The 144179-nt window shown below is 41.5% G+C and overlaps 7 protein-coding genes across 10 annotated transcripts in view; 6 read left to right on the top strand and 1 right to left on the bottom strand.

The window, feature by feature from the left end:
• The first annotated feature begins 16359 nt into the window (after window positions 1–16359).
• fxn (frataxin) lies at window positions 16360–23458 on the top strand. Its single transcript, XM_033973029.2, has 6 exons — window positions 16360–16501; window positions 16654–16743; window positions 17030–17115; window positions 17183–17303; window positions 20066–20163; window positions 23068–23458. The coding sequence occupies exons 1-6, from the start codon at window positions 16400–16402 to the stop codon at window positions 23204–23206; spliced, it is 636 nt and encodes a 211-aa protein (XP_033828920.1). The 5' UTR covers window positions 16360–16399; the 3' UTR covers window positions 23207–23458.
• A 14358-nt stretch (window positions 23459–37816) lies between these two features.
• Window positions 37817–81467, top strand: LOC117375950 (tight junction protein ZO-2-like). 3 transcript variants are annotated; one of them, XR_008648828.1, is made up of 24 exons: window positions 37817–38185; window positions 52382–52435; window positions 54526–54650; window positions 56861–56963; window positions 58101–58527; window positions 59766–59869; window positions 60894–61047; window positions 65227–65332; window positions 66086–66204; window positions 66336–66399; window positions 66996–67146; window positions 68197–68305; window positions 69471–69690; window positions 70803–70987; window positions 72540–72635; window positions 72713–72792; window positions 76158–76368; window positions 76443–76543; window positions 77150–77368; window positions 77687–77794; window positions 78085–78468; window positions 78571–78653; window positions 79221–79390; window positions 79421–81467. XR_008648828.1 is itself a non-coding variant. In XM_033972338.2 (23 exons), exons 1-23 carry the CDS (start codon window positions 38126–38128, stop codon window positions 79324–79326), a joined length of 3372 nt encoding a protein of 1123 aa, XP_033828229.1. In that variant the 5' UTR covers window positions 37817–38125; the 3' UTR covers window positions 79327–79394. The 3 variants fall into 3 exon arrangements, 1 of the variants encoding a protein (XP_033828229.1); XR_008648827.1 differs by having other exon boundaries at window positions 78568–78653; window positions 79421–81466; XM_033972338.2 differs by lacking the exon at window positions 79421–81467 and having other exon boundaries at window positions 78568–78653; window positions 79221–79394.
• A 4159-nt stretch (window positions 81468–85626) lies between these two features.
• Window positions 85627–95889, top strand: fam189a2 (family with sequence similarity 189 member A2). The gene is made up of 11 exons (XM_033973091.2): window positions 85627–86243; window positions 86999–87055; window positions 87308–87418; window positions 88561–88674; window positions 89274–89381; window positions 90421–90551; window positions 91835–91964; window positions 93009–93051; window positions 93609–93770; window positions 93834–94147; window positions 95482–95889. Exons 1-11 carry the CDS (start codon window positions 85971–85973, stop codon window positions 95713–95715), a joined length of 1677 nt encoding a protein of 558 aa, XP_033828982.1. The 5' UTR covers window positions 85627–85970; the 3' UTR covers window positions 95716–95889.
• A 2268-nt stretch (window positions 95890–98157) lies between these two features.
• npr3 (natriuretic peptide receptor 3) lies at window positions 98158–105772 on the top strand. Its single transcript, XM_033973092.2, has 8 exons — window positions 98158–99095; window positions 100379–100501; window positions 101483–101643; window positions 102323–102458; window positions 102575–102669; window positions 103241–103358; window positions 103440–103524; window positions 104663–105772. Exons 1-8 carry the CDS (start codon window positions 98360–98362, stop codon window positions 104772–104774), a joined length of 1566 nt encoding a protein of 521 aa, XP_033828983.1. The 5' UTR covers window positions 98158–98359; the 3' UTR covers window positions 104775–105772.
• Window positions 105773–129533: 23761 nt separating this feature from the next.
• On the top strand, window positions 129534–133564 carry LOC117376395 (activated RNA polymerase II transcriptional coactivator p15-like). The gene is made up of 5 exons (XM_033972860.2): window positions 129534–129609; window positions 130704–130773; window positions 131900–132025; window positions 132958–133066; window positions 133276–133564. The coding sequence occupies exons 2-5, from the start codon at window positions 130705–130707 to the stop codon at window positions 133353–133355; spliced, it is 384 nt and encodes a 127-aa protein (XP_033828751.1). The 5' UTR covers window positions 129534–129609; window position 130704; the 3' UTR covers window positions 133356–133564.
• Window positions 133565–133753: 189 nt separating this feature from the next.
• On the bottom strand, window positions 133754–141575 carry LOC117376394 (Golgi phosphoprotein 3). Of its 2 annotated transcripts, XR_008648829.1 has the most exons (5): window positions 141193–141575; window positions 138791–138922; window positions 137773–137887; window positions 136186–136760; window positions 133785–136147 (listed from the first exon to the last, which is right to left on the bottom strand). XR_008648829.1 is itself a non-coding variant. In XM_033972859.2 (4 exons), exons 1-4 carry the CDS (start codon window positions 141382–141384, stop codon window positions 136336–136338), a joined length of 864 nt encoding a protein of 287 aa, XP_033828750.1. In that variant the 5' UTR covers window positions 141385–141575; the 3' UTR covers window positions 133754–136335. The 2 variants fall into 2 exon arrangements, 1 of the variants encoding a protein (XP_033828750.1); XM_033972859.2 differs by having other exon boundaries at window positions 133754–136760.
• Window positions 141576–141767: 192 nt separating this feature from the next.
• The window catches only part of LOC117376520 (ubiquinol-cytochrome-c reductase complex assembly factor 3), a 4061-nt gene continuing 1649 nt past the window's right edge, over window positions 141768–144179 (top strand). Inside the window, exon 1 of the mRNA XM_033973018.2 lies at window positions 141768–142130. Coding sequence (XP_033828909.1) covers window positions 142014–142130 — 117 coding nt within the window. The 5' untranslated portion in view covers window positions 141768–142013. The remainder of the gene's footprint in view (window positions 142131–144179) is intronic.

A 144179-nucleotide genomic window follows, 5' to 3' on the forward strand; every position in this document is an offset into this window, starting at 1 on the left:
GAGCAAATCCCGGCCCAGATAATCCATGCTAGCCCCCAGGCCACCCACCCCCAGAGGGAGGGGGAGAAACCTGCCCCCCTCCCCAAGAAAGAAAAAGCCACCCCTGGCGAGGCAGGCCGATCAAGCACCCAGGGAGAGCGAGCCACCTTCAGCCAAACCAATTCAAGCTGATCCCCAGGCTCCACAACCACAAGGAAGGGGAAACATCTTGGTCCTCCACCCAGAAAGAATGAACCACCCCTTGGCCACTGAATGCAGACCAGCGCCCCAGCCCACCACCTTCAGGGGCGACATCCTGATCCAGCACCTATGGAGAATGAGCCAATCCTGACCCAGACAGGGCCGGGGGTCCATGCTGGACCCCCGGCCCTCCGCCCCCAGGGGGAGGGGGAGAATCCCGGCCCCCCACCCAGAAAGAAAGAGCCATCCCCGTCCAGGCAGGCTGAGCAAGCACCCAGGGAGAGCAAGCCACCTCTCGGCAAACCAACCCAAGCCGATCCCCAGGCTCCACACCCACAATGAACGGGGAACATCCCGTTCCCCCACCCAGAAATAATAAGCCATCACTGGGCCAATGAATGCAGGCTGATGCCCCAGCCCTCCACCTCCAGGAGGAGCATCCCGATCCAGCACCCAGGAAGAACGAGTCATCATCAGGCCCTGAAGGTAGGTTGGTGCCCTGACCTAGAACCCAGGCAGAGCATGCCAGGCAGAGCACGCCAGTATCAAGCGAGACAATAGCTCGGGAGTGGCGCCAAAGACAGGCTAGGGCCCCGGATCCCCCCTGGCCCTCCCACCACCAACCCCAGGGCCCCATCCAAACCTCACCCCCATCACATTCTCACACTATGACCCTGGTACCCCACCAGACACATTCCCGAGCGAACCGCCCCAGTGCAAGCCAATTCATGTTGGCCCTATGGCCAGAATGCCTCTCCCACCGGAGACAAAGAACCAGGGGACCAGTACAAACCGAGCCAGGATTGGCCCACCCCCCATGGGCTATGGATCGGGACAGCCCTCCCCGGAGGCAGAGAACAAGGGCACCAGCCCACCCCCCAGCAGCACACGGACATACATGAAAACAACCTTAACCTATGTAACTTCTTTTTTTTTTTTTTACACACTACTTACATGCTACTTTATAAAGAATAAAGAATACATCACCCTTAACTGGGATGTGGTCTTTGACTCCCAGCTCCTCTCCTGTTCCTTCAAAGAAACACAGAGAGAAAGTTGTTAAGAAATAATTGTATAAAATAATTGTGTTTTTCAGATGGAATTGGCCTCTGTGGTTCACTTACCTTTTCCAGTCCTTCCAGTCCAGCTCACGCTCCTGCACCACCCAGTCCGGTTTAGGTCCAGGGAACAGGGGGACAGGCTCCGCCTGTGGGGCAGGAGGGGTAGGGTTAGAACTTGGGGCATTAGGGCAAGTGCGCTCAGCAGAAAAGTGCCACATAGAGGACCAGCACTTCTTCAACAATTAAATTTGTATAATAACAAAAATAAATAAATAAATAATAATAATATTAATAATAATAATAATAATAATAATACATCGATACAAACACATATACATATCTGCATACATACATATACACACATACAACTATACATACATTCACATTCATATATACACGTTTAATCAAACAATACACTGCAGCTTCTTAGTGGAATCTTCCTTTGACCCATAGTCTCCGAAAATCAGACGCCCATTTCAAAATTAACTGTGATCAAACTGTAAAACAGGCCTGCATGTTGAGGGCCGCATTTGGCCCCCGGGCCTTGAGTTTGACATAAGTGAGAGGTTACATTTCTTGGGCATAACAGTGTTTGGAAGCCTAAAAGTACATGTTTGATGACTTTTCTCCTTGTATATATTGGCTCAGTGCCCTGTTACCTGGTGTCATGCTTTTGTTAGAACTTGTGTAAAACATTTTATTAAGGACACATTTCATTAAGCAAAACTTACCGTAAACATGATATAGACTTTGATAAAAGTTGTTGTCTTAAGTAGTGTAAATGCGCGCGTTCCTTTTTTTAATAAGCTACTCTCCGCCTTTTACATTGTGCTCAGCACATTTTGTCTTAAGTAGTGGTTGTTTTTTTGAGTAATAAGGTCATAGGTAATAAATTAATCCCATAGGGACTAACATTAACAGGGAAACAGTCAAACCTCGTCTCTGGTCCTCAGAGAAGTCTTGTCTAAGAAAAGTCTTGAAGTCCTCAGAGAGGTCTCATTGTCCGAGTCAGGGGGTGGTCAGTACAAGTCTGGGTGAAAATGTCCTGAAGTTTGGTCTCCTTTCTCAAGAAATCCTCGAATGAAGCGCACAAATGCAGGTTTTTGATCTTGATTTGTTTTGATGCACTTGGCAACAAGATGCACTTGGCAACAAGAGCGCAGCGCGCGCCTACGTCAGAACGCGCGCGTCTTTGGACGTAATCGCCCTGCGTTTGTTTGAGAATATTTTTGCGCCTTAAATAATTGGCTAATGGTTGTGTAATACGGCGTAATTTTATGATTTTATTTTGAAGCGCATTTATTTATTTGTAGAATTTGTTGGACTTGCATTTTAAATTCGCGCGTTCCTTTTTTATAAGCTAAGCCTTTTACATTGCGCTTTCAGCACACCTGTGAGACGCCCACAAGTGTTTTATGGCTGGTGGAAGACGAGGGACGTGCCTGCAGAACAAGCCACACATGAGCCGTGCGCACCGCGGACCAACCCGCACAGACCTGTGGCACCGGAGCACAGAGCCCCTCAGCCCCGTGGAGCACAGAGCCCCTCAGCCCCGTGGAGGACAGAGCCCCTCAGCCCCGTGAGGATCTTGGGGCGTGTTGGAGTTGAGCCTTGAGCGGTTGTTTTTGACCGCGTGGTGCGCCAGGCTGGAGGTGGATGTGAGTGAAGGTGTCACTGTCGTCGGCCCAAAAGTTCCGTAGTTTTCCCATCTCGTGCTTATTCGACGTGGTTTTTTCCAAAAAGCAGCGTAGAAACTTGACTTATACTAATATTGTGAATGTAAATCACAATGTGGAATCTGACCAGCAGGACCACTGGATCCAAACAGGAGAAGCTGCTTTTTGCTGGTCCGAAAGAGAGAGACTGCACTGCGCCTTCCCCTGCGCCTGTCCCGCGTCTGTCAGGTTCACCTTTTACACTTTTAAACTTGAAATTAAATGCTTGAATTTTTTTTCCCCAATTAGATTTTTTTTCCGCAATTAGATTTTTTTTTTTTTCAATTTGAAATGGAAATGCATACAGGAGGGATCTTATGCTACTGTTTTTTTGTTGTTTTTTTTGTTTTTGTTTTTTTAACACCTGTACTTTTAGTCACATTCCTACTTGTGTACTCCTTGGCAATGAAGTCATTATTCATTCTCTGCAAACATATGTCTTTTTAGGTTTACATATTTAATAATAATGTTATCTTTGTTACTGATTCAGCGATGCACAAATAACATTTATATTTAACTATTCAACTTTTACAGGCTTAAGATGATTTCAGATTCATATTTATATATTTGTTTTATATGAGGCCCACCACCACTTTGAGAATGACCAGCTGATGGAGCCCTCAACCTTCCACTCATGTGCTGACCATATACAATCATTTTAAAACTAATAGTTAATTGGATTTCTACAAAATATTACATTATTTGATTGTATTTAGTAATAAAATGTGCAAAAATGACATGCAGTTTCCTTTGTTTTATTTTATTTTAAATAGTTATAAGCTGTGGTAGTTTCTCAGGCATTTACTTTAAAATATGATATTTAACAAATAAAAAATGGTAAATAACTGGCTTTATACGATTTATTTCAGACATAAAGTTTATTTTGTCCATAAATGGAAAAACAACATACAAAGTAAAAGACAGCCACATGAGACATTGATTATTATGGTCAGGGCGGCTCAGGGCCATTATAATGACACTTTCACACAGCTCCAGGAACTGCATCCATTTGTACGTTACATGTACATTATATATGAATATTATTCGTACAATCCTGAAAAACACTTGGGTCACAAACTACTCTCATTACAGCTGCCCTGGGCAGACTGACAAAGATGTGGCTGCAAACAATCTACAATCACCAAAGTAGATCCCACAGGCAAATGTGTGAGGTGTAGTGTCTTGCCAAATGACACAAATGACACTACTGGGGCACTAACTAACGATTATTTTAGTAGTCTACTACATCACCGACTTATGCCTCGGTGATGGTATTTTTGATTCGACAACTAGTCACATGATTATTTCTATTCTACATTGTGACTTTTTAAATACATCATCAACTAAGTCACGATTAGTCGATTAGCGTCCACTGCCCAGCACACACCTCCTAAAGCAGGTGACATGTCAAATGAACAGCAGGTGGAGGCAAAGAGCCTCTTTACACGGTTTAATGTGACACTTAAGACGAGCCATGAAGTCCTCTCGTCTGCCCACTCCAGCACACTGGTTTTGTTTTAGACTATTTCATTGTATAAAGTGACATGTTCATACTCTCACTTTGACAATGGCACCTCCAAAACTGACTTTGGACTAACGTGTTTGAGTACCAGCTGTGCAACATGAACATGACAAAACTTTGTAGGCTACTGAATGTGTTAAGAGTCTCAGAAAATTAATCTACACGTTTAAAATATTTTATATCCTTAATAAAATGAGAAAAAAAGCCACATTTCCTGGGCCTAACAGTGTTCGGAAGCTTAAAAGTACATGTTTGATGGCTTTTCTCCTTGTATACGCTGACAATAGTCACTATTAGGCTCTAGTAGAGCTCAGTGCTCTGTGACCTGCTGCAGGTTTAATGGTTTTGTTTGAACTCATGTAAGTAAACTTACCATAAACATGATATAGACTTTGATAAAAGACATTTTGTCTTAAGTAGTGGTTGTTTTTTTGAGTAATAAGGTCATAGGTAATAAATTAATCCCATAGGGACTAACATTAACAGGGAAACAGTCAAACCTCGTCTCTGGTCCTCAGAAAAGTCTGTAGGTCTAAGAAAAGTCTTGAAGTCCTCAGAGAGGTCTCGTTGTCCGAGTCAGGGGGTGGTCAGTACAAGTCTGGGTGAAAATGTCCTGAAGTTTGGTCTCCTTTCTCAAGAAATCCTCGAATGAAGCTCACAAATGTAGGTTTTTGATCGCAGCCAAAGATTCAAGATTTGTTTTGATGCACTTGGCAACAAGATGCACTTGGCAACAAGAGCGCAGCGCGCGCCTACGTCAGAACGCGCGCGTCTTTGGACGTAATCGCCCTGCGTTTGTTTGAGAATATTTTTGCGCCTTAAATAATTGGCTAATGGTTGTGTAATACGGCGTAATTTTATGATTTTATTTTGAAGCGCATTTATTTATTTGTAGAATTTGTTGGACTTGCATTTTAAATTCGCGCGTTCCTTTTTTATAAGCTAAGCCTTTTACATTGCGCTTTCAGCACACCTGTGAGACGCCCACAAGTGTTTTATGGCTGGTGGAAGACGAGGGACGTGCCTGCAGAACAAGCCACACATGAGCCGTGCGCACCGCGGACCAACCCGCACAGACCTGTGGCACCGGAGCACAGAGCCCCTCAGCCCCGTGGAGCACATAGCCCCTCAGCCCCGTGGAGGACAGAGCCCCTCAGCCCCGTGAGGATCTTGTGGCGTGTTGGAGTTGAGCCTTGAGCGGTTGTTTTTGACCGCGTGGTGCGCCAGGCTGGAGGTGGATGTGAGTGAAGGTGTCACTGTCGTCGGCCCAAAAGTTCCGTAGTTTTCCCATCTCGTGCTTATTCGACGTGGTTTTTTCCAAAAAGCAGCGTAGAAACTTGACTTATACTAATATTGTGAATGTAAATCACAATGTGGAATCTGACCAGCAGGACCACTGGATCCAAACAGGAGAAGCTGCTTTTTGCTGGTCCGAAAGAGAGAGACTGCACTGCGCCTTCCCCTGCGCCTGTCCCGCGTCTGTCAGGTTCACCTTTTACACTTTTAAACTTGAAATTAAATGCTTGAATTTTTTTTCCCCAATTAGATTTTTTTTCCGCAATTAGATTTTTTTTTTTTTTTTCAATTTGAAATGGAAATGGATACAGGAGGGATCTTATGCTACTGTTTTTTTGTTGTTTTTTTTTTGTTTTGTTTTTTTAACACCTGTACTTTTAGTCACATTCCTACTTGTGTACTCCTTGGCAATGAAGTCATTATTCATTCTCTGCAAACATATGTCTTTTTAGGTTTACATATTTAATAATAATGTTATCTTTCTTACTGATTCAGCGATGCACAAATAACATTTATATTTAACTATTCAACTTTTACAGGCTTAAGATGATTTCAGATTCATATTTATATATTTGTTTTATATGAGGCCCACCACCACTTTGAGAATGACCAGCTGATGGAGCCCTCAACCTTCCACTCATGTGCTGACCATATACAATCATTTTAAAACTAATAGTTAATTGGATTTCTACAAAATATTACATTATTTGATTGTATTTAGTAATAAAATGTGCAAAAATGACATGCAGTTTCCTTTGTTTTATTTTATTTTAAATAGTTATAAGCTGTGGTAGTTTCTCAGGCATTTACTTTAAAATATGATATTTAACAAATAAAAAATGGTAAATAACTGGCTTTATACGATTTATTTCAGACATAAAGTTTATTTTGTCCATAAATGGAAAAACAACATACAAAGTAAAAGACAGCCACATGAGACATTGATTATTATGGTCAGGGCGGCTCAGGGCCATTATAATGACACTTTCACACAGCTCCAGGAACTGCATCCATTTGTACGTTACATGTACATTATATATGAATATTATTCGTACAATCCTGAAAAACACTTGGGTCACAAACTACTCTCATTACAGCTGCCCTGGGCAGACTGACAAAGATGTGGCTGCAAACAATCTACAATCACCAAAGTAGATCCCACAGGCAAATGTGTGAGGTGTAGTGTCTTGCCAAATGACACAAATGACACTACTGGGGCACTAACTAACGATTATTTTAGTAGTCTACTACATCACCGACTTATGCCTCGGTGATGGTATTTTTGATTCGACAACTAGTCACATGATTATTTCTATTCTACATTGTGACTTTTTAAATACATCATCAACTAAGTCACGATTAGTCGATTAGCGTCCACTGCCCAGCACACACCTCCTAAAGCAGGTGACATGTCAAATGAACAGCAGGTGGAGGCAAAGAGCCTCTTTACACGGTTTAATGTGACACTTAAGACGAGCCATGAAGTCCTCTCGTCTGCCCACTCCAGCACACTGGTTTTGTTTTAGACTATTTCATTGTATAAAGTGACATGTTCATACTCTCACTTTGACAATGGCAGCTCCAAAACTGACTTTGGACTAACGTGTTTGAGTACCAGCTGTGCAACATGAACATGACAAAACTTTGTAGGCTACTGAATGTGTTAAGAGTCTCAGAAAATTAATCTACACGTTTAAAATATTTTATATCCTTAATAAAATGAGAAAAAAAGCCACATTTCCTGGGCCTAACAGTGTTCGGAAGCTTAAAAGTACATGTTTGATGGCTTTTCTCCTTGTATACGCTGACAATAGTCACTATTAGGCTCTAGTAGAGCTCAGTGCTCTGTGACCTGCTGCAGGTTTAATGGTTTTGTTTGAACTCATGTAAGTAAACTTACCATAAACATGATATAGACTTTGATAAAAGACATTTTGTCTTAAGTAGTGGTTGTTTTTTTGAGTAATAAGGTCATAGGTAATAAATTAATCCCATAGGGACTAACATTAACAGGGAAACAGTCAAACCTCGTCTCTGGTCCTCAGAAAAGTCTGTAGGTCTAAGAAAAGTCTTGAAGTCCTCAGAGAGGTCTCGTTGTCCGAGTCAGGGGGTGGTCAGTACAAGTCTGGGTGAAAATGTCCTGAAGTTTGGTCTCCTTTCTCAAGAAATCCTCGAATGAAGCTCACAAATGTAGGTTTTTGATCGCAGCCAAAGATTCAAGATTTGTTTTGATGCACTTGGCAACAAGATGCACTTGGCAACAAGAGCGCAGCGCGCGCCTACGTCAGAACGCGCGCGTCTTTGGACGTAATCGCCCTGCGTTTGTTTGAGAATATTTTTGCGCCTTAAATAATTGGCTAATGGTTGTGTAATACGGCGTAATTTTATGATTTTATTTTGAAGCGCATTTATTTATTTGTAGAATTTGTTGGACTTGCATTTTAAATTCGCGCGTTCCTTTTTTATAAGCTAAGCCTTTTACATTGCGCTTTCAGCACACCTGTGAGACGCCCACAAGTGTTTTATGGCTGGTGGAAGACGAGGGACGTGCCTGCAGAACAAGCCACACATGAGCCGTGCGCACCGCGGACCAACCCGCACAGACCTGTGGCACCGGAGCACAGAGCCCCTCAGCCCCGTGGAGCACATAGCCCCTCAGCCCCGTGGAGGACAGAGCCCCTCAGCCCCGTGAGGATCTTGGGGCGTGTTGGAGTTGAGCCTTGAGCGGTTGTTTTTGACCGCGTGGTGCGCCAGGCTGGAGGTGGATGTGAGTGAAGGTGTCACTGTCGTCGGCCCAAAAGTTCCGTAGTTTTCCCATCTCGTGCTTATTCGACGTGTTTTTTTCCAAAAAGCAGCGTAGAAACTTGACTTATACTAATATTGTGAATGTAAATCACAATGTGGAATCTGACCAGCAGGACCACTGGATCCAAACAGGAGAAGCTGCTTTTTGCTGGTCCGAAAGAGAGAGACTGCACTGCGCCTTCCCCTGCGCCTGTCCCGCGTCTGTCAGGTTCACCTTTTACACTTTTAAACTTGAAATTAAATGCTTGAATTTTTTTTCCCCAATTAGATTTTTTTTCCGCAATTAGATTTTTTTTTTTTCAATTTGAAATGGAAATGCATACAGGAGGGATCTTATGCTACTGTTTTTTTTGTTTGTTTGTTTTTTAACACCTGTACTTTTAGTCACATTCCTACTTGTGTACTCCTTGGCAATGAAGTCATTATTCATTCTCTGCAAACATATGTCTTTTTAGGTTTACATATTTAATAATAATGTTATCTTTCTTACTGATTCAGCGATGCACAAATAACATTTATATTTAACTATTCAACTTTTACAGGCTTAAGATGATTTCAGATTCATATTTATATATTTGTTTTATATGAGGCCCACCACCACTTTGAGAATGACCAGCTGATGGAGCCCTCAACCTTCCACTCATGTGCTGACCATATACAATCATTTTAAAACTAATAGTTAATTGGATTTCTACAAAATATTACATTATTTGATTGTATTTAGTAATAAAATGTGCAAAAATGACATGCAGTTTCCTTTGTTTTATTTTATTTTAAATAGTTATAAGCTGTGGTAGTTTCTCAGGCATTTACTTTAAAATATGATATTTAACAAATAAAAAATGGTAAATAACTGGCTTTATATGATTTATTTCAGACATAAAGTTTATTTTGTCCATAAATGGAAAAACAACATACAAAGTAAAAGACAGCCACATGAGACATTGATTATTATGGTCAGGGCGGCTCAGGGCCATTATAATGACACTTTCACACAGCTCCAGGAACTGCATCCATTTGTACGTTACATGTACATTATATATGAATATTATTCGTACAATCCTGAAAAACACTTGGGTCACAAACTACTCTCATTACAGCTGCCCTGGGCAGACTGACAAAGATGTGGCTGCAAACAATCTACAATCACCAAAGTAGATCCCACAGGCAAATGTGTGAGGTGTAGTGTCTTGCCAAATGACACAAATGACACTACTGGGGCACTAACTAACGATTATTTTAGTAGTCTACTACATCACCGACTTATGCCTCGGTGATGGTATTTTTGATTCGACAACTAGTCACATGATTATTTCTATTCTACATTGTGACTTTTTAAATACATCATCAACTAAGTCACGATTAGTCGATTAGCGTCCACTGCCCAGCACACACCTCCTAAAGCAGGTGACATGTCAAATGAACAGCAGGTGGAGGCAAAGAGCCTCTTTACACGGTTTAATGTGACACTTAAGACGAGCCATGAAGTCCTCTCGTCTGCCCACTCCAGCACACTGGTTTTGTTTTAGACTATTTCATTGTATAAAGTGACATGTTCATACTCTCACTTTGACAATGGCACCTCCAAAACTGACTTTGGACTAACGTGTTTGAGTACCAGCTGTGCAACATGAACATGACAAAACTTTGTAGGCTACTGAATGTGTTAAGAGTCTCAGAAAATTAATCTACACGTTTAAAATATTTTATATCCTTAATAAAATGAGAAAAAAAGCCACATTTCCTGGGCCTAACAGTGTTCGGAAGCTTAAAAGTACATGTTTGATGGCTTTTCTCCTTGTATACGCTGACAATAGTCACTATTAGGCTCTAGTAGAGCTCAGTGCTCTGTGACCTGCTGCAGGTTTAATGGTTTTGTTTGAACTCATGTAAGTAAACTTACCATAAACATGATATAGACTTTGATAAAAGACATTTTGTCTTAAGTAGTGGTTGTTTTTTTGAGTAATAAGGTCATAGGTAATAAATTAATCCCATAGGGACTAACATTAACAGGGAAACAGTCAAACCTCGTCTCTGGTCCTCAGAAAAGTCTGTAGGTCTAAGAAAAGTCTTGAAGTCCTCAGAGAGGTCTCGTTGTCCGAGTCAGGGGGTGGTCAGTACAAGTCTGGGTGAAAATGTCCTGAAGTTTGGTCTCCTTTCTCAAGAAATCCTCGAATGAAGCTCACAAATGTAGGTTTTTGATCGCAGCCAAAGATTCAAGATTTGTTTTGATGCACTTGGCAACAAGATGCACTTGGCAACAAGAGCGCAGCGCGCGCCTACGTCAGAACGCGCGCGTCTTTGGACGTAATCGCCCTGCGTTTGTTTGAGAATATTTTTGCGCCTTAAATAATTGGCTAATGGTTGTGTAATACGGCGTAATTTTATGATTTTATTTTGAAGCGCATTTATTTATTTGTAGAATTTGTTGGACTTGCATTTTAAATTCGCGCGTTCCTTTTTTATAAGCTAAGCCTTTTACATTGCGCTTTCAGCACACCTGTGAGACGCCCACAAGTGTTTTATGGCTGGTGGAAGACGAGGGACGTGCCTGCAGAACAAGCCACAGATGAGCCGTGCGCACCGCGGACCAACCCGCACAGACCTGTGGCACCGGAGCACAGAGCCCCTCAGCCCCGTGGAGCACATAGCCCCTCAGCCCCGTGGAGGACAGAGCCCCTCAGCCCCGTGAGGATCTTGGGGCGTGTTGGAGTTGAGCCTTGAGCGGTTGTTTTTGACCGCGTGGTGCGCCAGGCTGGAGGTGGATGTGAGTGAAGGTGTCACTGTCGTCGGCCCAAAAGTTCCGTAGTTTTCCCATCTCGTGCTTATTCGACGTGGTTTTTTCCAAAAAGCAGCGTAGAAACTTGACTTATACTAATATTGTGAATGTAAATCACAATGTGGAATCTGACCAGCAGGACCACTGGATCCAAACAGGAGAAGCTGCTTTTTGCTGGTCCGAAAGAGAGAGACTGCACTGCGCCTTCCCCTGCGCCTGTCCCGCGTCTGTCAGGTTCACCTTTTACACTTTTAAACTTGAAATTAAATGCTTGAATTTTTTTTCCCCAATTAGATTTTTTTTCCGCAATTAGATTTTTTTTTTTTCAATTTGAAATGGAAATACATACAGGAGGGATCTTATGCTACTGTTTTTTTTGTTTGTTTGTTTTTTAACACCTGTACTTTTAGTCACATTCCTACTTGTGTACTCCTTGGCAATGAAGTCATTATTCATTCTCTGCAAACATATGTCTTTTTAGGTTTACATATTTAATAATAATGTTATCTTTCTTACTGATTCAGCGATGCACAAATAACATTTATATTTAACTATTCAACTTTTACAGGCTTAAGATGATTTCAGATTCATATTTATATATTTGTTTTATATGAGGCCCACCACCACTTTGAGAATGACCAGCTGATGGAGCCCTCAACCTTCCACTCATGTGCTGACCATATACAATCATTTTAAAACTAATAGTTAATTGGATTTCTACAAAATATTACATTATTTGATTGTATTTAGTAATAAAATGTGCAAAAATGACATGCAGTTTCCTTTGTTTTATTTTATTTTAAATAGTTATAAGCTGTGGCAATTTCTCAGGCATTTACTTTAAAATATGATATTTAACAAATAAAAAATGGTAAATAACTGGCTTTATACGATTTATTTCAGACATAAAGTTTATTTTGTCCATAAATGGAAAAACAACATACAAAGTAAAAGACAGCCACATGAGACATTGATTATTATGGTCAGGGCGGCTCAGGGCCATTATAATGACACTTTCACACAGCTCCAGGAACTGCATCCATTTGTACGTTACATGTACATTATATATGAATATTATTTGTACAATCCTGAAAAACACTTGGGTCACAAACTACTCTCATTACAGCTGCCCTGGGCAGACTGACAAAGATGTGGCTGCAAACAATCTACAATCACCAAAGTAGATCCCACAGGCAAATGTGTGAGGTGTAGTGTCTTGCCAAATGACACAAATGACACTACTGGGGCACTAACTAACGATTATTTTAGTAGTCTACTACATCACCGACTTATGCCTCGGTGATGGTATTTTTGATTCGACAACTAGTCACATGATTATTTCTATTCTACATTGTGACTTTTTAAATACATCATCAACTAAGTCACGATTAGTCGATTAGCGTCCACTGCCCAGCACACACCTCCTAAAGCAGGTGACATGTCAAATGAACAGCAGGTGGAGGCAAAGAGCCTCTTTACACGGTTTAATGTGACACTTAAGACGAGCCATGAAGTCCTCTCGTCTGCCCACTCCAGCACACTGGTTTTGTTTTAGACTATTTCATTGTATAAAGTGACATGTTCATACTCTCACTTTGACAATGGCACCTCCAAAACTGACTTTGGACTAACGTGTTTGAGTACCAGCTGTGCAACATGAACATGACAAAACTTTGTAGGCTACTGAATGTGTTAAGAGTCTCAGAAAATTAATCTACACGTTTAAAATATTTTATATCCTTAATAAAATGAGAAAAAAAAGCCACATTTCCTGGGCCTAACAGTGTTCGGAAGCTTAAAAGTACATGTTTGATGGCTTTTCTCCTTGTATACGCTGACAATAGTCACTATTAGGCTCTAGTAGAGCTCAGTGCTCTGTGACCTGCTGCAGGTTTAATGGTTTTGTTTGAACTCATGTAAGTAAACTTACCATAAACATGATATAGACTTTGATAAAAGACATTTTGTCTTAAGTAGTGGTTGTTTTTTTGAGTAATAAGGTCATAGGTAATAAATTAATCCCATAGGGACTAACATTAACAGGGAAACAGTCAAACCTCGTCTCTGGTCCTCAGAGAAGTCTTGTCTAAGAAAAGTCTTGAAGTCCTCAGAGAGGTCTCGTTGTCCGAGTCAGGGGGTGGTCAGTACAAGTCTGGGGGAAAATGTCCTGAAGTTTGGTCTCCTTTCTCAAGAAATCCTCGAATGAAGCGCACAAATGCAGGTTTTTGATCGCAGCCAAAGATTCAAAATTTGTTTTGATGCACTTGGCAACAAGATGCACTTGGCAACAAGAGCGCAGCGCGCGCCTACGTCAGAACGCGCGCGTCTTTGGACGTAATCGCCCTGCGTTTGTTTGAGAATATTTTTGCGCCTTAACACCTTAACTTTCCGACGGCCCGATCTTCACTCAGTTCGTGGAACCGAGTGAAGATCTCATGGTGGACTCAGGAGTAGAGGACCTTATGTTTTGATGGACTGGATGCTGTTCCTGATCGGTAAGCGTGGTTTATTCTGCTATTGACTTAATTGTGGGTCAAATGTGTATTATGTGTAATCATTAGCATTAGCTAATGCCAATCTGCGCCCCCGACCACCAATCATGACGCACACACCACTTGGTGAAGTGTCTTGCCTAAGGACACAATGACAGAAGTTGGTCCGAGCGGGACACGATCCTCCAACCTCTGTCACAGAATGACTGTCACACTGTCACATGTACAGTGTATTTTTAGTTTCCAGTGTGTGTGTTTACTGTTTGCAGTGTGTGGTTTGTAAATATATATTTATTTTGACCCATACCACTTGTTTTGAATATATTTTATATACAAATACACATTATATATTGTGTTTTGATATGTTATGTAAATGTACAGTAATAGAGCAGCTGTACAGATACAGATTCCTCTCAGTGTGTATTGGTGACATGGTGTATTCAATAAATACTGTCACTAGTTTATGAGTTGTAAAAATCAAGCAAAAGCTTCACACAATGGCTTATACTCATAATACAAGTCAGAGCTTTATCATAAAAATGTTAAGTGTGTTTTCAATATTGGAGTTTACAGTTGTCTTGGTTTGGTTGGACGCTCATGTTTTGCCATAGTTAAAATGAAATATTTATACTTCCAATAGCATTAACATACTACACAGGTCATGAGCAAGATTTTTGTCATTTTCATTGTATAAGTGGCTAAAGAAGTTAATTAAAAGTGTTATAACAGAAATGTAAATGCAGTAATTTGATTCTTTTAATAAATCATTTAACTTGGATGGATGCGATGCAGCATGACCACAGTGTACACATCTGATGTTGCTCACAGTGGTCCATGGGACCACTAAGGGAGTTTGTGTGTTTGCTCAGGCTCGTGAAAAATTAAAGGGAACATTGTTCACGAGTTTAAATGTAATGCGCATGGAGCTGCTCCTTGCCAATCAGACGGAAGCGAGGCTACCAATCTGCGCCATCGGCCCCTCCGACCGCCACCTATCATTCACGCACACACCACTTTCATAGTAGGCAATCCCGAGCCCCGTCCCGAGCGGGACTCGATCCTTCGACCTTCGGGTTGGGGGACCAACACCCTAACCACCTCCGTCCTTGCGTGGACAGCACTATTCCGACTATGCTTATCCGCAATTGACCCATCTCTCCCGCATACAACCAAGACTAAACCGGGCAGCTCCATGCGCCATGACGCACAACACCAGAATAGTGAATGTTGTTGGCCATTGTTTTCAAATAAGAGAAAAAGAATTGCACTGGGTCTGATTTGCTGTCGAGTTTGTTGTTCAAACTGCATTTACCCATAGACCGGTTGGGCGTACCTGTGCATCACTTTTACATTTGCCAGACAGTTATAACTTCCCAGACTTCCGCAGTGAGTTTAACTCAATCGTTGACAGTAATATTTGGATAATGAATATTGTTTTAGACGCAAGTATGGCACAGTTTTTTTAATGACAAAGGAAATATTTATTTATTTTAAATATTTAATTTTTTTTTTTTTTTTTTTTACAAATATGTTACTATAACGGTTCATGTTTCTAACCAAGTGTCTTTACATTGCCTCTGGTAGGCACATTTGCAGGTTCTGACCACACCATCTATCTCGCCATATAATATGATAAATAGATGTTTAACTGGATAAAATAACAGGATGTCAAATGTATCAAGCAGTTTTACACTTTAAACGCAGACCAACTTTAATGTAGCCAGTATTAGAGTAGCCTACTGTTATAGCCTACCTATAACGCATTTCAATGATTCAGTAACAGCGATAGGAGTTTCTTTTTTGGCACAGTTTGTGGAGACGAGCGGATGTGCGCTCCAAAGCCTCGCGCAAAAAAAGATAAAACCACATCCACATTAACTCGCGCAGACGCACGACACAGCGACTGCGCTGTTTTGGCCCACAAAACGGATAATCCACAGAAAGACTGTCAACAGCAGCAATATGATCAATGAGTAGCTAATAACGAATTTATTTAAAATTAGGAATTTATTCTCGTACTACTATGACTTTATTCTGGTAATATTATGACATTATTCACTTAAAATTACAACTTTTTCTGGCTTCGACTTTATTCTCGTAATTTAGTTAAATTACCCATATAATCCGTCGTATGCAACAATGCAAACAGATCCTAAATAAAAATCCTAACATAAAATGTTTTCATTTACTGTCTTCATTATCTATTATAGACAATTCTCGTGAAACGTATTTGAAAGGCCTGTACCGGTCCAGTCAGTGTGTTAGTGTGAGGTCTGCTGCAGACATGATCAAACTAACAAAGCGAGCGCCCAGAGCTGTTCCACTATTCTTCAAATGCCTTGTGCCTGTATGTCAAAACAGAGAAGACCTGTGGACAGGACACTCTATGTCAATTTACTACCACACCGACAGAGACAGCACTGTGCCACGAGGACCCAGCCCTGCAGAAATAATCCTCCGAAGAAGAGCTGTCGGTCCATTGCGCATGTCCAGTGCGCAGCCCCGGCTCCGCTCCTCACAACTCAGTCCGGTGTCCCGCGTCTAACATGAAAGTCCTGCGGGGATATGTCCGCCTGATCTCACTCGCGCATGACTTTGTGACCACTGTCCCACACGCGCACGCGCTCAGCGCGCGCCTCTGTCCGCAGGTAACTCTCTGCGCCACTTGTTTATATGGTGTTGTCTGATTTCCACTTTCCTCCTGTCATGTCCTGTCCTCCAGCTCTGTCCTCCTGTCTTCTCCTCTAGTCCTGTCCAGTTCAGTCCTGACTGCACTGACTCACAGTAGCTCTGTTTTCAGTTCAGAAGTGTGGGAACCGTGTCGGGTCTGCGCTGTTACCGGCGTGCAGATGTCTGGGACAGTAGGATACGAGCTCAGCCTCAACCACAGGTCTGGTGCTTAAGTCTTATTAAAGCTTTTATTTTCACATTATGACGCACACAATTCATAATTCACTCAGCGCTCTCCTGTGTCACCGTCTGACATTTAGTCAGGAGCCAGCATGATTCCACTTTTGTTGCAGACCAACACCAAACCCAGAATGTAAAATTAAAGTTGTTCATATAATGGGCAACTCTGGACTCTGGTTCCACATTATTAGTGAGGGTTTGGGCTTGGTTTGATGGTCTGTTTAGAAGTAGTCCTGGTCAGCCTGTGTTGTGAATGTTTGTGGCAGAGGAGAGCAGTGGCTGGAGCCCTGTGGAGCAGAGGCCTGTCTGTGAGCAGCCCAGGCTCAGAGCACAACCCCTCGGCTGGCTCCAGGTAAGACCTGCTCTCTATAAAGACTCTGGAGGGCAGTACCAGGTGTGATCACATTTGTCCCCTTCAGTTTACTGTCCGAGGCACAGTATGAGGCCCTGTCACGGGACACTCTGGACGCTCTGGCTGAGCACCTGGAAGATCTAATGGACCAGCCCTTCACTGGACCAGACTTTGATGTCAGCTTCTCTGTGAGTGGCTTGGTTCCTCTGCTTTGGGGGCTGCACCATCTGTACTACACAGGCTGTGGGAGGGGTATTAGTGGTTTAGAGATCAAATATGATTTTTTTTTGTCTTTATTTGACCCAGATGAAGCAGAATTCATGGTGTCTGAAGCCATCCTAATAGAGTTTATTCACAGACAAAATATTTTTTTCATTAACATTAAATAAAAACATTTATAGGGTTATTTTTCTCTCAGAATCTGCCTGAGCCATAAAACCTCTGCTCTTCACACATAGCATGTTTTGTAGTCTGTGTAACAAGTATCCAATTACAAAATGAGTTTATGATTTCAATAATCGATTCGTTGCGATAAAGCTGTTAAATTGTTTAAGCCTTGGTGGAGGTCAGTATGTCATGAGTGAGTATGTCCACCAGGGGGAGCTGAGTACTAACAAACACTGCTGCCTCCAACAGAATCTCACCACAACATCCCATTGTTTGTCCATCCCACTCTCATGATGTATGAAGCAGAAATAATACATTTTAAGGTCCTATATTACACACAATGCTGTTGCCTCCTCAAAAACATATCTAGAGTTGTGTCTGTTCCACCTTGTGATGTCAAGGCAGCACAGACACAACTCCACCTTGACATCACAAGGAATGCAACTCATACTAGTTTTAAAGTCAAGAATTCAATTGAACTGATTTACTTTTCAATACTCTAGAATAAGATGTAACTTTTTTTTCTTTTAATCGTTTACCTTTTCTTCAGTTGAGATTGTCACAGAAAGTCTACAATATCTTAAGGTCCAATGAGGAGTGAAGTAGTTTCAATGAGGCTATAAAAATGCATTTGGCAATTCCTGGGCTGGAATTGTCTAAATGATTACAGTGAAGTGCTTCCTGTATCACCCCATGACATCAGAGTGTTTTCAGTTTGATAAAAGAACACAGCGTAAATATCCAGAGTGTGTTAAATGTGTGAATTTATGGAAACTTTATAAACATAGAGATTTAGAGATGAATAGAAATGTTTTCATATAATATTTTTTTGTATGATAATAAGGCTTTTATTTGTTACTTACTGTATATTTCAACAACATTAACCTGTATATTAGAGTCAGGGTTTAAATTGTGAGTACTTTGTTAACAATGTTTTACAGACAAGATTATGGATATCTAGTATTTGAGAAAATTTTGACTATCTTTCCAGAGAGATAAAACAATATGTCTGCCTATGCTGGAGCCAAAGACTGTATATATAAATGGGTATAGCTAACCCTGGGCTGAAGGCTGAAAAAGTAGTGGCCACATTCTTGAATGTAATAGGCCAGAGGCATTTAACTTGCTTTGTAACTTGCTGCAACTAGCTAAACCTGGCAGCAAAACTCGCATTATGTACTTTTCACCCCTTGTCATCATGGAGAGATTCCAGTTTCATAGAAGAAATCAGGAGGAAGCAGCTTTGAGGAAACTAGCCGAACATTGTGAGTTTGGTGACGTGTTAAATGACACGTTAAGACACAGACTGGTATGTGAACTAAGAAATGAGGCAGCACAGAAAAAGTTCCTAACAAAAAGTGACTTAACAGTTAAAAAGGTCATTGATATCAGTGTGGAAATGGAAATGGCATCTAATGAAGCTCAACAACTTAACAGAACAGGGAGAGTGCACAAAATTGCAAGCAGCCAAAACAATACTCAGAGCCCAGGGTTCAGGCGAGGTAAACACCTTGCTTCCACCTGCTGGTGCAAATAAATGGACTGTCGTCAATGTGGAAAGAAAGTAGAACATGCCTGTCAAAATAAAGAAAGCACAGACAAAGGAAAGAAAAAGGATAAACGAGACAAGTTCAAAAAGGAAAAAAAAACTTGTAAATGCAGTAGAGTACGACCAAAGCTCTTCCTCTGAAGAAAACAGCACAGTGAACACAGTACGTCTCATCTGAATCAAACTGGAGATGCTTGACTTTACTCACAAATTCTGCTGTGTTCTCAATATGTTAGGCAGCCGGGGACTCCATGTAGAAGTCTTCATGAAACCCACACACACTGCCCAATACCTGCTGTTTGATTCACATCATCCACTGCAGCTCAGTTATCTGTACACTACAACACAGAGCTCAAGTGGTTCCCAAAAATACAGAGGGAAATGTGAAGGGGGAATAACAGGTGGAGTAAGCCCTCTCGGCTTGTGCATCACCAAAATGGGCTGTCAATAGATCTAAGAGAACTAAAAAAACAGGACAACAGGGAATCTGAGCCTAGAAGGAAAGGCATAACTATTCCTTACACAATTGGTGTGTCTGAAAAACATCAGAGACTTTTTAGACAGTATGAAATTCTGGTCAATTTAAAACCTAGAAACACTTTAAGACAGAAACTAGTTCACCCAAAGGACAAAACCCAGACTCACACAAAGTAATGTAGTCTACTCCATTCAGTGTAGTGAAGAGTGCAGTGAGCGTTACATTGGAGAAATTAAACAGCCACTCTATAAGAGAATGTACCAACACGAGAGCTCCTGTGGACCCCAGTCTATATAGTATTCTGGGGGCAGAATTTAGCTTTCTATTTTTTTCCCACAATCTTTTGCAAATGTTTATTTCTGAATACCGGTGTATATATTATTTTGCCATCAGGTTATGGGTAATAGAATTAGGGTTAAGTATGGGGCTTTGGGATATGGAACACTAGTCCCGCTGCGTAACGAAATGCCAAACATTTAGGGAGTCCCATTTTTAGTGCTAATCATGTGCTACGCTAATTGTCTGTTTGTGGACAGAACGGTGTGCTGACAGTGAAGCTCGGCGCAGAACATGGAACCTACGTCGTCAACAAACAAACGCCCAACCGCCAGATCTGGCTCTCCTCCCCATCCAGGTCAGAGCGCCCCCTGTGTGCATAGGTCAGACCAGCTCTTTGACCACACACACACACACACACACACACACTCTGAACACCTCCTTTAAGAAGATAAATGGGAACTAAAAGCAACACAAACTGTCCAAGTTCTGGTGTCAGGAATGTTGGATGGTGGAAGCCCAATTTACCTTCACAAAGACTGATACATTTAAGAACTGTAGCATGTGCTCTCACTATGTTAAAATATTACAATCACAACTGAACTTGAGCTGCCAGTGCCTAAACCTGCAGATAGAGTCCTTTAAGGTTTAACCAACTATATTTCAGCATAGAAACTGGTAAACCAAATGAGACTCATGTAAGGCTTATTCATCACCAAATGATAACATTGATAATCAATCAGCCAGATTTGATTTCATTTGATCAAAATCTTACATACTGTTCCTTTAAGTTCATTAGTATTAAAGGATTAAATTAAGAGAATTAGAGAACAAAGTATCTTCATTCATCATTAGTACATGTTTGAGTGATCTTTATTCTCCTACATTCAAGATGTCATTGCTCTGATCTGCCCGTGTTTTCACTGCCACCAGTACACGTCCACTGCTCTGTACTTATCTCAATTAGATTTCCTTAATCGCTGATACACGTAGGATTTGGCACCACCACATACCCATTTTGGCTCGGTAGTGTGATCTGCAGCTATCCAAAGGGGAGCCGACAGCATGCCGCATGTTGTTATGATAACATTTCTGGAAGTGTTCCATAAATCATCAGGTGGGAATCGGCTCTTGATGACTCATTGGGCTTCACAATTTTCCTAACTGGAACTCAGCACACTTGTTTCTTTTATTAAGTTGTTTCAGATAAATCTGAGTGCTGTGACTGACATGTGGCCAATGGGTGGGTGTGTTCTCACTGAAAATCCTAATCCCATATCTGGAGTTATCAGATTATCAAAGGGCTGTAATCGGTGGGGTTTTAGCAGGAATCTGATTATGAGAACTCAGATCAGCTTCACCTGTCTGCCTGCACAAAAATCATTCATCACAATAATTTTTTTTCAATGTTTTTTATATATATTATTCTATAGTCACATCTATGAAATAACTGTTTCCTTATTAAAAAATGCCTGGAGTTGTGTTTTTCTTCATTCACACACAAACTCTGCAAATTTAGGCTGTGTTCTTCTCTCAAATGGAAAACACAGGAAGTACTCCACTGTGTTTTTAAACTCCATACACCTTCAGCAGAAACATTTGGATGATTTCAGACCTGGATTTGCCTATCTGTACTAAACAAAAGGTAAAGGTGGCTGTTAACTCGAAAACTACTACTTCCTGATATCACAGGTGGAGCAGAGCATTCTGAGTTTTGGACATGTAGACAGACTCATAGTAAAGGGTTATTAAAACATGTGTGAATGAAACAAAACACAACTTTTGGTATGTTTTGATGAGATAACCTTATAGCATGGCTTAAAGCTCACAAGAGTCAATTTGGGGCAATATAAGACCTTTTAATATGAAAAATGTCCATGCACCATTTCAGATCGCTGTCTGAGTTGTATGAACTAGGAAAACAAAAACACTGTGGAATACCACATTTAACTTTTCTGGTCTCCATGGAGATGTTGAATGACATATACAATGCAAAACGTGCAGATTTTTTGAGCTTTTAACAATGTTATAACATTGCCCCCTCATCAAAAACAAACCTGGAGATATATTTAGCTTCATTCTTATTTGTCTGATGAATCCTCTTTACAAGATCTTTTGGGTCAGTCTCATAAAATCACTCAGTTTCAAATTTCCTAGATATGTGACTTCACAGACAGAGATCCGGAGGTTCCCTGTGCACTATTTAAAGCTCAACTAAACACTAAATCAACTTTCTTTGCTACTAAACTGGGTACTTGGTCTTTGAATAACATTGTTTACTAAAAAAAATGTATAAAATGGGTGTATCCTGGCTCCAGTGGCCACTGCCAATTTCAGGTATTTGATGACATCATGCAACACTGTACTGTTGCAACCAGGTGTTTCTGATTATGATCCATAGTAAAAGAAAAATTAAAATCCAGACAAAAAGTTATAGGAGTTAAGAGCAGCATAACATCTTCACCCCTACAAATTTTTTGTCCAGTTTTAAATTTTTCTTTTACGATGTTAGACCAATCACACTGTTCCTTATAACCCCAAACCCTCATCTCTTTCCCCCTCACTTTCCCCTTCAGTCCTCCAGGTACTGCCCAGTTTAGCAGCTCCATTTGAAATGTGGTTGTGGGGGGAGTTTAGGTGTTTAGTCCTACTTTAAGTTAATAAACTGTCAGCAGACTCATTCTGAGCATTGTGAGATGCTACAAACTAGGCTTTTTTTTCTGTGCTGCTGGTTGAAGTGCTAACACCAATACAGATGAGGGAGTGCAATAAAAACACCTGTCAATGAATAAATGCATAGATGAGTTTAATGCATATAGTAGAATGTTCCAGGCAAAGAAACAACATCTCCAGGAAAAAAAGACCTATTGTGCTTGTGTCTGCTCTATAAATATAATCTATGACACTCGTGGATCATTATGTTATAATTTGCGCAGTTTAAATGGCAACATTCAACTTAACTTAACAAAAGAAATGAGTCCGTTGACCCTTTCAGGTTAGAAAACTGTGGTGCTCAATGGATGCTGATGTTGCTGTAAACGTTATCACAACAAAGAGTCAGCACCTCCTCAATGCACAAATCACTCCAAATACAACTTCGGGTGGTGAGGGAAATGACTATAATATGTTTAAAAGCTCTAAAAAGTCAATTTTGCATAATAGATCTGATACAGATAATGAAGGTGTTTTCTTATTTGACCTGTGTGGTAATGTGGTTGATGTTATGGTTGATTCTAACTTGCATGTGTGTGTGTCTGTGTAGTGGACCTAAGCGCTACGACTGGACAGGCCACCACTGGGTGTACACTCACGATGGAAGCAGCCTGCACCAGCTCCTGTCCTCTGAGCTGTCCAGCATCTTCAAGACACCCATTGACCTGTCGCACCTGCCCTATTCCTGACCCCTGCCTCTGAGCCTGCTGCACCTGCTCTACCCCTGACACCCTCTAAGCAGCCTGCATCAGCTCCTGTCCTGTGAGTTGTCCAGCATCTTCAAGATCACTGTGGACCTGTTGCTTCTGCTCTAGTCCTGACACCTGACTCTCTCCTGCCCTACTCCTGACATACTTTGAACTGTTGCACCTGCCTCTGAGCCTGTCACGTTTGCCCTACTTCTGGCACCCTCTGAGCCTGTATTCCATGTATATTATTCTATATTAATGAAAGTAAATAAAATATTAATTATTATTGCTCTCAGTGTACCTGATTTCATGTTTAAAATCTGCAGTGCAGCCTGGTACAAACAGTGAAACAATAATCAAACTAAATCAAATCTGTAGACTGTACTTTGGGGGAAGCTTGTGTATCTCTGACGTCATTAAACTGTACTGAATAAAACACAAATGATAAAAGGTTTGTGTTTGGATGGAGCCTCACCAGCTGCAGTGCCACCCTGCTGCAGTGTGAGGGAAGGTACGGGGCAGTGTGAGGGAGGGGGTGGGGCAACGAGGGGCAGATTACAGTCTAAGCGCCCGGGTTTACAGGCAGGATTGAGAGGGTATTATGTAAGCGTAAAGCTGCCCGCGCACAGAGCCGACATGGCCTCTCTGTCCTGGCTGATGTGGGCACAGTGCAGAGCAGACCCCCTGGGACCCGCTGGCCCCCACTACCTCTGAGCTCTCAGCACCATGAAGTACAAGAAGTTCATCACCATCATGCAGGCGGCACTCGGAGTGGCCCCACTCAACAAGAGAGAACTAATCCCACCTCCACGCAAGCTCTGGAAGCCCCGCAGGTGAGACAGAGTGAGACAAGAGAGAGAGAGATCCACGGGTGAGAGAGAGAGAGATAGTGTACCCACAGGTGAGGCTTGACCTAGTCTGTCAGAGAAAGATCCACAGGTGAGAGAGGGACTGGAGGTGAGTGTATGTGTGTGTGAGCGAGACATCAACAACAATGGGTGGGGGTGGGTGGGTGGGTGGGTGTGTGTGTGTGAGTGAGTGAGTGTGAGAGAGGCACATAAGGAGAGCCCCACGTGTGTGTGCAGTGACTGAATGCTCAGGATTGGGCTGCTCCAAACACTGTTGTATCTGTCTGAAGCTTCACCAGAGGAACAGTGGTGGTCTACTTTAGAACACTTTCAAATCCAATTTATAATCAACACTTTTAGGGATGTGCAATATCTTGTTCCCAGTATCAGTATTGGCGATATTGGAGGGTTTTCCCAGATCAGTGTCAGTCCCAGTTTGTCCTCAGTGATTCAGGTTTGTCTGTGTAAGGGTCCTGTATTAAGCCAAATGGACACTTGTGAGTTTTAAGCCATGTTAGAATGTTGTCACCTTATCAAAAACTTACTTAGAGTTGTGTTTTGTTTCATTCATACATAGAGTAAAAATAGCGTACTATGGGGCCTTTTAATGGAGCCTTTAATATCTTAATTTCCCAGCCTATCCAGTAGGTCATGCTCACAGATTTCACATAAAATTATAAGTCTTGTGGCTATTAATCACCACAAAGCTGATTACCTCTGAGCTTTCAAACTTTAATATACTGTATATTTTTCCCATTAAGTCTATGGGAAAATTAATGGGAAAGTTACTTCCGGAACCAGGCGAGTGGGCAGTCACTGTTGAGCTCCATAGTACTCCGAGTTAAATAAGTCCTGCCCATAAAGGGAGGAGTTTTAAAGGGAAACTGCACTGTACTTGTTTACTATCTAACCTCATCAAGGGTCATTATATCCCCACACTTATTCTTATTCTGATTTTAGTCTCTTGTCACTTTCACTGCTGTTAAGTACCTGATTAGTATTTGAGTGGCTTGATCTCTCACTTGACCGGGGTGTGAGGATACTGTTGTAGACCTATGGGAGATTGTATTTTAACCCTCATTTTGTCACTACAATGGCTGTAGTTTAAACTGAGCTGGGGTATATAAGAATTATATGGTAGAATTTGCTGTTTAACCTTCAGCATAAATATGCAGCTTATAGATGGACATTGTAATAGTGTTGCCTGGATGACACAGCCTACCTCCTTCCTCACAGCTCCACTGAGCAGTCGTGCTGGTTTGAGTTGCAGTGATTCAGGATGAGGCAGAGCACACCTCACTTAAGAGGGACTCAGTCTTCTCTTGTCCATTTTAAGTCCATCCCAGGACATGTGGGGCATGATAGGGCCACATGGGGATATGGTGGGATGTGGTGGGACAAAGTGGGGACATGGTAGCAGCATGGTGGGGACACATTCAATTCAATTCAATTCATTTTATTTTTGTAACGCCCAAAATCACAACAACAATTGTCTCGGGCGTTCATGTTTTGGTTGATGGGGGAAACCGGAGTACCCGGAGGAAACCCTTCCAGACACGGGGAGAAACATGCAAAACTCCACACAGAAAGGTCTGGGTGACCCGGGGATCGAACCAAACCTTCTTGCTGTGAGACATGAGTGTTGCCACTCAACCACCGTGCTGCCTACACACAAAAACAAGCAGGAAAATCAAACAATAGGAAAGATCAGACAAAACAAGAAAAATCGTCCAGGCGAGGAGGGAGGGGGGCGGGTGGAGGAGGGCCAAGCGGGGAGAAGGAGGAGGTCCAACTATCATCGGGGCATCTGAAAGAGTTACACTCCACAGGGGGAGTGGGACTGGGGACAACATGTGAATAGCATTGCTGATGAGAAAATAGGACAAAGCAGAGGATAGTGCTCAGGTTGCCATACTTCCCCCAGCTAGTTATGTCCTACTGCAGCCCCTCTTATCCCGGGTTTTAATGTCACTCCCTAACTCCCTGACTAAGTAACCTGGTCATAAGCTATACTGAAGAGGAAGGTTTTAAGCCTGGTCTTAAATACAGAGACTGTGGGGGCCTGTTTAACATCAGCAGGGAGTTGATTCCATAGCACAGGAGCTTGGTAACTGAATGCTCTCCCTCCCACTGTACTTTTGGACACTCTAGGAACCACTAATAGTCCTGCATTCTGAGAGCGGAGTGCTCTGTTTGGCTGGTACGGGACAATAGCATCTTGCAGATAGGATGGGGCCATACCGTTTAGGGTTTTGTATGTCAGGAGGAGGCTGAGGCACATGGCGATATGTTGGGGACATGGTACTGAAAAAATGTGATAGATTGGACATCGGCTTCCAAATATCGTTTCAGCCAATATCATAAATTAACACTATTTAGTTGCTAGCCCAGAAAGGCTCATAATGTTTGAATTTTTATTTACACAAATTTGTTCTGGAGTTACTTGAGAGATAAAAAACAAAAACAAAAAAAACCCATCTTAAATAAAATAAAACACAACTGATCCAAATGCTCTTTCAGTCTCTTGGTTTTGGCAGATATTCAAAACTATAGTATCAAAATTGGTATTGGAACTGAACAAGTTGAACTGATGTATCCCTAGTAAAGACATGGTGGGGACATGGTGGGGACATTGTTGGGACAAGTTGGGGACATGGTAGCAATATAGTAGAGACATTGTGGGGACATGGGTGTGGCTTTATCTGCTGCTAGTCTGTGCTGTCCTCACTGCTGCATTTGTGAGGTGTGCTCTGATCAATGAGAGTGTGGACAAGAGAGAGGGAGAGAAAGAAAGAGAGAGAGAAGAAAGGAGGGAGTCGTGGGAGAGAAAGTGGTGAGATGGAGAGAGAGGGAAATTGGGAGAGAGGGGAGAAGATGGAGAAGAAGCTGAACGGGGGGAGAAAGGCACCACAAGGAAGAAATGCAGAGAGGAATGGGAGAGGAGAGAGGGAGAGAGTGAATGAAGGACAGAGTGTGAGAGAGATGAAAAGGAGAGATAGAGAGAGGGAGGGGAGTGAAAGAGTGACAGACGGAGCGAAAGAGAGACTTGAGAGAAAAAAGAGAGAGCAAAAGAAGGGAGAAACAAGCTGTGTGTAGCAGAAAAAGGAGAGAGAGAAAAAGAGAAATGGCAATGGTGAAGAGAGTGATGGGCGAGCTGAGCGTGACTAACCGAGACAAGGAGAGATAGGGACAACAGCAGGGGAGGCAAAGGAGAGAGAGAGAGAGGGAAGGACAGAGTGCAAGAGGAGAGATGGAAGGAAAGAGGGAAAACAGTGACAGACAGGGAGAGATGAAGATTTAAAGAGGGAGACGGTAGTGGGGAAGAGAGTGATGAGAGAGTGAAAATAAGGGAGACAGGGAGAGAGAGGGAAAACAGCAGGGGAGGCAGAGGAGAGATGGAGAGAGAGGGAAGGATGGATAAAGAGAGAGGAGATGGGAAAAAAGAGGGAAGAGAGACAGGGCGAGAGAGATGAATTAGCAAGAAAGATAGAGGGATGGGACGAGAGAGGGGAAACAAACAGTGAGAGAGGAAGGGCAGAGATGGAGGGAGAGAGGGAAGGTAAGATGAGAGAATGAAAGAGAGATGGATGACAGCGAGTGAGAGGAGAGACAGGGAGAGAGAAGGGGTATAGAGAGAGGGACAACAGTGAGAGAGATAGAGAGCGAGGGAGAGTACAGACAGGACAGAGGGAGTGTGCAGTAGCAGCAGCAGCAGCCCCTCCTCCCTCTCTTCCTCCTCCTCCCTCTCTTCCTCCTCTTCCTCGTGCTGCTCTGCGCTCCGCCCAGCCCTCATCTCTCTCCTATCCCGCTCTAGACTCGCAGTGCCGGGGCTGTGCTTGTCCCGAAGGCCCCACAGGACTATAGCCAAGCCCTCTTGTCCCTGTCCTGTCCCTGTCTTTGTCCCTCTCCCTGCCCTGTCGGTCCCTGTCCTGCCCTCACCATGCGTCTCGGGGTCTGCTCCTTCATCTCAGACATCCTCAGCACCACCACCAGCATCTGCTTCTGCTGGGCCGAAGGAAAGGTACGGTGAGCGGGAGCTGTGGGTGGTGCAGGTGTGGGTGGGTGCTGGGGGTGTGGGTGGATACTGTGGGTAGGTGGGTGCTGTGGGTGCAGTGGGTGTGGGTGGCTGTCATGGTTGTGGGTGGGTACTGTGGATGTGGGTGGGTGCCATGGGGGCTTTGGGTGGTTGTTGTGGGTGTTCTGGGTATGGGTGGGTGCTGTGGATTTGGGTGGGTACTTTGGATATGAATGGATGGCGTGGGTGCTCTGGGTATCAACGGGTGCTGTGGGTGCAGGTGGGTGTTATGGATGTGGGTGAGTGCTGTGGGTGCTGTAGGTGCCCTGGGTAGATGCCTTAGGTGTGTGTGAGCCGGCTACATGGAGTCAGGTGGAGGGCCAGGTGCAGACTGGAGCTTGGTTAAACCCAGATCTGTCAGAGATCTGGGGTCAGAGCAGCGAGTAAAGGTTTTTCAAGTTAGTGGCTTGATGTGAGTCAACAATTTTTTATCCTTTGTAGTGTTGTCATGATACAAAAATTTCAAAATCGATTTCGATATTAAGGAATAGACTTGATACTCAATACCGATTCTGATGTAACGATGATTTTCTTTAGACAATAAAATGTAATTTTTAAAAATTTAATAGTAGTACATTCTTTTGTATTACCATGTGGCCTCATATCTGTGTTCCACAGTGGTCCATGGGCTTAGACTAGTCTATGTGTCTTATACTTGTTCTTATGAGCTCAGGATCATTCTAAAACTAATCAGGGATTTGACTTTTTTAGTATCACTACCAGCTCAAATGAGTATCTCTTTTCGATAGTAGTTTTACTATTAATAAGTATCTGATTTTCAACACTTTTGAGAACCCAAGTATAATGGTACAAATGTATGACAAGATGCTGTTTGTAGTGATGTAGTCATCATGATTCAGTACTTCTGTGTAATGCAGCTCTATGGTCAAACGCAGTTTGCCCCGCCCACTGCATGCTCTGAGTGAGTGACAGGCTTCAACCAATCACAATTGGACTTTCAAGAGCAGGAAATAGCTTTATTTTACCTCTTATATGCACTAGATGTCCATGTAGGGTTGTAACCATACTTGCACGCACACCATTTTCAAAGTTGGGACTAAACCTGGAACCAAACCTGGAAACAAACCTAGACTACACCGGGGCTAAATATGGCATAGAACACAACCAATTCAGGGATCAAACCAGGACAAATGTGAACACAGAGCTTGAGGTTGCATTAATAGCTATAAAATCTATATTGTGATCTGGACTAAACAAGGACTAAACCAGGACTAGAACAGGACCATCCCAGTCTACATCAGGACCAAACTAGAACCAATTCAATATAATGTGAAGTTAGTTTTATGGTTTCTGTGGAGACCATGATGGTAGTCCTGTGTGCGCTAACTGTGGAGTCCTAGGCCAGAGGAACAGGCTGTGGGGGAGCGAGGGGAGTGAGGAGAGCAGGGGAGCAGAGCCGCTAGCCAGTGCGCTATAGTCCCACCGAGGATCAGATTCTGCCTGTGCTGTGGCTGCAGTGGCGAAGGAGTGGACCAATCCTGCGCTGCGACAGAGGTGGGGATGGGGGGGTTGTAAGGGGTTGAGGGGTGGCTGTGGGGGAGGAGGGGGGAGGGTGGTTAGAAAGACAGAGAGAAGGAGAGGAGGAGAGGGAGAGAGAGGGGGAGGGGAGAAAGATGGGGAAAAAGAGATACACAGAAAGGGGAGGCAGAGGGTGGCAAAGAGAGAGGTAGGGGAGGACAGAGAGAGATAGGGAGGAAGGGAGAAGGAGAGGAAGAAGAAGAGGGGAAGTGAGAGAGGGGAGAGAGACAGAGAGTGGGAGGGAGGGGAAGATAGGTAAAGAGAATGGGACCGAGAGAGAGAGGGAGAGGGAGGGGCAGGCCATGGGAATCACAGCAAGGTCACACCATCCTACTGTATCTTACTGTACTACACCACAAACATGTGCTGAGAGACAGCATTTCAAAGTGGAGTTTACATGATAACAATAATTTTAAAAACTACCTGCGACATTTTGAGGACCTTTTCATATTCAGAAGATATAATATTTAGTTTTAAATTGTTATTCACAATTTAAACCTAAATAATAAACAAAATATGTAAATCAAATAACACTGTAGAATTGCTTTAGCTTAACCTGAGCTGGAGGACATAATGAAATCAGCTGTTTAAGTGCTGTTAATATCACTGTAATTACTGGGATTATCCACATGAAACAAAAGCTGGCACAAAGTTCACCATCTTCTGTCAGCATGAATAAACAAAAGTGATTTTTTCTCAATAGCTTCAGAAAGGGGTGCATTATTCAACCCCAAAGACATGATGGTTGTCAGTTGAAAAGACCTCAAGATTAGTATTACTAGTTTGTAGAGCCAATCCCAAACAAATAATGATGAAATTTAACATTTGTACATCATAAGTTTGGCGATTTCTTTCAAAAACATAAAATCTCCCAAAGAGTTATGTATATATAGTTATAGAGGCCCCTGCCCACCATCTGAGATTATACTGGTTATCGTTATGATGGTTATTATTAAAAGATACTGAATGAGTAGACTTATAGATGATGTAGCTAGCGTAATCATGAAGCAGCGTGCTAGCAGCAGATGCACAGTGTGAGTGGACTGTGGAGCCTGCACACACCTGTCTCTGTCTCTGCTGTGTCTGTGAAGTGGTTATTTTGGGATGAAAGCACACAGAAGAACAGAGGCTTGAGCTGCAGACTCATGGAGCATCCTGGAAACCATAGCAACAGACCACACCCACAGAGAGACCACACCCCCACAGAGACCACACCCCTACAACACCAGGAAACACCCCCGCATAGTCCACACCCACAGAGAAAACTGCTCCCACATGTCCTTGGGTAAGAAATTTCACTCACATTTTCCTCATTAACATACAATTACAGGGCAAAATCAGGGCATCTGGCATAAAACTTTCCAAAACACAGTCTAGATTTATGTGGCAAAAATTCAATAATATCAAAAATAAGTCACTGTGTTGGTGCTGTGGTGGTGTGCTAAACCTTGCAGGAAGATGTCTGTAGTCTGCTCCAGTAATGATGATCTGTGTTGATAGTATTAGTGCTGTTTATCTGGTAAACCAGTTAGCATAGCTTTAGCCTGCCGGTCAGGTACATGACCTCCTGACCCCGCTGACCCCGCTGACCCTGCTGACCCTGCTGACCTCGCTTAATCTGCCAACCTCCTTCACAGAATCAGAGCTATAGTCTTATGTTGTTTATTTGTTGACACTGCTGTTGACTTAGGTAGAATCCATTTTTATTGGTGAGTGGGATTTTTAAAGAGGGTGTAATATGCAAAGTTTACTTTTTGGAGCTTTCTACCATATTATAACATGTTCCCTCATCAAAAACATGCCTGAAGAGGTTTTAGATGTCATCCATGTTTTGAATAATTTATCAATCTCTCCTAGGCCCTATTTGAACCCTCTTTACAGTTAGCTGTAAGATTCTGTGCAATGCTCAGCCTACAAACCTACATAGCCCGTGCTCCCAAACATCAATTCTCCATAAATAGACAAAAACATGATACAAAACAGTACACTACAACTTGACAAGCTTGATACGATATGCAGTAGTTTCATTAGTGAGATGCATGCTGATTGTGTTGTGACACCGCTCTGAATATAGCATTTTCAAAACAATAAAATGTAACAGGGTGATCTATGTATTAAGTGTTAGCAGTTAATACGTTACAGAAGTAAAATGTAGGAAAATGAAGGAAAATGTAGCTTTTAATTTGATTTTGAATGTTGAATTGTAATGACTTGTTTAGTTGTGTGTGTTGTTTCTTATTTACTGCTCTGACCTGCCAGGGACTACAATTGGAAACAGGCTCATTCTGGCATATTTAGTTTATTAAAGGAACAAGTATGTAAGATCTTGATTTTAAAGTTCATAAACTTGACCTATCTGTGCCCAGATACAGGGTATACATGTGTCAATGTGTCAAATCAAATATAACTTTTACATATACATATATACATATATACATATATACACATATATACATATATATACACACACACACATATATATATATACATTATATATATATATATATATATATATATATATATATATATATATATATATATATATATATATATATATAAAATTGTCAAATAAAATCCATGAATGATAAATGGTGTGTGTACAGTGGGCAGGTGTTCATTACATTGTGGGGACTGAAATCAGAATACACCTCTTTCATTTCATGGGGATTTCTTGTTTTGTGGGCACAATAACAGGTCCTCATGACATAAATCTTTTATTATTAGATCAACAATATGGTTTAACATTCAAATATGGGTTTAGGTCAAGGTTAGGCAAGTAGTGACTATGGTTAGGATCAGTCTCCAGGTAAATAATGTAAGTCAATGGAGTGTCCCCATATGGAAGCATGGAAACCCAATATATGTGTGTGGACAGTGTCTCATGTGGACAGCATCATATGTGGTCAGTGTGAGGACAGTTTGTGGACAGTTTAGACATGTTCTGTAAATAGTGTATATGACAGTGGACATTGTACGGGCATTGCAGACAGTATGGTGTTTTGATAGTGCGTGTGGACAGTATGATGTGGACAAAATGCTGTGGACAGTGTCTTTTGTGTCCCCTTTGTTGAGCTGTGCTGACGCAGTGTCTCCTCACAGGGACTGGGGCCCCTCAGACGTGTATGTGCTGAGGCCCTCGGGGGACAGCTTTCACTCACTGCACTGGGGGTCCACCTACTCGCTGCGGGTGGGTGCGGCTCCCTATCCACTGCAGGTATCGCCACTTACACTGACCCCTACACTCCAACTCTTACTGTGACCTTTGACCCCTCACACCTTTCTCACCCCTCCCTCTTCTCTAACCCCTCAATTTACTCTAGCTCCTCTCTCTGACCCTTCATTCTGCTCTGACGCCTCCAACTGACCCTTCACTGTGCTCTAGCCCCACACCCTAATCATACACTCTGTTGTAGCTCCACCCCCTGACTCTTTTCTTGCCCCTCCCCCTGACTTTCCCAGCTACACTATTTTGTTAATGTTTGATGTGAAATGTTTTACTTGTTTGTTCTGTTATTTTTGCAACCATCCCTTATAAAAAGTCACTGTAAGTGACATTATACAGAAGGTTTCCAAAACTATACTGACCTTATTCCAGAAGTTGCCATCGTCAATCGGGATGTATTAATGGGACTGTCGATCTTGACAGTAAATAAGTTCTACAGGGACTACTAAACCATTCTAAAGCCTCCTAGAGAATCAGTGCATTATTGACTTGTTGGTCACATGAACACTGAACATCTCACATATGCAAACATACTTCATATCATATTTTAGAGGCAAAACATTTCCCAAATTTTACATTTTAATGAATGGGATTCCCACTCAACCAGAAGTACCACCACAAAGAAAGCACAGTTAAGTCACTTTTACAGCAAACGTAGGCAGGGCAGAATAAGGCCAATTACAGCTCAATCCACCTCATTCTACCCCACCTACTTTTACTTTCAACACTTCCTTTGTGGTGGCACTTCCAGTTAACCAAGAATCCCAGTCATTTCTATGGAGAAATTGAGAAAAGTCTTGTGGCTAAAATATGAGATAAAGTGCATGAACTTGTCAACACTGTCAATGATTTTTTTGGGAGGCTTTAGTCTGCATAGTCTGCAGCCCTTTGCAAAATCACATAGCCAGAATGTATAAAAAACACACAATAAAAATGCTTTATCATTAGACGCAAACAGTGGGTAGTTACATTTACTCAGTTACAATTACTTCAGTAACTTTTTTTTTTTTTTTACTCAAGCACTTGGTTCTGTCAGTTAGTAGTTAGCCAGCAGGGGGAGCCAAAGCAAAGCACACATTGGCCTCCTGCACAGTCATTTGCACTGCTGTACTGAAGGCCATGACTCACACTTGCATCACTGATCAGAAAAAATCTTTCTATAAATATGAAATGTGCACTATGCAGGTGGGGGTGGGGTACATGGGCTTTGGGGATTTTTTTGGGTCACTTTTTTATTGGATTTTGTACACTTTACAAATTGAACAACAAAAAAGCAAACAAAACAAAACCAAAAGCATGGGTGACACCTGAATATTCTACATTTGCATATATAATGTCCATTTTACTTATTTTTAATTCGTTTGCAGCTCAGCCTGTGCATTATAGATTTTTTAGGAGCTAATGACATCACAGATCGCAAGTTTTGGCCACTGTTCAAAGAATATTAAAGCCACACGTGGCGATAAAGGCCCTCACCACCCCTTGCAACCACGGGGTACATGAAGATCCTGCATCTCGTCCCTGCTTACATCACACTTCCCCCCAAAATCAGCGTCTATATGCAAGGCAGATGACTGGGGAAAATTAGAATTGTCTTTCACAAAGTCAATTTTTTGACCCCATTCAAAAGTTCAAGGGGGCTTTGTAGAGCAATTTAATATCCAAGCTATGTAAATTGTATATAATTGTGTTCAGGTCATCATCATGCACAACATGTATATTAATGCCGGGTAATAGGACACTGCAAGGCCACATCCCCATTTGATGACTTATTAAAATTCTAAAGGCTCGTCGGTAATCGCACATTGGTCTAGTTCCTGTTGACCAATTCCAGTCTTTTGAATGAAAATCCACAGTATAAAAAAAAAAAGAAAGTATGAGGAAAATGTTTAGCAAAAATTAGCCAGTATCCCATAGGGCTGAAGATTCACCAGGACCACATCCAAAGTCATATCTAAAATGTATAGACTTTAATTGCACATTACACATTTAGTGTCTTTTGGGCACATTTTGGACAAGTGTTTGTAATGAAAATTGTGCAAGGAGATGTCCTAAGTATGCCAGTGTGCACTTTTGTCATTCCTTTGATCCAATATGTCTGTATGGTTTAAGGAGGGTCCATAATGTAATTTTTTGCATGTCCTTTTTTGTATTTTTAACAACTTTGAGATTTTTACATTGATTTCATGGGGCAAATGGGTGCCTGACCTGGAAAAAAAATCAAAGTTTGAGGTGCCACTACTGAGTAGCCTTTCACAATTTTTATCAGGGACTTCGCTCAAAATTGGAACACATCGATGTCTGCTTTTGTTTACTACTTGATTTTTGTGATTTTTCCAGACTCCAGACGCAGTTTAAATTAGTCCCTCACCAGGAGGCCTAAGGCCTAATAATAATAATAATTAAAGCCACAAGTGGCGATGATGACCCTTGCCCCTCGCACGTCTGCCCCATGTGACTGCCCTGGCATGCCATTCTCCCTTCATGACAGACACCCAGGCCACTCTCCTCATCACAGTCTACTGCAGTGTGCCAACTGCTTTATAATGGAGGTGTCCATGGCTTTGAACCAGCAACCTCTTGCATAATACAGCTATGGTGTATTATGCAATGGTGTACATACATTTCTGATTGGAGTGGCCTAAATAATGTTTTTTGTCCATTTTCAATAAGTTTGCATCAGATAATTTTTGTCTGTCTATATAAGTTCACTAGGCTCTGAATAGAGGACACTGATGTTTCCAAATGATAAAAAATATGACTTTGGTCCAATTGACAGTTTTTTGAATGTTTTGAGGCCTAGAATTACTTAACCCAAGTTTCATGCCAATTGGACAACATTGTATCTTTTATCTGTATTATAGGGGGCGCTACTGTGTCCAGGGGTTATGTGCTTTTTTCTTTGCTCTATTTTATGTCTGTATTCTATACCAGTTGTTACATTTTAACCTCTCTCGGCCAATGCCCCTGGTCATGAGAAGTTATTAAAGAAATCGCTACGGACAAACCATTAGAGGAAAAAACTGTTGTTTTTTTAAAAAAATGCAATGCCTCTATAGATGGCATGTTGAATCTGAGCTCATTTGGACCAAAAACCTAGAACTAGATACGTTTTATAAACACAATATCAAAATAGCTGCGGATTTTTTATCCAATTTGGCCAACTTCCTGTTCGTCATAGGGCAGTGCTTCAATTCATTTTTAGGCTTGTATCATGGAGCTCTATCACTGCTTGGAATTATGTGAACCTATGCCAAAATGTGCCCCTCTCCTTTCTTGGTTAATGTTTAGTGGGTCTTTCTGTCGCCCCTGCCTGATTTGAGTCACAGAACCACTTTGAATGGGCGGTTTGGATAATCCTAGAGCCAAAACTGCAAAAAATTAGAGCAAAAGGGAATTTCCTGCAAAATTTTAACCATTTCTGTCAAAGTGACTTTTTGTGCTCCCCAGTCCTATTGGTAGCGTTGTACCATTAAGCATTAAGTGTGAATTATGAATTTAACCAGTGTCATCCAGTGTGTAAGTTACATAAATTTCAACCAGGTGGGACTAAGCATTTGCATGTAAGAAATGTTTAAATGTTTTGGGGTTTTTTTAAACTTTAAGCCTTTGTGCCCCTGTTGGCCAACCATGAAAACGGCCCTATGTTCATAATAGATTATATTTCTTCCCATGTGCAAAAATGTATCCCAATGGTTTGTAGAAATCAGATAATGCTGATGTTTTATGTATAAGCTAGGGGGTGCTATAGTGTATACTGGTCATATGATTATTAGCCTATGAGATTCAGGCTGGGATCCATGGATCTATTAAAAACCTATGACTAGATACGTTTTACAAAGATACACTTCTTTGTTGTAGACATAAAAAAATTTGGTACACATATTCGTGACACACACATGCCCACACCCCATCAACAAGTCAAAAATCTGTCCTCAAAAATGGGACCTGACAAAAGCTTTGGTGTAGCCAAACCAAATTTGGTAACCAGATGCATCATGGTAATGGGAACACAAAATTATATTGTGACCATACCCCCTTAGAGACTGGAAGTCTGCCATCTTGGATAAAAAAAAACAAAAACACATAAGACATTAGGGGTTAGGGTAGAGTCAGGGTTAGGAGTTACGATTAGGGGTTAAGATTAGGGTTAAAATAGGGATGGGTTTGGAGTTAGGGTAGGGTTATTTTAGGGGTTAGGGTGTTACGGTAGGGTTAGGGTTAAGGTCAGGGTCAGGGTCACGGTCAGGTTTATGGGTTAGGGTAGGGTTAGGCTCAGGGGTAGGGTTAGGGGTTAGATCTAGATTTAGGCTAGGATTATGGCAAGGTGTGTCTTATGTGTAGGTAGGAGGGCGGCGTAGGTGCGGACGAAGGCCGGTCATTGCCGCTTGCAGTTATATTTAGGACTCGTTCTTGGTACAGTTATGAGTGAAAACTCAACTTAATAAGTGGTTAGCCAGAAGGGGGAGCCAAAGCAGAGTACATGCTGGCCTCCTGCACTATCATTTGCACTGCAGCACTTAAGGCCCTATTTCAGAACATTTGCATCATTGATTAGAAAAAAGTTTCTGTAAAATGCTAGAAGTGGACTGGAGTGTCCTTCAGAAGTCTGACCACAGCTGAAAACTGTGCGTCTGTGTCCAATAATAGCTTCAGTAATTACAACAAGATACTTTAGTGGAAAAATATTAGGCAACATTTCATCTAAAATGTTTCCAGTAGAGGACATGTCGCGCCCCCTGTGGTGTCAGGGGTTATGGGGTCGTGTGATCTGAGTCCAGCTGTACGTGCGCCCTCCGCCCACTAGTCGTCACTGAAGTTTCCATTTACCTGACTGTTTAGCAAATCCCCCGTAGCCCATGTTCATGTTCATGCACATGTTACCGCACTGACCAGTGACCGAGCACCGTGCGTGCTGCGGAGGCGTGAGGAGCACACGGACACACACCCCGCTGACTCATGCTCCGGCCGTCCCTCTGTCAGCAGCGCTGTCCCGGAGCTGCGCCCGCCCGCCGGGCGGTGCCTCCTCGCTCCAGTGTGTGGAGAGCAGGAAATGCGCCTGTGTTTGTGGGTGTCGTGTAGAGAGCGGACCTCCCTCTTCCGTGTGACCGAGGAGCAGCCGGTCTGACGCGCACAGAGGACTGCGCTGCGGTCAGAGGAACAAGGCACAGGCCGTGTTCACCTTTTGCGCTTAGCCGCGACGCGTTGGTCCTGAGCCGTGAGGACAGAGCAGAATGCCCGTGAAAGGAGGCGGAAGGCTGGCCTCTTACCCCAGCAAAGGCGACAACATTGGGGTAAGTGGCTATAACTAACATGGCTCTGAGCTGTCATGTCTCCGGCTGGACTGGGCTGCTTTGTGCCGAGTGAAGGTGCGCTTATGTAACGCTCTTCTGTTCGGACCCGGTTCTGACCCGGTTCTGACCCGGTTTTGACCTGTGCGTAACAGCGGGACTCCGGGTAGTGCCCTGTTCTCTCAGAGTCCATGGGCTGGAGTGTCTGAGCTGTTAGAGCCTACACTTCACCTGTTCTAGCAGAGCTGCGAGTGCTGGACAAACTTGAATCTGTAGAGATTAGGGAAGTAGCTCCCAAATTGTAGACAATAAACACAAACAACAAACTCGTTATTATTAGACTATTATTAAGTTGTTCCCCAGATGTTACCCTCTGAAGCAGAATGTCATGTCACAGACGTGTGACTCCTGTAGGAGTTTGGGGTTTTATGGTGATTTTACAGCTGTGTTTGTCCTGGTTGGACTGAGCTGAGGACAGTAGCTGTGGTGTACCTGACCATGGCTCTTCTCCTGTGAGCTGGACAGGAATAAGCAAAAGACAGCTCATATTAGCAAAATTAAATAGGCGCGTGTCTATAGATATAAAGCCATCAAAGTAAAAAGCCTATAATAATAACAATATGAAATTTATTGATCTTTATTTAAAGGTCCTATACACAAAATGTATTCTTGTGAGCTCCATATTCTAATACTGTTACCTCATCTAAAACATACATGGAGTTGTGTTTTGTTTCATTCACACATGTATGAATAATCCTTTATTATTAGTCTGTCTACATCGCCAAAGCTCAAAGTATTCCACCTTATGATGAACTGGTAGTTTTCAAGTTAAGTTTTAGTCCAGCAGAGATTGGCAGAGATTTCAGGGCTGAAACTATCCAAATAATTCAAGTGTTGGTGTATGGAGTTTTAAAACAGTGAAAAATGTACAAATCTACAGTGGCCTACTTGGCAGCACACATTTTAATTCATTTCATTTAGTCTGATTTATATTATAACGTGTAAATATGTTTATTTGTTAGCTTAGAAGGGCTGATTGTGTTATGAGGGATGGACAATTTGTCTGTGCTAATATTCATATCTGCAACACAGGTGGGATTTATATTTTGTCTAAGCTGTGTGCTGCCTTTTGTATGCCCATTTGTGAACTTAAAAGCCACAGTAACGTTTTAGATCCTCATTTTGGTTGTGTTTATTGCAGAAAAGAAGTGTGAAAGAACATACATCCTTACTGTGAGCTGGCTTGCATTTCCACAAATCTGACTCTTATTTGGCCGAGGAGGGCCTCTTTCTGCTTGTTTCCATGGACATGTTCTTCTTGGCTACAATCTTACACAGTATGGCATAAAACATATCCGATGAGAATGTTCTAAAGTATGTTTTTTTCCCTTTCTACCACCATGGAATCATCCAGGTGACATTCCACCTACAGAAAGTTACGTACTGTACCTTTAATACAGCTTGACTTGTGTGTGCTTTGCTATAGGCTTGTCAATTTTAAAATATTAATTTAGATAATGGTATCAGCTAGTGTTTTTACATATTACATTCAGATTTGATTTTGATTTGTTACCGCAGATCCTACATACAATAGAATGTAATTTTCAACACAAAACAATACTGGATTCTTTAAAGAGGGGTTTATTATGCAAAATCTATTTATCTTTTAGCCATGTTATAACATTGGTCCCTCATCAGAAACATGCCTGAATTATTATTATTCTATTTATTTTTGTAAAGCCCAAAATCACAACAGCAGTTGCCTCTTAGGGCTGAACATAATAATTTGACCAACAGAAAGTTAGAAAGTCAACAATGAAACAGAAACAGACAAGCAAATTAATCAACAGAAATCAGGCAAATGGAGAACTGTCCCAGAACATCCCCTGTCCTTAGACTCTCCTTCTAACGAAAGAAAAACTAAAAAAAAAAAAACCTGTGGGAAAAAGAAAAACCTTCAGAACCACAGTGGAGGAGAGATCCACGCCCATGGATGAGCAAGCTGCAGATGTGTCCAGGACTAGTCATCCATGCTCCCACATGACATTTCTCCATAAATACATATACAAAAAGTAAAATACGCCCTCTTTAATATCATCATGGCTTATTATAGTTCTGATATAGCAATACCACGATAACTATAATACCACTATACTGTCCTATTTAGTTATTTTTGTTCATTATCGATACTTGCTCAAATTAATATCTACTTTTCGTAAATAGTTTATACTATTATGAGCAGCTTTAGAAGATGCATGTCTCCCCTGTGAGGTGTGAGATAAAGGTGTTGTGTTGGAGCCTGGATACTAGAGCCCAGTTTTACACCAGATTGGGTTCCTGCCGTGCTCTTGTGCATGTCCCTGTGTGTGTGGATCATTCGGGGCTGCTATGAGGGAATCTGACACTTTAGTCAACTTTGTGAAGACCTGGGGCTGTAGTGTGGACTGCAGTGTAGTGTTGTCACAATGCTATAATTTTAAACTCAGTGTCGATACTAAGGAATAGTCTTGATATTCAATACTGATTCCAATACCACGATGATAATAATAAAAAAAATGTAAAATACAATGTAATTTTCAACATTAAATGGTAGTACAGTGGTCCCTCGTTTATTGCGGGGGTTACGTTCTAAAAATAATCTGCAATAGGCTTTATTTTTTACAATTATTATATATGTTTTGCAGCTGTAAAACCCCTCACCACACACGTTATACACTTTTCTCAGACAGGCATTAACATTTTCTCACATTTCCCTCTTGTTTAATTAATTAATAGTGACTCACGCGCATTTCACAGTACCTCTGACCGTGACTCTTCATCCTGCCGCTGCTGTAGTGCCGATCGAACATTTACAGGAGTACAGGAGGCATGTACAGGAGACACAGCACGGAGGAGATTGATTAACAATGGTCTACAGTCCCTTAGCCAATCAGGAAGCAGAACACAATGCACGTTCATACACTGTAAAAAAAAAAAAAGCATGCAAAATTGCAATAAAAAAAATCTGCAGCGAAACCACGAAAGGTGAACCGCGTTATAGCGAGGGACCACTGTACTTTCTTTTATTTTACAATGTGGCCTTATATCTGTGCAATCCCTCAGTCGTTCAGGTAGGTTTCATAGTGGTCCATGTCTTGGTCCATGTGGTTTTATACTTGTTCTGATACAGCTCAAGATCATTTTAAAGCTATTAAAGAAAGGTTCATTTCTGTGCTGTGAATGAGACTTTTTTAGTGTCAATACCGGCCCAAATGATATCAAGTTTCAATACTAGAAAACAACAAATCAGACTGAAACATCTCTACATCATGGAGTAGAAATGGGGAAGTTTTAAACTCTAAACCTATTTGATGGTGTTTCTGGGCTCTTTAACGCAGGAGTCTGTGAGACTCGGCACTTAAGACGCCACCTCTCTCCTGTCCTGCTGTAGCCCGCAGAGGAGCAGAGGGACATGCGCCTCGGACCGGCACTCGGACTCTGTTTAGTGTTATTTGTCACAGACATACACTGTTTGCTTATTCATAAATAGGCTTAAGTCTTTAAATAATGTTATAATTGACCTTCAGAAAAGACATCCAATCATGGGCTGTCAGACAGATCCCTGATGTGTTTGTATATAAGCACCGAGCGGCTCCGAAGCAAACCATTTGCATCTTTTCTAAAGAGGTGTTCTTTTGTCTGCTCTTTTGTTTTTGTTTCAGTCGCATAAATTTATTTCAATACTATCATTGATCGTCTATATTTACTTAACAATATATTGAACTGCAAAATTTGTTATTGTGATTAGTTTGTTATTATGGTTTAGTTGAATATTGAAAATTATGTTAAATTAAATTAAATGAATGTGGGTTAATGGGACAGAGGCCCATTTTGTTACATGGGGCTGTAATGTTACGGGACAGTAGTGTAGATCTGGTGTGCTCCTGTTTCCAGGCGCTACACTAAACAATGGGGTCATTCATGTTGCGTCTGCATTACCTGATCCACCACACAAGCCTGGGTCTCCTTTTGGCTGTGTCCTTCGATGTCATGTTGAGTTGAACGCTTTTGACACATATAGGCTTGTTATATTGGGAGAGCATTTAGTAATTCTAATATTTAGAAGTTACTGTGTAACTAATTTGTTCTCCTGATTACATTTGACTGTAAAAACCTGTGTAAACCATGATTTGTCTTGAACAGTAATTTTTTTCATGTTGGCTGCACTGATTCTGAGCCATGGCCTACTTCCTTTTGTTGTTTAGCGTGCTGCCTGACTAAACCGTGCATTAGGTAACACAGTGTGTGATTTGGCCGTTGGTCCTGAACCTCTCATATGACTGGAACAGCTCCGTTCTTACTTGCAGAATGTTTTTCACAGTAACATGACATATTTGATTCAATTTTGTGAAAAGACATACCTACTTACCTACCTACTTCCCTTCTCTGCCAAAGTATTGTATCAGAACTGAAAACTCAACAACAACCACAACTTTTGATGGTACATGTGTAGATTGACTGTAGATTTCCCATTCGAGGCATATGATAATATCATGAATGTTGTTTTCAAGATATGCAAAATATAAATATTGAGTATACTGTTTACAATTTAAAAAATGGGCCTAAAGCACATACTAAATTTTATATATATTAGTAATATTTCTGAATTTAAAAAAAAAGTTATTTTACAGTTATTTCACATTTGTCAGGATTTAAAGGATCTGTATATAAGATTCAGATTTTAAATTTCATGAACTTGACCTGTCTGTGTTTCCAGAAATGAGATAAACATGTTCAAATCAATTATACCTCTTACATCTTACATTTGTAATGCTGATTTTTTCTTAATTACAAAAACAATGGACATTTATGTATGTTGTTTTACCACATTTCTTTTGGACTGACATTATCTGTTATTGTTATGTATATTGTTACCACAATATACATATAGAGATTTACATTTGAGTCAGTCCCTCCTCAGGACTTGTAAATGAGGCTCAGATACAGTGTAAACCAAACCACGGAGAGGTACACATCTCACTTTACACCTCTGCTCTCTCTCTGTCTGTGGCTGCTGGGTTCTATTATGGATGAAATACGGGTTATTCTGGTTTACTTTCACTCTGTGTACTTTAACTCCCTCTTGTAAACATGATGTCACACTGGGCACATAGGGACCAGCCATGCTCTGCTCCAAGGGCCAGTCCCAGTGAGGCAGGGCAGGGCGTAAGGGCCTCTTGTGTTAAGATGAATGTACAAGTAATATAGTCTGTATCATTAACCACAATTAGGTGTGGTCCAATATGAATTTTTTGAGCTGATACTGATATTTGTCTTGCTGTTGTGGCCAGTAACTGAAGTTTGCTGATACTGATATTTAAAATCAATAGCAAGGAGCAAATTTATGTTAAGTTATAGTGAAGTTTACAAATCAAATTAACCTTTCACAACAATTGTATTTATCCAGAATTAGATTCAATTAATTTTCAGTCATAAATCTTCAAAAAGACAAATCTGATGCACTGAGGACAAACTGGGACACATGGGCACACATAGACTGGAGCAGTGTAGAAAAAATATTGGCGCCAAATATTGACACAATTTTCAATACTGAACTGATACCAATATAATTTTGACCTCAAGAGGTGCTTATATAATATATCTGTACTGGTGCAAGACATTTTGCTCAAATACATGGTGAAAAAAATTTAGGGTTGCACTGATCCAGGCTTTTCTGTTCCGATATTGATTTTGATACTATGGGTTTAAGTATCTGCCGATCCCTGATATCATCTGATACCAGAAACTAGAAACTCTAGCAACTCAACCATTATGAAACTTTTCGGGTCTCATAATGGTTAACAAAAAAAAAAAAAAAAAAAAGCAGTGGGAAAGAAACCTCGAGAAGAACCAAAGTGAAGGAGAGATCCACTCTCAGAGACGGCAGGCTGCAGATGTGTCCAGGACTAATGTGCATCCATTTGCAAATAGAGTTCAAGCCTGTTGGGCCAGAGCTCACTCAACTACGGGACAGAGGGAGGCTTATCCATGGTAGAGTAAGGGTCATTCTAGCCAGGTGTTGGGTCATCCTGCCAGGTGAGGGAAGGGAGGGACCGGGTCCATGGAACAGGATGAGGACACAGGAGGGGCATCTAGGGTAGGATCAGAATATCAACTAAACGATTATTTGGAAGGCGATATATCCGAACCAGCTAATTTGTCAGTAGTTGCACCAACATCCCATACTGGTACTGGATCAGTAATCTCTTGAAAAATTCTGTACATGACCTTTAAGATTTGTAATGAGTTTGAAACTGTATTTTGCATACACAGAATTTTATGGAACAAATCACTGTAGTTTAGACTTCTTCAAAGTTGTTCTGAAATGCATAGGATTCTAGGGTTAGTTTAACAGTTCAGACTTTACTCTTCTCTTCAATGTTAAGGCTCAAATACGATCGGTGACCTGAATCCTAATTTTGAAAACATGAATGGGCAATCAGGAAAATTGCAATTAGGGAAAATTGCGTCATCACACTGTATATCTCTGGGGGCTGGGCCAGGGATCAGGAAGTCTTTATGTCCCTCTGATCTGATATATTTCCTCTTTTGCACACATCACACTCTTATCTGGGCAGGATTATTTGTACAGTCAAGAGTTCACTTGTTAAAACATGATTCCATATTATTGTTGATTGAGTGCTATCAACTATTTTTGAGTAATTTGGACATTTCACAAACATTTTAATGGATTTAAAGTGCATATGACCTGGTTTGGTTGGATAGTTCCTGTGGTCAATATTTATCATAGTTTTACATCAGTTCAGTTGGAGTTTGTGGGAAAACTAGTTGGCAGTAATGGTGAAACAGAGTACCTCTATCTATGTCATCTTCACCGAATAGTCCAAGCAAGAAAGCATTCACTGCATTCACTTGTTGTTTAAAGGTGCACTATATAACTTTTCTGGTGGAACGGTTTGATACATGCTTGTTTCTATGTGTATGTATATTTTATTACTTTGACTAGAATGTTCTATAGGATAGCATATCTATCCTATTGTTTATCCTATATGTGCTTTTCTAGCTAAATAATTTATTCTAAATGAATAACATGCATTCTTACTGAGAATGTGGTTACCACAGATCTGACTTGCTCACATGCTTGTCTGCATGGAGATGGATAATTTTAATGCCATACTGTGAAACTCAGACTCAACTTTTCCTGTTTTAGGTCAATTAGGATTAAAATGATTTCTATTTACTAAATGCCAGAATAGTGAGAGAAGAATTTTTAAGACATGTTTTTAAATGTCAGAAGTTTACATACAGTAAGATTGATATGCATTTAAACAATTAGGGAAAAACCAGATGATGAAGTCATGTCTTCGGAAGCTTCTGATTGGTTGTGTTCAGCCATCTTATTGCTCAGGAAGGAGATGGGTTCTGTGTCCCAGAGATGAATGTGCTTTGGTCCCAAATGTACATATCAAGCCAAGAACAAAAGCAAAAGACCTTGTGAAGGTGCTGGCTGAAGCTGATAAGGCTGTGTCATTATCCACAGTGAAACGAGTACCGGTACTGTACGTGGGTGGGTCTGGGTCTGATGAAACTAAAATTGAACTGTTTGCTCATAATGAGCATTTTTTACATTTGAGTGTAGTGTTATAACATAGTATATACTCATAACTCGGTAACTGCGGTATAGGGGTATTATGCGCCTTTGTGCTATAACAAATACACCCCACACCATGGTGCTGAGGCACTTAAACTTACAGCAAGGGAAATACTTTATCTGTGACAGCCCTAGGTCCTATGCTTGCAAAATTGACTCTTGTGAACTTTTAACCATGTTAGAATGTTGTTACCTTTTCAAAAACATACCTCGAGTTTTGTTTTGTTTCATATACGTACACATGTTTGAGTAATCCTTTATTATTAGTCTGTCTATATCTACGTTTTGTTTAGTAGAGATTGGAAATTCCAGGGCTGAACATGTGAGTTTAAAATCACAGTGGAGCACTTCCTGTATTACTACATGACATGACAAGGTGCAACAGAGTGTTTTTCTTTGAGAGAACAATTGAGCCTTACGATGCAGAGTTTGTGTGTTAAACATCTGTGAATGAAACAAAACACGATTCCGTTTTTTTTGTTTTGATGAGGAAACAAGTTTTTAACATAGATCAGAAAATAGCATAATATGGGTCTCTTAAGTTTTTAAATAAGCATTATGTGGATTCTTTAGGCAGGAAATCAGCCAAAACAAACTATTGACCTCTGCTGAAGTTTTAAGGCTAATAGGCGATACATTAAAAAGCTTACATATCGGCCTCTAGTGAAAAATCAGGGGAGGAGCCAATAGTAGGTCTGTTTTGCAACTGGTCTCAAATGCAAACTCCTGCTGCTGCGGTGCTTTCCATCCTCACCACATGCAAACTGTTGAGAGACATGATTAAGAGAAGAGGATAGAGCAGGGCTGAGAAATAATACAAATCATATCTTCACATCTGATTCATCCATTATCAGTGTTTCCATCAATAGGAGTGACTTTGGTGGCCATCCATAATGTAATTTTTCCCTCATAGTCTAAAAAGAAACTGAACAAAATATGGTGACACTAATAATACTTAATGCCTCTACTCAAAACCATACAGAAGTAACTATATTTAATTTGTTATGATGTGCTTTTTAATCAGTGGGGGCAATAAGTGACATTTATACAGTAAAAATGTATTAAATAGAATGATTCAAATCCTTTCTGCCATTACAGCCTCAGTGTAAAACTCTGGGAAGCACGGTTTTGGTGATATCAACGCTAATACATGATCGTGATCTGAGCTCTAAAGTCGATTCCTGGGTCAGAATATTGCAGGGATCACCAGGGAATATTGCAGGGAAGCATAAAATAAAATTTGGTTTGAAATGTGTTTTACCGTGAATGTTTAAATGTACTACCTTATTAGTATTACTATTGTCTACAGGTATAATTATATTGTTTAAATCCAAGGAACACAATGTATTATCTTCTATTAAATATAATGTAAATTATTATTATTAGGGGACCCCTGTAGGATCTTCACATTTAACGTTGGATATACACAAAAGTACAGACAATAAAACTTTAATTTATACCTTATTTGATGGATTATGAGGAGTCGAGGGTTGTCAGAAGTATCAAATTAGGCACTAATCGATAAAACCAGTATCGAAACTAGATACTCATTCGTGCAAGTATCAGTACTAAAAAGGGACAGAAATGACCCTTTTCTGAATAGATTTAGAATGATCTTCAGCTGTATCAGAACAAATACGAAACCACATGTACTGCTGTACACCCATGGACCACTATGGAACCTAGATATGAGGCCACATGGGAATATCAGAAGAAAGTATGATTTAATGTTGAAAATCACATTCTATCTAAATAAAGAGTGTTTTTTATTATCATTGTGGTATCAGAATCGATATTGTGTATCAAGCCTGTTCCTTACTATCAAAATCAAGTAAACCCAATATTCTCATTTGGAATATTTCCAAAAGAACCATGGTGTTTTTCTACACCTCTCCAGTCCACACACACACAACCGAGACAGTCAGAGATATTCCTTGTTGTCAACATTGCCTGCCACTTGTCAAAAAGCCCACTGTTTAGACCGTCCACATGCCACTATGATGACTTATGTGTTTGTGTATGTGTGGAAGGAGGGAGGGGGGTATGATGCTATCAGCTGTGACAGGAAGTCCCACCCCCTGGCACGGCCACGCTGCCTGCTCCCTGGAGATGTCCGTCTCTATATATGTGCATATCTGTACAGTCCATCACAAATACAGCCTTGTCATCACAATCTTCCATCTCTTTTTAGATACAAAACTCATTCCAGGCTAAGTAAACAAGACTTAGAAAGATCAACAACTTGTGAGAAAAATGTATCTTACAGTAAACTTCAGCGATTACTAAGTGTTACTAGTGTTGTCACCATACTAAAATTACAAACTTGATTTTGATAATAAGGAATAGACCCAATACTCAATACCGATTCCTATCCCACAGTGGTAATAAAAACACATTTTAGACAATAGAATGTGATTTCCAACATTAAATACTTAGTACTTTCTTTTTTATTACCTTGTAGCCTTATATCTGTGTAATCCCTCAGTCGTTCAGATGGGACGTATACTAGAGAATCAGTGCATTGTTGACTTGTTGGTGTACATGAACATTGAACATTTCACATAAATTAACCTTTACGTTATATAATATTTTAGCTGTAAAACTTTTCTTTAATTCTCCATTGAAATGAACAGGATTCCCGCTTAACCGGAAGTGCCACCCCAAACTTCCACAAAGAAAGTGCAGTTTAGTCGCATTTACAGCATAAGTGGTTGGGACAAAGTAATGTCAACACAAATGAGTATCTAGTTTCTGTTTGCAAAAATATTGAAATGTTGATAACTTGTGATACTAAGTTTGGTGACTGTGTTTCTGTGTCTTTTAGTAAAAAGCAAAAGAAAAATTCAATTCTGTCGACTGGACAAAAGTTTAGAGTGAAGACATTTTGTAGCTCATTGAAGAAGCCACTTAGATGAGCAGCAAAATGTTTTCACTCTAAAATGTTTGTTTATAGAATAATCTTGATCTACGTAAGCCAGGGTGATGGGCCAAAAAAGGCACTTTTACACCTTTTTTTTAATACTTCCTGAACAAACATAATACAGACATTCCATTTCTATTTAATAGTAATAATCATTAAAAAGCAATAGTCAAATTTCCTCCAAAATCCTGTGTGTTCTCCAAACCAGATACTTTTACTAACATTAGTTGTAAACCTCTCCATTAAAAAGACCCAAGTGTAGATTTGCTGTCAGGAGCAGCATCTGGGCACCCCCACCCCTCCAGATCTTGAGTCATGTTCAGGAGTACCTAACTGGAGGTAACAATTTGCTTTGGATCAGCATAAACAAATTAAATGGAAAAATGTGATATACATTTGTTAAGGGTCAACATTTCTCTGGTGTAGTTGGCAGCAAGGGTGAAAGTAATCCGCTATGGTCTGGTAATGCATACCGGTAAAAGATTTGGTGGTGGTACGCTGTACCGGGAGGCAGGGAGACGACGAGCCGCTGAGTCTTGTGCACAGAAAACTCTAGACTCAAATCATCACTTTCAGCACTTATGTTGACAAACTTGAGCTTATTCATTTAGATCTGACTCTCTCTCTCCCTGTGACACACACAGCCTCTTCCTCAGACTCCTCTGTATCAGTGATACTGAAGGGGGAAATGAATGAAGCAAATGCAAAAGCACATGTAAAATGTTTGCAACTTCAAATAGTTCTTGGTGTATTGATATGCAAATTAGCCATGTGCACAAAGTCTCTTTCCCCAGTTAAGAGCAGGGTGGGCAACTATGATCCTTGTTTATGACACTAGTCTTATCTCAGAGCCAGTTCAAAGTCTACATCTTTTATGAAGTGTAAATTGTCTGCAGCTAATTTTGTCATGGTTTTGCCATCAGAATTTAAATCTGTCTGACTCAATCAAAAAGTCAATAAATAAGCCTAACTTAAAACATAATCTAAACACATGATCAGTCAGGGTTACTCTGCCCTTTGTCCATGGGGCTTCCATGGATAGTAAGCAGGCTACAAAAGTTTATTGTACGCAGAAGGGTGGATGTAATGTGACATTTTATGTTGCTCACACTAGAAGCAGCCTCAAAGTTGAAATGCATCAGAAAACTGACAACTGGGAAAAAGCCTGACCCTGTTTGAAATTGAACATAATACAACTAGTGTAGATTTTAAAATGATTAGGCTGTAGGTTACATTTTACCCAAACCATACCCAACTGCTGAAAACAAGAATTTAACAGTATCGGCAAAAAAAAACCCCAAAAAAAACCAACTATTTTTTTAGCCTTATTAAAATTACACTGAACAGAGGCATATTGTTGGATGCACTGAATAGACTGATTCCACATTATTTTAAATGAACAAAGATGAATTCAGCTGTGTACAAAGAGCAGATTATAAAGCCTATTTCTTAAGAGGGGGGTATGCTTGAACAATGAACAAGTACCACACAGTATTACACACAGTAGGTCTACACTCGGAGCACACAGAGCCTACAGTCACACACACACAGATGCACACACACAGACAGACACACGACTCTGAGTTATGTGCCCGCTGTGTGTCTGAGGGAGTGGGTGATCTGGGCTTAGAAAGTGGGCCCTGGCACTGCCGTCCTCTTGTCTTCTCATGAGGTCATAGTAGACTGTGCTCTGTGCAGTCCCCCGTTCTGTTCTGATAGATCCGCTCCACTTTTCACTGGACCAGGACTGTTTAACTATTGTGACTTCTTAACAATATTTTTTGTTGTTGTTTTTTTAAAGATCAAATTAGGGCTGCAAGATTTCAAAAAGACGTTTTTTCGGACGAGTATTGCAGTTCAGAGTGCACATTGTAAACAACTCAGCCTGACATAAATTGCTAAACTATTACAAGAATGCCATGTATTTCAGAACATGTTTGTAGAGGTCTAAACTACACGGTTTGCAGCTTTTACACAGAATTAGACCCAATGGACACACAAGGAAGGCATCTGACACACAGGGAGGGCTTTTGACACACAGGGAGGGCATCTGACACAGAGAGAGGGCTTTTGACACACAGGGAGGGCATCTGACACACAGAGAGGGCTTTTGACAAACAGGGAGGGCATCTGACACACAGAGAGGGCTTTTGACAAACAGGGAGGGCATCTGACACACGGGAACATTTCAGACCATGTTTGAAATTTTGATTTGATGCAATAGGCCTGCACCCTCATGCCTTAATTACTATTGTTTATAGTTTATAGAAATTGTTCATTATTTTTTTAGATTTTGATTTAATAATGCCACTGTCTTAGTTGAAAAAGGTCTGTTTTGTATGTATAGTTAATGATTTTGATTAATACAATTGTATTATATATATATAATGAATTTTTGATTGCAGCCCTATTATTTAACAAATATTCTGATTTATGAATAAATGTGGTGCACGTATACGTTTAATACAATACTATCACAAATAATGCTATATAGTACTATAATACTACTGCAGATATTTAGTTAGCTAAAGTACATGGAATTCTTGTAAGGATTTAGGTGTTCTGATGTCAGTATTCAGCACTTACAGAGGTGTGGATGTGCAGGAGGAGCAGGCTCTCGGAGTGTCACTGTCATCTTATGTCTCAATCCTGTCCCCTGCCCCCTCCCCTTCCTAAGCCCCTGTCCCAGCGCATTTGTTCCCAGGAGTTGAGTGGTTTGCCTCCTATCCCCTCCTGTCCCCTCCTGTCCCCAGTCCCCATCCCACAGCACTTCCAGGCCTCCTGACCACTATCTGAGGCATCGTACAATGTAATTTGCCTGACAAATTCAGACTGATCTCTCGGGTATCAGTTCAGCCGATATCCTGGTAGGGCCTTTTACTGGCTGTCATAAGACTATTTACTGGCAAATGTTGGCCTTGAAATGTTTCATAATGTTACAACTTTTATTTATACAAAGCTGTTCAACTGTTACTTTCTGGATAAATTACGCTTTTGTAGTAAGTTCACTTTTGATGAAAATAACTTTTTTCAGTCCTTAAGCTAGTATCGGTAAATAGTACTATATAAAAGTTTAGCTTATATTATATATATCCATATTGTAACTGGAAAAGCTGGATTGGTGTATTTCTATCTGGTAAAATTTGCTCAGTTACATTTATTTGAGCAACATTGTGAAGAAACTGGATGTAGTTTTATCTCAATATACTTTTGATAGTGTAATTTTGCAGGGACTGGTACTCTTACTTGAGTAAAACGTTAGTTATTTAAACTAGGGCTGAAGGATTTATTGCAATTTGAATGTTCACAATTGGCATATCACAAAGACTGCAAAGGTTTAAGTACGATCATTTTCTCTGTTATGAAATGCCTGAGATTCTTCTATTAGTTTAACAGTTTATATTTCAGTCGTCAGTGATGGATGAGTTTTAAAAAATCTGGATTTTTTTCATTAGCAATTCAGAAAAATTGCAAATATTTTTTCTAAATGGTTCTACCCTGACCCTAAGATTAACGAGTTTTTCCATAATAGTGTGTGGGTGTGGATCGGGGCACAGGGCTGTCCGCTTGAACCTGTTGGACACTGGTGATTGACACTTGCTGACCTCTCCTCTCTGTGTCTTCTCAGGGCTCAGCAATGGAGGAGACAGTGTGGGAGCAGTACACAGTCACTCTGCAGCGGGTAAGACACAATCTACTGTCCACGAATCGAACTACTGTCCATCTACTGTCTCTCAACCTATAACTCTACTACACTTATGTCCACCTGTCCAACTGCTGTCTATCCACTATCCATTTACAGTCCCTTAATCTATAATTCTACCAAACATGTTCACTTGTTTGTCTGTGTCCAAATATCCAACTGTTGCCCTGTCCATGCGCAGTCAAACTACACTCTTTTTTTTAAGTGTCTTTGTATTATTGCCAGTTATTCTTTTCATTCAGTCAAAATGAACAATAGGTATGCTCACACAGCTAATGGGTAGATACAAATCAAATGAATCACTTTTCAGGTTATATCTCTATCATCGCTCCACTTACACATGCTTTTGGTATGGGAAATCCCCAAATAAGTTGGGAAATTCCCCAATTAGTGGCAGGTTATGTTGATACTTTGTGGATGCACACATTTTAAAACCAGTCCATGAAAATCGCAACTGCGTATTTTTTTTTTTTTTTTTTTTTTTAAAATTAGCCCAACTGTGCAGAAAAACCACGGACCTGGCAACTATGCCTCCCTTTGCTCCCCATGCTAAGTCACTCCCTCTTCAGAATGACATCACAACACAGCAGGCATGCATTTATCTAATGTAACTACTGCACGTGACATCAGGTTTGTGAAGTTGTAGTGCACTGTTTTGTATCATGCTTTCTTATTAAAAATGCCCATGTGGGAGCACAGGTGACATAGGCTTATGGGCTGAGCCTTGTACAGGCCCGTACTGCTAACCATAAGGAGGGTTCAAATATGGCCCGTGATGGATCACAAGATTATTTAAACATGCATGGATGACATATAAATGGCATGTTTTTGATGAGTGAACAACAGTGTAACATGGTAAAAAGCTTAAAAAGCTTGTTTGTTTTAACCCGCTCTACATGATCTTGGTGTTTATTTTGCTTTTTGTTTCAAAAATCAAGATATGAACAATAACCAACAATAATAACTGACCAATCAGATGCCTCTGCCCGAGGTCGGCTCTAGCTAGCATTAACAACGCATTTGATTGCTAGCTATCACGAAGTCCAAATATGGAATTAGTTGCAAATTAGCTGCTATAACTGCTACCCTTGATTGGCTTCTGTTGACTTGCCCGAACAGCATGGCATCCCTTAGTCCACTTCTGTATACAGGCTATGCTTGCTAAACACTACAGCCAGAATCCATGTGTGCATTACTGTCCACCTGCCTATCTTCTGTACAACTGTGTGTCTGCTGTCTATCTCTCCATCTATGCCAACATGTTTATCTGTCCATCCAATATCACCCGCAACTAACTGTCTAACTGTCAAACTCTCATGTCAATAAGTGTCCACCTGTCGGCCCACCTGTCTATCTGTCCATTTAATGTCCTTCTACTGTCTATCTTCCATTCAACTGTCCAACTGACCTCTTGTCTTTGATTACACAGCCTTTATATAGATGATTTCCCATTTCAACCTATGGAAAGTTGTTGTCATTTGAAATCCATATCGTTGTATTGGAGCGTTTCTTTCTTTCCAGGTGAAATTTCTCATGTTAGAGGACCCATATTATACTATTTTCTACTACTTTATTATAATGTTTCCTCATCAGAAGCATACATGCATAACTTTCATTCACAAATGTTTAACACACAAACCCAGCATATTTAGGCTGGTTTCTTCTTTCAAACAGAAGACATTCTTTTTTCTAACATGTGACGTTATACCCCCTTTGTGTTTTTAAACTCCATAACTCCATGCACCTTCACTAGAATCATTTGGATAATTTCAGCCCTGGAATTTTCTATCTCTACTGAACAAAAGGTAAAATGTAGCTGTTAACTTGAAAACTACTGCTTTATGACATCACAAGGTGGAACAGAGCATTTTGAGCTTTGGAGATGTAGACAGACTAATGCTGCAGGATTACTCAAATATGTGTTTGTGTAAATAAAACAAAACAACAACTCCAGGTATGTTTTTGAGGAGGCAACAACATTATAACATGTTTCAAAGCTCACAAGAGACAATTTTGTGTAATATAGGACTTTTAAGTGCAGTGACATGTTTTAACGCCCCTTCCTCCAGGACCCAAAGATGGGCTTCGGAATGGCGGTGTCTGGGGGGCGGGACAACCCAAACGTGGACAGCGGGGAGACCTCCATCATGGTGTCTGATGTACTACAGGGGGGACCGGCGGACGGGCTGCTCTTGTACGTATCACACTGTCACATCAGAGCTTGAAGCTGAAGGTGTCGTGACAACATAAAGCAATTTTAGGATCATATCAGACAACATGATAAAATGCCTGTACCTGATTTTGAACCATGAGCCAGGAACATGTTTTAGTTTGAACTTTTAGCTCCACCCACTTAATCAAATCAAAATCACTTTATTTGTCCTCGAGGGGCAATTTAAGTACATTGAGCAGTAAAATGCAATAATAAAAGAAAGCCTCAGTGCAGCCCAACAGGTAGGGTCATCAGATCCAGTGTCAGGACAGTTTGAGGAGAATAGCAGCCCTCAGAACAAAGTGTCCCACCTCTGTGTCCTGCCGCATTACAGAAGCCTCCAGTGTGAGCAGGTGAACTCTGGGCACACAACAGGAAAGCCTCTTCTGTCACTCTCTGCTCTGGTGTTTCAGTCAGTGATAAGGCAGGCCATTCTCTCTGGAATGTCTTCTGCTATATTTGGTGCAGAAAGCCTGTTGCATTATTGTAAAAAAGTTTGTTTATCCATGGCAACCCTGATTGGAAATCGCTATGCTAGACAGCTAGCTCTAAAATGCAACAGAAACTCAAATCACACAGTCCAGTAGTCTTTAAATTCCATCCTTTGAACTGCACTTCTTAGTTGGTCAAACCCCCCAAATATTAATTTAAATATGTTACATACAATTTTAAAATGTTTAGTAACTGAGTAGTTGGATATTTTCCAGTTTAACATTACAAGTTACAACCTCAGAGCATTCCAGCTCAATTAACTCTTATGTGAACAATATGGTTAATGCTAAACCAAAGGCTAAAGAAATCTAAATGTTAAACAAATGTTAAACAAATTGTTAGTCCTCTCTGCCACTGTGATATTGCACAGTGACTTTTTGTCTGTCTGAAAAATGCACCATGACAGCGAATCAACTGTCTGGGATAGTGACAGGCAGTTGGTTCCTCGACATAATCGACGACATCAACTAGGAAAATACATTGATGCATGTAGAGCGTGTTGATGAGTTGCCCTAATAACAGCTCTAAATGTGGCAGATATAACGAGTACAGGCGAGCTCTGAACTGCTCTGCACTGTATTTCCACACAAAGCATAGCAGCGCATGTGCGAGACGCGAACAGAAGACCACTGCCAGATATTAAAAACTGTGGCTGAATAGAAAGTGAAACGAGAAAAGGCTACTCATGTTGTAAAAGTGAGGCAGACTTCACAGTGCTTTATTTGCTCTATTCAAAACTTTGTCCGGGCAGATGGCACCACTGACTGTACAAGCACATGGCAGCACGGACTGTTCAGGCGATTATTTGACTAATTGGAAAAACAAGTAGGCTTATGAAATGCAGAACAGTGATAGAGCTCCATGAGACGAGCCTAAAGTTGAAATGGAGCACCGCCCTATGATAAGCAGGAAGTCGGCTGTATTGCATTGAAATTCTGTTGTCACTTTTGATGCCTTTGTATGAAACCTATTAGATCTTTCATTATTGGTCCAGATAAGATCAGATTTGGCATGCCACATTTAGAGACAGATTTTTAAAAGTTATCATTTTTTTCTGGGATAATCTTTACAGTTTTTGGGTAACACGATGGTGAAAAACACCTTCATTTCCTTTTTCTTTGATGACTTCTCACAGCCAAATTTCAAGCACTAATGCGTCATCTCGGTCTGAATATAATGGACTGTGGAGCATATGAAAAGTTGGATTTAAATGCATACATTTAAATACACACACACACACATTCATTCAGGGTTGGTCACGATTCAGAGGTGATCGCAATTAAGAAGCGGTCTCTAGTACATTTTATTTATTATTAAATATTTTGAAGAGCAGATAGTTTAAACTGAGATAGAGCAACACCTACTAGCTGATATGTGTAATATGTATAACTGAAACCAAAGCTGACCATTGTCTCAGCACTTAACATGGTTAAGGATTCAAGTGGTGGCACTGTTCAATCATGCATGCGTCATAGTGTAGAACTGCTGGGTAAAAGGAAAGGCATCTGGCATACATATCTGTATTATTTATTTTTATTGTACATTTATAATCGCAGTTAATTCTAAAATTGGTTACAATGGGTAAAATTGACACCCCCACAGATTGCTGACAGCCTGTCATGACGCTTTTCTCTCTGTCTCTCTGTCTCTCGCTCTCGCTCTCACTCTCACCCTCACCCCTGCCTGTGTCTTCTGTACAGTGAGAAGGACCGGGTCATTCAGGTCAATGCTATCTCGATGGACAACGTGCCTCATTCCTTTGCTGTGCAGTCACTTCGTAAATGTGGCAAAGTGGCCAAGATTGTGAGTACAGACACCCCTCAGTCCTGTTTGACACCTGCTTGTGTTAGCGGCTGCACTGCCCATGTCACACAATCAGAATGTTCCTTTTTAGCTATACGCATCACTGTTGTTGGACATGTTAGCATTTGCACAGGTTTCATGCAAAGTACAACTCAATGATATAAATAGACATCATCGTCATGGTAACCTATACAAACAGACATCCAGTTGCAGCAGCCATGTTCTGACTGTAGTATAGTAAAAGTAAGGCCCTTTTCCTACGCACAAATCCACATTTTGTGCATTCCCGTGAATGAGCAACACATTAAGTGCTGTCCAAAATGGAGCGAGCAGTGAGGAGAAGTGGCTTATCAGAAAGCAGCCCAGTGTGCAAAACACACTGCATGAGTTTAGTTCCACGTTTATTTAGAAACAAGAAAATCTTAATTTAGACATTTAATAGGCCTACTGCATCACAGGCTTTTAGAGATGAAAGGGGAAAACAGGCCTGACATCAAATCTGCGTTTCTGCTGGAAAACTCCTTAATGCAAGATGAATGTTTGACTCACATTATTTTGAAACTAATTGTTTAATAGATCCGTGAGTGCGTAACACTGGAGACGTACAAGACGCACATTTATTGATTTGTTAACATCAATAGTGCCATGTGGACTTGGTAAATGAAAAATAAAATTCTAGTGGAGAAAAACAGCCATACTTGTGACCCAAATATCTAATCATCATAATGTTAGGGTCAGTATGCATTGTTGAATTTCTTACAAATCTTAATTTTTGTCATTTGACAACTCCTTGGGCTTTACTATAGGCTCTTCTAGGAAGATGTTTTGTATTTCTGCACACACAACCTGGTATTTATAACATTGCATTGATAAGTGGAGCTTGATGAAATAAAACAAAAAAGGTCAAACGGGCCCGCTATATTTTTGGTGCATATTTGTCCAGCATAATGTTAGATTTAAGAACTGTTTATTACATGGTACCAACCAGGATGCCCTGTCTGGGCTTGAACTAATGACCTTCCTATTTCCTGTCAATTTATTTTCAAAGGTGTAAATCAAGCCCATTAAACAGTTTAAAAGCCTAGCCTAGTTCCTTGAGTTGTTGTGGGTTTGACCCCTGTCTGTGTTTTGCCTCAGACAGTGAAACGTGCCCGGAAGGTGCCAGTCCACTCCCTGAAGCCTCCCCCCTCCCCTGGCGCTCAAAGCCAGGACTACCCCCCCACGCACTACTACGACACAGACACCGACAGTGCCTGGTACCGCGAGCAGAGAGAGCCCTCAGATGAGTACAGAGGAGGGCGAGGCCGCAGCCGGGACAGGCGCTCCCCCAGCCCTGAGCGGCCGCGGCGGGACGGCAGCCGAGGCCGTGCCCTGGACCCCAGCACAGAGCGCCACAGGTACCCTAGCAGGGGGCGCAGCCCAGGGGACAGCTACGAACGCGGAGGGAGTAAAGGACAATACCGCAGCAGAGAGGGACTCAACGACCCCTCCCCTCCACCCCGCGACCTGGAGCCTCTGGACAAACCCATCAACGTCATGCTGGTCAAGAACCGTCCCAGTGAAGGTGGGCACAACCTCTGAACCTCTGCTCCTGTCACTAAATCACACAGACACCAGATTAAATTACATGTCACTACATCACACAAACCAAACTACAGGTCCTTACATCACACAGACACTAGATCAACCTCCATGTCACTACATCACTCACACCAGACCAAACCATAGATCACTACGTCACACAGACACCAAACTACAGATCACTATATCACACAGACACCAAACTACAGATCACTATATCACACAGATGCCAAACTACACGTCCTTACATCACACAGTCAGACACCAAACTCCAGGTCATAGTGTTGCCATGATATTAAAATTGCAAACTTGATTTTGATATTAAGAAATATAATTGATACTCACTAATGATTAAAACCACTCTTTATTTGGACACTAGAAAGTGATTTTCAACATTTAATCGTAGTACTTTCTTTTATATTACCATGTGGTTTTATATCTCTAATCCCTCAGTTGTTCAGGTAGGTTCCATAGTGGTTCATGGGTCTATACTAGTCTATGTGGTCTTATACTTGTTCTGATACAGGATCATTTTAAAGCTATAAATTCTCTCTGTGTTTTAGACATATTTTTTAGCAATAGAAACACAAAAGGTTGAATAAATGAAAAAGTTGAATGTGGAGGATTCCATACAAAGCCTTTTCATGGGGACAAGTAGGTGGCAAACACTCCACCAGAAAAGTGAAAAGGCGCATTTTTAAAGTGGTGGTGTAACTTTTCCACAACCATGATAGTGATATTCCATTACCTCGAATGTTCCACAGTATGGTATTAAATTCACCTAGCATGCATACATTCAATGTTTCTATAGCACAAAAATAACTTGATAAACATGCATTCTTACTGTGAGTTGGGTTGCCTCTGCACAGATCTAACCTGTGACTTGGCGGGGTCACCTGCTTGTCTCTATACTGTGAAAAATTGTAAGCAATGCAATAACTCCACCATGGAGACAAGCTGGTGGCAGCCCTCAACCAAAGTAGTTACATGGCGCACCTTTAAAGTGCAGCTTAACACTAAATCCACCTTTTTTGCTACTAAACTAAACTGGTAAGTACATTAAGAACATACATCTACACACACTAAAAAGTAGATGGGAACACTAGAGGAAAGGCTGCAATGTTAGCCTTGTTGTTATGGTAGTTTTACTAATAGTTTAAACTTCATTGCATGTCCTCTCCTGGTGTGAGTCACTATACAAGCTGTTGTGTTTTTCCTTAGAGTACGGCCTGCGTCTGGGGAGTCAGATTTTCATCAAACAGATGACCTCCAGTGGGCTTGCTGCCAAGGACGGGAACCTGCAGGAGGGAGACATTATCCTCAAGGTTCTCCTCCACCCTCCACCCTTCAGCCCCATTCACACATAGGTCCCAGTAACTTGCCGGGTACAAAATACCAGAACACTAGCAATGATCCCCATTCACACACAAGCCTCTTTTCCACTGGCAGGGTTGACTTGGGGCGGCCTTGCAGCGGGTCTGTTTGGTGCAGCTCCCTCCATTCTCTGGGAACGGCTCTAAATCGTATCTGAATTACTATTAATCATAAAGATGATCTCTACCCAAAAATCAGAAACTATTGTCAGCTTTTTCTGCATTTATTTCACTCCTTTGCTTCTCTACACCATGTTCTAACTTCTCTTTACGTAATGCATTGGGTTTGGCTCATGTTTGATGTCTTGGTGTGAAGCTACTATTTTATGTTTATTTTTACTTTTTGCCATCTTATTTTCGCCTCAGTCTGTGTTCTCTCTTGTTCAATTATCGCTTAATCTGTTTCGTTTTAACCACACCTCGAGCCATAATATATGAGGAAAAAAAAGGAAAAAAAACACGCCTCAGAGCTAGTAACCTCCAGGGTCTGCTTCAGCCCCCCCCCGTTCACACATGCACCAGTCCCAGAACATTGCCATATATGGTACAGGGTATTAGTCAAAAAGTCCAAAAAGTCAATTTTGTATAATACCCCTTCTTTAAGCCCCATTCACATGGTAATCTTCTGGGACTGGTGCATGTGTGAATGGGCCTTCTGTTTGCTCACGAATCCTAAACTGACACCAGGGTCTGTTTAGAGGTCTGACTTATAAAGTATGAAAAATGTTATATACGTGACTTTCCAAGATAAGTGAACTATGAAAAGACAACATAATGTGGGAATGAGTGGACCTCAGGGCTTTTACAGATGAGGCAGAAGGAGATCTGTGCCCAGATCCCCCTGGTGAATTAATTCTTCATCCATATAAGCATTTTAAGTTGTATGATGTGTGACATATACCAGCCAGAGAGCAGGCTGGTACTCATGCTTCATACCCATACCCATTCATGTTGCCTCTTATCTGGTTGTTTGCAGATCAATGGGACGGTGACTGAAAACCTGTCTCTGCATGACGCGGGGAAGCTGATTGAGAAGTCTCGGGGCAAACTGCAGCTGGTGGTTCAGAGGGACCAGCGGCAGATCCTGGTGCGCATACCCCCGCTGGCCGACTCCGACTCTGACAACGATGGTGAGACTAAGCTACCTGATCTAAATGACACTCATGACAAATTAGAGCCTGATGTGTTTGACTGTAGTGAGCAGTTCGGAAGTTGCTATTTGATACAAAAAAATACAAGACAGGAGTTTATTAAGTATATATAAAAGTAGTTCTCCAAAACATACATGGGATATTTATATCCAGCTTCATTCATGCAAGTAATTTCCTTAAAGGAGGCCTATTTTGCAAAATTTACTTTTCAGAGGTTTTAAACATGTTATAGTTGTTTCCCTTCTCATGTACTCTGTGAAGTTGTATTTGTAGTGATTCGTCCATGTTTGAGTAATTTTAATCCTCCTGTATTCAAGACATCATTGCTCCAGTCTACACTCATTTTCACTGCCACACGCCCAATGCTCTGTATTTCCTTCCTTCCTTACCCTATGTCTTCGTAAGAGCAGACATAAAAGTATGGGAAATAGCCTTCACTTCATAGAAATTGTTTATATTACAGTAGAATAACCATGCTGCTAATTTGTTTTTTCAACATGGATGCAGGTATTTATTGCAAACAGTATCCAGATTGTTATGAAAAAGAGCAATTCCAGTATTTATTGTTATAATTTTTCAAACACAGAAAACATTTTTTACGCAACTACTCCTAATTCTAATGTCAGATGTGCTAATATAAATAAAGGGCACTGTACAAGGTGTCCCTTTAGCACCCCCTGTCTTTGCACTTTACATCCACAGTCAAACACACACCTGGTCACGCATCATGCCATGTTCTTCTGTCACATGGACCTTCAGGTGTATCTGTGTTACATACATGTTCATTATGTGGTTGTGAGTGTCTGTGCCTGTGTTTCTCTCTTGCAGATAACATGTCATACTTTTAGCACAATGGCCTCCTGAGATTCTGCATGTATTTAACAGCCAGATGCAGTGACCACTAAGTGACCCCTCTTCTCTTTCTAATCACACCACGTATTAACCTCTGATTAATCTCTATACTATGCATATAAATAAAGTTGGATTTATGAACTTCAGATGGATGCTGTTTCTTATTAGATTGTACCACTGGATGCATAAAGCAGCTGGTACTCGAGGTTGTAACAGACTTAAAATATTTGCCTTAGTTTCTATTTAAGATGCATATGACAGGTTTTTATGTTATTCTAATTCTGACATGGTTTGGTGGAATAGTACCTGTGGTAAATATTTATCAACGTTTGACATCAGTTAAGCGGCAGTTTGTGGAAAAATAAGCTCAGAAGAAAGGTACAAGTACAAAAATACACTGAGTTATAAAATTTCACAAAAAATGCAGCAACAACTTATACGCAGAGATGTTATGCGTAAAACTAGAAATCACTGGGCAAGAATTTAGTTTGTTTTTTTTTATTAATAAAATAATAATTTATTTGAACACTACTTGATATTGTACTGCACATGTGGAGTTACTTCTCCTGCAGATAGTGCAGCTCCACAGAAGGCGCAGCTCTGGAGATAATGCAGCTCCACAGATGGTGCAGCCACAGACATGTCCTAGTCATTCAAACCTGAAGCAAGTGCAAGTAAGATAAGAGAACCTTTATTCATCCCACAATGGGGAAGTTGCCATAATAATTGAGGAAGCAATTGATCCTTCTATATGGCTGCCACGGTTGAATAAATTCTGGCTTAGAATATAAAATCCAGAATCAGTGATGGGGCCGCTGGAAACATTACATCATACAAATCAAATCAGAATCCATTGTAGAAATTGTGCCTTTTTGAATCCGGGAACAATTTGGTGAATAATATTTAAGAATCACTTACATAGGGTAGGACTTTTAGTGTTGGTGCCAATGATCTACAGATCCATAGACACAGGCGCATATTTGTGTGGATGTTGCATTTTGTCAGAGGCAGTTGACCATCATCTCATGGTAAGACTTTGCTCACATTTGAATGGAGTGTTCTAACTGCGCTATTTGGAGAGGCTGTCCTTCTGTTTCTAATGTCTCACAGCACACACGGTACACCTGTCCACACCTGTCCTCAGCACCTGTCTGCACCTGTCCAAAGTGTCTATAGTGTCCTCACCTGTCTGCACCTGTTCTTTTCCGTTGTCAGTGTCAGGTGGAGAGCATAGTTGTGGCAGGTGGTCCGTTTGTTAACCTTTATTTAAGTGCACTGTGTAACTTTTCTGGTGGCAGGTCTGGTGCATGTATCCATGGAATGTTTCACAGTATTGTGTTGAAGGGCCTATATTACAGTATTTTCTGATCTATGTTATAATTTTACCTCATCAAAAACATCAAAAAAGGCTGTGCTCATCTCTCAAACAGAAAACTGTCTGTTCCACCTTGTGATGTCATGTGGTGATACAGGAGGTTCTCCACTTCATTTTTAAAGTCCATACATCTTCACTAGAATCATTTGCATAATATCACCTCTGAAATTGTCAATCTCCACTGAACTAAAGGTAAAAGGTAGCTATTAACTGGAAAACTACCACTGCATGACATCATATGGTGGAACAGAGCATTTTGAGCCAGATTAATAATAAAGAAAACGTATGAATGAAACAAAACACAGCTCCATGTATGTTTTTGATGATGTAACAACACTGCTTAATAACATTGTGGGATCAAAGCTTACAAGAGTCCATTTTGTGTAATATAGGACCTTTAAATGTATCTATCACTTTCGCTACAGATGTTTTTACTGCTCAAAAAATACAAAATCACGAAAAACATGCATTCTTACTGTGAGCGGGGTCGCCTCTCCACAGATTTGACCTGTAACTGACCTGCTTGGTAGTGCTATCTGTCTGTCTTAAGAAAGATAAGGTTAATCACATAATGTGGCAAAGAAATGGTGTCACTCTCCATGGAAACAAGCAGGAGGCAGACTCTTGATCAGGAAAGTTACATGGTACATCTTTAACCAGGATAACTTAAACATTTTTTTTCAGCTGTTTCCCCCTTTTTACTCTTAACATCAAATTTCTCAAGTACTTTAATTACATTGGTTCTTGACAAGACTCTTTCAATAGATTAATTGTAGTATTGTGATAGTCATTAGACATTTCTTAATCTAAGAACTACTGACAACTAGATTTTTTTAGGCCAATCACAACAATAGCAACAGCAGCAGTAAGTTTGTTATACAGGGGGTCTGACTAAGAGACTTGTCCTCAAACACTCAATCCCTAAATATCATTTGTAAATATAGCATCTTATACTTCCATTACCAGTCAAAAGTTTGGACACACTTTCTTCTTTGTAAATCATTTTCTTCTTTGTATCATGGAAACCATCAGATATATGAAGCAAGATATATGTAATTATGTAGCAAAATGTATGTATGTAAAAACGTGAAATAACTAATAATTTGCTTTATATTTTATGTTAAATTCCTCAAAGTTTCCACCCTTAGCTTTGTTGACAGTGCTTGAAACACTTGGCAAATATGAAGCAGTGAAAAGCAGTGATCAAAGCAAAGGGTGGTTATTTAAAAAAATCTAAAATCTGAAACTTATTTTGCCTTTATTTTTTGTTTGCCAAATTCAATATGTGTCATTCATAATTTAGATACCTTCAGTGATAATCTACAATGTAAATCTGGAAAATAAAGAAGAAACATAAATGAAAAATGTGTGTGTCCAAAGTGTGACCGGTAGTGTAACTGTTTATCATCTGACTTTTCCTTGGGTTGCTCTGCATTGGCTCATCCCTCTCCAGCTCTGAGCTCTTGTCTCTGGGCTCCTGTCTCTGGGCTGACTCAGGCTGTCACTGGGTCCTCAGAGGGAAGGCTGTGTGAGAGCCAGTGACACAGTCGTGACCCAGCCTAGTGCAGTGAGAAGTCTGACCATGCCCTTTCTAATGCAGATTGGATTTTTATATAGGAACAATTATTAGAACATATAAAAGTTAATTGGAAGTCAGGGCTAGAGCATCATGCATGGGACTGGAGGCTGCAGCACTAATCTGGTACTAATTGTGCCTGTGTGGTGGTGGGCTGGCTCTAGTTCTCCCTCTGGTGGTGGGCTGGTTCTGGTGTGGGGTTGGGGCAGGGCTTGCTCTGATGCTCCCTCTGGTCGTGAGTCAGGGCTGGCTCGAGTGTGGGTGCTGGGGTGGGTCAGGGCTGGCTCTGCTGTTCCCTTTGGTGGTGGGTGTGAGCAGGGGCAGGAGCACGTCGCTCACTGTGCTTTCTCTTTAGACATCTCTGAACTGGAGTCATATCACTCGTACTCGCCTCCAGAGGGCAGGAGGTCGCACCAGTCGGACCTATCTTCTCACTCCTCCAATGACAGAGACAACCCCAGGTAAGACCACCACAGCCCACTGTGTACAACTCAGGACAGAGGCTGTATAAAGCTTAGGGCAGAGCCTGCATGGCCAACTATGGGTAACTAACATGCATTGCCCCATATTGAATAAATAAACCTAAACATCCTGAACAGGAGTCCACACTGTTTTCATCAAGGTTTGACAAACCCAACCCACCTGAATTTTGGCTTGGAATCTTAATGTTGGGTTTGGTCCCCATCAAAATGTTTGTTCTTCAGGATATGTGATTTTTACACTTGCAGTAAAATGTACTGCGACAGGGTTATTTGGGCCAATTCATCAGTTTGACTGAGGGTAAAAGTCTAAGGGCCACATTTGCCCCCCCTATGGCCCCCACTGAGGGCCATAGATTGGACATGCCTGATGTAGTGTGTGTGTACAGTGGATATGATATAAATCATAATATAACGCAAGCTTACAATATGTCACTATTATTCATTGTCTTTCTATTTAATACAGTCCTATGCTCAAAGATGCTTATATTTACCACCTATTGATCAGCCTCCAACAAGCCTGAGTGAGAGGTGGATTTGATCAATCACAGTGATGTGTGAATTCCCAGGAAAGGAGAAAGCACTAGCTCCTATTAAAGCAGAATAAAGATCATGTACAATGCAACACCGAGACTAACACTCACATTGTGATAAGATTAATGCTCTATAAGCAGTGGAGCCTGCAGTGTGTTGTCCTGTGGGCATGACGTGTGCAGTGTGTGGTCCTCTCCACAGGGATGAGTTGACCACAGCTGCTGACCTGTCCACTGTGAGTTCCCCCTTCAGAGGACCAGAACCCAGGGCCTCCGAGCAGAGCCAGCCCAGGCACACCCCCGCGGACAGCCAGCCTCCTGGTAGGAAGCTTGGACTTGTTTTAGGAGACTGCTTAATTTTATCATCTAGCCTACATCATCGCTAGTGGAATAAAAATAGCACATGTATAATTGTTGATATGAAAAGAATAATTTATTTTTCTTTTCACCAGCATCTGCGACTAATACGCCCAAGATCCAGCTCCGGCTGAGCCCAGAAGAGGAGAAGCTGTATGGGTAAGTGTCCTGAACACAGGCACAGACCCATCTCTCACTCTCATCTCCCCTATCTCACCCCTACCTAACCCATCTCACCCCGACACCACTCCCACATCACTCCCACATCACTCCTACTTCACGCACATCTCACCCCCACCTCTCACCCATCTCTCCCCATTTCTCTCTCCTCTGACTGCCACCTCACTCCAATCTCTCATCCCCACCTCACCCCCATTTCTCACCCCATTCTCATCCCACCTCTCACCCATCTCTCACCCCCACCTCTCCCCATCTCACTCCCCTCTGACTGCCACCTCACCCCAATCTCTCATTCCCACCTTACCCCCATTTCTCACCCTATTCTCACCCCATCTCTCACCCCCACCTCTCCCCAATCTCACCCACGCCTCACTTCCTTCTCACTGCCACCTCACCTCGATCTTTCGCCCCATCTCTCACCCCTCCCTCACCCCCCCTCTTCCCTACCTCTCTCCCACCCCACCCCCACCTCACTCTCATCTCACTCTAATCTCACTCTAATCTTTCACCTCCATCTCTCCCCCTCCTCACCCCCCTGTCTTGCCCTCCTCTCTCACCCCACGTGCTATGTGCAGGCCCAACACAGTGATGGTAACCTTCCAGAAGGGGGACAGTGTGGGGCTGCGGCTGGCCGGGGGAAACGACGTGGGCATCTTCATCGCTGGGGTCCAGGAGGGCAGCCCCGCAGAGGAGGAAGGCCTGCGCACTGGGGACCGCATCCTCAAGGTATGCACTCTTCTATTCACTCCATCCATGAAAAAAGCCGCATTAAATGGAGTAAATTTACACATTCTGGCATCTCTACTACTGCTGCCCCACTCACTCTAGTCTGTAGGCTGTGCATAACTATTAATATTAATGAACCAGTGACTGTTAAAATGGGGTTTAAACATGTAAACTCTGCCCTTGACCACATTTCAAATGGAAGTGCTAATCTGCTTTTGACCTCAAAGCTGCAAATATACCTAGTTTACAAAAAAATGACCAAAAAAAGCACCAGTAAACAATGCTATTAGAACACCATATACCGTATTTTCCAAACTATAAGTCACACTTTTTTTCTTAGTTTGGTCAGGGGTGCGACTTGTACTCAGATATGACTTATATGTGAAATTATCAAAATATATAATTTCATTTCTTCTTTATTGTCACACTTACAACTGCGCGAGGGCACTCTAGGCTTGTGTATAAGTAACACAGCCAAGCGGAAGCGGCGATTCATCTGCTTCCAGAGTTGACAGAGATCATAAACAACACCGAGGATGATGAATTCAATGGATTTAGTGATTTGGAGTGAGATCGAGAGTAAAATTGTTAGCTTGTTTTTTATGCTTTAGTTATCTGATCAGCTGTTAACGTCTTACAATAACATACCAGACACGAATTCAGTTTGCTTTCTATGCTTCATGTAGCTGGATAAATATGTGTAAATATGTAACAGTTGATTATACATCACATTACAGTACACTTGTTTGACCAATAGATGGCACTAGTGTGTTTGTAATACTTGTGTCCAGTTTGCCCACCCCTGGTCTAGCTTATAAAAATAAGTTGATTTAGTGTTTAGTTCCACTTTAAAAGGTCAAGGGCTGAACTAAAATTACCAAAAACCACAATGAGCAGTAAACAATCCTATTAGAACATCATATATACAGTCTAATAACAAAAAGTGGATTTGGTGTTTAGTTCCACTTTAAAAGGTCCTTGGTCTTTGTCAGTACTCTGAGGAGATGGGCTGTTGTGAGGAGATGAGCTGATTGTCCTCTCTGTGCACAGGTGAACCAGGTGGACTTTCAGGGTGTAGTGCGTGAGGAAGCCGTACTCTTCCTCCTAGAGATCCCTAAAGGAGACCTGGTCACCATCCTGGCCCAGAGCAAACCGGATGGTTAGCACACACACATGCACACACACATACACATGCACACACACATACGCACGCACACACACCCACACGCCCACATATGCAAGATCAAGAGAGCATGAGTAGTTGTTTATTTTGTAATGGAATTTCCTTCAAAACCAACTTAGATATAGAGTATAAGAAAGCCAAAACACACAACAAATGTAAATGGAGGCCATGTAGTCTGCACTCGAAAAATAGGAACTACAATCACAAGGGAACCTGGGTTGCCAGTGCTTATAGAAAACCATTCTATCAGGGATACACCAATACGATACTGGTATGGGATATCGGCGCTGATCCTGAAAAAAATTTGTGATATCTTGGTTTGACATATAAATTAATGTTATAACACTATTTACTATTACTTCTTACTTACCTTTATTATTTACCCAGAAAGTCACATAATGTTTGAACTTTTATTCAAACAAGGCTGTTCTGGTATATGTTGCTATCGGGAAGATTCTCAGGCCATAGTGTCAAAATCTGTATTGGAGCTGAAACTACTGGATTGATGCATCCTTACTCAGAGGCTGCACTAGCACTGATTAATGGCTGCAGGTGCTCTGGTTTAGGCTGTGAGTGAGTCCTTTTAAACATTAAACCAACTGGATTTCAGCATTGAAACTGGCAACCCAAATGACTCAGCATGACAATTATTATCAGTAAAAGTTCTATTTTTATTTGAGCATGTGTACTTTGTATTGTGGGACACAGATGGGCCATGTTTATGAAAGTTTAAATAAAAATTGAAAGTACCCTCCTAATAAAGCAATATTGGATGGATGTTAACACTGTACTACAATTCCCCAACACGAATCTTGGTTAAAAAGGTAAAAATATTAAAATTACCTTGCCTGTGATATTTTCTTTAGGTAGACACTGAGTTAGCTAATACTGAAATAACTATTATTCTGGGGTATTATTCAGGTGCAGCCTTATTCCATGTCAGTCTGGCCTGACCAAGCCATACACGCATGTCCAAGGGCCACCAACCTTATACACAGTTTGTGTTTGTGTTAGCAATTAATACCCCATAGAAATGTAATATCTCCTCTTTAATAAATCTTATCTTATACCATTCTGAACTGCTTATAATGCTGCCGTGTTTAGTACCTTGTGCCTCACCTGCTATGCCTGATCTCCACAGTGTACAATGACATCCTGGTGTCTGGCCGGGGGGATTCCTTCTTCATCCGCACACACTTCCGTTACGAGAAGGAGAGCCCCCAGTGCCTTGCGTTCGGCCGCGGCGAGCTCTTCAAAGTGGTGGACACGCTGTACGATGGCAAACTAGGCAACTGGCTGGCCATCCGCGTAGGCAGGGACATGCAGCTGATGGAAAAAGGCATCATCCCCAACAAGAGCCGGTACCAAACCTTACTCGGTGTGGTTTGTGTAGGATGAAAGATAAATGAAAGAAGTTAAAGCATATATGACAGATTTTATGGGTTTGTAATTATTACTGACTGTGGTGGAATAATACACGTGGTTAGTATGAATCATAGTTTGACACCAACAAGTGGAAGATTGGGGAAAAAAGGTTGAAAAATACAAAATTGGGTCCGGCCGATATCAATTGTTGATATAAACAATCAACATCTATATTTGATACAGATATTTTTTGGCACTGCTCCATTCTCTGTGTTCCCATGTGCCATTCCTGGTTTGTCGTCAGATTTTTTCTTTTTGAACAGTCATGAGTAAAAATGGTAATTGACTGTATGTTTACACAAACATGTAAAAAAAAATATTTTATATCCCAGATAAATACAAGTTGTTATTATTTTTGCAAAAGCAAACAGTTAATTTGTGATTTTTCCTTCAACTTAAAATGAATTTGTGGGCCTCACTATGGATTTTAAAAACTAAATATCATCAAATATTGATCCCTCATCCCTATATAAAACATGCCGATGACATGCAGAGGGATCTTGCCCAAACAGAACAGAATTCCCTCCATATAAGGTGAAACATTTCTGTACAAGGAACATTTTTCTCTGGCACTTTAAATATTGATTTCCAAAGTTTATGGCCAAACCTCCTTGTGAATGACCAGGACCAATCTGATCACTGAAGCCAAGCAGGGTTGGGCCTGCTTTGGACTTGGATGAGAGACCACAGTCTGTGAACCATTTTACTTCAATAAATATATCTCATCAGATGCACATGTACAACCAGGAAGTCAAATGAATAACTAACTTTAAAAAGATGGGCATGATTTTTTATAATAATAATACAATCCTGTTTACTATGTTTTAGTGAAATTAGTACGTTAACCTGTCATATGCAGTATCCATTCACTTCACATCATGTAATGCTGTGAATGATCCAGATGCTCAAGATGTCCCTCATTTAAACTACAGTATTTTTAAAACATGAATAACAAAACAATACTGAAAAAGTATAATAAGTCTATTCTTCCTCTTATGTCTTATTAGTTTCCATAGCAGTAAAATGAATGGTCGTGTTGTGGTTGCAGGGCGGAGCAGATGGCCAGCGTACAGTCGTCCCAGCGTGGCCTGCCTGCAGACAGGGGGGACTTCTGGAGGCTCCGGGCTCAGCGCTCCATGAAGAGGAAGGACGTACGGAGGAGTCGAGAAGCCGCCAGCACCCTGCCCACCTCTACGCCTTTCCCTGCCTACGAGCGTGTGGTGCTGCGAGAAGGTACGCACTGCGGCCCTCTGCTCCAGCACATGAAATTATCCAATCTCACAGAATAGTAGCAGAGGTGGGAAGAGTAGCCAAAGATACACTTAAAGTGATAGTATGTAACTTTTTGGAGGTGGCACATCACCTGTATGATTCCACGGAAATAGGATGTTTAAAAACATACTTCAAAACATTCTCCATGGAGATAGATGGGTTTTATGCCCTATTGTTTCATATTGTTTCCATTTGCATGGAAACAACATGGGAGGCCTTCCTCCAGGACTAATAAGAGTCAGGTCTATATTTTTCCCCCAAAAAATTACATACTGTTGCTTTAAGTAAACGTAGGCCTACTGTTACCTCAAAATATTTTTTGAGGAAACTAGTACTCAAGTAACTGTCTGTTATGCACCAATCCAGCTTTTTCAGTTACCGATACGGATACTTTGATTTTTAAGTATCGTATTACATTCAATTAAACGCCCAACCATATTGGCTCCAATCATCAATTCAAAAGTATCATAAAGTATTATGTTTTATAAATCTAAATTGTATCCTAGTCATCACTGATTATTTTTCAACCTGGTACAGTATTCTTACAAATTAATCTCACAATTTTCTGTCTATTCTGAGCTTGTGGGGAGGCCCATGCTAAAACAAAACTGTTCTCTAAAAGCCCCCTGAGTGAAATAATTTTTCTATTTTTCATACTATTAAGTTTAAAACTGTAATATTGTGAGAAAAAGAAAGAACAAAATCCAGTTGACTTAATAATATTTTTTTTGAGTGTACCTGGATGTTTAAAAAATTAACTTGCATAAAATCCCTGTTTCTGCTCCTGAGTAAGTGTTTATCTCTTGTAAGTAGGGCTGAGCACCAAAACTGTAAAAGTCAAAAGTAAAATCTATCAACAAAAAATTTGTAGGAGTGAAGACATTCTGCTGCTTCTTCAGTTCTGAACTGAAGAAGTGAAGAAGCAACAAACTGAAGAAACTGTTTGGATGAGCAGCGAAACATCTTCACTCCTGCAACTTTTTTGTCCAGTTGACAGACTTTACTTTTCGCTTTAACTATGGATCAGACCTAGACGACTGAGGGATTACACAGGCATCGGTTTCAAGTAGGCAAGTACCGGCACAAAAAACATAACGTTCATTTGGTGCCAACTTTCATTGGCTTTAAATGCCTGAGTTAGCCACTACATACGCCACTGGGTACTTTATTTAACAGCAGAGCAGTTGTTCACGTGTATGACTGCGCTCTGCACAAACAAATGGCACAAACAACACTAGTAAAAATAAAAGTTGTTTATCTATCAAAACAAATAGCATGTGCTTTGCAGCCCTGCCTGTCCACATGAGGATCGGCTGTGCGCTCTGGTTCATTTGTATGCACATTTGTTTTGAGCCATAACTGAACACCGTATAGCCAAGTACTAGATTTAAAATATGAATTACATATTTATAACGTAATTCAAGGATTGGAAAGTATTTTCTTAGTTATTTTCTTTTTAAGGCCAATAATATTGGCCATTAATATTCATGTTGACCTCTTGTTTGTGCTGCAGCGGGCTTCCGTCGGCCTGTGGTCCTGTTTGGGCCCATCACAGATGCTGCCACCGAAAGGCTGGCCGCAGAGATGCCCGACCAGTTTGTCATCGCCAGTGAGTGCTTTGTCCTTTATCTCCTCACAGTCAAATGGACAGAGGGTTCATCTGTCCTGTGTTGTGCTTTTTAACAGAAACGGAGCCCAAAGATGCCGGATCTGAGAAGTCGTCAGGAGTAGTACGTCTCAACACTATTCGACAGATCATTGAACAGGTAACTTTTACAGTAGAACTGGTTGATATGGTGATAAATGTGCAACTTCACCAATGCCCTCATTGAGTTTGAGTGAGATTTGGATTTAACAAATTGCAATGACACGTGAACTTTCAGGGGAAGCAATTAGCTCTACAAGTCACTATAAAGATACTAAGTTTACATGAATTGTGATAAAAATCAAAATCATGATCTAGTTCTAAGAAACTCATGAGATACATTCTTTGGCAACTGCCTACCCCAACTTTAAAGGCTTTGTGCTGCAACAAAGCTATATAAGGTCTTACTCTGTAGAAAATCTCAGTAACTTTTGTAACAATTTACTGTGCACAAATGTTGTCTTAAGTATACAAAATTAAAAGGGAGAGCAGAAATGTGCTCTCTCCCAAACGTATGTGTTATATTATATTATATTATAAAGTGACATTTTTTGCACATTTGTCGTTAATTTTACATCTCATTCTCTTTGTGGGGTACTTTGTGGGAAACTACAACCAAGATATTACAGGCACATTTATGATAGATTGCCATAATATCTGCATATTTGAGATGTTTTTATCAATATCACCCATCTTTAACCTGTCCTATCAAAGCAGAACCAGGGCCTCTCCAGTTGACCACTTCATGTATCCTACGAACATAGCAGCACATGTACAATTTGATATGGAATTACAAACTGCAAACACAATAGAACTCTACATTGTACAGTATATACAGTTGGACAGTAGCTAGTATTTTGCCCAACATTGCAGGTAACACTAAGTTTGTGCAAAAACAGACAGTGACTAAGATTATTTTCACACATTATTGCTCTCTGTGGACTGACCCCAATGCACTAGACTTAGTTCTGTTTCACCCCAAACATGCAGCATGAGCCACGTGAGAGTCCATCAGCTGATCGCTGAACTTATTTCTATGATAACTAGCTTCAAGCAGACAGAGCCCCGTGAATACACATGCACACGCTCACTTCCCTGTTGCTATACACTGTGGTCTTTTCTTTCACCTGTGACTAAATATACAGTGAGGACTATGTGCGCTGGTGACAACAGAGAAAACGACACACAGACAAAACCAGGCTCACCTGTGCAGACAGGCAGTACAGGCAGACGTGTTACTGATATTAACTTGATGCAAACTGCCTTGTCAGGCGAACGTGTCAAACAGCAGCTCTGCAGTGCCCTTCCATACAAATATACATGATCAGAGCACTTTGTACCTGATTCCAAGCACTTCTACTTGCACCCATAGACAGTATATGCTCGCACTACTGACTGCATACATCGGCCCAGGGTGGCCCCATTCACACTACACTCGCCCCGCTCCAGAGTACGAGTGGACCGGCGGTTTGCTGTGGTCCAAAATAACTGACCAAGGGCAGCGCTCTCTGAGCGAATGCTCTTTTACGTTGAACTAACGTCTTTTACTAGTGGCAGTGTCAAAACGATCTTAGAGGTATCAGTGCTCTGTGAAGAGAGTACCGTAAATTTCGGATTATAAGCCGCTACTTTTTTTCCACGCTTTGAACCCTGCGGCTTGTACAGCAGTGCGGCTTATTTATGGATTTTTTACTGGATAACGGCCCCTGGGTTTTATTTTCACGGACAAGCCTTCTACACGTGGCAGATAAATATGGCAAAAACAACTTAAGTGCATTAAAAAAATACAACTCACCAAACCGCTGCATCAGAGGGAGCCCTGCGCTGATTATGTGATTATGTCTACTCTGCTCCGCAGTTTCTTTCAAAAACTCTAAAGGCGTATTGTTTAATCCCAGGTGCTTATTCTCCATGTGCCAAAGCAGTTTTGAAGGTTTCATTGCCTTATTTGCTTTTCCCGTATGTTACGTAGAGCGGACTGTGCGCGTGAGTCACCTGCAGCGACAAACCCAGATTTTAAGTAGGCATTGTCTGTTAAATTTATCTTTCTTTTTCTTGGAGGTGTAGTCTCCTCTTCTGGCTCCTCAGTTGTCCTTTTCCCCTTTGTTAAAAGCTCTCCAAAGACTTTTGTTTTGGCTCATTTTCACTCGCTTGTGGCTCTACTTTTGTGCGTCGTGTCTGATGTGTTATACGTGATACGTCACCGCGGAGACAAGAGCAGATAATAAACTCGCTACTACATCAAATAGATTTCTGTGGCGATTTCCAGCAGGATTTTCATGATACATCTACGGACGAGCTTATTAGTGTGTCATTAGGGACGGGCGAAAGTTGCTCCTGACCCCTGTGCGCACAGCGTCAGAAAATCAGGGCTCTTTACGCAGGACTGTGAGCTGTGTCTGTGTCTGTGAGACGTGAGACGTGAGCGGTGTTTGTTTTGAACATTGTTCCGCGAGTGTGACGCTTATTTTGAGCAACGAAAAATAAGAAAATATAATTTTATTTTAAGATCATAATAATCTTCCAATTTAAACTACAACAAAAAAGAGCTAACACAAATAAAATACACTTCAGCCACGCAGAGCCGCAGTATGAGGCTGAAAGAGGCGCATACGGCTCCGGAGCCGCGGGTTGCCGACTCCTGAAATAGAGCCACTGCACGTAAGCTCGACATCAATGAATCCAACTTGGTCAATGTAAAAGACGACAAAAGTTTTCAGAGGAAATAAAAGCAGATTTTCCGTTTTGGTGCAGTTTTATTTTCTAAACCTGCAGATGTGTTCATCCCGTGTTGATGTCGTGTTGGTTCCAATTTTCAGGCAAAGTTAAAAAAAAAGCGTGTCAGTGCACCGTCTTTCTGTGTAAATATCTCATGTTACAATATGAAAACCTGCGGCTTTTATTCAGGTGCGGCTTATATATGTACAAAATTGATTTTCTCTTCAAATTTAGCTGGTGCGGCTTTTAATCAGGTGCGCTCTGTAGTCCGAAATTTACGGTATTGCCTTTGCCTTTAATAATGGTGTATTTCTTATTGAAATATGGACATGCTCTGTTACAAAGTTCAGATGTAAAATCCATTCCAACCCAACTTTATTTCTATTGCACTTTAAAAACAACGAGCTTGATCAAAGTGCAGTATACAATAATTATAAATGACGATAAAAATAGACACGGATTGCAAATACAGACACTGTACACTATAGAAGTCAACATTAATCAAAGAGAATAGGTGAGTTTTAAGAGCTGATGTAAAAACACAAAGTCTGTCTAAGGTGCAGGGGCAGTACATTCCACAGTTTTGGACCTGCAACAGCAAAAGAATTTTCTATTCATTTTTTGTGGCCACTAGCAAGGAGTGATCTGCTAACCTGAATGAGTTTGCAGGGGCATAGGGCTGAAGCTGTGGGGCAAGGCCATAGAGACATTTAAAAACAAAAAAAATGCTTTTTGGCTCTGTAAAACTGTGGCTCCTCCCCTGTGCAGGATAAGCATGCGCTGCTGGATGTCACCCCCAGAGCAGTGGACACTCTGAACTACAGCCAGTGGTACCCCATCGTCATCTTCTTCAACCCAGACAGCAAGCACGGCGTCAAGGCCATGAGGCAGCGGCTCATGCCCAACTCCAACCGCAGTGCCCGCAAACTCTATGAACAGGCCCTCAAACTGAAAAAGGGCTATACGCACCTCTTCACCTGTGAGTAAAGGCATGCTCATGAGACTGCTCTTAGTCTAAACAAAACACACTGATTTAACTGTCTCCTCCCACAGCCATAATCGACTTGAACTCGACCAACGATGCCTGGTACGGTAGTTTGAAAGAGGCCATCCGCGAGCAGCAGGCACAGCCTGTCTGGGTCTCTGACGGCAAGGTACAACCACACCCTCTTAGCAAAAAACACCCCCCCTCAGCAAGACAGTGCCCCCTCACCAAGGCCACACCCCTACAAAGAAACCACACTGAGGGTGGTTACCAGTGGGGGAGGCCACAGCCCCTCAGCAAGACCACACTTGCTTAGCAAAATCACAACCTCTCAGTAAAATCACACCTCTTAAACACAAACCACACCCTGTTAAGTCCACATCCCCTACAACAAGACCTCATCCCCACAACAAAGAAACACCCTCTACAACGATTCCTCACCCCTAATAAAAGCCACATCCCTACAACTAGGCCACACTCCTTGCAATGAGGCCACACCCCTTGTAACAAGACCACACCCCTACTAGGAGGCCACACCCCTACAACAAGGCCATACCCCAATAATGAGGCCACATCTCTGCAACAAGTTCCTTGTAGTAGGCCTGTACAGTAGTTTTGTTGTAGGCTTCTTCAGTAGTGTTGTATAGTTGTATTGTAGTATGAGCGTGTGTGTGACTCTACAGCCTGGCTCTGTTCTCTCTCTCTCGTTCTCGTGCGCTCCGTCTGTCCTTCCTTCTTTCCTGTGCACCCAAGATCCACCATGTGTCTCTTCTAGCTGGAGGCAGTAGAGAGTGAGCTGGAGAGCACTGACGTGGAGCGCCTGTCCTTCCTGTCGGCCATGTCGGCTGACTACCTGAGCATGGACAGCCGCCTGACCTCTGACCTCGATGATACGGCAGACGAGGGCGGAGTCTACACGGATAACGACCTGGACATGGACGCCATGCAGGTGTCTGCCATCAGCCGCTCCTCCGAACCTGTGTCTGCTGACCAGGTGGGTAGGGTGATCAGGGTGTACGGTAACCAAGTGGGTAGGGTGACCAGATGGCTATGATGACCAGGTGGGTACGGTATCTTAATTTTTCATTGCTCTGAAACCCATGGCTTGGCACTTTACAGTACAGTAAAAGTGATATCCCATTACTGTTATTATAAAATGTCACTTTTTGTTAGCATTGTGAGAACAGTGGAGTTTTAGGTTTAATTAAGTTTAACGTATATATGATCATTTTGTATTTGTTTTCTTTGAAAGTTGACGTCTATGTAGAAATTGAATTAATGTGTCCTATTATTGGACGTGTTGTGTGTGCAGATACTGCGCAGGTACAGTCCAGAGATCCGCTTCCGCCTGAAGAAGATGTGCAGTGGAGACCTGCTGACCAGAGCCCACAGTCCTCCAGCATTTCCCCCGGACAGCAAGGTGGGAGACTCCACACATGAACTGATACACTGGGAGAGAAAGGGGAGAGGCCCCATACATAAACTCGCACCCACACATAGCCCAGTTTATATAGAACAAACATGCTTATATGAAGTTTTGCTCCTCAGTGAAAATGTAGGATTGATTCAAGGTGGTTTCAACCCTGGAGGTTTACAGTAAATCTAGAGTGGCTGGTCTTCAAGTGAGGTTTAATGAATCTTTATTAAACCTTAGTGAAGTAGAACAAAGAAACCAGGCCTTTAAGTTATTGCACCTCCTCCATCCTGCAGGCAGCGCTGCTCTCAGGGCGTCCCCTCCAGCACCACCCTCCTCCACCCAGCTACGACTCTCCATCCAGCAGCAGCCCATCAAGCAGCACCGAGCCTCAGACACACACCACATACGGACCCCCGCCCCCACTGCCCCCCACAGCCCTCTGCAGTTCTTTCAGGGCACCACAACAGCCCCAGGCAGTATCCCAGACTGCCCCACCCACAGACATGCCCCCGTCCATGGCCCTGCCCCCTGCCACACTGGAGGGGCTGGAGGAGGACAGCTCGGATGTAGACCCCTCCACGCGGTCGTTCCAGGGGAAGATTAGGGCGTTTGAGAAGATGGATCACATGGCCCGCGCTCAGAGGCTGCTGCAGCTGCAGGAGGCACACAGGGCTCGGGTGAGGCCCACACTGCACATAACGACTGTCACTATTAAAGTGCCAGTAGCACAAAACTGGGTCTAAACAAAAGTAACTTAAACTATTGTCCTTTTGTAGCAGGAGATCGCTCAGAAACACCCAGACATCTACGCAGTTCCTGTGAAGACCGCCAAACTGGACCACAGCCGCCCACAGCCTATCGGGTAGGCCTACACACACGCACAGAGGGTGTTTCAGAAGTCAGGATCCTTGACTTCTGAACCACTTAGCAAGAATCCTGTCATCAGCCAATTCCCTGCCCTCATACCCTCGGCACTCTACTGCTCCGTCTGGGTCATTTACCAAGGATGCACCTAAGGATCCTCAGAGAGCTGCAAATTGCAGTCAATGCACTGCAACTTTCAAATCAGGAAAATTCGGCACCTTGAGCTGAATCTTTTCAAGAAGGGGATTGGGGATCAAATGATCATCCAAAGATGTCTTAGGCTGTGCATCTGTTTATTCAATGATCAGCCAAAATAACTTGATAACAGAGCCTGTACCAAATTCACTCCAGGTGCTGTGAGGAATTAATAAACACCCATCACCGCCCTGAGTCCATCGGGTAGGCCCCCTCACAGCCGCTCTGTAGTTTTATGGGTTTAATTAAGTCTATAAAATGAAATGATGTGGTGATTGTCAATAACAAGTCAATAAGACTCATCCCATTTTTCCTTCTTGTCTATTGACACTCTACTGGCTGTGTTCTGACATGTGCCTCTTCTCCACAGCTCCAGCACAGCATCGCAGCCCTCCTCTGGACCACAGGAGGGAGCCGTCTTCTGTCCAGGCCCTGGGTCAGGGGTGGAGCAGCAGTACCAGGACACAGAGTTGTAGCTGCACTGGACTCCTGTATTCTGTCTTTTATTTTGGCTGTACTCAAGCAGAGGTTCTTTGGGCTGTTTCCTTGGAGATGGGCAGATATGCGGAGTTGGACAGTCTCCATGGAGATAAGTGGACATGTGTAGTTCAACGGTCTCCTTGGAGATAGGCGTATGGAGTTGGGCTGCCTCCATAGTGACAGTGGACACATGTAGTTAGACGGTCTCCTTGGAGATGGGTGGAGAGTTGCATTTCTGTTGTGGCCTCAGTCTGGGCTCCAGGAGTGACCACACTGCACTTTTATCTTTGCCTATGCAATTTTTTATTTGTCCACAGCTTCTTTGTTTCTGATGAACACGGACCCACTTATGCTGAAGCATCTTTCTCCTCCTTTTATAAGCTATTATATATGTTATCTCTGAGCTACAAAGTTACACTATATATTATTACTTGGTAAATAGGATATATGCTATATATTCCATATCTAATATATTTATACACAGTTTTAATCTTTACTTTTTATATTAAAAATGTACACACACACACACACACACACATATATACATATATATATATAGCATACTGTTATGTATATAAAGGAAATGTTTTCACTCGAGTTTGACCCGGTATTTTAAAGTGCCTCTTATTTTTTTATGCACATGAGCTGTGGTCAGGACTCTGAAAATTGGGTCAATATAAATGTGTCGATGGTAACATAAGCACTCTTCAGTGGTCAGAATCCTGCATGCACTCTAACATGGAGATACTGGTCTTGGTCTTTTGGTACGAGGCTATTTTAGCCTAGTGGGACTACTAAATCCTTTTTTTTTTTGCTACTAAACTTTGTACAGTGTTAAAGTAGCATTTTCTACTGCCCCCAGTCTATTTTTGCCCTTTTAGAGCAAATAGGTTAATTTTACAGCATTGTGGTTTAAAATGGTAAAAATCTGTCTCTCCTACCCCTCACCCTTTAGCCCCTACACACTTTCCCCTTTAGTCCTCCAGACAGACCCCATGCTTCTTCCCCCCCTCTTTTTTACTACCTTCCTGTGCCTCTGTTGGCACATAAGGTACAGAGCATCCTTCTTCAATGGACCCTGTCCTTGGCACTGGTCTCTAGCTGTTCCATTGTCATCCTACAGGGCTGTGCATCCCATCTCCTTTTTCTCTTTAGAGTTTCTTTGGGCCTTCCTTTGTTTCTTCTATTTGTCGGTGACCATCTCCAAGCTTGTAGGTAGATCCTGGTGTTTTGCATCCTTATAACATGCCCCCAGTATGACTTCAATATATCTTGCTTTCACCATTTCTAGGATGTGTTTCAGTTTTGCTTTTTTAAGCACTTCTTCATTTCTGATGTGCTGGAACCACTTGATTTTAAAATAATCTCTCCTTACTCTCTCCACTTTAATCCTCTAGACTTCTCCTCCTCACTCTCCTCTTTAGTCCTCCAGAGCCCACTCTCGCTCCTTTCTCACTCTACCTTTTAGTCCTCCAGGTTTAACAGTCAGAGTTGAGTCTTTAATCCTGTGCCTAATGTCCAAAGTCCAGACCAAGTACATTTCACTTTTGCCACCTCTTCTATATCCTGTGCTAACATGAACCTCGCACAGCGAGGGTTCTCCAGTACCCTAGGGCCTCCCAGTACTCCATGCCCTATTTTGCACCACCACCTTAAACACCATTGAGAGGAGCACAGAGCAGGGCCTTCATATGAGCAGCATCCTGGGCTCACACAAAGTGCAAGACAATCCAGGTCCTGTACTATGCATACAATACTAGACAACTATTAGTTTTTCTCTTTACCTCTGTGGACTATTTAGTCTTGAAAAATACGCCAGGAATGAAATCTGTTCTAAAATGCTAATGAGTAAGAATCAGGTTGTGTGAAGTTGTTAGCAACAAGTTTGGTGAAAATATAACCTAATTATTCAGCATTATGAACCCCAATTTAATGAGGTACAACATTATAACATGGTTATAATGCTCAATGACAAAATCAACAAGCCACCAGAGCAATGGCGAAACAAATATGAGTTTAATAGGTTTGCTTTCATGTAACAGAATTTGATGTCATAATCTGAGATCGAGGGCAGGGATCTGTATAATTCTATGGGAGATTTACTGTTTTTAAAAGAACTCTCCAACCCTATGAACCACAAATTAAAGGCGTTTTTTAAAGTAAGTGAAGTTTACATGCACTATATAAAAAGACACAGGCTTTTTTTTTTCTTACTGTTTGACATGAAATCAGACTAAACTCTTTCTGTGTTAGGTCAATTTGGATCACCAAAGTTATTTCTATTTGCTAAATGCCAGAATAAGGAAAGGAGACAAGATAAGTTTTCATTACTTTCTCCAAAGTCAGAAGTTTACATACATTTCATTAGTATTTGGTACCACTGCAAACTGTATGACTTGGGTCAAACATTTTGGATATTCTTCCACAAGTATCTCACAATAGCTAGCAGGAATTTTGGCCCATGCCTCCTGTCAGAACTGGTGTAACTGAGCCAAGTTTGTAGGCCACCTTACTTGCACATGCCTTTTCAGGTCTGCCTATACACTTTCAATAGGACTGTGATCAGGGCTTTGTGATGGCCACTCCAAAACATTGACTGTTATCCTTAAGCCACTTTGTAACCGGTTTGGCAGTAAAGCTTGGATGCAAATTAATCTTCAATTTGCATAAAAGTTTTAACTTCCTGGCTGATGTTTTGAGATGTTGCTTCAGTATTTCCACATAATTTTGTTTCCTCATGATGCCATCTACTGTATTTTGTGAAGTGTACCAGCCCCTTCTTCAGCAAAAGAACAGCACAATATGATGCTGCCACCCCCATATTTCACAATTGGGATGCTGTTCTCAGGCTTGCAAGTTTCCCTGTTTTCCTCCAAACTTAACGATGCTCATTATGGCCAGTTAAATTTGAGTTTGGTCAGATAACAGGACATGTCTCCAGAAATTAAGGTCTTTGTCCCGGTGTGCATTTGGAAAGTGTTATCTGGCTTTTTTGGAGTAATGGCTTCTTCCAGGCAGAGTGGCATTTCAGCCCATGTCGGTACAGTACTCGTTTCACTGTGGATAATGACACACTCTTACCAGCTTCAGCCAGCATCTTCACAAGGTCTTCACGTGCATCGCTGGGAATCAGAACAAGTCTCCTTTCTGAGCAGTATGATGACTGGACATTCCTACGGTGTTTATACTTGTGTATAATTGTTTGAACAGATGAAGGCAAGGCAAGTTTATTTGTATAGCACAATTCGTACACAAAGTAATTCAAAGTGCTTTACAGAATAAGAAGGACATTAAAATCACACAAATCAAAACATAAATAATCACAAATAATCATCATAAAATCAATATTAAAACAGAAGAGTGCAGTAGAGGTCTGTCTCACATCTTCAGGAAGACTGTTCCAAGTTTTAGCTGCATAAAACAAACACTGATTCCCCATGTTTAGTCCTGACTCTGGGCACCAGCAGGAGGCCGGTCCCTGAAGTCCTCAGTGTGCGAGATGGTTCATATGACACTAACATTTCAGAGATGTATTTTGGACCTAGGCCATGGAGAGACTTATACACAAGCAGAGCTGCTTTAAAGTCTATTGTTTGAGCTACAGGAAGCCAGTGCAGAGACCTGAGCACAGGACTGATGTGCTCGTACTTTCTGGTTCTAGTTAGAACCCGAGCAGCAGCGTTATGGATGTACTGCAACTGTCTTAACGCTCGTTTGGAGAGGCCAGTGAGCAGACTGTTACAGTAGTCTAACCTACTGGAGACAAACGCATGGATAAGTCTCTCTAAGTCTGGCTTTGACAGTATACCTTTGATTTTTGCAATGTTTTTTAGGTGGTAAAACGCTGCAGATGTTAATGATTTGATGTGGCTGTTAAAGTTCAAGTCTGAGTCCATTATTACCCCTAGATTTCTAGTCTGATTTGAAGGTTTTAGAGAGAGAGAGACTGGAGGTGACGGCTGACACTTTCTCTATGTTTCTGTGGGCCAAAGACTATGACTTCAGTCTTGTCTGAGTTTAGCTGGGGAAAGTTGTTTTGCATCCACACACTGATCTGTTGGATGCAGCGGCAGAGTGAATCCACTGGTCCATATTCACCTGCTGCCAGTGAAACATAGATCTGAGTGTCATCTGCATAGTTGTGATAGGACACATTATTGCTGTGTATTAACTGGCCTAACGGCAGCATGTAGAGGCTGAACAAAAGGGGTCCCAGGATTGACCCCTGGGGCACCCCATAGGTCAGGGACACCTTATCTGAGACACACTTTCCAATTTCAACAAAGTACTCCCTGATTTCTAGATAGGACTTGAACCACTTTAGTGCCGTACCAGAGATGCCCACCCAGTCCTCTAGTCTCTGTAAGAGGATCCCACGATGCACAGTGTCAAAGGCAGCACTCAGATCTAACAGGATCAAGACTGAGACTTTGCCTGCATCAGTGTTCAGGCAGATGTCATTTGTCACCTTGATAAGAGCAGTCTCAGTGCTGTGGTGGGGAATGAATGTGGCACCTTCAGGCATCTGGAAATTGCACCTAAGGATGAACCAAACCAAACCTTGTGCAAGCCCACAATTCTTTCTGATTTCTTTTGACTTTCCCATGATTTTGCACAAAGAAGCAGAGTGTTTCAGGTCTGCCTTCAAATACATCCACAGATGTGTCTCTAATGAACTCAAATGGTGTCAATAAACCTATGAGAATCTTCCAAAGAGATGACATCACCATCTGGGTTTTCCCAGATTGTGTAAATGCATAGTATAGTATATGCAGTACAGTATAGTATAATGTATATTTTTTAATCCTAATTGACCTAAAACAGGAAAACTTTGTCTGATTTCATGTCTGAGAAAAAAGGGTGTGTGTCTTTTTATATAGTGCATGTAAACTTCTGGTTTCAGCTATAACTTTCTGAAAGTGAAAGGTCAACTGCATGATTCCATGGAAATGGAATATTAAAACTATACTTCAGAACATTATCTGTGGAGATGGCTACATTTTATGTCATATTGTGAAATATAGCCAAAGAAATAACATTTTCATAGAAACAAGTAGAAGGTCCTCCTCCAGGTGAAAAAAGAGTTGGGTTTGTAAAGCTGCAAGGCCACTCACAGTAATGACACAGTTTTTCTGTTTTTTAGTGCAATAAAAATGAACATAATAATAAAAATAAAAAGCTTTTATTTAAGTCTATTTTTGGCAAAAAAGTTATGGCATACTATGACTTTAACTCAGAACAATCATGTGAAGATATTATGAACAAATAATTTCACTTTTGTATATTTATGCTGACAGAGAAGACGCTGAACTGTCAGTTTTTCCACCAAAGGATTCTGACCTGTCCTCCAGCACATTTTTAATCTACAGCCAGCCACTACAATGTGCTGATGTCACGTGAATGCAACCTATTGAAACCTGGTTTAGCCCTAGATTTAGCAGGTGGTACTACCAATATTTTCTGCAATAAAAAGTTGTAGATCTTTGGCATCCCTCCTCACAGGATTAAACTTAAAATTGAGTGCATTGTCTTAACTGTTTTACTTGACTATTCAAATATATGAAATCTGATGGATAATGATGCATAACTCGGTGCAGTGTACGGAGGCGCTGGGAGGACCTGCAGGTCAACATTAAACACGTTTATACCTTTCTTGTGTTGTGTTTCTGTGGTGGAAGTAGCTGGTGTGAGTACTGAAAAGGAAGAGGGGGTAGCTCACCCTGAAGAAAGCTGTTAGCTCGGAGATAGCGTGGAGCAAACAACTTTTTATCCAGTTTATTTTTATAAAGTCTTTTAATTAAATATGGACCAAAGAATAGGAATAGGAAAGAATAGGAAATCATTTAACTATGTTCAGGTGAGCAAACATACCAGCAAAACTTATTCTCCAACAGACTCTGTGCTCTGCTCACATGGTGGAACACACAAGGCTACATTACATATACTCCATACAACTATACAACAACTCACCTCATCTCTTAGATGTCATACTAATGTACAATTTCATCTGTGTATGGTATCTCCCACCACCTCATGTAAAGGCTATACAGCCTTGACATAGGCTATTTTATATATACTAGATTTTATTCTACTTGTACACCCACATTTGTGCTTTATTCAATACAATACATTTGTTATTGCATTGTAATCTGTCCACGTAGGTCTATTCTCCATTGTGGATCAATAAAACGTACAGAGAGCCAGGCTACTTGAGTATATTTCTTGGACCACCATAACTACAATTTGTGTAATCTTGTTTATAAGTAACAGTACTCTTTCTTGAGAAGTGTTGGGCTAGCCTACTCCACCCACTCTACCCATAGGACATCCCAGATGGATGAGTGCGCGCACTGACTACACTGTCCACCGTGGGCACATCAGCTCAGCGCCTAACGGTTATTTTGTTGTTTGGGGCTTTGACTTTAGGCTTTAAGTAGGCTATTTTGTGCTGTTTACATCTGAGGGGCACATGGCTACAGCCCCTCCCCCTTCCGGGCTCTTCTAGACCAAGCCAAAATATGTGTAAGTCTATCCGGAGCCGTGCCTTCAGCGGACGGCCTGTGCTATTTAAAAGTGCGCTCATGGGGCAAGGGGCCTCGCGGTACCGCTGCTGACGGAGGGTCCTAGGCCACTCTTTGTCATGTCTTTGCCGGTTGTGCTCCCGGGCTCCTGCTGTCCTGCTGTCGGCTCCTCACACGCCGAGTCCTCGCACAGACAGCGGCCCCGGAGCCTGTGGTGTTCGCGTGCGGATGGCGCGGCCTCGGTACGGCCACTGCCCGGGCGCCCGCTGCTGTCGCTGGGCTTGTTGCAACTGCTGCTCGGCGGTTCTATGGTTGCATTGTCCTACGGAGCTCTGTCCCTGAGCAGCTCCGCTCCCGTCCGAAACTCCTGTCCGTTTTGGGCCGGCTCCTCGGTAAGTGACTTCACTTTACTCACAGAGCACCCCGCGTATGGAGACCCAGCACAAAACTTCACTGAAAAGTCAGACGCGGCAGGTTTGTGCTTTAAGTAGAGCTCCGCTGTGAGAGTCGAGCACAAGGCCCGTCCAGTCTCAGGGCAGAGCAGACCTGTAGGCTACACCACATCTGGGGCCAGAGGGGGGCTAGATAAAGTATAATAGGAGCTATTGTCTACAGATAGGTATTCAGTAGGCCCCTAGCCCTCTGTAAATACACGAGACCCCTATCAGTTGAACTTGTTAATTATGTGAATCTACTCGATTAGGAATACTATGAAAATGTCTTTTGGCTTCACACATGCAGGCTATGAAAGCCCACTGCTTCTCCAAATGTCATCTTCAGACCTGGCCTGTGGAACTCACTGGGAATAGCATACAACTGCTTTTAAGCTGCCGCTTTTTCTCTTTCTATCCTACATCTGTACCTTATAAAGGTTAAAATGACATAATGATAATAAATTCTGAACAATGATAATAAGCTATGCCAGTAGCCACAGCTGCCCTGGGTCAGACTGACAGAAGCACAGCCCCTCTCATCACCAGCTCTCACTAATGTACCACTTTCAGACACAGGTAAATCTGGCCCAAGAACACAACAGTGTGCACTTGTCAGAAGTAGGATCAGACCACTGACTTCGTGGGTGGACACTCCATCCTTGTAGGTCACATGGACTCACTGTGGTCACCTCTGAGCTGTGCTCTGTTTGCAGGTCATCCTATCGGGTATTGTGGGACTGCTGACCTGGAGAAGACCCATGCTGCTCATGGTAATTCAACCCACAACCTCAGAGTGTACACTGTGCTCACAGACACAGAGAGTTTCAACCTTTCCTCTGCTCATTGTTATGTTGAGTTATTCATGATTCATATATGAGTTATCATAAGAGGACTTACTATTCAAGACAAATGTTTCTATCCACTGTGAGTTGGAGTCCAACATCTGGAGCAAAAAGTGAAATCTTGTCTCTTCTCCTTTCCTCTGTCCCATAACGTCTCTGTCTCATCTCCTGCCCTCTTAGGTCAACATGTTTGTGCTCCTGTCAGTGGTGTGTGTCCTCCTCAGTCTGGCCGGCTTCATCCTGTGCTGTCAGGGAGCTCAGATGGTGTCCAACATGAGTAGCTGCCAGCAGGTCAGTCTTCCTCTGTCAGGGAACGATGAGGGGGAAAATTATGGTCTGGTCGAGCATGGTGGCCACGTAAAACATGGTGGTCAGGTAGAACATGGTGGTCAGATAAAGAACATGGTGGTCAGGTAGAACATGGTGGACAGGTGGAACATGGTGGTCAGATAAAGAACATGGTGGTCAGGTGCAACATGTTGGTCAGATAAAGAACATGGTGATCAGGTGGAACACGGTGGTGAGGTGGAACATGGTGGTCAGGTAGAACATGGTGGTCAGATAAAGAACATGGTGGTCAGGTAGAACATGGTGGACAGGTGGAACATGGTGGTCAGATAAAGAACATGGTGGTCAGGTGCAACATGTTGGTCAGATAAAGAACATGGTGATCAGGTGGAACATGGTGGTGAGGTGGAACATGGTGGTCAGGTAGAACATGGTGGTCAGATAAAGAACATGGTGGTCAGATAAAGAACATGGTGGTCAGGTGGAACATGGTGGCTAGGTAGAACATGGTGGCCAGATAAAGAACATGGTGGTCAGATAAAGAACATGGTGGTCAGGTGGAACATGGTGGTCAGGTGGAACATGGTGGTCAGGTGGAACATGGTGGTCAGGTGGAACATGGTGGTGAGGTGGAACATGGTGGTCAGGTGGAACATGGTGGTCAGGTAGAACATGGCGGTCAGATAAAGAGCATGGTGGTCAGGTGGAACATGGTGGTCAGATAAAGAACATTGGTCAGGTGGAACACAGTGGTGAGGTAGAACATGGTGGTCAGATAAAAGAACATGGTGGTCAGGTGGAACATGGTGGTCAGGTAGAATATGGTGGTGAGGTAGAACGTGGTCAGATAAAGAACATGGTGGTCAGGTAAAGCATGGTGGTCTGGTAGAACGTGGTGGTCAGGTTGAACGTGGTGGCCTGGTGGAACATATTGGTCAGATATAGAACATGGTGGTCAGGTAGAACATTGTGGTCAGATATAGAACATGGTGGTCAGGTAGAACATTGTGGTCAGATATAGAACATGGTGGTCAGGTAGAACATTGTGGTCAGATATAGAACATTATGGTCAGGTAAAGAACAGGGTGGTCTTGTAGAACACTGATGATTAGGGGAACTTGTTTGCCATCTGTGCTGTGTTGCAGGTGGGGGACATGTGCTACTGCTGCCTGCTGGCACGGAGCTCCAAATGTCCAGAGGACAAGCTGTTGGAGCTGCAGCCAGCTCACTCTTGCACCACCATGAAGATCTTGCTCAAGGTAGGCCTCATACACATTTGGTAAAATGGTAAATGGTCACATTTTTCTATCTTCAAGGCACTCAAAGCACTTTACAACAAGGAACCACTCACCCATTCACACACCAGTGTACACAGACATGGGTGGGTTAAGTGTCTTGCCCAAGGACACAACAACAGCATTTATCTGTGTGAGTTAGAATCGCACCGCCAACCTTCGGATCAGTGGACAAACACTTTACCAACTGAGCTACTGTCACCCCCATTTGAATGTAACTTTTTAACCTGTCCCTCCTCTCAGCCTTCTGTGCTCTGTTCCCCCTCTCACCCTCTTCTATCATCCTCCTGCCCCTCGTCTGACTCTTTATACTTTTTTCACCCTTCTTTGCTTTGTCTCTCCTCTGACACTCCTCTCATCCTTTCCTGTCCCTCCTCTGCCCTCCCTCTGCTCTGTCTCTCCTTTGTACCTCCTCTGACCCTCCTCTACTCTCTCCCTTCACTGTCCCTCCTCTGAACCTCCTCTGACTCCTCTTCTCTGCCCCCTTTGCACTGTTCCTCCTTTGTCCTTCCTCTCCTCTGTCCCTCCCCTGAACCTCTGACCCTGGTGCCTGTGTTTTATAGAAGATGATGTTTGCGCTGTGTGCCCTGAATGCTCTGACCACAGCTGTGTGTCTGATGGCGGCTGCTCTCAGATACCTGCGCCTCTTCAGCACCAGAACCTCCTGTCTGGTACACACACACACACACGCATGCATGTACACACACAAACACGCAAGCACACACAGCGCACACGCGTTCAGTTTCCATGCTTTTAAAGAACAGGCTTTTCAGGAAACTGGACCTAAGCTTAAAGGCTCTTCGGATTGTAAATTTCACAAACTATCTGTGTCCCCAGATCAAATATAGCTTTACTGATTCTTATGCTGTTTTATTCTTAATTAGAAAACTATTGGACATGCTGGCCCATTTATTCATGTAATAATGTGGTGTTTTTGTTGTCAAGGTGACTATCCAATCAGAAAGCAAAATGAGCCTCACATGAGTCTATAATTTGGGTTGCCTGTTTCAGTGTTGAAATCTGGTTGGTTTAAAATTAACGCTTTCACTTATCTGAATCTCATCCATTCCAAGTTTATATATAACACATTTTATAAACAAGACAATAACAACAATGATTTGTTACTACGTGAACCCCAGCACCTGCAGCCAATCATTAATCAGTGCTACTGCAGCCTCCGCAGGTCAGTGAGTGAATTCTGGAGGTTCTGAGCTTTCACATAAGACATGGACAGTTCATATACTGTGAATACCACTACTACTATACTGAATATACTGTGAATGAGAAGAACTAGTATGTGTTCTCTCTCTGCAGGTTAAGGCATTGGCAACCCAGGTTCAATTGCTTTTTGTAGTACTTTTTTTTTTAATCAGTCAGCCGTAACCTCAACCCCAATCTTTACATATTTTAGCTCATATTCGAACCATGTTGGTGACCTTATAATAAAAGATGTATGTCATGGACCTGATTTGTTTCATCATAAGAGAGGCAGGTCCCCATGAGAGAGAGTGTGTGTGTGCACAGATTTCAGTCCCCACAACGTGCTAAATATCTGTCCAACAAACACACCACTGCTTACACTGACATTTCAGCAAGAACATCAGCAGTTACCTTGTAGAGGCCTATTGTTTACAGTGGATATAGATATCTTTTGTGCAGCTCCATATTCATGCGTCTCTGAAATGTCATTGGTGTTCTATGCTCTGATAGGATGAGCCCAGGCGTCCGGCGGAGGGGGAGGAGCCTGCTCTAGAGCCTGACCCGGATGAGTTTGTGCCCCCAGCCCCACCCCCGTCCTACTTCTCCACCTTCTACTCCTACACCCCACGGCTGGCCCGACGGTACGCTGTGAGCCCTCTTCTGACCTGAAATTAGCACATCTGGAGAGACAGTTCTGTGTTTAAAGGCCCTATATTACAGAAAATTGTGAGTTGTGAGCTTTGTTAGAATGTTGTTACCTCCTCAAAAACATACCCGGAGTTGTGCTTTGTTTCATTCACACATGTTTCAGTAACCCTGCATTATTTGTCTGTCTACATCTCCAAAGCTCTAAATGCTCTGTTTCATCATGTGGTGTCATTAAGTGGTAGTTTTAACAGCTCCTTTTACCTTTTAGTTCAGTAAAAAATGGCAATTCCAGAGCTGAAATTTTCCAAATGATTCTAGTGAAGGAGTATGGAGTTTAAAAGCTCAGTGGAGCACTTCCTGTATTACCACATGATATCACATGGGACATGGTGGGAGTGTTTTCTGTTTGAGAGAAGAACTCAGCCTAAATATGCAGAGTTTGTGTGTTAAACATGTGTGATTGAAACAAAACACAATTCCGGGTATGTTTATGATGAGGAAACAACATCATAACATAGATCAGAATATAAAGTAATAACCTATTCCTATTGGTCAGCCTCTGCTGTGCCCCGAGTGAGGGACTCAGAGTTAAGTGTGAAGTCTCTCACTCTCAGATGAAGCACATGGATTTAAGGCAATGTAAAGTAAAACTGCATTGTGATAATTTGAAATTGGGACCCTGCCTTCAAGAAAACCAACCATCCCTGCCTGATGTTACCTGCTTAACAGTATTTTTTCAGTTTTAAATACCTCTAAAATGTGGAATTTCATGCAGAAAATATACAATATAATATATGGAAAAGCGCTGCTATTCCCTATGACCTCTTGAATTAATGTCTTAGGAAACTGCCTAAGCCCTACCAATTATTTAAAGACTTTTTTCCACATATTTGAGCCAAATGTGTCTTGTCCCAGTACAGATATATTGTATTAGCTGCTCTTGAGGTCAATACTTGAGGTCTACATCTGTGTACATGTAATTATAAAGTGTTTTTGTCCTATAATCAAGAAAAACTCCCCACTGATCTCTGAGGCTTGTAAAGCGCTTATAAACTCATTGTGGTGAATGATTGGGGATGTGGAGATGGTCTGAATGCATAGCTGCAAACCGTTTAAAATGAACTAGTTTTGTAAAAATCAGGTAACGCCTTTAAATATGAATATATGTAACAAAACACTTGTCATGTATGATTTTTTATGACAAGGCCATATTTAAAGTTTAAAAAAGATGATTTCTGCCTGTTACATCTCCAAAGCTGACTGTGTTTGTGTTTAGTGTGCTCAGAGACGGAGTGATCCCTCTGCCTCACATCTATGGTGCTCGCATCAAGGGCGTGGAGGTCTTCTGTCCACTGGACCCGCCCCCTCCGTACGAGGAAGTAGCTGGAGGCGGGGCTTCAGCTCAGGTGGGCGGGATTTGCTGGGACACTTCCTGTTTGTTGTCATGGCATTCTGGGTCCAAGTCTCAATTCTGATTCCTAGCCCTCTGACCTTTTTGACCCCTGATGAAAAAGGGCCATACAGTCCCTGACAAAAGTCTTGTCGCTTATCCATTTTGTAGAAACAAAAGCTTATAACCTGACTTTAAATTAATTGATTGGTTTTAGAAATGTCTCATATGAAAGCTAAAACCCTCCCAAATTATCCTCAATATACTAAAATAAATGTGCTTCACTGAAGAAAGATTGATCATTTAATGAACACAGAAAGGTCAGATTTTGGCAAGGCAAAAGTCTTGTCGCCTTGTCATATGATGCACCCAATCCTAGATTACAGTCTCACCTGTGATCAGTTACTGATCAATCAATTAGTGGGTGTGTATAAATAGAACCCCAGCACACCAGACCTTCACATCAGTTGCAACTTGACCTCTGACAACATGCCTAAGATCCACCCTGAGACCAAAGCATTAATTATCAAGAGGCTGAAGACCAGATCCACTGCTGAGGTGGCTGACACCTTCAATGTGTCTCAGCGTCAAGGACAAGCCCAGGTCCGGCAGACCCCGCAAGACAACTTCTTGGGAGGACCATTTGTTGATTCGAAAATCCAAGGCCAGCCCCTTTTCCACTGCAGCAGAGCTCCACCAGGCCTGGTCACCTCAAGTCCCTGTGTCAATTTGGGAGGGTTTTAGCTTTCATATGAGACATTTCTAAGACCAATCGATTAATTTAAAGTCAGGTTATAAGCTTTTGTTTCTACAAAATGGATAAGCGACAAGACTTTTGACAGGGACTGTAGAGGAGAGAAGCAGGTGGTTTCCTATTGGCTATTTTATGATAGCAGGAGTGATGGACTGAGTCAGTACAGATGACTTACTAAGGCCATACAAACAAGGACAAACTAAATGCAAACTTTGTAAGACACAAATATGAATTATAATTGTATTTGTTATGATATCTTAATACACAGTTTAGATCTTACAGTAATTAAAGTGTGTGTGTGTGCAGGGGCCTGACTCCAGGACCCCAGGGGCCACCTCGTCAGCTGATTGTGAGTACAGAGAAACACATGAAAAAAGGATGCATTCTTAAAAGAAGGGGCAAAAATAGATTTTTGAGCTTTCTACCATGTTATAACATTATTTCCTCATCAAAAACATGCCATGTTTGAGTAATTTTGCAATTTCTCCTGGGCAAAAACAATAAAAGATAACAGTGATCTAAACATGTTATATGTTAACTGTTAATACCCTATAGAAGTAAAATACCTCCTGTCCATAGGAGCACTCGCACAGTTTTCACAAACTTGAAGAATTGTCTGATCTAGAGAAAGGATTTGAATAGGAGAATTGCTCTTATAGGTCTTATAGTATATAGTTCCACCTGGTGATGTCATGAATTCTTGTGAGCCATGTTAAAATGTCTTAAAGCTCACAGAGACCACAACACCGGGTATCAAAAACATGCCCGGTGTTGTGTTTTGTTTTTATTAATCTTTCTACATTTCCACAGCTCAAAAAGATTATATATATATATATATATATATATATATATAATCTGTATAAAACGGCACAACCGGTTTTAGTCTTATCTAACCTCTTTGCTCAGTATCTGAAGCAGAGCCCAGAGTGATGGGGCCCCTGGAACTCCCCTCAGTTAGGCCCCCAGACCGGGCTCCAGAGCCCCCTCCCTCTGCAGGGAGTGTCCGGAGGAAGGCCAGGCTGTCCCGCAGCAGCAGTGACCCTTTGCTGACAGAAGACCCCTCTAAAGGTGCTTTACTCTGCCCTCACACGTACTTCTCACAGGGCCCACAGCTTATGTGTCTGTGTGCAGACTGGAGCAACGAGCCCCTCGCTGTGCCTCACACTGTGGACTCCTCCACCCAGACGTCCCAGCCCATCCTTCCCACTAAGGTGACTCTGAGGCGTGGCTGTGGAGCCCGAGCGCCCACAAGACCTCGGCCATCCTCCATGGTGGATTACCAGAGCTACAGACATACCCAGCTGCTGGTACAGAGGATCCTTGAGCAACCAGCGCAGGGCTTGGCCCCAGAGCTGCAGGAGCTGGTTGATAGTATTCGCACTGTGCTGCAGTCTGACCAGGAGCACATGGAGGAGGCGGTGCGCTGCGCCGGCTTCATGGACCAGGTACGACACAGGCATTTACCATCTATGTTACGGTTACTTTATTTATATATTTGATTGGGTCAATGCATGCTAATGGACAGACATGATACAAAATGAATGTAAACACACCAGATTATAGCCAAAGGCTAATTAAAGGGCTGGGGTCACAAAAGGATCAAAATAAAAATTTTACACTACACTCATCATTTCAAATAATTGCACATTCCACTCATTGCACATTGCATTCAATGCACAGTTCCCATTATTTCAGGCAGTTTGGCCACCCATTTAAGACAATTACATTTTATACCCACCCCTTTCATATTTTGCCCATACATGCAAATATGTCTCTATAGAAAAGTTAAAATAACATTGCCCACTATAGATGAAGCATGTTTGGTTTGACCATAACCTGTTTTTCATTTGAGCTTTAAAAGAAATGTACGTGGAACATTCTCTCAGGATTACCAGGAGACTATTCCACAGGTTTCCACCTTGGACAGATAATACATTCTGACCAAAGGTGGTCCATCTGAAGGGGATCAGCAGGTCACCTCTGGTGGTGGCTCGTGTGGTCCTTGCGAAATTTGCTAAAGTCTTTATATTTATTGTACTCCTTTAACGGTGGTGGTGCTAGGGAGAGTAGGACCTTATAAATTAGGCAAGCTCTTTTAAGGCTGACCATGTTGTTAAAGTCCAATAGTCTATACTTTTTCAGAACATGACAGTGGTGGTGGGTATTTTTAGGCCTCTTTTATAGAGGTTTTCAATGGTTTTAAGTGTTGCAGGGCAGGCAAAAGACCAAGTAGTTAAACAATAGTCTATGTGAGAGATAATCATAGAATAGAACTAAGTTTTTGCAGTACTCATGTTTAAGTTATTCTGGATGTGATGAAAATTCTGATTATTGAATTGAATTACCTGGAACACTTTATTACACTTTATGTGACTTTTGGACAATGTTGGATCTAGGATAACTCCAAGGTATTTTAATTCTGGGATCAGATCAAGTTCTGCTGCGTTAACAAAGACATTTGATTGCCTCAGTTTTTTGTATGACGTTTTGAGATGTACATACAGACTGTTTTCGTGGCATTTAACAGGAGGCACGAGTCCTTAAGCCAGTTATACACAGATAAGGCAGCTGTGAGGTTATTAGCAGCTTCCTGAACGTTTTTGGCTTGAGTGTAGATGTTTGCATCATCTGCATACACCTGTGACGATACATTTAGACAAGCATTTGGTAAGATATTGATAAAGAGGGAGAATAAAACCAGCCCAAAGATAGACCACTGTGGGACACCAACTACCACCACCATACTATGTCACTATTTGACACTGGCGCTCTGTTGTAGGTGCTAGTGGACTCAGAGAGGAGGTCCAGTGTGCAGCCAGTCCCCAGTACGTCCCAGACCTTCCCCAGGCCCCCCTCACGCAGAACAGCCCTGCTGCACCTACAGAGTTGTGGGGACCTTAGCTCTGTGGCCTGCCCCTCCCTGGACTCTCTGAAGAGGGGCGCCAAGAGGAGAGGAGCGTCCAGACCAGAGCGCCACAGCCTGGCCACAGTGTCCAGAGAGACGGCCCTCTGAGGGGCCTTCTGAGCAGCCCTCTGAGAGGCCCTTTGAGAGGCCCTTTGAGAGGCCTCTGTGCATGGCATCACAGCGGAGCACCATTCAGATACAGATATTTATTTATAATGTTTGCAAACACATGCAATAGTTTTGATAGTTATTGCAGAATATGTATAGAACATTTTGCTCAGTTTTTATAAGAAATACAATTGTTATTTCTGAAATATTTCTATTTTATTTGGAAAATAATAAATTAACTGTAAAATACAGTTTGTAATCATTGTTTTTGTTTCTATGATTAAATGAAAAACACATAAATTTCATGTTCTCAGAGATACGGTGCTGTGCTGAGAGAATAGCACCTTTTGCACTCCCGAACTTGAAGCTATGTTTGCATGTGTATGGTGTGTAATATCTGGTGTAATACATGCTCTATACACTGCATACTGAGCTGTTTCTTTTTATCTGATGTAGATTAGGTATTCAGACAGCTCACAGTAGCAAGGGGCCCTTAAACTGTAACTATAGCCCCTCTGCTGTAGGGGACAGTATTTTATAGTGGAGGAAACAGTACTTTACAGTAGTGGGGGCAGTAACAAGGCCACAGCCCACAACCACATGCTTAGACAGGTTTATTTAGTTATGCGCTCTTCATAAACAACACAGTCTGATACACAACACCATTCCACCCCATGGGAGCGCCCTCAGCCCACCCTCAGATGAACTGAATTATCCATGTAAACTAATATTGATAATTCCATATGTGATTGCCAGTAGCAGTCAGCAGATGTCGCTGTGGCAGTGGTCTGTGGTCCACGGGTCAGCGGTCATAGCTTCAATGCCCAGAGCAGTGGGGTTGCATTATGGCCTACAGGAGCCTAATTCAACATAACAATATTAAGATGCACAAAAATAAATGCTATATTAAAGAAGCATTGCCTAACTTTTCAAGTCTGTCACCATGGAGATGTTTTGCCTGCTTTTTTCACAGCACGGTATTAAACTTGCCTAACACACATTTACTCAATTATGTCATTTACTCAATTAAATCATTTATTGCTCCAAAATACCTATAAAAAACATACATTCTCGCACTTTAAAAAGACACTTTGCTTAAATTGCCCATATTGCGCTATTTTCTGATCTGTCATAATGTTGTTTCCTCATCACAAACAAACCTGGAGTTTTGTTTTGTTTCATTCACACAAGTTGAACACATAAAAAAATGTCATGTGTTTTCATGTGTTTTCATGTGGCAATACAGGAAGTGCGCCACTGTGTTTTTAAACTTCATACACCTTCACTAAAATTATTTCTATAAATTCAGGCTTGGAATTGCCAATCTCTACTGAAGAAAAGGTAATAGGAAGCTGTTAAGTAGTCTACATGACACCACAAGATGGAACAGAGCATTTTGAGCTTTGGAAATATAGACAGAGTAAAGGGTCACTCAAACATGTGTGAATGAAACAAAACACAACTCCAGTTACTCTTTAAGTTACTCTTTTCCCAAACACTATTTTTCCTCTTACTTGAATAATTTCTTGGATAACTATTTTGTACTTTCACTTGAGCAGTATTATTTTTAAGTATTGTTTCTCTTATTGGAGTACATTTTTGTTTACTCTATCCATCTCTGATTCTGAATATGCCAGGCAAGTACAGGCGTGAAAAATAAAGAAATCAGATTAGGCTACTCACTTCAGATGTAACATTACTATCGAAATGACATTTCAGTAATCTGATAACTCCAGAATAAAATAATGATCATATTTTTGGTGTGCATATAAACATAGGCACTGATAGGGCGACATGAGACAGTGGAGCTGCAGTTCATTGGGACAGAGACACACGCCACACTCATCACAAAGCAGCGATCTGTGGCCTTCTCTGGACAAAGTCTCACTTCAAATGTGGGCCACTCATTTACTTAATATTGAAATATAGACTGCAATCACGCTATAGAAAGTGGGGGTTTTACTTAAATCACATAAGACGAGCCAATACAAACTTTTGAAACAAATACCTAATCCGAACAAAAAGCTACATGTTGAACCTGGAGATTTCTATCAGAGATTGTGTCCACATATGCCACAGTCCTTTCAGACAATCATCGAACCTGTTTAAATGATGGCCTCCACTTTTTGACTCTTTCATTTTTACCGTTTAAAAGCTAATTGTCCCACAGAGTTCTGAGCTCCCCTTCACCTCCAAACTGAACTGGGCTGTTCATCATTTCTGACACGTGAATCCCACAATCACATCCAGCCTAACCATTCTGACCCGGGTTTTGATGAAAAGGTTTTCCCACAGCGCGGAGGAGAGAACAGTTTGGCCCCAGTCAGAGGTAAACGTCCCCCGGAGCCGAGCCCCACCTCTGCATGTCCCCGGGCCGGTCGCTCGGACGCGGACAGCCTGTTGCATTTATTGGTGGGCGGTACAGCCGTTGCCATGTCACTTTAAGAAGGAGGTGGGAAGCGCTCAAATGACGCAGTAATAATCCTGAAAAGATGTGTCCAATCCAGGAGCTGAGGCTTCGTGTGTGGTGTGCCGCCTGAACTCACTTCTCTGTGGACCCGCGTTTGGAGCAGCCCAGAGCCAGAGGGACAGCGGGACAGCGGGACTCATGGATGCCACATGCTGACCTGCGCGCCCCCGGTACATGCTCCTTGGGCGCGTGCACAGCCAGGTGCTGACAGCTCGGACACATAGAGCGCGGTTTGCTGTGCGCCTGAAGATGCGTTCTAACGCAGTCCTCGCGTACTTTGTGGCGGTCCTCAGCGTTGTCCTCCTCACTCCGTGCGTCTGCGAGGACGTAGACGTGCTGGTGTTCCTGCCCCAAAATAACTCATACCTTTTCTCCCGCGCCAGGGTCGCACCGGCGATCCTTTACGCACAGCAGAGACTCAAAGCGCACGGGGGACCGCTCTCCGAGATGAATTTCAACATCGATTTTGACCAGTCGGACTGTGTGAACGCAGCCCTCTTCTCCTTGGTGGACAGGTCGTGCACACGGCGGCCAGACGTGATCCTGGGGCCGGTGTGTGAGTACGAGGCTGCGGCGGTCGTGCGCCTGGCGTCCCACTGGCACATCCCAGTCATCTCCGCAGGTGCGCTGGCCACGGCCTTTAGCGACAAGAGTTCCGAGTATTCTCACCTCACGCGCATCGCTCCATCCTACGTGAAAATGGCCGAGACGTTCAGCGCGATGTTCGAACACTTCTCGTGGAGCTCCGCGCTGCTCATTTACGAGGACGACCGTCAGGAGCGGAACTGCTACTTCACTCTGGAAGGCGTCTACCACCTGATGAGCGGCTTCAACGTTAAAACATACCAGGTGTACGAGGGCGAGCGGCTGGACACGGAGGACGTGGTGCAGAGCATCTCAGACACTGAAGGTACGGCTTACCCGGGTCTATGCACCTCACCGGGGGAGCTTGGTCTACACGTGACAGCTACTGTCCACTGACACATGCAGCAGGGTAAACATCACTGTGAGGAAAGTGAATGTGTCTCCGGAGAATGCTGTCACATAGACACCTGAGCTGGCGCCTAAAGGTGACACTGTCCATTCACTGGTCAGATAAATCCTGAGCTCACGTGGCTCCGTGCGTAAAGGAATGGCCACATATAAACACATGTGGAGTTTGTAGTCTATATTATAATGTACTACTGGTTTGACTCCATCCTCACTGACAATATAACTGCTATTCAGAACATGATGTAGGCCTATTTTTAGATCTTAAGTCTTTTTAGTGAAACCAGACAGAAATACCTCAAAACTCAAATGATCAAACAGTATCAAACTTTGTGACTCTTTCATGTTTACTCGGAGTTTAGTTTAATTAATAGTCTTCATTTTGTCCTGTGTTGCCCTTTTTATATAGGCTAGTAGTAACCAAATCAATCAAGATACTCAACAAGAGAAATACTCAATACTCACAGGTCATGAGCTCAGAGTATGGGGTTCTACTTGTGCCTAAATTAAGTTTGTTGCACTTCATTCAGTATTCGTAAGTCTTTTGTGATTGTTTATTAATGCTGTGCTGGCCTGTCTTTTGAATGTGTCCATACCTTTGGTCTATTGGTAATTACTATTGAAAAGTAAATCAATTATAGAATTAAACAGTAATCAGGGTTTAATTAAATCGGCAGAGTGTATAGACAGTTTCAATAGACCAAAGGTATGGACACATAGACGGAGTGTATGGACACCTTTAAAAGACGGGGCAGGACAACATTAACAGAATATCACAAAAGACCAGTGAATACTGAATGGAGTGAAACAAAAACATTATATCCACAAGGACTTGAAGTCAATAGAGGTAATTTGAGCCTAAATTGAACCCCATAAGAGTAGGGTACAGGGTGTTGATAAGACATGGTGAATGGCATTGCGATTGTGAGGGGGCAATAGCATTTGAGAGATGATACACGAATCCCATGTATTTCAGAAATACCTTGAGGGTAGCAGTTTTATTCAAGATAATATTCTAATTAGAAGTTAAATGTGCAGTCTATGCAATTTGATAATTGTGACCATTCAACTTGTGATTTTGATTTGATCACAATGTGTGTCTCAGCAGAAAGCACTAGTTTCTGTGTTCATGTAAGTGAAAGTAGCCTGTGTTTCCGTGGTGATGTGTGTGTTGCTGTGGTGATCACTGACTGTGTGTTGCAGTGGTCATCATGTGCATGGGGGCAGACCAGATCCGCAACGTTATGTTGGCCGCTCACAGACACAGTCTGACCAACGGAAGTTACATGTTCTTCAACATCGAGCTCTTCAATGCCTCCTCCTATGGTAAGCTAGCACACACAAGACAACAGAGAGCTCTTCAGCACCTCCTCCTACGGTAAGATAGCACACATGACAATATGGAGCTCTTCAACACCTCCTCCCATGATAAGCTAGCACCCACATGACAACATGGAGCTCTTCAACGCCTCATCCTATGATAAGCTAGTCCCCACATGACAACAACCACGAGCAGCCCTACTTTGGGCTGCGCCATGGTTAAGAATCACTGGTTTAGGTTAGGATAGGAGTAATTATCGACAAGGTTTAAATTAGTCTGTAAGAAATTAATGTAAGTCAATGTAATGTCCCTACAAATCATGGAAATCCAATGTGTGTGAATGTGTGCCCATGTATCATTATGAAATATAACCTGATATAGTTAAAGAGATTGCACTTCTGTGCTGCACCAAGGGCACTCACCGCCAGCTCAGTCCTTGTTATCTTGGCCTATGTTATCAGAGCTATGACACTCCCTACAATAGAAGCATAGCCAGACTAGACTATGTCCAGACTAGACTGGAATAGACTGGAATGGATACCACTACCACAGTGTGTTGAGGGTTCATGTCTCCAGGTGCTGGGGCCTGTCATTATGGTAAATAAACTCAACTTTTGGAATTACAATTTTAAAGTTACGGTTTATTGTTGATCAACCTAAACAGAACGGATGAGTATGAACAAGATCCAAGCTCTTTATGAAAGTGTCTGGAGTGTATTCTTTCACCATAAAAAACTCCAAAAAACATCCTGGTGGTTTGGGCCTGGGTTTATGAACTACAGTCATAATATAGAGTAGAAATTATTTGGTTTAATTTGGTTTATTATACTCAAAAATTGAAAATATATTGTTACCTTTTTCCATGTAATTATGCAATCTTTTGTTGAATCAAAGCCAATAATTTAGAGAACAAGATGATCTATTTACAAATAAAATTTCTTGTGCCGATGCTTGGCCCCTGACCTCAGTCTCTGATCTCTGTCCAGGGGATGGCTGGTGGCGGCGGGACGACGCCCATGATGCGGAGGCCATGCAGGCATACAGCTCTCTGAACACTCTTACCTTGCTCAAGAGCTCCAAGCCACAGTTTGAGAACTTTACCCTGGAGATGAGGGGGGCCCTGAGGCGCGCAGGCCTCCATGATAGTGTGAGTACTTAAATCTGAAAACTACCAAGCGTACCTATTGAAAACAACATGTTATTGTCTTATCTGTCCTTTGGGGTCATTTTAAAGCATTTAAACTGCTATTCTGTGCAAAAAGTTTACACCTATTTTGCCAATGTACTATATTATGTTTTTTCTCTCATATTTGTAATAAAAGTGGCAGCATGTTTAGCTGTTTTGCACCTGAGAAAAGGGTTGATAAATTAAGCCTTATGTGTTTTGGAAATAATATGAATAACAAAAATGTCAATACACCGTTTTTTGTTTTTTTTTCCTATGCATGTTTGAAATAATAACAAACAGACAGTAGTAATTGTGAACACAAAATATTAAACAGCTTTACTACCACATTTTGTCACATTGCATTTGATATTATCTGTGCAGGTAAAATCAAATACCAGCACAACCTTAAAGGTGCACTATGTAACTTTTCTGATGCTACCTGCTGTCCCTGCGGAGATAGATAACTGTAATTCTATACTGTGGAACATCATATGCAAAACACTGACATCTTCTCAATGGAGACAAGCAGATGACAGACCCTCCAACTTGAAAAGTTACATTGTGAAACTTTAAATGCTCTGTAATATTGCACATCTCCACATCTCAGGCCCACTGTTTCCTCATGAGGACCTTTCTAACCCAGTGTGTGGTGTTTCAGATTAATCTGTTCATGGAGGGCTTCCACGATGCCCTGCTGCTCTATGCCATTGCTCTGCAGGAGGCACTGCAGAGAGGGCATAGCAAGAGCAATGCCTTGGAAATCACCTCCCGCATGTGGAACCGCACCTTTGAGGGTCAGTGTCCTACCAATAAAACTACACACAGACTAGCTTTATATTATCAACGTGTAGTCTGCAACCACAAAAGGTCTAAACCAGTGGAATCTTTCTTTTTATATTTTTATGTGCAGGTATTGCTGGCCCAGTATCCATAGATGCCAATGGGGACAGAGACGGGGACTTCTCCCTGATGTCCATGACAGACACTGAGGCAGGGACATTCGAGGTAGCACCAGTACAGAAATGGCCACTACTGACCACCACTGACCACTGCTGACAGCTCAGTTGGTAGAGTGTTATTTCACTGATCTGAAGGTTGGTGGTTTGAATTCTGCTCTCGACATAAACATCATTGGTAGAGCAGTCAGATCCACTGACCCACAGGTTGGTGGCGCGATTCCAGCTCCCACTGATGAATGCTGTCATTGTGTCCAAGGGCAAGACACTTAACCTACCTCGCCTCCAGTGTCTGTGTTCACTGGTGTATGAGTGTGTGAATGGGTGATGGCTTCCTTGATGTAAGGTGCTTTGAGTGTCTTGAAGATGAAGATGGAAAAGCGCTATATAAAAATGTGACCATTCACTATTCCATACTGACCATTACTAATCACCACTGACCACCAATAACCACCGCTGACTATTACTCACCACCACTGACCTTCATTGACCACTACTAACCACCACTGACCATTACTGACCACTACTGATGAATCACTGACCACCACTGACCATTACTGACCACCACTGGTCAATAGTCCACTACTGACCCTCATTGTGATTGCGTTTGTCCTTCCCAGACAGTGGCCAGTTACTTCGGGGAGAATGGGACGTTTCAGATGCTGCCGACCTTCAACAGAGAGCATTTCACACTGAGAGGCCGTGTACGCCCGCTGCCTGACACTCCCGACAAATCTTGTGAGTCTAGTCTCCTTGTTCCCCTGTGGTCACCCATGGGTCACCTGCTGTCCAAGTCTGACCTCTCCACTATCTCCACAGGTGGGCTCGGAGTGTCTGCTCTCACCGGAGTCATTGTGGGAGCTGTTTTGGGAATCACACTGCTGGTGGCATTCTTCTTTTTAAGGTAAATTAATTTTAGAAGACAGGTGAGGGGGTGGGGGAGTCCTCTACACAGATGAGGGGGCGGGGGGGGGGGGGGGGGGGGGGGGTCATCGAGGCAGGTGAGGATGAGGGAGGACTCGTCCAGGCAGATGAATAGGGGTGAGGGAGTCATCCAGACAGGTGAGGGGGTGAGGGAGTCATCCAGTCAGGTGAATTGGTGAGGGAACAGGTAGGTGAGGGGGCCCCAGGTAGGTGAGGGTGTGAAGAAATCAACCAGGTAGGTGATGGGATGAGGGAGTCATCCACATAGGTGAGGGAGTCATCCATGTAGGTGAGGGAATCATCCATGTAGGTGAGGGAGTCATCCACATAGGTGAGGGTGCCCTCCTGACAGGTGAGGGGGCGAGAGAATCATCCAGGCAGGTGAAAATGAGATAGTCATCCAGGGAGATGAAGGAATCATTCAGGCAGGTGAAGGGGTGAGGGAGTTATCCAGACAGGTGAGATAGTGAAGAAGTCAACTAGGCAGGTGAAGGGGTTAGGGAGTCATCCAGGTGAGTGAGGGTGAGAGAGTAAACAAGGCAGGTGAGGTGAGGGATGTGGTCATAGGCTACTTCAAAGAGGACCGTTTTAAGACTGCGGGAGCCTCTTTTACATGGGCAGGGAGCCGATCTTTTATTCCACTGGAGCTTAAGTGCTGAAAGCTCTCCCTTCTACTGTGCTTTTAGATACTCTAGGAACCACCAGTTGTCCAGCATTTTGAGAGTGGTGTTCTTGGGTTGGATGATATGGTACTAAAGCATTTGGCAAACAGGCTAGGCAATAGATAGGGGGCATTTATAACTCTGTATGTTAGGAGGCTGTGTTGAGAAGAAGTGTAATTACAGAATACTGAATTAAAAAAAAAAAATCTAAAACAAGTTTTGAGTTATATTGAGTTATAATGTATGTATAAGTTTTTGTTTGATACATTCTATATGTGTCCATTCATAGTTTTGATGCCTTCAGTGACAATGTAGTATTTAAGTAATCATGGAAATAAAGAAGATAAATAAATGATAGTAGTATATTTAGTTATGTCAGGAGGCTACACTAACACGCTGTAGAGTAGCATCCTGTTGTAGGTCACTAAAATGCTGTGTCCTTTACATCCTTTGCAGAAAAAACTTTAAGATTACGATAGAGCGACGGACGCACCGAGACCAGTGTGAGGTGGGCAAGAGGCGCCAACTCAGAGAGGACTCCATAAGGTCCAGCTACTCGGCATCCTGAAGTCCACCATCCTCCAGTCCAGAATCCTGAAGACGCAAAGTCCAGAATCCTAAAGTTTACCATTCTTAAGTACAGAGTCCTGGGGTTCACCATCCAAGTCCTCAGGTCCAGCGCCTTAAAGGGCCCGCATTACGCTATTTCTGATCCGATCTAAGTTTAATGTTGTTTCCTCATCAAATACATACATGGAGTTGTGTTTTGTTTCATTTGCAAATGTTTAACACACAAATCCTGCATATTTAGGCGTTTTTTCTCTCAAACAGAAAACACTGTGTTCTACCTAGCGATTTCATTTGATAATACAGGAAGTGCTCCAATGTCTTTTTAAACTCCATACACCTTCACTAGAATTATTTGGATGATTTCAGACCTGGAATTGCCAATCTCTACTGAAAAAAGGTAAAAGGTAACTGGTAACGTGAAAACTACCACTACATGACATCACAAGGTGCAACAGAGCATTTTGAAGTTTGGAGATGTAGAAAGACTAATAATAAAGGTTTGCTCAAACATGTGAATGAAACAAAACACAACTCCAGGCATGTTTTTGAGGAGGTTTAATGTCTACAATCAGGAAGTTGAAAATTCAACAAGACCAGAATACTAAAGTCCACTATTTTGAAGATCAGAGTCCTGAGGTCAAACAATCAAAGTCTACAGTGCTCAATTCCAGCATCTTATGATCTAAAATCCTCTAGTCCAGATCTTCAGAATCACGAAGTCCAGAATGATATAGTCCAGTGTCCTGAAAACCAGACTGCCAAAGTCCACCCTCCCTAAGTCTAGTCCAAAGTCCAGTCTCCTACAGTCCGAGACTCCAAACCAGTGCCTCCTCATGGCACAGTGACTCAGATGTGTAAATACTGTTTTTAAAAATATATGAATGAATGTATGCGATGACTGTCTGAGTGCCTTCCGTGTATGACTCCTCTGTCTCAGGGTTGTATTGTGTTGTAAGCTGTTGTAAGCTACTGGCATTAAACTACTGACACAAACTGACCACCGCCTCTGTCCATTTACTGCAAGCTGATCACTGTCCAAGGGGGATTCTGTCTGTGTTTACATTAAGTAAATAATAACTCAACATAGAAATGTGTTTGTGACATTGTAGGTCTGCACATAGAAAAGTGTCCAGAAACGTTGTCAAATCTTATCCGTGTTGTGTTGGCTGACGTCACATCGTGGCTGCTGCTGACTGATCCTCTAGAAATGAGCCGTGAGCCTGGAGTCAGTGACCGTGCTCCCATAACAGAATGGGGCGACTAATGACAGACTGAGAACAAGAGGGTTAGGGTCATGTGCTGTAGGCCAGGGCGCGTGCTCGTGTGCGTGTCAGTGCATGTGGGAGACTGCACACTATGTCCAGGGCTTTACAGAAACTTCTACTCACTGCTGTTGAGTTAGAGTTCAGTTAAAGGTAGCATTTTCAAACACATTAATCATCAAACATTAAAATACATTACAGTGTAATGTCACAGTTTGCCCAGTTTGTTATATTGACATTTTCACAAGAGTTAAACTATGTTCATATTATGATTAGGCAAAGAAAGTAAGACATACTGTTGGTAAAATATAGAACTATTTATAGACTATGTGGCTCTGCATTGGCAGGTTGGAGCCAACACTCATGTCCCTGAAGGTCTGCAAGGACTCAACCCCGGTCTAGGCCCCTTGCACCCTAGCCCACCAGGCTCCAAACAGGCACCCATGGGAGCAAGCGGCACCCTTCCAAAAGACCAGACAAAATGTGTTTAACTGAGAAGGGCCCTTCACAGAAGTGAGATGAAGCTTGTAACACATGATGGGTGTCTTGATGGACAGGTTAAGGCTGTTCTCTAACTACATTTGACCAACCTGAAATAAATTATGAAAATGTTATTAGTGATAAAAATACTATGCAGGTCTAATCAGATTCATAACCACATAAAATATGGGATTTGAAAGTCACACACTGTACACAAAACATGGAAAGTTGAGGAAAGGGCCGTCTGTGAGTGAACAGCGACTGCATTAACCTGAGCTGGCTGAGCGCCTGCCCCCTCTGCACAGAGCCCACTGTGTCACACGCGCACACACACACACACACACTGTACATGCACTCTCTCGTCCACACACCTACTCCCTCACACACACAGGTTGGCTTTACATGCTTTTTGGGGAAATTACATTGACTTACATTAATGTCATGGAGAGTGACCCTAAACTTACCCATAGTCACTACTTGTCTAACCTAAACCCTAACCTGTTGAAACTCCATATCTGAACTTTAAACCATGCTGTTGATCTTATTATAAAGAATACGTCAGGGGACCTGATCTGTGTCCCCGTAAGGGAGGCAGGTAAATCCCCACAATGTGATAAATACCTGCTCATCCACATACTCCCAAATGCACCAAGGTCTGAGAAATCAAGGCCTGATTGAGGTGTATCTACAGCTGAGTGTGGGGGAGCTTCTCTGCCTATTTCTGCTCTCTCACACTTACAGGGCAGTAGTATCTCAGGTCGAGCTATGTTCCACTGACCCAAAGGTGAGCCGTTTGATGCCTCCACAGCTTTAAGTCCCAGTGAAAAATTATGCCTGTTCAATTTTTCTGAACAATCTTAAACTAGTGACTGTATAGATGTGTTGTTGGTCATTTCCACAGTCAGGAGTGAAAACCAGGCCTGAGCAGGACTCTGGCCACATCTAATATGAGCAATATAATGAGTGCCCATCTAAACAGTCTCTGCTGCTCCATACTGCCCTCTCCGGGTTCCTGGCATTCAGGGGTCCCCTAGGGCTCAGTACTGGGACCACTCCTCTTCCCCCTCAACAGCAGTAAATCCTGAACATTATGGTGTGTGCTTGTGTAATCCCTCTGTTGTCCAGTTATGATCTATAGCAAAGGAAAAATTCAGTTCTGTCAACTGGACAAACATTTTAGAGTGAAGATGTTTCACTGAAACTAACACACTTATTCGTTTACAGAAACTGTAAACAAACAGGTGTGTTATTTTCAGATAAATATAAAGCAGTGTCCAACCACAATCTAACCCGAACTGAAGAAGCTGCTTACATGAGCAAACAAACTTTTGATTGTGACTTGTGTAAAGTATTCTACAGGAATAACACATGGTTTCATACAATACTACTTTAGCAGACAAAAGTCCAGGTACTGTGTGACAATTTGGTGCTAGCCTGCGCCCAGTTGCATTAGGTGACCTTAGCAGATTTATCAACATAAATCACTGAATTCAGGTTAAGGTGTGAAACACTTGAGATACCTGCTGCTGGTGCAGAATGGTCCCTCCCCAAAGTCACAAGTGACACCATCTCATCCAGAAACATGCACCAGATTTACATGCTAGAGCTTTTGCTGCTAGTAGCATGGCATCCTTGATCAACATGTAGTTCACAATCTTTTTACACTTGGAAAATAAACGCTATTACAGAGGATGTCCACTGTTAATAACATGTCTTAAAGGGTTAATCACAACATTCTTCATCTCGACTCTGGACATAATTAAAAGGTGTCTCCACAGCTCCTCTTGTAGTGTTTATGAGACCTTCTCCCTCTGACACTCCTGACCTTCTGAAGAGCCCTCAGACCTCTCTCCTCAGGTCCCTCAGTCCTGGTGGACTATTGTGGAGTGAGTTTTTGTCCAGCTGTGAATGTTTGCCCAGGGGGACACGAACACTACTCTTAAACAGTCGCTTCACGTAATGACCATTGTAAATCTATTGAGAAGGAGTTGTAAAGTCTTTTACAATGATACAAATGTGTTCCCAACATTCCCAGAACTGTAGAATTTGAGAGAGCTTCTTGGATGGGAGATATAAATTCTAGACGATGACTTAAAAAAAAACAACTTTAAATATTCCCAGAAACACAGCTCCCGTCGGGCCAGTCAGGTCAGGTCAGACCAAAGCCAGCACTTAGCACTACTCCAGGGCAGCTGCAGGGCACCTTACACACAGAGCAAATACAAAGGGCTGAAATGTCCCTCTACATCCACAGTCTAACACAGTATACAGGAGTGTACTGGCATTAGCAGTCTATCAAAGTATACAAGGGTGTATTAGACTTGTGTGTATCAGATTTGTGCTTTAGTGTACAACATACAAACACTCCAGCACTGTGGAGATCTACTATCAAAGCACATTTCCACTTAAAGCAAATTTGTCCAATCTAAAGGAGCCTTGAGTCTCCTCTTTGATTCTGCTCTCTGCTCATGTCTTCTCTGATCTGGCTCTCCACTATAGCCTGGTCACCCTCTGCTCCTGGAGCTGAGCACAGACCTCTACATCAACAGTATGTGGTGGATCAGGCTGCAGGCCTAATGATGGGCTGTGATCACCATCTGATCCAGGATCTAAAAGATTTTTAGTCAGTTAGTTATTTTTAGTTTATCATTCACAATTTGCACCATCTACATGAAGGAATGATAGAGTGCAGTGCTCTCTATGATGCAGGTCAAATGAGTTCTGTATGCAGCGCTTGAGTTCATGATCAGGAGTAGAAGAGCAAGTTTACTTGGATGTAATAGACACGATTACATTCAGAGGTCAATTTGAGTGGAAAAGAGGAGGAGGGGTCCTGATGGAAACCTGAAGAGGAATAAAAGAGCATAGGAGAGGGAGAAGTGGAATTTATATTTAAATACCTAGTCAAACAATGACTAGGCTGTCATTGTCCGAGCTGTCATCACCCATATTTCACCATGACGACTGGACGTATCAGCAGTATAATTTGTGGAGGGCAGAGCTGGAGGAGAGGCGCGGTGTAAGAGCATCAGAGCAGTGCAGTGTAACCTGTCTTTAGTCTCAGTCAAAACCAATAAATATGACATAGGGTGAATTCAGGTAAAATGGGGCATCAGGTAAGCATTTGTGTATCAGATTTGTGCTTTTAGATCCTGGATCAGATGGTGATCACAGCCCATCATTAGGCCTGCAGCCTGAGCCACCATATACTGTTGATGTGGAGGTCTGTGCTCAGCTCCAGGAGCAGAGGGTGACCAGGCTATAGTGGAGAGCCAGATCAGAGCATTTGAGTATTTTTACATGTGAAAATTGAATTGTAGCCCCAGGCTCTGTGTAAACACAATAGTTTTGATTGGTCTGAGAGCAGTCAGTTTGGTGTAACACCAAAGTACGTGATGTTTACAAATGTGCATGAAAATGACAGTGGCATGTCATATTGTGGTCTTGAATGAAAGGATTACAATTCTAGCAGAGTAAGTTTACATATATTTTTTTGTTCTGAGTTATATTTGATGCTTTCCCTTTTGAACCAACAGGATGTTGGGGACATTTAGTCCCCAATTCAAAAGAGTTTGGTCAGTTTAAGTCTTTTGAGTCACAATAACATGTATTTTTAAGTACCAAAACATAAGTAAATACATCTTCCTCAGCTCTCAGCTCAGGGGAGAGGAGTTTGTGGGGACATTTCTAGTGATAGTTCCTAAAATATTTAGTTTAATAATTAAAATTGACAACCTAAAAAACGAAAACAAATTAAAAACACTCAAAAAATGTAAGTAAAGTAAATTTTTGGATGTTTTCTGATGCTATTGACAAAAAGTGTTCCACTTAACTGAATTCACCCTAACATTAGACTGGTTTGTAAGAATATAAATGTAAATGACCGAAACTTTCATTCATTAAATATTGTTCTCTGCCTAAACCTTTGATCGGGATTGAAACACAACCAGTGACACACAAAATGTATGTTGGCCTTTATCATTTACTAACATATATATGTAGCAGTATTGGATGGGCCCATCTTGGCCAGCAGATGGCACACCTCCTACTATAAAAATACCTCAGACTAGGTGCTCGGTGCTGGGTGTTAAAAGATCTATGGTGCTCTCTCTCTGCTCTCTCCAACTTACGCCTCCCCGTTAGCTGTTAGCTGGGGCGTGCCCAGGTTGCAGCTGGTTGAGCGTTCATCTCTGCAGGGCCAGGTAAATTGCTGTTCTTTCCAGATTAATTTACATTTTAATGAACAATTTGGGGTGGCTTAAGGTCTTTAGGTAAATTGGGCCAGGCCTTTCAGCTAAAATGAGCCACCATCATATATGATTTAGAGCATATATTTGGATGGTTCTAATTGTTTAAATAGAATTTATTGTTAATATATGAAGCTTTAATAACATAATCCCTCACCTATGGTCATGAGCGTTAGGTAATGAGCAAGATGGATACAAGCAGTCAAAATGAATTTCTTCCACAGGGTGGCTGCTGCTCCTCCATGTCATCCAGGCATTTCCCATCAGAAGGAGGCCCCAGGGTAGATCCAGGGCACACTGGAGAGACTATGTCTCTCGGCTGACCTGGGAACGCCTTGGGGGTCCTACCGGAGGAGCTGGAGGAAGTGTCTGGGGTGGTAGAAGTCTGGGAGTCCCTGCTTACACTGCTGCCCCCACAAGCCAACTCCGGATAAGCTGAAGAAAACTGATATGTGGAGTGAGCTGTGTAGCACTTGAAAAAGCTGATCTGTACAGTCTGAATCAAGGGGTGCTGTGTGCAAATCATGCATTTTAAGGTGTTCATTTAATGTTCTAAATTGTAGCGTTCTGGTGTAAGGAAACAAATTTCTTCTGGTTGTTTATTTTTTTAACACAAGGGCTAGTCTAGGTCATAACATACGCCAAAACATGGGCAAAACAATAGGCATGGCAAGGGAAGTTTATTTGTACAGCACAATTTGTACGCAAAGTAATTCAAAGTGCTTTACAGAAGAAGAAAGACATTAAAATCATAATATAATAAATCCAAACATAAATAATCACAAATAATCATTATAAATTTAACATTAAAAGAGAAGAGTGCAGGATAAAAACGTTTCAGTCATATGCACAGTTAAACAGAACCCTTTGAGCCTGGATTTAAACACTGTCAAAGCAGAGCTCTGTCTCACATCTTCAGGAAGACTGTTCCAGGTTTTAGCTGCACAAAACTGAAATGCTGAAACGCTCCATGTTTAGTCCTGACTCTGAGCACCAGCAGGAGGCCGGTCCCTGAGGTCCTCAAAGTGCGAGATGGTTCATATGGCACTATGGCCTATGCTAGGCCATGGAGAGACTTGTACACAAGCAGAGCTGCTTTAAAGCAGTCTCAATTCACTAACACAGTGGTCCCCAACCACCGGGCCATGGACCGGTACCGGTCTGTGGATCAATTGGTACCGGGCCACCGGCCGTCCAAGAAATAATTAATTATTTCCGTTGTATTTATTATCTGAGTCTGAACAATCGTTTATTTTGAAAAATCTTTTATTTTGAAAAATGACCGGATTCTCTCGGTTACATTTCCGTCACTTGAGCGCCGACAACTTAACCACTTAGTGTTCCGACGGCCCGCCCGCGATGGCCTTTACGTTACAACTTTACAGCAATGTACGTGTAGTTCTGCGTCACCCACACAAACAATCTACACATAAAATGAAAGGTACGGCATTCATCTTTCTGAATATGTAAACCATTTACACCTCTAATCACCACAGTGCTGACAGGAAAGCCGTTTTTACAGAGAAGTCAGAAATGTGGATTTGGACTTCACTTACCATTGAGCGCTCTGGTTCTGTCAAACATCAACATATTCACACAAAGTTGGTCTCATTCGTTCCGTAAAGGTCCAGAGAATATAATCCAGTCAAGAAATTATGTCCACAAAGGAAGTTAGAGCCTCCATGTCCAATCTGTTGCAGGAAAGTGAAATCTGTTCCGTCACTTCTCTGCATTTCTTTTGTCAGTTTCAGGCATAATAAACTTCTGACAGCGCCAACTTTGTTCCTCAGCGCAAAACAAACTTGTTGTTGTGATTGACACCAAAGTTGGCCAATAAGGTGGGGGCTGTGGGTTACTGGAGCTGCGGACAGTGAACGAGAGCTACAGATGACTGAAAGAGTACGCCCCACTCTCCCCCTTGTAGAATCAAGCTGTTACATTACACACATTTAGTGATGTTTTCCTCTTAAAGCCCATGAACTGTGGAACACACTGATGCGTGACATGCAGTGGTTTACTGTACACAGACGGAGTTTGCTGCGCGTAAAAAGACGAGACTGGATATAAAGATCCGCGCGTAATTTTACGCGCGCGTATTGCCTAATTTTACACAGCAGTTTTGCGTTTTTATGTGTGTTCCAAAGTGTATAAATGCTCAGCAGACAAACTTACAGTGATTCTGACACCTGTGGGTAAAACTATAGGGTTTTACCTTTACAAAGACCCCAAACTAGAGCAGTTACTACTGAGGGTTCAATAGTGGTGATTATTTTAATTTGGAGAGGTCAGAACAAAGGCAATTTCACTAAAATGACCCGGAATGCTAAGGGGTTGCAAATTAGCAAAATGAGTATTAAAAAAAAAAAACCCGGTCCACGGTAAAATTTTCAAGCGTTGGCCGGTCTGTGGTGATAAAAAGATTGGGGACCACTAGAACTAGTCTCCAAAACCGACCATTAACTGATGAATAGAACCTTCACATCAACTTGTCGACATATCAGCTTAGTGTCACATACAAAAGCAGTTACATTAACAACAACACAGTGACAAGAAACAAAAGGTAAACACAAAATACTATCTGACAAGAAACAAAAGGTAAACACAAAATATTATATCATTACAATGTTTGTTCAAGATAAAATTACAGAAGCTTAAATTTTAGTCTTTAAAAAAGTAACTTTAATTTCCCTAAAAATCTATTTGACAAATTTTAGCTGAGAAATGACTCATTTTACCTGAACATGTGACTCATTTCTTTTTGTTTGGACACTTTTTCATTTATTTTCTTATTTATTTCCATGATTATTTACACTGTAGATTCTCACTGACAACATCAAAACTATGAATGACATATATAGTAAACAAAAAAATCAATTCTACACAACTCAAAACTACTTTACTTTGAACACTGTTTTGCACTTTTGGCATTTCTTGACCAGGACAAGGTACAGCTGTGAAGTGAAAACCATTTCAGGAGACTTCATGAGGCTCATTGAGTGAAGGTCAAAGGTTTGCAGCACTGTCAAAAAAACATTATTTGAATACAAAATATAAAAATATTTAGTTAAATTATTTAATGTTTTTGAGCTTTTTCTTTTCTTCGCTGTATACTTCTTGCATCATATATTTGATGTCTCCTCTATGTATATAAAATGTAGAAAGTAGTAACAAATAAGAAAATAACTTTGAATGAGACAGTGTGCCTAAACTTTTACTGGTAATGTTTCTTATTAGTTGATCATGATTAACAATTGGTTTGTCACGGTGTACAAACAGATTGTACTCATGTGTTCCAAAGTTCATCAGTCAACTCATTCAACACATGTCAACAAATGCTTCATAGGTTTATATATTATTTTAAAGCATTTCTTTGTGACATTTCCATGTACAGTTAGTGAATATTGCTATAGAATAATCCCGAGGCTAGAGCTGCCATAACAGAAGAGCTAGAGGACCAAAAAGGAGATTTATGGATGCTGTGATATAGGATGTTAGTTGTGTAAGAAGAGGATGAGATGAACAGACAGAGCAGAGGAGAGGGTCAGAGGAGCAGAGGATGCAGAAGAAAGGATCAGATGGCGCAGAGGATGTAGAAGAGAGGGTCAGATGGAGCAGAGAAAGCTGTGCAGATGGCCCAGAAGATCAAAAATTCCTTCAAATAAACTGCTTTAATGGAACGTCAAACAGAATGTAGTCATGACGCATACAAAGCACCACGGCACTTTCCAGGTCAGTGCAATAGAACATGCCAGGGGCCCTTTTCACCCCTGTGGCCCTCCTCTGCCTCTGTGCCGTCAGCTCATGTCCTGCGGTGTTTCCAACACTCTGGGCAGCGCCTCAAAGCTACAACAACACAGAGCCAAAGCAAAGGTCCTCCATGTTTGTTGTCTCTGAACAGGCGAGCAGAACAGTCAAACAAACCAGTGTGCAAAGGGGAGCCACCCAGACACAGGACTACAGCACCCCATGAGTGATGCATGCTGGAATGTCTAACATTTACACAGAGAGACAGAGAGAGGACAGGGAGACACTATAGGATTGTCAACAGTATCAAAAGTCAAATACTAAGTAATACTAAAACTGATATTGAAACTAAATACTCATTTGAACAAGCATCGATATTAACAAAGTTGCATCGTCAGGACAGAAACAAACCTTTCTTGAATAGCTTTAGAATGATCTTGAGCAGAACAAGTATAAGACCACATAGATCATTATGGAACCGACCTGGATGACTGAAGGATTACACCAGGGGTGTTCATTACGTCGATCGCGATCTACTTCGCGAAAGCATTTTAGGTAGATCACGTCCCATCATCCATCCAGTCACATGACTAATATACAGGACAACCAGTCAGATTACACCTGACTCTAGGTCACATCATGGGCGCTGCACACGCATAAACAAGCGCGAGTTAGTTTAACCCTATAGCATCGGATCCTATCGTCGCCGATAGAGCGCAGTTGCGGACTTTCCAGCAGCGTAACTCCGTGCCCAGTCGTGCTCTCATGTAAATTCAAACGGCATCTCAAAGCGGAGACATGGGGCTATCTAAATATTTTGCCATCATTACGGTAATCTGCCTCTGTTGTCCCTTGAAGGTGACGAATGAGAGCTACGGGGATTTTCCTAGTCATTTATTCGATGCATAAAAGAAAAAAATACAGATGGATGTGTAAAATAAAAGTAGTTGTGTGAAAAAATGCTGTAAATTCTGATACTTCGTTTAACATGTTTTTTATGGCTATAAAAAAAAGACAAAACCGTAATCAACATGATTAGCTCTGTTATCGCTTTCAAACGAAAAATGCAATTTTACTCCCATCCCTCACTGATTCCATTCAGTGCAAGTCATTAGAGCAGTAATCATCATTCAAGTAATTATGAACATGTAAGAAGTTCAATTGTGTTGTGCAGTATTATCTTATGACGTTGTGCAAGGTACATCAAAATGCACTGTGCATGTAAGAATTCATAATACATTTACAAATAAATATATGTTTAACATTTTGTATTAGGTGGTAGATCTTTCAGACACGATCATTTTAAAAGTAGCTCACATACTGAAAAAGTCTGAGCACCCCTGGATTACACAGATATAAAGACCACATGGGAATATAATTATTATGATTGAAGGTTTAATCACATTCTATTTTCTAAAGAAAGAGTGTTTTTATTATCATCATTGTATTGGAATTGGTATTGAGCATTGAGCCTATTCCTTAGTATCAAAATTGAGTTTGAATTTTTTGTATTGTGACAACACTGGGAGACATAGGCAAAAGGAGACTAGGAGGAGGAGTAGAGGAGGAGGAAAAGGAGGAGGAGGAAATGGGTCAAAGGGATCTAGACTCTTGAATGATTGGTTTGACATTTGCACAACACATTGAGGCAAGTCGCTACTTTCTTAGCCTAATTTTATTTGTTCCGATGAGTGTGTTGTCAAACCTGCAGCTCTACAGTCTGAGCCTCCACCTGAACCTGCTGCTGGTTCCACTGTCCTCAGTGCTTCAACAGTTCAGAGCTAATCTTCAAGTGTGCTACTTCTGCCTAAGTGAGGCCATGGGTTGGAAAAAAAATCTTGATTCTATTTTATTAAAAAGATAGTGACTAACTCCGATCTCTCAGTGCAACTGAGAAACACCAGGTGCCACAGGGGGGCAGCAGTGGTTCTAATGCAAACTGTTGCTGTGTCCTTAGGCAAGACACCTCACTCACTTTGCCTTTTATGGATATGTTGTTTGACCACCAACAATCACTCACACATGTTACAGGGGCTGATGGTGCAGATTAGGGTGCTAGAATTTCTTAGAACGACCAAGTATATAATGAATAATGAGTACAAAAAGTGCTACATTAACCAAACCTTTGAAATGTATGTTATAAGCAAACACATGAACATTTACAACTGCATTTAAGGGTTAAACTTAAACTTAGTTGTATAGGTTATACATTTGTCATCATATGATCTGGAGACCACATGAAAATATCTCCCAGGCTGAGAACTAATGATCGAGGCCCCACAGAGGTGGGTAGAGTAACCTAAAATTTGAAGTAAGAGTAATGATAATTTAAAATAATGTTACTCAAGTAGAAATATAAAGCAGTGCCACAATTGTTTACTTGAGTACCAAATAACGGTGTCACTAGAGAATTTAAATGTTTATTCATTTCTGTAAAACTTTTAGAAAACGGAACATAACATAAAATAAAATACAAAATAAAAACAAGCAAGGACTCAAGAGTTAAACATCTCAAAAGCACAGACTTAAAGAAGACCTCTTATGCTGTTGTCTGCTATACATTTCTAATCTTAGGCATAAATGGATCATTATTTTTATAATTTAGACATTTTAAAACGCAATATTCATCTAAAATGACTTAATAAAAAAAACAAGTCCGCTGATTTCTGGATTGGAAAATTGCAGAGCCCAATGGGAGCTGATGTTCCCGTAAACGTCATCACAACATCTGGATATGCTGTCGGCTCCTCTGATGGATAGATACAAATCACGCTAGTGGGTAGCAGATTTTTGTGCCAAAGTGGCTGCCTGGTACTACATGATCTTACGTGTGTCATGTATGTAATGAAGTACAGGGCAGTGGGTGTGTACTGGTGGTGGTGGAAACGGAGGTCGACAGGAGCAATGACATCTTGAATACAGAAGAAAAGAAATGAGTCCAACATGCATGAATCACTCTAAATACAACTTTGAGGTGTTCATTGAGATAGAGAAACAAATTTACATGGTAACAAGCTCTGAAAAGTTGATTTTGCCATGTAGATCTCCTTTAAGACTTTTAGTAATGCTGTTTTTGGGTCACATTTCTTATCAAATAAAGTCTATGACCAAAGAGAAGAAGTGTACCACAAGGATTGGTGCTATATCTCCTCTGATCTCGTATGTTTGTGAATGAGAGGAGACTGTTTGACATTATGCCATCAGCAGCCAGTTTTATTATGAGCTCAGAGGAAGTGCAGATAACACACGAGCCAGCACACTCGCTCCAAACACCATTAACAGCTTTTGGAACAGGTCTGTTTCTAATCCCTACGTCCACTGCCACAACACAAAGTACTGCACTACAGCATGTAACATTTTTTGTTTGAATTTGACATTTAATTCATGTTTCATATTTGTCTGCAGATGATTTCTTTAAAGGTGCACTATGTAACTTCTCAGGTGGAGGGTCTTGTAGTGCTTCTTGAAATAAAATAACAATTTTACTGGCAAACATTTGCAACCTGCCATATTTTTGTGCATTATTATCTAACAATGTTAGATTTAAGAAATGTTCATTACATGGTTGTTAGCATGTACGGGAGTGCTAATCTGTGCATTAACATCTTAACAAATTTTGTTCTTAATTTGTATATTGTGTGTGTTTTTAGCATGATCTAATTTTACTAATATGATATTTTTTATTTCACTGATTATGAATGTCTGTCATGTGCATGGACTGAATGTTTTGTGCCCATGTCCTGTTTTCTGTCTTGCCATCAATCTGCCAATGGGACTATGGATGAAAACCAGCCTGCATGGCTAACCAATGAATCTCCCCATTTTCAGATGTGTGCAATTCACAGGTGGAATAGTCAATCAGGGTCCGTCAGTATCGGAAAGAAAAACACTGCAAATTTCTTCAAAAACAATGAGAAAAGTACTAAATTGTTAATCTGAGATGAGAGACATGTCATTTTATTTGTAAATGGTTAACCCAAGTGTCACTGAAAAAAAAAAAAAAAATGTGACTGCACAATCATGCTTACCTGGGTGTGAGAGGCGTCGGAGGGCGTGGAGACAGACTGATATCAATCTGTATAAAACATACTGGGAGATATCGTTCTGGATTTGCCAAAACAGCGCCACACATGTTGATGTTTTGTAACAAGGCTCTAGTGTTACTCATCTGTGGTCGAGTGGTTTTATGTCACCCTGGTTTCCCAGAGTTTGTGATGTTTGTTGTTTTTCCCATTGAAAATGCATTAGAGCTAATGTATGAAACTTTACCAGCTTTTGGTTTAGTGCTCGGGATTGTGACGTCATACCTCAGAATTTTCAGTTTAACGTTAAACCATTTGTTCATTCAAATGTACTCTGACTCTACTAATAGCCATGGCACAGCAGTTTATCGGGTTGTTCCACTGTGCTTTTGTTTACTCTTTAAAGTTGTTTGGGTTTATTTATCGCTATGAGAGTTTTACACTACTGCCACAAACTTGGCATATTTCCATTTTAAATGGCTATTTTTTGACAGTCCTTCTGAACTCTAGGCTATTCTGGGTTCTGTTTACAAACATTGGAAGGGTCAATATAACCATTAAGTTCAAGCTCTGGAGATGAGTCTAGAGTCCACAAATGAGGTGTAAAAAAACCCCAAAAAACAAAACTGAAGTACAGAGAAACAGCGCAGATTTCTGTAGAATGAAAATGCAAAGCACTAACTTTTGTGTTAAGAAGTTATATTTTCTTTTTAAAGCAGACCGATTCTGAAAACTTTACTTATCAGAGCTTTTAACCATATTATAGTTGTTTTCACTTCTCATTTACCCTCTTAAAGTTGTATTTGTGCGTGTTTGAGCAATCTTTAAACTTAATCTTATTTTGAAGACATATTGCCGATCAACCCGTTTTCACTGCCACCGGCATACGCCACTGCTATGGACTTAATATCTCCTCCAATTTTCTTAATCAGTGATATACATAAGATTCTGCAGTGTTGTGTAATCATTTCTGTGCAAATGAAAAAAAAAAATCTGTGGCTCACTAGCATGATCTGCAGCTATCCATCAGAGATGCTGAATCTTTGTTGTGATGGCGTTTATGGTGATGTCAGCTCCCATTGGGTACCGTAGTTATCCAAGTCAACGGACTTGTTTCTTTTATTAAATCATTTGAGATGAATATTGCAATTGCAGATGTGCAAATTAAAAAATAATGATCCAGATTATAACTATAACAGAGGAAACAGTTTGAGGGAATGGCCGATTGAAACGCCAGAGCAGAGAGTGAGGCTTTGAAGAGGGTTTCCTGTTGTGTCTTCAGAGTTCACCTGGGGGAGCCAGGTGACAGGACACAGAGGAGGGACACTTTTGTCTTGAGGACTATTACACACCTAAAATTGCCCTGACACAGGATCTGATGACTCTTTTCTAGCTTTTCTATTATTATTGTATTTTGCTGCCCTATGCGCTTAAATTGCCTCTTGGACGAATAAAGTGATATTGAGTGATATTTTGTTGGTAAAACACTGCAGTGTGATCAGCTATTGCTCCATGTTGCCCCAGCACTGAAGGACACATTTCTCAAGGGCCCATAAAGTACACCTTCACCTCAGAATCCCAAACAGCTAACTAATAAAATGTATTCAGAAATGCAGGAGTGCTTTGTGTGTGTCCTCATCATAAAACAGTCACTGAGCTGCTTGACTATAACAGTGAGAGTGTAGTGTCTACATGCAGGCTGGCTCCAGGATAATGGTGGCCCTCCAGATCACACCAGATCACACACAATGCTATTCACTAAAACAAATATCCACAACAACACAAACACCACATTATTATTATTATTATTATTATTATTATTATTATTATTATTATCTTCTATTTGAGCATAGTCAAGACCTTTCTGCTTATATGCACCATCTAACAGTGGTGCCCCCAAGAGACTGCAGTGTTTGTGCCAGGAGCGGGCCTGGTTTCCATGGCTTGATAATATGGATACAGTAAAGTCTGGCTGCCAGGTTTTTGGATGAAGACTTGTCCTCCTCCGTGCTCCTCTAAATGGATACTTTAAATAAAAGACAAGTAAGACAAGTAGTTAAGTAAGACAAAAGTAGTCAAGTAAGACAAAAATCTGAGACAGCACAGCACTTCATCACTTCATAGACACATTCAATCAGACCTGCACTTTTACAGGCCCTGAGCTAAACTTTTTGTAAGATCTAATATTTAGTTTGAGGTATATTGTAAAACAGCCTAAAGCCCAGAGCCCTGTCTCTCCAAGGCTCAGAGCAATGTCTCCCCTGAGGGTTCAGAGCCTGAGGGCCCAGAGCAGGGGCTTGTCACTCTTTGAGAAGTGTCCCCCTCTGAGGGCCGGGGCAGTGTCCCCCCCGGCTAGTGCCATGTCCCAGTGTCCCAGGTCCGCACACAGGAATGTCCTCCATCAGCGTCTCGTTTGGACAGTGGACAGGATGTTTGAGGATGTTTGAGGCTCTGTGTTTGTGAACATCTCAGTACACAAAAAGGGCACGCCTGGGAAATGTCAACACTGGGCCTTCTCACTGAGGGGCAGGGCCTTCTCATTGAGGGCAGGGACTTCTCATTGAGGGCAGGGACTTCTCCACTATTGAGATCTTTTAAAAATTATTTTAATTTGCTTTTAAAATTTTACCTTCACATTTCAAAACACACTGAGCTTAGGTTCAAATTCTAAACTACACCTTTCCATGCAGAGTTTGCACTTCTTTTCTTGGTTGATGGTTCCCCCATCAACCCAAAACATGAACAATAGATAAAATCCTCCAGCTAAGGTAGTCCTGACAATGACTAACTCAAGATCTGAATATGGGTCCCGCTGCTCCTGAGAGGTTGCCCGAGCAACACTGAAGGACGGGTGAAATGCAGAGGACAAATTCTTACGGGGACAGTAAAGTGTACCATAACCCCGTTTGACATGTATCTGCGGGTGAGCATGTCTCTGCAGTTAAACATTGTTGTTAGACACGTCTCTTGGGGGACATGTGTATGTACTTGGATATGTCTCTTGGGGGACATAGCTCATATGAGACAGAGGGGATCTGTCCAAACATGGCTTGACATCAGAAGTGGCCACACACGAGAAGAAGTCATCCGTAAAGTGTGTATGTGATTAGGCTGAGGTTTTACGTTAAATACCCTCCCTCCATACATTGTATATTTGATTAGGTCTATGCTATACGTCAGATGCCCTTCCCACTGTATGGTTTATGTTTGATTAGGCCTGTACTTTATATCAGATGCCCTCCCTCTGTGTGGTGCATGTTTGTTTAGGCCTATACTTCATGTCAGATATCCTCATATCTGGTGTCAGTATTCTGAATTCATGTCTTTTTGAGCGAGGTAAGACATTTAGCAGGGTGAGACTCAGGCCGGTCTGACATTGCAGCAGTGTTCTTTAACATTCACATGTCTGCCTTTACCTCACTCCAAAAACAGTTTACCTCACTCCAAAAACAGTGCTAACCACCCCTCTGTAAAGCATCCATAACTTACCCACCCCTGATGGATAAAATCACTTGAGGCATCAATAAATTGGATTAATGTGAAATCCCAAACCTGTAGAATGCCTATGTTTCAAACCCACAGTAAGAAACTTTTTTTGCCAGAAAAATCTCCACAAACCTGACTCTTATGTGGCCTGAAAGAGGGCCTCCTTCTGGTTGTTTCCATGTAAATGTTGTTCCACAGTATGACATTAAAATGTATATCTCCACGAAGAATGTTCCAAAGTATGGTTTTAACTTTCTATTTACATGGAAGCATGGCATGTGGTACTTCCAGAAAGTTACATACTGTACCTAAATTTGAGTTGGAGGACAAGTCAGAAATCTATGGTAACTGTCAGATTGCAGATGTTTTGGATCTACTCTGTAATTAATATCTGTAATTACTGGGTCTGCCCTAACAACAGAAAAGTTCAATGTCTTCTCTGTCAGCAAAAATAAAGTATTATCATTTCATTAAATCTTACAAAATGGTGCCATAATTCAAACTCCAAGGATGTTGAGTTTATTTTGAAAGGCAAATTCACAGAGCCGTGACAAATAATAATGAAGTTCAACATTTTTTGAAGCATATGTTTGGTCATTTGTTTCAAATACAGTGAATCTCTCATAGAGTTATGTGAACACATCTTAAAGCTCAGCAGTCACATTTATATAGCGCTTTAGCACCTTCAAGACACTCAAAACGCTTTACATCAAGGAACCACTCACCCATTCACACACACATTCAAACACCAGTGTAAATCTGGCCCTGTTGCCATAGCAAATTACTTGGGATCCACAGTGCATGAAGATAGATAGCCAATCAGGGACACGCATGATACGGTCAGATGCATGGTCTGTCCGTATCAAAACAAATAAGGCTGCTTATGAAGAAATAAGAAAGGAAAAAAACTAACAGTGAAGTATTAAACTCTGTTAATCTGAGTTTTTTGTTTGTAAACGATAAGTAACCAATCAGCCCGATTTCACAAGCATCACTGAAATCAACAAATCTGATTGGACAATCATGATTGGTTCTGGCTCGCGATGGAGGGTGTGGTGACTAGACTGATCTCTCTGTATAAAAATACTGAGAAATATCAATCTGAATATGCCAGGACAATTAACAATTCAAAATGAAATGCTCCATCTTTTGAATGGGCAAAAGTCCTTTACAGAGCCTATGACACTATTTTCTGATCTGTGTTTATGACAATGTTGTTTCCTCATCAAAAACATACCCAGTGTTGTGTTTTGTTTCATTCACACATGTTTAACACACAAACCCTGTATATTTCTGCATAGTTCTTCTCTCAAACCGAATATACTCTGTTCCACCTTGTGATAACATGCAACAATACAGGAAGTGCTCCACAGTGTTTTTAAACTCTATACACATTCACAAGAATCATTTAGATGATTTCAGCCCCAGCAATCTCTACTGAACAAAAGGTAAAAGTTAAATTTTAAAACTACCACTGAATGACATCACAAGGTAGAACAGAGCATTTTGAACTTTGATGTAGGCAGACTGTAGGGTAACTCAAACATGTGTGAATGAGATGAGAAAGTCATGTTTTTGGTGAGGAAGCAACTTTATAACATGACTTAAGGGACACAATACAGTAATTCATTTTGTGCAATACAGGACCTTTAAATTAACACCTAGAGATGAGAGATACTTGTCCATCAGACATGTGCAGGATTCTACCAAGCCCCTCTTCTTCTGGGGAAGGGATGAGAGCTCCAGACAGCAGCAGGTGGAGATGTTCTGGAGGGGCCCCTGAAGAGAAAGTGTCCCATCACACCCAGCCCTCTCATCCCACCCTCACTCACACCGCCTGATTCCACAAAAAAACATAACTTTCTCAATTCCCAGGGAAAGAGCGGAGGCCTGGCCAGAGGAAGCACTGGAGCAGGATTAGTACGGAACAACAGGAAGCGCAGACTAAGGCGCCAATTGGAGAGTGTAAAGACTAGCACGGAGGTTTGAGCACACCGACACAAACATCCAGCTTTCCCATTGTAATCAGGCTCCGGAAGAGACGCACCAGGAAGTGTCAGCACTGATACAGGCTAATGATACAGGCTGATGAGAGTCTCACTCACGGGGCAGGGGGGTGAGAGGGGTGAGAGGGGCGCGGGGGAGCCGAGCCTTTTCCTCCACTGGTACACTAGTGAATAGAGCCACCACACGAGGGAGCCATTGAGCTGGGCATGAGAAGGGAGAGGTTTGGCATGGACTCAGAGCTGGTAGTACTCAGTTACATTCACTCAGTTACATTTACTTGAGTAACTTTTTCAAGAAATTTTACTTTTCAGAGTACTTTCCTAACAGCATACTTTTACTACTACTTGAGTCAAAGTTTTAGTTCCTCTTTTCACTGTGAGTAAATCTAAGTGACAAAAGTTTTATATTGACAATATGAAAGGATTTGAACACAATTTATTTTTGTATTTAAATCTCAGATATTTGTTCAAAATGATTAATAATGCTGCTCCATCTACTTTGAAAAAATGTACTAAACTTTGTCCCAAACAAACTTCCCGATCCACTTGGTCCTGGTCCGAAATTGCAATTTTCCAAAAGGATCCTCGGCCTTTGCTCAGTCGCCTTTTTATTTCAAACCATCAGACAGTGGAATCAGCTCCAGACAGTCTTAAATTGTCTGTAAATTTGAATAATTTTAGCAGAAATTTGAAAAAGTACATTTTAGATAATGAAATATGTCCACATCAATCTAGTTAATTTGTAATGTTCTGTATTCACTGTAAAAACCCGCACATAATTGATGTTTCATACAGTCCATACCAATTTTTAAAAATCATCTACGGGACTTGGGACATTTATTGTATTTTAATGCTAATGTTAATAATGAACTGTTAGTCTTATAATGTAATTGTAATGAAATGTGTAATTTAATGTGTGTTCACCTGCTCAGGGACTGCACATGGAAAGTAGCAGTAGCAAAATCTGGTAACAATCATCTTTTCTTTTGTAAGATTAATGAATTTGTACATGGTCCCTGACAAATAAAGAAGAAAGAAAGAAACTTGTGCTTCTTATGCTGCTCCTCAAGATATCATTTATTTTGTTTCATTTTTGTGTCTATCCTTTGAAAATACAAGACTTTGTGCATTATTTAATGTTTTGTTTTTGAAATTACATGAACTTCAGATTATACATCAGATGTGATGTCTCACTCTTTAAGTTACTTTTACTTAAATAGTACTTTTCCAAAATACATTACTTTCTTAATTTCTTGGACCTCTATTTTGCACCTCTTTTTTAGTAATATTATTCTAAAGTAACATTAATCTTAAGTAAAATTTTTGGCTACTCTTCCCACCTCTTCTTAGACTACAAGGGCCTTTTTGCATAGAGTTTAAATATCTGCAGATTAGCGGGTGCTCATAGCTGCGGCTTGTTGCCCCAACTACACTGACGGGAAGACAAAATTCTTACATCTTTACCAGACACAGTGCACAAATGGTCACAGTCACTTCTTTACTGACACTCCTGATGCTGGCCAAGCGCCCCCTGCTGAAGATTTACAAGTACATATTTTAAGAGCCTATATTATGCTATTTTTTGTATCTGTTATAACGTTGTTTCCTCATCACAAACATACTTGGAGTTGTGTTTTGTTTCATTCCCACATGTTTAATGCACAAATCTTGCTTATTTAGATTTCTTCTCTCAAACATAAGCACTCCACCTTGTGATGTCACGTGGTAATATGGGAAGTGCTGCACTGTGCTTTTAAACCACCTCCATACACCTTCACTAGAGATATTTGGATGATTTCAGCCCTGGAATTGCCCATCTCTATTGAACAAAAGTTATAAAAGGCAGCTATTAACTTGACAACTACTACTTCATGACACAACAATTTGAACAGAGATTTTGAACTTTGGAGATGAAAACAACCTAATAATAAAGGATTACTCAAACATGTGTGAAACTAAACATAACTCCAGGTATGTTTTTGAGGAAGTAACAACATTATAATATGGTTCACAAGAATCCATTTGGTGTAATATAGAACCTTTAATAAACTACAACCTGCACTGCCTTATGTAGGTTAATACCAAGAATTCTGTCCAAAGTTTGAATCTCTAAGCTGATGCAGAGGTGTGTGTCAATGGTGGTATCAGAGAGTTGTCTCAAATACCCCTAAGCTGTGTTTCACTCTCTAGATACCACATAACTCATGTACAGATTATTCTTTAGGTGAATAAGTCCATTATTGTCAATTCTTTCAATTCAGTTGTCTTGTTTTAATAATATTGGCAAGGCAAGTGTATTTATATAGCAGTTTGTACACAAAGTTACTCAAAGTGCTTTACAGAATTAGAAAGACATTCAAATTACAATACAAACAAATCAAAACATCATAAAATTAACATCAAAAGGGAATAAAAATCTTTCAGTCATATGCACACCTAAACAGAACCATTTTGAGCCTGGATTTAAACATTGTCAAAGTCGAGGACCTGTCTCACATCTTCAGTGTTCCCATGTTTAGTCCTGAGGCCATGGAGAGACTTGTTCACAAGCAAAGTTGCTATAAAGTCTATTCTCTGAGCCACAGGAAACCAGTAATATCAACATCTAAAATCTTTCCCCAAACACATTCTTAAAATTATTAAAATGTGTATAAACAACATTTATTCAAATACTAGCCCTATTTTAGTTCGTTGATGTTTTGGAGCCTTCAAGTTACTTACACTGCATTTTATTTTATTCTGTGTAATGTTTTAGTTGCGTGTATTAAGCAATTATATTTTGATATTTTGGTTAGACATACCCTATTCTGAATACCCCTAAATAATAGAGTAACTATATCCGAATACAGCTACTCAAAATTTGTATTCAGAATACAATAGGCTATACATGTATTCAGTTACTTCCCCAACACCGCTTTTGGAACTCTTTGGCTAAACAATGGACTCCACCTGTACCTATATAGGCCTACAAATTAAAAAGTAACTTATTAAAGCTTATTACGTAATATCCAGTGGTGGCAAGAATACTGAACGTTTGTACTTAAGTAAAACGTACACATAGAAAATACTACTCAGAGTACTAGTTACTAATTACAATTTTAGAAGCGTTTTGGATCACACTTATATACAAAATGTGACCATTCAGAAAGGGTAAAACTAAATTTTGTCTTTTGAAACCACAATGTGCATATTATCTGACCTCTACAATTACATAACTAGAATTATACTCAATTAGGCCACAAGTACAGGTTTAAAATCTACAACAAAAAACAAAAACACGCAATTACCCCAGAAATCTACTCATCTAGTAACTAATCAAGTATTTGTTATTTTTTCACACCTGTTTTAATATCCATAAGGTAATGTACATAACTCTCAACAATTGACAGCATTGCATGTAAATTTTTTCAACAAATGTACTTACAAAAATAAATGAATGAATGAATAAATAAATGAATAGCTAGATAGATCCATCCATCCATCAAATAATAATAACTGTATGTTCTTACTAGAGTCCTTTCGGCAGAGCCGGCCCAGCCTCCTAGGCCACCAGAGGGCCCCCAAGAACCCATACATTTGTATTAAAAATAATATAATGTGTAAAATTATACGAGTGTTTACAGCAGCCTAAATATCCCTCCCATAAACATTACATTTGTTTTTCTATATAGTAGCAAAATATCTGCTGCCTACATTTGTTTTTTGTCTGTGTTTACACCCCCAAGGTGTGATGAGGCCGCTGAGGTACATCTCAATGGGTGTTTTACAAGTTAGATTAAAACATTTGTCTTTTAGTCATATAAATAAAAACACAGTTGGATAAGGTGCTGAGAGCATAGTCATAATGTTGTCAAATGCGAGTCACCAATAGCTGAGCTCAGGTATATCCACTGCCCAGGGGCCCAGAGACACATTCTGCTTAGGGCATGTGACTGTCACATGAAATATACTAATATTTAAGACTACAGAGGACATCAGCGCAGTGTTTGTGTTTACAATAGTAGAATGCTAACATTGCTAAGTGGCGCTGGCGATTATTTGCTTGTACATGTAATGTAATTGACAAACACATTAAGCGACTGAACAGAGCGGGTTCAGAGCTTTTAAACCATGAATATACTGGTCAAAGTGCGGCCGTGGAAAAGTAACGCAACACTCACTGCTATGCTAACACTGGCGTTAGCAGTTTGCACGGTAGCAGTTTGCGCGGTAGCAGTTAGTGCGGAGCGCAGTCTGCAAAGAGGAGGTGCTAAATATAAAAGAATTACCACAAAAGAACGAGCCACAACCACAAACAGCCAGTGTAATAAAGGACTTACCTGCTGTCCTCTGCTGCTCTGATGTGTCCTGTCTGCAGAATTATACACGTCCAGTCTCACTGTTTTATCTGCAGGTCCACAGGTGTAAAATGGTGGCATATTTTGAGTCCCCTCTGAAAAGTCTCTCTTTCCCCAAACGATCTTCCTCTGGACTCTTCATGATTTGTCCCGAACTTTAGATGAACTGAACTTCACTAACTAGTCTGTAAAACACTCACACTTGAAATGTCCCTCTGCTGCCTCGGCGCACCCACAGCGCACCTGGTGGAGAAGGGTCCTTCACACCAGTGGAAACACGTAGCTGTCCACACCACTGCCCGAGTCAAAAAATGTAGCAGCACATATTTAGCCAAAATAAATAATAATAAATAAAATCTCTAATCGTTTAAAATGGATATGTAGACTAGTAAAACCATCCGAGTGCCATTTAGTTTTCAGAAAACTTTCCAACCATTATTTTCAATATTAATGTATGAGCTCTTGGGGGTCCTCAGGAGACCTCGGGGCCCTAAGCAGCTGTCTGTTTATAGGCTGGGCCCGCCCTGAAGCAAAGTATGACTGTAGTTCACAAATTTTTACAACATGAGAGATGGATTTCTGTTCTGATGTATTTTTATGTATGTGATATTTACGCATTTATAATCAGTGATGAGATTTGTATTCAGAATTTGTATTTAGTTACTCCCCAATAGCTGTGAAACCTATTTACCAGCCTATTATAATGCAAAATCTCAACAGTTCAATTGGTAATTTGTTTATAACATAAAGTATTTGTTCAAAATTTGCACATTTGTGTTAATTTTTATTTGCGTCCAGATCATTAGTTTGTCTCATGAACACTTTATAATATCTGCACTAAACTGGACACTTTATAACACCGGTCACTTTAATAAGCCATGTTTGCATTGTTGTTCTGATGCTGCTGTTGTATATATTTTCTCCCTTTAAGTATTTCATTTGATTTTTTTAAGCATATCTTTTTAACTTTGTGCATGCCCTTATTTGTATTTGTATTTATTCAGTGTGTTTATGTTGCACTTTTTCACCGAAGCAAGTTCCTAGTTTGTGAACTGTGTTCACAGACTATGGCAATAAAAGTCTTCTGATTCTGATTCTGATTAGACCCCGTGCACGAGCTCCCCCGGGGAGGCAGAGGCGGTGACGCGTCTGTCTCCACGCGCGCTCACGGTGGACCAGCAGCAGAAGCTCCTGTTTCCTGTTTCCGGTTTCCTGTTAACGGCGCGTCTTTTTCACTTTCCCAAAACACGTAAGAATACCTCTAATATCTGCACCACGGGCTGTGCGTCCCGAGCCATGTCCGAGCCTAAACATGTTGGCTTGTGTGGAGGTTAAAAGGCGCAGTTGGCGGCTGGCGTTTGCGCCTCCGTGTTAGCACAGTTAGCACCGTTAGCCGCGCTGAAGGCTGCACGCTGCGAGCGGAGCTGCGAAGCACTTCCCTTTATCCAAGCACGTAGCATCAGTGTTAGTATAGTATTAGCTGGAGTTTTATATTTCTGCTATTGACTGCTTACTACATGAAACGAGTGTAAAATCCATTAATTTTATTTAAAGGTGCACAACGGAACATTTCTGGTGTAGGATCTGCCATCTGCTTGTATTTACGGAGATACTGTTCATAGGTTTCAGACGAACAATTCCTGCCTGATTTGAAGGACTAAGTGGGGACCTTTACTCATGCAAAATGTATAATATTTTAATTTGAATTGCTTAATTGCTATGACCACTGAGAACGATTGCCATAGCATGAATAGCGTTTGCCTGAAATATTTCACAGTATGGCATTACCATACAGTCACCCAACCAGTATCGGTAGAGAATCGAATCCACTTACATTAACAATCTATCAAGGTATTTGTGAAAGGGCCCATTTTCAGATCTATGTTATAATGTTTCCTAATCATAAATTGTGTTTTGCATAAACTCTTCATATTTAGGTGATCTTCTCTCAAACAGAAAACACTCTGATCAACCTTGTGATGTCATGTGGCAATACAGGAAGTGCTCCCCCGTGTTTTTAAACGTATACAACTTCACTAGGATCATTTGGTTCATTTCAGACGTGGAATTTCCAATCTCTACTAAACAAAAAGTAAAAGGTAGATATTACATTAACATGAAAACTACCACTGTGTGACATCACAAGGTGGAACAGAGCATTTTGAGCTTTGGAGATGAAGACAGACTAATAAAGGATTACTCAAATGTGTGAATAAAACAACTTAAAGGTCACAAGAATGCATTTTGTGTCATAGGGGACCTTTAAGCACCTTTAACTGATTATGAGATCAAGAAAAGTGAAGCCAATTAATGTCACTAATACTTGTTGTATGTCGTCTTCAGAATGCCTAAATCCAAGGAAATGCTTTCGTCCACATCTGGGAGCGACTCTGACAGTGAAGTGGAGACTAAGGTGTGTATACAAGTACCAGTATCATGACTAGGGTTGTCACAAGTATCAAAAATTAGACACTAATCAATACTAAAAATACTTTATCCCATTTGAGCAAAATTATAATCTAATATAAGTATAGTATAAGACCACATAGACTAGTATACACCCATGGACCACTATGGGACGTTCCTGGACGACTGAGGGATTACACAAATATAAGGTCACATGGTAATATAAATGTAAGTACTATCATTTAATGCTGAAAATCACATTCTATTGTCTAAAATAAAGAGTGTTTTTTTTTTTTTATATTATCATGGTAGCGGAATCGGTACTGAGTATCGAGTATTAATTAGTATCGAAATTTGAAAATTTTGTATTGTGACAACATGTGTCCTGCCCCACACCAGCTAACCTCGCTGTATGTACATATCCAAACCATCTCATTCTGGACACCCTCATTTCCCCTTTACCTGTTAATCTGTTCCGTAATTGTAATTCCTGCTGCTGTTTCTGATTATACACAATTCTTGATACCATGACAAGACAATAGTGAAATCCTTGAAGTGCATATGAAAGGTTAGTAAATGTGTATGTTAGACTTCTCTAAAACATTAGCTGACATCATCATATTTAAAAATATTACTTGGGTGGAGACGGCAGCAGATGTAATTTAATAACTCTTACCTAACAACCATAATTTTAACAAGGGCCAAAATTTGTCTAAATTGTATAGTAGTTACAATTAGACCAATAAATATAACTGACAACACCTTTATTTTGTTAAATGAAGGTTTAAACTGTCTGAAAAATGCCTTTCTTGTACTTAAATTGTCTGCATTTTGAATGGAATTTTTGTGTTGATGACATCTCTGCTACTTCCTGTATTTTTGTACTTTTCTTTTCAACTTACTAATATTTTTCCACAAACTGTCACTTACCAGATGTAAAACTATGATAAATATTTACCACAGGAACTATCCTACCAAACAAAGTCATAATTAGAAAAACATGAAAACCGGTCACCAGTCTTTGATACATCCAGTATGGTGCTAAGTGACAAAAAACGTTGCTAGCTTAATGGAGTCAAACATTCTTAATGATCAGGTTAACGTGACACAACAGTGGCTTTTGTGTGTTTTAGGCGAAGAAGAAGAAGAGCAGTGCACCAGAGAAACCAGCTGCGAAGAAACTAAAGACCGGAGAGTCCTCCAAACCTGCAGCTGCATCTAAGAGCAGCGGTAGCAAGAGCGAGGACAACATGTTCCAGGTCAGCATGCACTCAAGCTAGTCTGTGCCAGCTCGTAGATATGCTCTAGAATTTGCCCAATGCACAGTTGACAAGCCTTATGTCACCCATGCTTTCTCATGGTAATTCTTCATAGATACACAAAATCAGGACACAAAACTGTACAGAGCAGCTTGACAAACCTGATGTGATGTGCAGTAGTTTCATTAGCAGGATATACGTTGATAGTGCTGTGATGCATGCGCAAAATGAGAGGGGACACAGAAGTGAAAGTTATAAAAACCCATATGTTGTCTTTTGCGAATATACCATTTTGAAAACGGTAAGATGTAACATGGTGATCTAAATATGTTATGTGTTAGCAATTAATACCCCATAGAAGTAAAATGCCCCTCTTTAAACTCGTGTTTATCAATAACTCTAAACATGTTCAGTACCAACTAACTATAACTTACACAAATCTATACTTCTCTATTTGAAAATTAACACAGTATTCAGATACTAATTGATTGTGATAGGACCTAGTGCAATAAGGTATTATATTAAGGAAAGAATTTTGTAGTCAGCGTTAAGCCATGAAGCCATGATCTTATTTGTCCATATTTTGGTTTCGTATCTGTTTGACATTTACAATTTAATTAAACTGAACTCACACGGAGTCAAAGTATATTCATATATTGCAATATCTGTGTACAGCAGCTATATTAATTACACATGGTTGTAATTTATAAAATATATCAAAATGTTGAGCAGCCCTAGTGCAGTCACTAGATGTAGCTCTTATAAATGACATGTATAAGAGCTACATCTCTGCCCCCTAGAGACCCCTGAGATGACCATTGTTAAACAGTGAACATTACTGGACTCTGTGCTGGGCCCTGGAGAGGAGGAGTCCCTTTTACAAAATGTGTTCAGCAGATCAGAGTGAGAATTTATGACTGTTGTTTTTTCAGATTGGAAAGATGCGGTATGTGAGTGTGCGTGACTTCAAGGGGAAAATCCTCATCGACATCAGAGAGTACTGGATGAACCAGGATGGAGAGATGAAGCCGGGCAAGAAAGGTGAGCTCTGCCTGTGCATCAAAAGCTGATGACAGTGAAAGATCACCTGTATGTCTGAACCAGTTATATTGAACTTATGGCTTTAATGAATGGTTCAACTTGAGATACTACTTAGAGGAAGTTGTGTCTGTTATTTGGGTGTATTTATCAATACAATACTTAATGCTGCCCTTATAAATGGTAAATAATGAGTGATGTTTATGTTTTAGGGATATCTCTGAACCCGGAGCAGTGGAACCAGCTGAAGGAGCAGATCTCAGACATTGATGATGCCATCAGGAGGACATAGTCCTCTCAGCTCTCACCTTTCACTCATAGATTTCCATATGTGTTTGATGTGTGTAGATTTTTGTCCTGTTGGGGCTACTGTTGAACCTGTTGAGGCTGTGTGACAGTCCAGTTTGTGCTGCGGTGTGAATGGATGCTAATTATTACACATGGGTGTGGGGAAGACCCCCAAGTTTTTTTTAAAATAAAGTAACACGTTAGACAAAAGTGTCTGGTTGTTACAGTGCTGCTTATGTTCACTTCTCTGGTATTCATGTCTTGATGCCTCTCATTAAGAGTATAAACGGACAACCCTCAGAAGATGATTTATTCACTCCTAGGTACCACTAATGAGTAATCCACTATCCCCACCATTGTAATAAAAGCTATTTAATATTGTCCAAAGATGACAATTATGCTCAATGTTTTTAGATTTTAATATTTGTAAAAACACACACACATTGTTTTAATCACACAGATGTTGTCATTAAGTGTGTTGCCAAATGGAGACAGAAACACACAAAAATTGCAGCAATGATCCCCAAATGCACCACTTTTGACCACAAGGCGAGTTAGACACAAACTGCTCTGTCCAAAGATGTAGCAGTGTTGAGATCGCAGACTCCCTCCACCCCCCTACGGCACTGAAGGGCTCAGGTCCGTAAGGCCTGATGCACACATGAGGTATGTCTTATCAGAGACTGATCCCAGGACAAATCAAACACATTCAGAGAATAGAAAAACATGATCAATTGTGGAGATCTGCCAGCGATGAGAGGAATGGGAACATACTTTTACAATCAACAGTTTGCCCTTTGCTTGAGAAGTATTAAATGCTCCGTACTGTGGAACATTTCAGGTGATATGCCCCTCAATTATATGGTCAACTCAACTATTACAAACCAAAAGTAAACAGACATGTCGGTGAACCAAACACTCTCCTATAGCACTCCTACACACAGATAACATTTTAAGATGGACACAAATGTAGGCAAATAAGTACAGTCATACAGTCTGCGCATCACAAAGCAGCATCTCTGTGGACACAAGTAGATGCCCCACTTCCAGGCCAAGTTACGAGTCAGACCTCACAGTAAGGACACGTTAATTAAGGTAGCTTTGAAAAGTACAACTGTAATTAATAAATGCTTCTATATTAGTCTATATTTTGGGGTTAAGTGTTCCGCAGCAGGGCTTTTAGTATGGAAGATTATTTAAAATTCTGTTGAATTTCCCTGTTTGAAATTTGTAAGTTCAACACATCTTCAATGTGTTGTTTTTTTTTTGTTTTTTGTTTTTTTGTAATCACCTATTACATATTCAGCACAAATATTTTCAAGCCTCCAAATTAAACAGTCAAAACTCTGAGTGTAAAATTCACAGAGATGGTGGTTTCCTATTGGCCTTTTTCTTCTGTAGCTTATAATTAAGGAATCAAAAAGATCAGTTATTTAATAGGCAAATTTTGACCAATCAGATTAGTTCCCTACAGTAATTCCTGGTTGTTACCAAGTTAAATCAACTCACTTAAAATCGATTAGTCTCTAAACGAGTCTTTCATTTAAACCAACTCTCCTCAGACCACTGTTCAGTTTGGCAGACCTGCTCATGGACAGGTGAGGTGTGTTCAGTGTGTGACCCTGTCATTTCTGACCACATGAACACAGCAGTGAAGGGTCAAACATAGAACACACACACCCCGTTAAGTGAGGAAGATGCTGTTGTCTGAGGCTGGGGTTGTCACACAGTAAATGTTATGTCTATCTTGTTCAAAGACCTGGTTAGTATGAAAATATATTCCACCACGCTCATCTCTAAAGTGGACATTAGTACATTTAAAGGTGTAGTATGGAACTTTTCTGGTGAAGGGTCATGTCAGTAGCAGATGGTATTGCTTTGCCGGGAATGCTCAAAAGTAAAGTAAAGTATTAAAGTGGAACCAAACACTAAATGCACTTTTTTGCTACTACACTGCGTAGATGGGCCAGGCCAAGTTATGTCATATCTGTGGAAAGGCAAGCCTGCTTTCAAGGGATTTTTTAGCATTATTATTTTTTTCATTTATTCAAACACTAGTAAATAAATGTAAGATAGATACATGTAATTCCATAGTGTAGAACATTCCAGACAAAGCAATAACATCTCCATGAAGCAAGCATGTGACTCTCCACCTGAAAAGTTGCATGGTGCACCTTTAAGCAAAAATTGGTTAAATATCTGTAGTCTCCTGTGGGCTACGATCAGAGTTCAAATGCAGTCCAGAGACACTCCCTACTCCTACTCCTTCACAGCCTGTCCAATGTCTCACCGCACAGACCTGGATCATCTAGTGAGGTCCCACACAGCACAGACCATAGACTGTATAAAGTGGGTTAAAATTAATATTTAAGATCAAAATGATGAGCCAGCAGATTTTACAAAGAGGGAGGACGGTTTTGCAGTAAAAAGTGAATTGGTGCCAAAGTCAATGGAGTCAAAAGCGCTCACTTCCTGTTTGGAATGCGGCGGCTAGCAGGTTAGCTATGGCTACTCATATATACAGTCTATGGCACAGACCTGGTTCATCTGGTGAAGGCCTCCCACAGCACAGACCTGGCTCATCTGGTGAGTGCTCACAGCACAGACCTGGTGCATCTAGTGAGGGCCCACAAAACACAGAATAGATCTGGCTCATCTGGTGAGGGCCCACACCACACAGCATAGATCTAGCTCATCTGGTGAGGCTTCACACAGCACAAACCTGGTACATTTAGTGAGGGACCCACATTACACAGACCTGGTTCATCTGGTGAGGGCCCTCCACGCAGCACAGACCTGGTTCATCTGATAAGGGCCCTCCACATAGCACAGACCTGGTTCATCTGGTGTGGCCCACAACACACACTTGGTTCATTTGTTGAGGGCCCACATGATATACACTTTGTACATTTGTTGAGGGCCCACATAATATACACCTGGTTCATTTGTTGAGGGCCCACCACACCACATGACATAGACCTGGTTCATTTGGTGAAGGCAGCCACCACGGCCCACAGCAGCTCGTTGGCGTTGGGCTTGGTGCTCTCGGTCTCTGGTTCGAGCTCTAGCAGCTGGCGGACCCTCTTCATAGCCAGGTCGTACTGCTCGTCCAGGAGGGGGGCGAAGGCGTTCTCCAGCACGTCTGAGGAGTGGGCTAAGAAGATGAGGGCCAGTAGCCTCTTGTCCATGCGCTGGGGCTCGCTCACCCACTTGTCCAGCACGGCCTCCTGCACCTTGCGAATGAGCCGGTGCTTGATGGTGCTGTTGGTGAGCGGGTGTGTGGTCATGTCGAACAGGAGGAAGTTCTGCTTCTCAGTGGTCAGCACTCCCTTCTCCACCAGGTTCTTGGCCAGGCGCTCACGCACGTTCCTTAGCTGGTAGTGCAGCTTAAGAGGGTTCCATGTCTCTCCTTAAAGAAGGCAATAACAACACAATGTCTGAGAGAAACCTGGATGCACGCTCAACCTTAATATTTTAGCTATTTAAATCTTTGTAGAAACAACACTCAACCCTAGGTATGTTTTTAATGAGGAAACAAAATTATAATGTAGATCAGAAAATAGCGTATATGGGCCTTTAAATATCTAATGAACAGTGAATAATGTGATGCTCACTACATTTACGTGCATGCCACAAAATCAGATAACTGACCTAGTCTAATTTGAACAGATTTATCAAAATACATATAAACCCAGGAACTACGACTGAGGTGTCAAAGTTCAAGTCTAAAAGATCTCAATGAGACATTTGGAGAAGCCGATACGTACTCGGATGCTTCCTGTACATAACAACACTGTCCAGTTTGCATGAGGAGCAGACTTAGAGAGGCATTCAACTGCACAAGGCAAGAAACAGCCAGAAAGATATTAGAAATGTATTTGGACATTTACTCGTTTTAGATCAGCAGCACTGACAAACCACAGTCCCTGCACCGCGGGAACGCACAGCACACTGGCTTCTGTTGTTTTATTGTTCTGTATCGCTACCTTAAAGTGAAAGCAAAACCTAATGGAGCTTCAATGTGGTTGTGCTGTGGAGAGCAAATACCGTTTCAATAATGCAGTTTCTAGCATGTCTCACTGATAATCAAATGATCAATGTAAATGCAATGTCACTTGTATCACTATGTATTTCTGACAAACGTTTGGTAGTATGCATAATAGGCCTTATAGAAGCTATACCTGCAAAGGTTTAGTGCTAAATGCTAAATTATTAGACATCCCTGAATGCCTCCTAGCCCACGTTTCACACCTATTTGGTTCTTTGGTCCTGCTAGACTGGGATAAGAGAAGTCTGACAGGTTTTGGGAAAAAGAGAATTTGGTTGTTTAGACCACTGAAGAGTTCTCTGTGCATACAAACGTCGTGAATGTCTCAAGTAGTACAGTAATAGCAGTATAAACAAGTCTGAGCTGCACTCACCGCTAAGCAGCTCCACCCAGCTCTGCACAGTCTCTGGGGGCTGTGTCTCCTTGATGTGTTTGAGGGCCTCGTCCAGGAGCACGTCTCCAGTGGGAGCGTCAGACTTACACAGCACCTGCACAGTGAGCCAATAGACACAGCACTGCATTATGGGGCATTTAGCACTAGTTCAGAGGAAAATGGAAGGGAATCATTGTACATTGTACACTGTACATTGAATTCAACAATTAGATGAACATAGGACAATGCAACAGTGACTTAGGTACTTCCAAGTTTGATTCAAGAGTCACATCATATTATTTATTAAATATATTTTTTAAGAGTCCATAAATGTGTCATCATCAAAGTTTCCTCTCACAGTAGCTGTGGTGAGAGGCAAAATCATGTCAGTGTGTAGTGGTGGAGCAGCATGTGCACATTGGTTGTGGTTACATGTGAACTCAAAATGGGATGAAATGTTAAGAAAATATCCCCAACCCTAACCAGCAAAATCATGCATGCATGTAAACACTGACCACAAGCCACTGACCCAATAGTCTGTAACATATGAAGAAGTCTCTGGAAGAAACGTTTTTGTTATTTCTCTGCTGGTCGTATACACATTCCTGCAGAGTAGAGACATTCACCGATTGTCCCAAAGGTTGGCAGTTTGATCCACACCAATAACATTTCATACTGTTGGTGGTTGGTGGTTGAGGCTTAGGCAGAGATCAACTGATATGGGTTTTTTATGGCTAATGCCTGTATCGGTTGTTTAGAATCCACAGCAACTGATGACTGATAACCTCTGCCGATATTTTTGAGCCAATATGCAGGGCCGATTTTGATTACTTTGCCCGAATTCTGTAATTTTAATATCCTACAAATTCACCCCAAGCCCCTTTTTACCATCAACATTTAGGGGAGTTATGTAATCAAGTGTTGTGGAGCTATCTGTTCGTATTAAACTGTTAATATAAAGCTTGCACTTAGGTTGGGTTAGTGGTTGATGTTTGTGGTTGGTGGTTGAGGCTAGTACCTTCCTGGCCAGAAGAGCCTTCCTCCTCATCCCGTTGGTCTCCAGCTGCAGGCGTCCTCTCAGAGCCAGCTCAATGAGCATACAGCCCCGCAGCCCGGAGGAGATGCAGTCATTCCAGAAGGATGTATAGCCCTGCGTACACATATTTTAGGTTTCCATGATTGTTGGGGACATTATAATGATCTTTATCCTAACCTTTTTAAATCTTGTATCTAATATATTGTGTGTATGTATATATATATATATATATATATATATATATTTTTTTTTTTTATTTATTTTTTTTTTTTTTACAGAAAAAACAAGCAAACACAAAAAACAATACAAAACAAAAACACGCTACGCAATATGTTTAGAAGTCAGCGACTGAGAAGGCTTGTAATTAAACAAAGTAAATGTGTTGTATGGATATTTTATTTAGAAACAAATATGAAAATGAAAAGTATCCACACAGAAAAGAAGGAAAGATGCACCTGGGTAAATTAGAACATAATCTGTAGTAATAATAATAATAATTAACAATTTTATAGTCTTTTAGAAATACTATGTGTACATATTTATAATCTTGATTAAGCACAATAATGGGACTATAGCTGCCACACTCAAGTTAAAGGGCCTGTGCCCTGTGAGCAAAATGTGTCTTGCCCTGATAAACATATATTGAATAAGCAGCTCTTGTAGTCAAAATAAGTCCACTATGTACTGTCTGCATCTAATTATATAGAATTTTATTTACAGTCTGATAATCAGGAAGTGCACATTAGCATGCTTAGTGACTGCAAACTCTGCTCTGGTCTCTGAAAGTTGTGGAAAGCTCTTATAAACTCATCATGTGAATAATTGGGATGCTCAGAATGCATAAGGTAAGTGAGGAATAACTTTTGGCTACTGCAAACTATTTAACGTTAACTAGTTCTGTTTTTCACATTTTTAAGCGTGTAAGAAACTGGTATAATGCATTTAATAGTTTCCTTCTTTAGCCATGAAAGAAAAGGATGCCTCATTCTATGATGTATTGTTACAACCCCCCACAGGTTTCTACATTACTGAGCAGTGAATTAATTGGGGAGACAAGTGCCTAAATGACTGTTGTACAGGTAAGACAGGAGTGGTCATACATCTGAGACCAGGAAGCGGGCTGTGGTGGAAAGTTATACCAAGCAGGTAATATGAAATGTACAAGGGGACAGACAGTACTAAGCACACTCATAAATCTCACTGTTGTGCATCGAAAACAGATAATGATTGCCAGAGAACGTGGACTTGGACATGTCTCATTATAGTGTAAAGGGCAGAGGGTAAAGTCCTGCAGCGGACTCATTTTAGATCAGGTATGAATCAGAATCAGATCAGAAGACTTTTATTGCCATAGTCTGTGAACACAGTTCACAAACTAGGAACTTGATACGGTGAAAAAGTGCAACATAAACACACTGAATAAATACAAATACAAATACAAATAAGGGCATGCACAAGTTAAAAAGACATGCTTAAAAAAATATGGCAATGGTCTTTAAACTTTTAAATAGCCTTAATAAAGCACTAACACACACTTAATTCATAATGAACAAATAGTTTTAAAAGATTCAGTCTTAGTATCTATCTAATTAAGGGTTTTGATGTTGGAATAATCAAGTAGTTATTAAGCCTGAACTACAGTTTATTATGAATTCAGTCTTTGTTAAAAGCTACAGTATGTAACTTTTAGCAAAGAATAGGGTAAAATAAAAGCATGTTTTCCCATTTAGGTTGAGTCTTACTCAAAGCATGCTTGTATCTCCACAAACCTGACTCTTATTTGCCCTGGAAGAGGGCTTTCTCCTGCTTGTTTCCATGGAAAGGTTCCTTTGGCTATAATCTTCCTCAGTGTTGCATAAAAGATCTGTATCCAAGGAGATTGTTCCAAAGTATAGTTTTGACTTTTTATTTCTATGGAATCATGCAGGTGATGTCCCACCTCCTGAAAGTTACATGCTGTACCTTTAATGGTTTATTAAGGCTATTAAAACGTTTAAAATAAAACAAATACGCAAACTTCAAGAGGTTGTAACAATGATGTATATATATTAAGCTTCACTGTCACAAATAATAGTAGCCTGAATATCCATAGCCTAATTGGAGCAGGAAGCTCAGGTAAAGCAATACACATTAAAAAGGCATTTGCTGCTATGTATTGGTGGAGAAAGGTGTCTGCTCTGGTCTATATAATTTAATTCACAATTATATTTGAGATCCAACGATCTGAGTTGGATCAGATTCAAATGTTCAGTAGAGTTCTGTTTATGTCCCTCCATCGTAGGACACTGTCACACTCTGCGGGTGTAGTATTGTAGGCTGCTTTGACTGAGCTAATACCGATTCACCAGGAGCCAGGCTGAGGCTCTCCACACACTTGGGCTCACCTCTCGGTCCTTCAGCCCCAGCAGCAGCACTTCCTCCATCAGTGTGAGCCGTGTTTCTTTGGAGTCCTCGGCGTCGTCGCTGTCGTTGTCGTCCGTCCGCCGGGCCTCCTCCTCCTCTGGGACCGCCGCGCTCCGGGAGGCTTCTGTTCTCCGTTGGACCAGGCCCGAGCTCCGCTGAGTCAACGAACTCATCACTGCAGACAGTGAGACCACCAGGGACAAGCTAACTGTACCGACCGCGCTTACACCCGTCCCCCTGTACACCCACGCTCATGAACCCGCTGTGTGCACCACCCGGACACACGGGACACACCATTGGACAAATCCACGGACTGTTGACATCTGAGGGGACAATTCAACATGGCGACGGCGGCTGCGCAGAGACGGCGCTGACAGGGCGCGTGCGCAGCCGCACAGACACTAAAGAGTCAAATATGAAACCTGCCATATGATGGACATACAGATTTAGAGTTTGGGATAAGTTAATGTTCTGAAGAGTCTCATTTTGACCCCGGTGGCTCCGGAGCACACGGGGGCGCAGTCACCTGACCCATCTCTCCGCCGGTAAAAAAAAAAAAAAAAGTCACGTGACGGGGTCATGACGGTTCCGTAACTCGGTTATGGCAGATCTGAAGGCTCCGGAGTCACAGCCCCGTTGCTTTGTCTCCTGTCCTTTTGCCTCTTAAAGTAGTGCCTTTTGCCCGCTGTATTCTTCCTCTTCCGCTGTAATCTTCCGCAGCGTGTCCCTGTCCAGTGGACTGTCTGCTACCGTCCCGAGGACACCGGTGTCCCGCAGCCCCCGGCTCTCTGACCGGCCCGGGATGAGCGCCCTGAGGACCATGCTGGCCTCCGCGAGCATGATCGGTGTGCTGGCGGTGGGCTACGGGATGTGGTCCATCATATCCCCGGAAGAATCACGTAGGAGGGACCTGCTCAGGGTCAGTCTGTACACTTTATTTACCCACAGCTGTCACAAACTTCATCTGTGTTAATGGAAAACTGATTCTGCAGATAGACCCACACTGTGAGTTTACATTGTCAGACGCTAATGATGCACTAATGAAGGACACTGTTGCTGCAGTTCACTGAAAAACAACCCAACTGCATCACATCACCCTGCTTAGAGGAACTGTATGCAAGATTGATTTTAAACCCCATAATCATTATTGAACACAGGAATGTGGCTTTGTTGACTTATTGTTGACTTATTGTTGACTTGAACCTCAGACAGACCATACTTCGTCATCATATGGTCATTGCTACAGTCACCGCTTCTGTCCACTGGAGGGCAGTGTTGAATAAGAAATTTAAAGACTGACATTTCCAATCCAAACGCACTAGAACCAGTATGAACTAATGGCAATATTAAAGATATACTGTGTAGTGATGGTGGGTACTACATGCTCCATTGCGATATTATTGCTTAGCGTGTAATGCTCCAGCATAAAATGAATGAAACATTTCTTAAATTTATTTTTATTCAGAACTGACCTGTAACTTGGCCTGTTAATGGTGATCACCATTGAGATGCATATGTTTAATGATATGCTGTGGAGTACAAGCAGGTTGCTTCCCCCCACCAGAAAAGCTACACACTGCATCTTTTAAGTAAAAAGTGAATGTATACTACACTACACAGCATGTTTACAAATGTATAAATCCAACTGCTGTACTGTTTCTGGTACCACTACAATAAATGGATAACAATTTTACATTTTGTTAATTATAAACCATACCTAAAATAGCTTAATTATAGAAACAGGTCCATTGACTTCCATTTCAAAACTACAGAACTGATCAGCTCCAACCCTTCATAGTGGCATTTCACCCTAACAAGCAGCAGATTAGCATTATGTGAGTTTATTTTTTGCTATGGGACATTTTTGAATGTGTATCACGGTGTCTTTTCAAATGATCACAGCTACATACAGAGATGTGGGCAAACAGACATTTTCTGAGCACTCAAAGAATCAAATACATCACAATACAGGATCACTCAAACATGCATGGATCTGTCAAAGTACAACAATCAGAATCAGAATCAGAATCAGAAGACTTTTATTGCCATAGTCTGTGAACACAATTCACAAACTAGGAACTTGATTTGGTGAAAAAGTGCAACATAAACACACTGAATAAATACAAATACAAATAAGGGCATGCACAAAGTTAAAAAGATATGCTTAAAAAAAATCTAATGAAATACTTAAAGGGAGAAAATATGTACAACAGCAGCATCAGAACAACAGTGCAAAGTGGCTTATTAAAGTGACCGGTGTTATTAAGTGTCCAGTTTAGTGCAGATATTATAAAGTGTTCATGAGACAAACAGCAGAGGGGAAGAAACTGTTCTTATGGGGAGAGGTTCTGGTCCCAATGGACCGTAGCCTCCTGCCAGAGGGAAGTGGCTCAAATAGTCCATGTCCAGGGTGAGAAGTGTCAGCTGCTATATGGCCTGCTCGCCCCCGAGTCCTGGAGACGTACAGGTCCTGTATAGATGGAAGGCTGCAGCCAATCACCTTCTCAGCAGAGCGCACAATGCGCTGCAGTCTCTGTCTGTCCCTGGCAGTGGCCCCAGCGAACCACACAGTGATGGAGCAGGTGAGGATGGACTCAATGATGGAAGTGTAAAACTGCACCATCATCTGGACTGGCAGCTTGAGTTTCCTCAGCTGCCGCAGGTGGAACATCCTCTGCTGGGCTTTCTTGATGAGGGAGCTGATGGTCGGCTCCCACTTGAGATCCTGGGTGATGCAGGTGCCCAGGAAGCGGAAAGAGTCCACAGTGGTGATGGGGGAGTTCGTCAGGGTGAGGGGAGGCAGGGGGGCTGTGACTTTCCTGAAGTCCACAATCATCTCCACTGTCTTCTGGGCGTTGAGCTCCAGGTTGTTGCTGCTGCACCAGGACACCAGCCGGTCCACCTCCCTCCTGTAGGCAGACTCATCGCTGTCCGAGATGAGTCCGATGAGGATGGTGTCATCCGCAAA

Source organism: Periophthalmus magnuspinnatus, chromosome 9 (assembly GCF_009829125.3).
Source record: "Periophthalmus magnuspinnatus isolate fPerMag1 chromosome 9, fPerMag1.2.pri, whole genome shotgun sequence".
In the NCBI taxonomy this organism is placed as follows: Eukaryota; Metazoa; Chordata; class Actinopteri; order Gobiiformes; family Gobiidae; genus Periophthalmus; species Periophthalmus magnuspinnatus.

Coding starts and splice junctions, on each gene's coding strand:
- LOC117375950 (XM_033972338.2), top strand. CDS start 38,126: ATGCCCGTGAAAGGAGGCGGAAGGCTGGCCTCTTACCCCAGCAAAGGC. Junction 54,651..56,860: donor CCGGCGGACGGGCTGCTCTT/GTACGTATCACA, acceptor TCTTCTGTACAG/TGAGAAGGACCGGGTCATTC. Junction 58,528..59,765: donor CAAGAACCGTCCCAGTGAAG/GTGGGCACAACC, acceptor GTTTTTCCTTAG/AGTACGGCCTGCGTCTGGGG.
- fxn (XM_033973029.2), top strand. CDS start 16,400: ATGAAAGTCCTGCGGGGATATGTCCGCCTGATCTCACTCGCGCATGAC. Junction 16,502..16,653: donor GCGCGCGCCTCTGTCCGCAG/GTAACTCTCTGC, acceptor CTCTGTTTTCAG/TTCAGAAGTGTGGGAACCGT. Junction 17,304..20,065: donor ACTTTGATGTCAGCTTCTCT/GTGAGTGGCTTG, acceptor GTTTGTGGACAG/AACGGTGTGCTGACAGTGAA.
- LOC117376394 (XM_033972859.2), bottom strand. CDS start 141,384: ATGAGTTCGTTGACTCAGCGGAGCTCGGGCCTGGTCCAACGGAGAACA. Junction 137,888..138,790: donor AGGCTCTTCTGGCCAGGAAG/GTACTAGCCTCA, acceptor CTCACTGTGCAG/GTGCTGTGTAAGTCTGACGC. Junction 136,761..137,772: donor CTGGGTGGAGCTGCTTAGCG/GTGAGTGCAGCT, acceptor GCCTTCTTTAAG/GAGAGACATGGAACCCTCTT.
- fam189a2 (XM_033973091.2), top strand. CDS start 85,971: ATGTCTTTGCCGGTTGTGCTCCCGGGCTCCTGCTGTCCTGCTGTCGGC. Junction 87,056..87,307: donor GAAGACCCATGCTGCTCATG/GTAATTCAACCC, acceptor CTGCCCTCTTAG/GTCAACATGTTTGTGCTCCT. Junction 91,965..93,008: donor GAGGCGGGGCTTCAGCTCAG/GTGGGCGGGATT, acceptor GTGTGTGTGCAG/GGGCCTGACTCCAGGACCCC.
- npr3 (XM_033973092.2), top strand. CDS start 98,360: ATGCTCCTTGGGCGCGTGCACAGCCAGGTGCTGACAGCTCGGACACAT. Junction 102,459..102,574: donor GTGGAACCGCACCTTTGAGG/GTCAGTGTCCTA, acceptor TTTTATGTGCAG/GTATTGCTGGCCCAGTATCC. Junction 103,359..103,439: donor TGACACTCCCGACAAATCTT/GTGAGTCTAGTC, acceptor CTATCTCCACAG/GTGGGCTCGGAGTGTCTGCT.
- LOC117376395 (XM_033972860.2), top strand. CDS start 130,705: ATGCCTAAATCCAAGGAAATGCTTTCGTCCACATCTGGGAGCGACTCT. Junction 132,026..132,957: donor GCGAGGACAACATGTTCCAG/GTCAGCATGCAC, acceptor TTGTTTTTTCAG/ATTGGAAAGATGCGGTATGT. Junction 133,067..133,275: donor GATGAAGCCGGGCAAGAAAG/GTGAGCTCTGCC, acceptor TTTATGTTTTAG/GGATATCTCTGAACCCGGAG.